Source organism: Embiotoca jacksoni, unplaced genomic scaffold (assembly GCF_022577435.1).
Source record: "Embiotoca jacksoni isolate LCO1_2020_lvr unplaced genomic scaffold, fEmbJac1.0.p SCAF_4, whole genome shotgun sequence".
In the NCBI taxonomy this organism is placed as follows: domain Eukaryota; kingdom Metazoa; phylum Chordata; class Actinopteri; family Embiotocidae; genus Embiotoca; species Embiotoca jacksoni.
The window spans coordinates 13202291-13309406 of NW_027185392.1; the positions used below are offsets into that span (position 1 = coordinate 13202291).

Sequence of the window (107116 nt, forward strand, 5' to 3'; positions counted from 1 at the left end):
TGACACAACCCATGGCATCGGAGAGATACGCACAAGGTGCCCTTTGGTGTCTTAAAAAAACGCACAAGTCTTATGCACCGCGATGAGGCCGTTTAAAGAAGGTCATATGATGAAGTACAAAGAGGGGTAAAGCCTGCATAGGAAGGACGTCGGATGGAATAAACCAAGGACTTCCACCTGGGAAACTGATGTTCGAGTCCATGTTGGTGTGGATTTATTTTAAGTAACCCAAACCATGTCACTCTCCTAACCCTAACCAAGCTGTTTTGTTGCCTAAACCTAACCAAACAGAGACGGTATCTCATTTAACCCTAGCCATGCTCTTTTCTCAACCATAACCATGTTTTCTTTAAGTGCCCAAATGCATGGCACCTTGTAACAAGAAAGACATACACTCTATGAGCATTTTCTGACCTGGTATCACATCAACGTGTCAACTAGAGGTGAAACTTTAGGCACCAAAAACCATGCGGTTATGGTTTAGAAAAGACCATGGTTTGGGGTACACTAAGTACTTTTATATAAGTAACATTACATACATCACATAAGTTATTTAATGTACATTACATAAGTTAAATATGTTACATTATGTACAATATATTTTCTTTCTCACAGACGTAAACACTGCTCTCCCTGGTGTAAATCCTGTGTTTGACTAATCCATTCACCCACCCTGACCTCCTCCCTAAGCAGGCTTTATGACTCTTTGTACAAGCTGGTTATAAGCAAAGCAAAACGTGACGCTGACGCAGTATCTGCTTGTCGACTGACAGGGGTATTGCACACTTTGGCGTGACAGTGGGCTGTATCAGCAGGACATAATTTGTCACTGCCTTCCAATATCATGAGAAATTACTATTAAATAAATAATTTTTCTGATGTTACATCGCTATGGTTAAGGTTTGGTTAGGCTTTGTTTACCATGACTTGGTTAGGGTTACAGAAAGAGCCTGGTTTGGGTTTAAAGGAGCACAGGTTTGAAAGCATCTTGGTTTGGATTGAATTACTATTTCTCAACTTGCTGTTGAAATGACCATGTCTTTAATACATGCACACATTTCACTGGGCACATGAATACTTAAAAACATTCACAACGTGATTGAATGCATACACAATGCATAGACATCCTTCATGGATTTGTATCCAAAATTAAAGACATAATTCATACAAGGATAGAGTCTAAACTGGCTAAGACTGGCAAATAGAGGCTAAATTATACATTCTGCCCACAAGGTTGCAAGTATGTCTGAAACATTATCAATATATTCAGCTGAGAATCATTGTCAGAAAAAGAGCTGCCAAAAGTAAAATCTTGAAAAACCAAGGTGATCACTGCTCCCTTTTGGTCCAGCATATATAGATTTGCACATCAGTTATTACACGCTGACAAAAACACACACTAAAGTTACCCACATTAAAATTTTGTCTCCCCTACCTGAAAAATAAGATTTAGATGTGGGATACACACCTGACTGCTGTAGTCATGCTGTTTTTTTTTTTTTTTAAAGGGTAAAGTGAATGTCAGGATCTCCGCCTGTCTCTGTCTGTCATTCCCTCTGTTTCCCCCGATCACCCTTTTCCTCATGTTTCCTGTCTTCTCCCCTGTTTGTTTTTGTCTGTCATATGTTCTATGTTTTGGTCTGTGTCTGGAGGGTGTGGATTCATTCCACTGCCCTCCTCCAGTCACCTCCCACGACCACACCTCATTTGGCTGGCACAGCTGGTTCTCCGATCGTCTTACCTGGTACCACGCTGCACTTCAGTAAGTCTGTTTGCTTGTTCTCCAATTCCGGTTCTGATCCCGTGTCTGTCTCTTGCCTGCTGCAGCCCTACCAGTGTGCCTGTCTGCCTGCTACCCTATGGTACATATCTACCGTCCAGTGTCGATCCACGGAGATCACCAATTGACGTGTCTTGGCAATCCTACATCGGTCCACGGGAAACCACACAGTCGACCCAGCCCAATGTCCTGCATCGGTCCACGGAGATCACCATTTATCCAGCCCCGCTGCTCAGCATCGGTCCTCGGAGACCACCTGTCTGCCTGCCTGCCGCCGCTGTGGTTCCGCCCAAACCCACGCTGCCCGGCGTGGACCGCGGGGTTGCGCCCACAAGCCAGCTTGGACTCGCCTGTTTCTGCCCCGATGAGAATTACGGGAACACCCTCACCTGCCTGCACGGGTCCCGCTGACTCTCTCCCTTTCCAGACTAGCCCGTGTACCTGCCCTGACTCAGCGAGGATCCCGAGTCGGGAAAGAGACAATTATTGGCTCACAGCCATCCTGGACTATTTCTGTGTTTATGCACGTTTAGTTTAATTTCTCAGTATATTGGAAAATAAAACTACCTGTTTTCAAGTCACCTGCTGTCTGTTTGAATTTGGGTCCGTTCATCAACACCAGCACATAACAGTGGAAGGATAAAACTGGTCACGAGCAGCCTTTCCATAAAAACCATGTACACATATTTTGCCACATAACCGCTGCTCCAATCTCACATTTAAGGGATATGTTTGTTTCTTGAGTCAACTTTTGGAAGTACCCCTAAATTGAGCTCCTTGTTCTTTTTATAATTAGACCTATAAACCACAGTTACTTATTGTTCAATACTACTGGCTGAACATTTAGACATATAAAACATAATAATAGAAAAAAAAATGGTCAGTTTATTGATTGGCCAGTTCTTGTTCTTGTACAGTGACACCAAAGTCTGACTGAGCAAAATCAACCAAAAAAAATGTAAGAAAAAAATGTATGCAGTAATGTGATATTTGTTTGTCACAAAATAAAGGTGACACTGTAAGCCTTCTTGCATATATAGAGTCCAGTAATGTATACTATATTATTATATTATATATTCAGCATTCACAAAGTCAGAAACTTCATAAGACACATTGTAACAGGCAGGGTCTACCTGTGCTCTGCACAATGAACTAGGTCACAAAATGTAACTTTTGTTTCACTCTGGCAGAAACTACATGGCCAAGAAGGGTTCGAGTCAGTTGCTTTACTCTTTGCTGTGACACCAACAAAACAGGAAGTTATGACTTTAGGCACCAACTGCAAAGGAGGGAGAGGGCAAGGAAATGCAAACTAAGCTTGACCAAACAACACCCATGGATGCTCCCAGTCACAGGGAGGCCAGTGATCACGACGTCACTTCTGATCAACACAGGTAAGGAAAATGCTTGAGAGGGTAAAGGGCCACAAAGCATGTTTGGGTGTCGGCATACAAGGGTGGATCAAAAAGTTCAGAGACTGCTCCTGTTGCGCGTGAATCATGCGCAGCGCGTTACATGCATTTAGCCCAGAGGAACTATAACCTTCGTAAGAACTCCAAGTTTTGTTGCTTAATCAAAATCACGCATGCACATGCTTTTAGGAGCAGTGGTTTGGGTGCGTCGTGATTTCGAAGGGGCGAAATATCACTCTCCAAAACCTCAGGCTCACACACACGTTTTACGACACAAAATTGTCATTTCCCAACGCCCCTACTCGCAAGTTTTGGCTCCCTGTGACTTTCTCTAACCCAATTATTTGTCACAAACTTTGATGTATGCTCTCTGTTTAAGTTTCAGGTGCGTAAAGAATTGCAGACTCAACAGGACCACTGCTCAGAAAAGCATGTCTAACTCAGGTGCTGATTTTGATCAAGCAACAAAACTTGGACTTCTTACTCATGAAGGTCATAGCTTCTCTGTGCTTCATGCACGTGACGTGCTGCAGATTGTTCCAGTGCTATAGGAACAGCCTCTGAACTTTTTGATCCACCCTCGTATAGGCCACAGGTGGTCCCATGTCTACGTGATAAATTAGGAAAGAAGGAGCAACTCAAAACCACAAACTGTTCTGTAGATCGGCAGTGCAAACACTGCGTAACAGTTGGTAAAGGATCCAGAGTTGGAAGACAATTAGAAGAGAACATAAGAAAAGATTTAAACAACATTGCCACACATGCTTTTTCTATCAACAGCTGAGCAAAGGGTGTGTCGAGGCATATATACTCTGAGTTAAGTATGGCTTTAGCCTATTAGAGTCAGCCACTTCATAGGAATTAAAAATGCCATCACAGTATGTGATCCCATAACTTTAAAGAATGCTTAGGTCCACTGTGATAGAACCTGAAGAAGAAAATTCCCCTGGATAAATTGTGAAGTTTACTTTGTCCATTCTTTGGTTTGTACATAAACAGATTTTAAATGACAGACTTCTGGATTGAGAATCAGAGGAATGATTTCAAAGGCTATTCAGGTAAAAATAACATTGTCAGGCACAGTTACCAGCAAAGAACTAGACACTCAGGGCAATAATTCCAAAGTCAACATGCTACGTCTCAGTCCTCAGGAATTTTTCATGAGCCACCACTTATCTTGTCATATCAGATTTCTTCCAGCTTTTTTGGAGGGAGGAGAAAAGACACCTTTAGGGCAAATTATTCTCTTTTAATCAAATCACTCTATGGCCTGAGGAAATCTGTCCATGTCTTTTCAGTCACTGGGGCATGGGCCACTAATGCACACGCCCACAAAAAAAAAAAAAAAAAAAAAATACATACATACAATCACACAAACAACCATCCACATATTCATAAGAACAGCAGCAGTTTGGTGTCTTTTTTTTATCTGAAAGCAAGAAATGAGACTCAACAGGAAAATAAAAAATACAAGAAGAAACCAAGGAACAAAGTGGTGTCTGGAGTTTCCATCACAAGTGAAATTCCAGATTTTCTCACTCCCTTTTCATGGAACAAAATCGAACAACTTTATTCTGGAGTGCAGTCAGTGCAGGAGGGAGCTATAAAATATAAATTATACCACACAACCCTATACCTCCCAACTGAGCCATTTGGTTACAACTATACTCCTGTTCGTTACACGGGTCCGGCGTCTCTGGTATTTCTATAGAGTCGACATGAATTATATTCTAGCCCTGCTGGAGAACGTATGGATTACAAGTGAAATGTAATTTCCCTGCCGATTGGACAGTTGCCACCCAGTGACACTGAAGTGTTTATTTTACACAGTTGCTGGTAATTAGTTCTGGACAGAATCAATTAAGGCGACCCCAAATTACAGCTGAAAACCTACAGTAAGACTCATGGCTGTGTCTCAGAAGACAGAAAAAAAGGCATTAGGCGTGTATTTCTAAAGGCTGAGTTGTGCAAAATGTGTCCTATCATGAAGAATGACAGAGGGTGTGTGTGTGTGTGTGTGTGTGCCGAGGCCACACACTCAGTGCATTCATATTTTGACCCCAAAGTTTTCCTAATTCCTTCCTAAAGGAATATAAAAGTGTTTGGATTAAAACGTTAAATGAAGTCCGTGGAAAAACAGGACACAAAAAAAAAAAATCTAATTGATGTAAGTAGAGGTATCATTTTACAGTTTAAATACAGCTTGTAGCACAGACACTGGTTTTAATCTGATTAATTTGCCATTTCCATGTATGATCTATCTTCTCACCACAGACAATAGTATCATTCAGCAGATTAAAACTCTTAAAGATAATCAATCTGTGTAACAGTACAAGACTAAACACATCTTAAATGCTCATGTCATATCAGCTGTTAACCCTATTCATTACCTTCTGTTATTTATCTTATCGTCTTTTATTTTTTTAAGTTAAAAATCACATGAACACAGACCAGATTTCATAATGTTTTCCTGAGTGTAAGTGTGTGAAGATTTAGTTTCTTACTTTGTGTGCTGAGGTACAACAATTTTTTAATTATGTTTCTCATATGTATATTGTTTTAAATCAAGTATGTCTCACACTGTGCTCTTTATTAAATTAGGAGTCCTGCGATCCAATTTGTTTTAACATTTCACCGTGTCTCTGTTTAGTCGCTGAAGCCCACAGCTTAGGTTACGGTGTCTTGTTCAAAGATTTTCATTTCAAGCCACCACTAGGTATATGACCCCACTTCCCCTTTCAAAATATTACCATTTCTGTCACTGCCAAGACACACTATCAGTGACTCAAGCGATTACTGGGGTTGAGGACAGATGGAGAAGAGCAGGGTGATATCAGTGCAGCAACGACCCACCTCTGGATAAATAAAAACACTGCAAGAATGTTGCTTTGATGTTGTTGAGGCATCACAGAAACATCCATGTGTATCATCTGGAGGGAGCGGAGACAGGAAAAGTGCCCTTTCAGCTGAATATCTTTACCTGTTAGCACTAGTGAAAGTACATATTTCCTTTAATCTAAAATATAAGTTGTTGTTTTTTCCTGCTCTGCACTTACACATGTTTCCTTTCACCTGTGCATCTCTGAGGTTAAGCGGTGTACTTTGGAGCGCAGCCTCATTACTAAAATTGCACAGAAAATGAGTAGGGACACGAAGGTCAAGTAGTGATTATCTCCCTAAATTAATCTAATAAAATATGGTTATTGAGGAACTACACAAATAAGAAACCAAGAAGATACATGAATGCACCAAATGGGTTATCAATAGAGCCATTATGCACTCGGCACCCATTCTTAAAAAAAAAAAAAAAAAAGAAAAGAGGGAGGGAGTGAGGAAGTAAGAAAACCAGGGGAAACAGAGAGGATGGAGTCGAGGGGGAAGAGTTCTCAACGTGAACAGTAATCAGACGACGCCAGCAGGGGGTACAGGGAGGGTTGGTGGGGTCAGAGCAGAGCACCACTAAGCAGCCTTTCTCTTCATTAGCAGCCTCTCTAAGGGGGGCGTCACAGGCCTACCTGTCCAGCAGATTATTGAACCGACTAACCAGTGGTTCCCACCCCACACGCACACACGCACACACACACACACACACACACACACACACACACACACACACACACACACACACACACACTCTCCCCTCTCTGATTCTCACAGACCCACAGGAATCACGACCTAGCTTGCAGCCTCACAACTTTAACTTTTTCTTTAACCTCACGTAGCTGAACTATAGGCTGGAGCAGAGCATCTAGTTTCTGCATAACAAGGACATTTACCTCAACATTTTTTCTATTATTTAATGTGGAGTTTCCTTTCACAAATGTTTGTTGTTTATCTCAAAATTGTATTCCAATAATTCTAAGAATGCAATAAGTGTGATTATCTGAGACAAAAAGAGAGAGACGGTAACATAAATAACATTATAAAAATCATTACAGTCATTTTAACTTGTGTGAGTCGTGGTAAAGGAAGTGTGAGTTGCACAGATCGCTGACTGGTCTGGCAGAGAGACAGCAGCGTGGAGATAAAAGTAATGAAATGACACTCCAGGAATGTAAATTGGCATTCTTCACTGCAGTAGCAGCACCAGCTCATGAAACATCCCTGACACACACTCAGACCAGGCCAAAATCCTGTGTTGGACGTGAATCTCACACATCTCACTGATGAATAAGTGAAGGCACTTGTGAGGTGCTTTTAAGTGAGGCCATTCATCTTTATTTCTCTCTTCGCTTCTTCTACTCCTCACTCTCCTTCTCCCTGTCTCCTGGAGCATTCAGATATGTCCACACAGAAGTGTCTTACACTCACATCTGTGTTCCTCTGCTTGTGTTTCACTGTCAGGGGCACCCTGAGCTTCCCTCAAGAAGTGAACCATAACACAGGGACACATAAGCAATCAAAAAGACTAGAGTATTTCGCAAAAAAAGAAAATGGACACTGTCAGATGACAGTTTTGTACCATTATACAACCAGACAATTTAAATTACCTGAAGGTTTTGTTTGCATCGACATCTAGCACAGGCAAACATTTTTGTTTCTTAGAGTACCACAAACAGGCCAAACATCAACTGAAACCAGGCAGAATATTTCAAGGAATCAATAAAATGAAAACAGAAAAATAGCATGCAGGCAAAAGAAGGAAATCTGCAGAAAAGTGAAGCATAATTTTCAACAGATTCAGGTTAAAGGCCTGAAAAAGAACTTTCCAATTTTGACTGCCAGATATAAAATGATCTCGGCTCACAATTTATTTAAGTAAAAACCCGTAACATGTTTTCATCAATGCTGTGCTTGCTGTCTGAGGAAATTCTACTAAACTGCATTGAACATAAATATGCAGGCCCATATTTACAGGTAGCAAAGTGGCTCACTTCATAAATAATGTAAACACAAAACAGCTGAACAATTTTGCACTGTCTGTTAAGGATTTGCCTCTCAGACTTCACCCACTAGTTTTAATTTGTCCACGAAGAGCAGAGAATTGATAAATACTTTCCAAAGAAAACTATAAAATTATGTTAAGTGATGTAATACTTTAGATGTCACAGTCTGACTTGTGATCAGGGCCTTCATAGGCTCAGAAATACTACAGTCATCACTCCTGATTGTGCAAGGTAAAGAGAGAAGAACAGGGGAAGAAAGATATCAAAACAATGTAAAGAAATGGTTTTCTTTTAAAGGCAGTCATACCGGCAAATCTATCAGATCAGTCATATGAATAAGAAAACATTTAAGTGGGGGAAATAAATTACTTTGTTATGACTGGTTAATTTTTCATCTTCTCTGGTGAGTCCACATGTCTGACCAGCACAGAAGTTGTAAAAGAAAAAGTTACGATCTCCATACTTTATTCTACTGGTTTGTTATCTGAATAACGTCAGAAAGGACGAGGAGAAAAATCGTATTTACCATTGCTGCATGTTGTTTCTGATAGACCCCGTCGCTCCTGGCACTTTTCAAACTTGGCGTCCTCAAAAAAGTCTGATTTCGCCCTCAAGTGGGGAACTTTCTCCTCTTCAATCCCGTTCGCTGTATGTGGTAATTCGCGCTCGGTGTTCTTCTCACAAATTTAGCATCGATGTTTAATGACAGTTTTAGGTGTAACACTGGAGAACAGCCACTCTTTTTTATCCCGACAATCACAGTGTCCAGGCAGCTTCGCGGAGAAAAAAGCGCGTCGGTTGGATACGCGTCGTTCTCACGGAGAGAAACGCACGACCACGACACTCTGTCGCCTCTTCTTTTCCCAAACCGTAAACTGAAGAAATCAAGGAAACAGCGGGGATCACTGACAACCAGGAGCTGGATTGTAACTACTTGTCCTACCTTGAGGGAAAACGCAAAAAAACCGTCTTCCTACACTTCCCCGGTGATTTCCTTCTGCAGAGTCAGCACAGTACGCCGCGAAGAGCTGCGGATTGTCCGGGCTGGAGAGAAGGTTGCTGCTGTGATATGTAGACAGAATTCAGACCAATGTTTAACACGCCGTGTGTGACTGTAACCCAAGTGACTGTGGGTCCACAGAGTTTCTGTGTCCGAGGAGTTGATTTACGATGTTGTGTCAGCATGAAGAGTCACATCTTCGTGCAACAAAAATGTGCCAAAAACCCTTAGCCCCAAGACAAGAAAAAGAGGCAGAGAGGCGCAAATTGTGGAAACACTTGAGAAGCAGCAAGGATTCACTAAAAATGTTTTCCTCCGTGTGCATTTAGATCATTTATATTGCTGTATTCAAAATGAAATATATTTTATTATTAGAAAGAAAATCCGTCAATTGTGGCTGAAAAGGCAATAAATAAAACAAAAATAAAACAACATTTTTAGGAATTTCTTGCCGTCTTTTAAATGCTTTTTTAATTCTTTGGTGATAGACACTGGATTTCATTTAATACCAAGAAAACACGCTTTTTTTTTTTCTTTTTTTTTTTTACTTTCTCTGCGCTCGCGAATTCATACCACACGCACGCCTATGTGCGCGTGTTTTAGGCAGTCGGAAATAGTTTATGGTTTCTCTGTGTACAGCTGGGATGTGACACTGATTTCCTAAGCTGTCCCTCAGATCCCTCAGAAGTGGGCGCGCTCATTAAAGTTTCATTGTGCACTTGTTTTTATGAGGATTTGCTCAACATTTGACTAAGACATCTCAAGAGTGAAGAGTTGAAGGAGTGAGGGGTGTATGTGTGTGTGTGTGTGTGTGTGTGTGTGTGTGAGTGTGAGTGTGTGTCTGAGGATAGACTGGAACAGAAAGAGAAACATTCTGTGCTCCTCCGAGTGACTGCCTGCCTCAGCCTGGCTCCTCCACTGGGGTGAGAGAGGCAGCCGAATCCCAGGGCAGTCATTTCTATCAAGTCAAGCGTCTGGAAGCCCCACTTGCATGTTTGGTCAAGGGTTAAATAATAGATCAGGGATTAGGCTTGTGTAGAATTCATTCCAGGGTAACAAGCTACTGAGGTCCCAGGATATGCATATTCATTCCTTGGCCAAGGCCGTGGGAGAGCGAGGACCATATGCCTGTTTGTCAGAGGGCTTAGATTGCTAATTAAATGAGATATTACATACTTATGTGAGCAACAAAACAAAAAGCCTTTAAAGGATTGTCCAGAAAAAAATGTGTTTGAATCTATTTTGTGTTGACTTCAGATACTTTGATGTTGCTTTAATTTGACTATTTTCTGTTCAGCAGTTTTGATAAGATAACCATACAGACAACAGGAGCTCTGGATGAGTAATATGACGTACATTGCACACCAAAGCTTAACGTGACCTTTTTTCTTTGTGGTTAGCACACTTCCAAACTATCGGATGATAAATCTATATTATGACAAAACACAAGATGAGATAGTGCCTATAGTTATGATAGTGGGTGTGTAGATAACTTTGTTTTCAGCTTCTAGTTATCTCTATAGTTCTTAGTTGTTGGAACAGTTGCGCTTCTGTATTGCTGGGTGGGCTGCATTACATGAGCAGGGTCAAGTACCTCTTTACTTCAATGCTGTTGAATTGAAAGCTCAGTTAAAGAATCACTTCTGACACAAGTTTAGATCTAAGCTCAGATGTTGCACAACAATATTTGTTCATCGCAACTAGTGCATGATTTGTGTTTTTTGTGATTATATTGAGGTGCTCACAATGTTGGGGTAAGGTTAGGAAACATACTGGTCTTCAGCAAGACAAAACATGAGACATGACATGTACTTTGCTCGTATTTAAATGTTGAACTTAACTTTATCTTAACCCAATATTAATCAAAGTGGTTTTCTTTCCTAATTGGGTGTGCAAGCCACACCCAAGACACAGGATAAAACCCAGGCCCATTTATGATATACATCCAACCCAGAATCCTGTACTTTGTGCACTATCGACCACTTCTAAATGAGAAATGTAGCATTTCCTACGCTCAAAGAACATTGTCACTGAACACAATCCAGGGAGCAATTGTGTTTCTCTCAAAACATATCTGGCAAAACAAGCTGTGTAAACATGATTTCTGGGAAACAGGTTTACAGAAGCCCATTTGGTAAACCCCACCAACATGCCTGCACTGACATAAGCTTGATTTCACTAAGCTCCTCTTGGTGAGAGGAGCTGCCAGTTTGATGGCCCCAAAGCATCTCCACGTACACAGTCACCATCATGCATCTTGCTTTTGACATCAGAGTAGGTATAAATAGTGGTTACATGGCAAACAAAGCTAAATATTCCACTGTGTTCAACTTTTGAATTATATCAGCCACATCATCAATGAATAGCAAGTCTGATAAACCTGCTGGGCTAATAATTTGGTAATGTTTTCGGAAGTATTGGCCAATAAGTGAAAAGAAATTGCAGAAGATACCTGTGTGTTCAAGGTCATTTACACTGTTTACAGTACTTTGTTGAGTCATTTGTCAGGTGTCGCACAATGAAATTATTCACATCTTATTGTGCTTTACGCACATAACTTGACTAAGTGTATTTTCTATTGTTTTACATTTAAGTGATTGTTTATTGTGACCCTGAGAGCTGCCAAAACATGAATGAACATAAAGCATGGTAGTCGATCTGAATGCCTTCTGTGAAGACATCCATTTACGAACTTGACTCCAGTTAGTGCACACCACTAGCAAATTCCTTATTCAACTGTAAAGTGTCCTGCTGACTACATATTGAAGCATATTTTTTAAAGAAATTTAAGGGACCTTTATCAAAATATTTATTTTTTGGTTAATTTTTAAAAACAAAGTTTCAATCTAAAATATTCCAGTATCAGATGAACTCTATTGTATTCTAGTCTGGCATTTAAAAAGACAGAGAAATACACAATCTATTGTACAAGTAGCAGTAAAGGCAGCTTAATAAGGAGAGAGAGTACATGTTTATTTGTCGTTGTGACAGGATCCCACTGTTCACTAATTACCCAGCGGGACCACTGATAATGAGCTATTGAACCTGCTGCTGAAGTGTTCCACCTCCTGGGATGGCCATCAACTGCTGCATCGCATTTGTGGATCCATCAAATCCACAGAGGGGCTCCTGTTCATTAAGTTCCAGTCACTACCAAAGCATAGAAAGGTCCAGGAAGGTCATTTCAAGCATCCCCAAGAAACCTGAAGTGTTTTCAAAGGACTGGCTCATACTGTTAGTTCTCTTCTTCGGTCAGGAGCCAGTTAACGGCTCGAAGGGTGTTTCTTTACGCTACTACTTGTAATGTAACATTTCTGAAGCCAGGTAAATTTCACCCTTTCATTGTATTTTCTATAAGATAATTTTAGTGGTACCATTAAGTCCAGTCAAGAAAAAGTTTGCATCAGAGGACATTGCAATCTATGATATACAGCACCCTCTATCTTTCAAAACTCAATCTGAATAAGAAACTTAAACAGAAAAACAAGGAACATAATCATTTAAGGCTTCAGGGGTTTATTATAAAAGAATTCCAATGATTGATGAACAACAGTAAAGTAAAATTGCACTGTATTACAGATATGTTTAATCATGTTCTTAGTTTGATTCCTCCTAACTTGTGGAGAGGGAAGCACAGGTGTTGGACATAAGACAAATAGCCTACTTTTCTCATCTAAAAGCTGTTTTTCCAACTGGACAACATTTACTCAGGGCGATCAATGTCCCATGTCCTTGGTCTCTTCTTTCATACTCAAGGGAAATATGAACTTAAATACAACCTCCCCACCTTAATTTACCCTTTCACCAAGCAAAGGACAAGCTCTCCAGGAGAAGCCCAAGGGAAATAGTCTGAGTCCTTGTTCCCACAAATCTCCAGGGGGTTAACCAGGGTTGGGACAGCACACTAGTTGGGTGAGCTGTTGGTGAGTGTGGCCCTGCAGTTCATGGCATCGAGGTTACACAAAAGCACACACACATGCTGCCTCTCAGAAGTGTGTCTTGTGTGGATCAATTCCTCCTTTATGAGGGCTCTTGTCAGTTGAGGATAGGACCAGAAGGTCATCAGATGGGAGTCAAACAGAGGTCCACGTCATCTCGTTGGGGCTGGGGTTAAGGCATGAACAAGGGGGCTTGTGGACACAGCATGTGGGGAGATGGGGGTGGTGGGTGGATATGGGAGGTCATCGACATCACATGCAAATAGGAATGCACATAATAGCAAAGTCAGGTTTATGGAGAGGGAAGGTTTGGAGCTACAACGGTCTGATTTAGGTGCACAGATATTATTGTCTAAAGGCTGAAATGAGGGCAGAGAAATGGTAATCAATGGTTTGTCTGTCCTGGGGTTTTGTAAGACAGTCCAAGGTCTCACAGGATTCAGCATGAGGGTGGCTCATGCTTGAGGTCAAGAGTTGCTGATAATTCTCCCACAGACTCCATTGAGAGAAATAAAATCCCTGCAGGGCATCACTTGAATAGAAATGTGTACAAACAAGGCTTCAAATGTCAGCTGTTGAACAAGAATTTGGTGAGCAATTTCAAAGATTAGTGGTGGACAATTTAAATTTCAAAAGACACCCAGTGTGATAACAGCTTATTATCTAATTTGATTCAACATGAAACTCGACAAATAGAGGCATCAGCCATTCTACAAAGTGACTGCGTTCAAAGCCTTACTGTAAACTCTCACATGTTGGAGCCTGTCTCATTTCCATGCAGGGGGAGTGATGTTCTGCTGAACTGTACAGGTTTGACATCCCAACTGGCATTTGTACAATCAATGTTCTTTTAAAGCTGGGGACTTGTGACTCTTTAGTATCTATTGTCATCTGCTGCACTTCTCAGATTCCTTCCTCCTTCAGCATCAAAGCTAGGCCACATTAATGCAGACAATATCCCCACTTACCTGAGGCGGCAGGCGGAGACTGTGCTTTCACAATTCTCCATGGAGTGTCATGTTTTTCCCCTGGATGTGCCTCTCTTCCTTCCTCTGTCAGCATTGGCAAACCAGGGCTTGTCATTTAGTTCTTGAATTTTTCATGCAGGTGCATTTGCATGATCACAATCCTGTGTCACTTCATCTCCACGGTAGGTTAAATGCTGCCTAGCACTTGAACTTCCCTGTGACTTCGCTGAGGCAGAACAGAAGTGAGACAATTGGGATTGTCAGTGCAAGAGCCATCTTGCTTTAAGGGGTGGCACTTCACAGTTGGGCAATTAGACACGAGAGGCCCACAAAGACAACTTAAAACAAGTCAGTTTACATTTGCTCCTGTATTATTTACATTTGCTGAGTGATATTCTGTGACATTCAAAAAATAAGTTAAACATTGCTTTATATCTACATCTTATTTTACTCGGGTAGGCCACATAATCTTAGCAAATTGTGTTCACCACTCCCTATGTGAAAAGTAGTCCTGTTTAATCACTTGATCCTCTCTCAAAACACTTCACAGGTCATAAAAAGATCAGATACAAGTATCATTTGACTTCTGATCTACATCAGCAGATATCACTTTAAACTTTGAATGAATGTGAGTCTCTTCTCAGTTGCATCCCCATAATTCCCATAAAAGTCAGGATTTAAGCTTTTGACAATGCGTTGAATTGATGGTTCATTTTCATTCACTTCATTTGCATTACACTGCACACAGGTTATTGTAATTCAATGTATTATCAGAATGATGTTTATTAAAGATAGCCTATGTTGTATGTTCTCTCCACACATTAATCTTAATGAGGTCAGTGCTCTCTTGTACAGGAAATTACATTACATTACAATGAAATATTTACAATGAAATATACATACTATCAGTAAATCTAGACATTTACATTTCTCTTAACACATCTGCAAACACTGTGTTTTTGAAGGAAATTGGGCCAATATTCCTGCTACCAATGTGTCTCCATCACCATTATGACAATTTGTTAATGTAATTTCTGTTATATAAGGGGAAAAGACTTAAAGAAGCTTTTTGTGTGCATTGTTTGCCCCAAGTTTAAAAGTTAGAAACTCTGACCCCAAGAAGCAGTTTTAACAAACACATATAAATATAAAGACTGAGTAAAAATCACTTGAATCTACCTATTTAAGATGAAAAATAGTTTTCACCTTTTTACTTTTGTAGTTTTTTAATTTTGGGGCATTTTCTCTCCCAAGAAGTTGCAGTTATATGTTGTATATGTCTTAACCATTAGACTACCACAATGTCACTTGTTTTGTGATATGTACATTAATAGGTTTATGTATGAAGTGCACACACAGGAAGGGTGATGATACAATAATGTGTGGAACCTGTTTCAATCATCCAATAAAAGCTTCTAGATCAAAGAAGTAAAATCAAATAATTACAGAGGTTGAAGAGAGTGTTTGAGAAATTCATCTTTTTTTTTTTTATTGTAAATGCAGGAAGCACGCCATTGGTCATATGAGTGCTTGGCTTGGAGAGCTACCTTTTATGTGCCTCAAATACCAGATCTGGATTTATCTGTCATTAGTGGGACAGACAACAAACACTTAAAAGACAAAGCTACCAGCTGCCTCAGACGCAGGAGAGAGCAGCAGCAGGCAATGTCAAAGCATGGTGGAACATGCCTGTGTAAAACATGTAAGCAACTGTTAAGTGTCTGGAGCCAAATTGTACGCATTTGATGATGAAAGAGGGGATAGTTAGAAGATGATCACTTTAAGTTAACAGCTTTGTCAAGAGGAAAATTTTGGTATTTTAACTTTTCATTGACCATATTTTGCCATGAGTTTTTTAAGATTTTATCTAAGAGAAACTGTACCTCATATTTTGGAACTGGTTGCTTTTGTCTCATGGCGATCTAGTGAAAATGTCGGGACCAAACTCAAAACCCTGTTGCAGGTGCATGATGGTCATTTTTTCTCATGATGATAGAGAGAAAGAGAGGAGAGAAAGGCTTATTCATAGAAACCATGTGTCAGTTTGTGCGTCTGAACAAGAAAGAGGGGGCAGGCAGATGTTGCACATTATGTACCAGTCTACTGCCTCTAAAATTGTTCTGCAAATGAGGAGCTTAATGAGAGGCAATGTTTGTGGGTCAAGGAACAGCCTAATCATGCTAAGTCAATTGCATCTTTTCTCTTTGTCTCTCTGTCTCTGTGTGTGTGTGTGTGTGTGTGTGTGTGTGTGTGTGTGTGTGTGTGTGTGTGTGTGTGTGTGTGTGTGTGTGTGTGTGTGTGTGTGTGTGTGTGTGTGTGTGTGTGTGTGTGCGTCAGTGTCAGTGTCAGTAAGCAGATGAACCAACATTTGTCTGACTCAAGAGGAATCCCAGTCATCATATTTCTTCATTTTCCTCTCTCACCCTGTGCTCCAAATCTGGCTGGACACTTAAGTACATTAGCCACACAATATGGAGTTGTCTTGTCTCACCAGCTGAACAGATGTCAAACACACGTCTTTGTTCATTTTCTCCTGCTCTCCCCTTGCTTGCATCGAGCTCTCTAAACCTCCACTCTGGGGTCAAGATTCATTGTGCTTAATGTCTTTGACCTTACAGCAAGCCATTAAAATCTTAACATACAGGTAAATATCAACAGGAGTAAAATGTAAGTGTGTCTATTAAAGGAAAAACAATATTTAAAACATAAACTTCCAAATAAAGATCAATATCATATGTCATTTCTCTTCACCGTCATGCATGAAGTTATTGAGCTTTGAAATAACAACAAGAGGAATTTATATCCTTGTAAAACAGTGCTTACAGACACAGGGGAACCTTTATTCTGTGTGTGTGTGTGTGTGTGTGTGTGTGTGTGTGTGTGTGTGTGTGTGTGTGTGTGTGTGTGTGTGTGTGTGTGTGTGTGTGTGTGTGTGTGTGTGTAATATCAAAAAAGTCACACAACAGCTTTCTCGACCCTTTAAATTCTGACATTTTTTATTAGTGTAATTTTGACACTAATATATCTCAGGTGATTTGTTATTCCCCTATTGATTTTGAATTACACTGCTTGCTTTTAGCCATTGTATAATGTTACTTGTATTTTTATTTTTAGCCAATATTTTTGAAAAGCACTGTTTGTTGCTGGAAAGGGATACTTTGAACTTGGCAGCATTTTGTGGTTATTTTTTTTCTCTCTCTTCCAGTCTTTGTGTTTATTACCCAGCACATGCAACGATCTTACAACTGTTTAAAATCCCTTGAATTTAATCCATCTAATCTAATTTGAATGTTATTATTAACTGTTTTTGACCTTTTTTTTTATTATCCTTTGAAATACAGTTGCAGCTTTTAACTGAAATCAGAGTAGATAAAAAAAATCTGCAGTATATATTATCAAATGTGGAAAATGAAGAGAACGCATCATCAACTAATTGTATGGGATAATTAGTTAGGCTTAATCTGCACCTCACTCTGTCACATTTTACCTCATATATTTGAAGATCACTCGATGTTAGAACTCAATTTAACTCATTTTGGCCCAGAAACATGATATACAATACTAATACACCATATATAATGCAAAATCTAAATCATGTTTTGAAGGTATGGGCTGTGGTGTCTGAAGCTGATCCTTGACTTGGGTTGGGATTCCTATGGTCTCCCACTCTTTTATGTTGAGGAGGTTTAGGTTTATTTTATATTTATTGTCTGAACAAAGATATTGATACTATTACTTTGAAGAAGACATTTTTTTTTCTCTCTTTTAAGTGCTTCCTACACTCAAACAGAGGATGCTGGGATAAGCCAAAAGCAAAAAAAGAAAGAAAGAAAAACATTCTTTAAAAAAGGATGCAACTTTATTGTCATTGTACATAGTGTGTCCCAGAACAACAAAATGCAGTTTAGCATGTTAGGACAACAGCATTTCACATGATTATGTAATACTGTACAACAGGTTCAAGCACTTTAGACGTTTACATTACAAAACAGTCATGACTATCTATAGCAAAAAAATGCCCCGAAACAGAGTGTCCTAATCTTCATATCATTGAGTATGTCTGGGATGTGCAAGTGTACTAATGACAAATTGTACTGTTTTGAAGGCAAAGGTCACAATCACCTATATTTAAATGTCCTGTGTGTGTGCTCACTGCACTTTGAATGAAGTTAATTGATAAATAAAAACTATTCATGGAATTATTTTTGAAAGCTTCTTCACTTTACTTTTCAAACCTAAAACTTGTATCCAGCTGTGTGTATAATGATAAATGTAATGAGTAATAAACATGTTGGTGACAGGCAAGTAAATTTATGTGTATAACAAATTTCAAACAGAAAGGCAAAAAGTACAGATTTATATAAAAGATTAAAACCATTAAAAAAAAAGAAGAAAGAAAGCATAAACAGTAAATAAGATGTAGTAAGAAGTGGTCTTACTGTGATATGTATAAAATAAATAAAGTGTGATGTGGGTAGGAAAAGCAAATGAACTCTTCATCCACATCCAACACATTAGGAATTCTTTCATATAAAGTTATATATAATTTAGAACCAATGAACTTGACCCACGGTGGTCTGGACTTGGTAGTCTTTGCTAAGAGTCTTGATCTTAGCTTACAGTCAGCTAAAATGTGCCTCTGATGAGAGCTCAGTAGGAGACATGAGCTGATTCAACAAGTCACAACGAGGGCAAATCCAACCAGTTTGGGTACAGTAACAGCAGTCTTCTGGTCTTTAATGAAATACAGTGATTTAAATTTTTTTTTTTTTTTTTTTTTTTTTTTTTAAATTTCATTATTTAGTCACAGGAGCAGTCATGCACACATAATCTTATTCCATATTCCATTTGGCTTAATACCATTTAAATCACCAAGAGGTGTCTTGTTTTACCCACGCCCATCTTTGAAAACCGGCCCGACACTCCGCGTCCTTCTGCCGTACGTCAATAACAACCGTCGCGAAATGGCGTGACGGCGATGACGTAAATGAGGAAACGGGAAATGGCGGGCTTGTTTGAAAGGAAGAACTCGTCGCCGTGGTTACCGAGAACAGTGTCGCTCACCGAGAACGTGTTTTAGATGAAGATGTGACGAAAACATTTTAGTAGATGGTGAAATAAACACACTTTCCGTTTGAAGAATGCCGTGACGCTGTTCGAGGGACCGAAATTCACGCGGAAAACTGTCGACACCTGACGAGAAACGGAAAAATAGACATGTTTAGTAGCTGATGCTAGCCTCGTTAGCCACATTAGCAGCGTCTTGTGTTAGCGTAACACAGCGCCGTTGCTGCTGTGTTGATATCTGCCTGGTTAGCAGTTTATCTAAACAGGTACGTGACCGGCTGTGCGCTGATTTACTGGAGACGCTGTCCAGCGAGCTCGCTTGTCTCCTCCTGTAAACGTAATCTGTGGCAAGAGACACGTAACGTTAATTCGGCTGACGTCCAGCGGTGGAAAAAAAAAAAAGTACTCACATCCTGCACTCGAGTAAAAGTACCAAAACAACAAGGCGGTGTCCTCCGTCACAGGTCTGGCGTGAGAAATCCCACTTAAGTAAAAGTACGTAAGTGTCACCAGCTAAATGTAGTTACGTTGTTAAAGTAAAAGTCCTGGTTTGGTCCCTGTGAGTGATTCACTGTTATATATGACACCGTTAGATGATCAACACTGAGGTGTTAGTGTGTAAGTAGTGTGTTTACTGCTGTAGCTGCTACAGGTGGAGCTTGTTTGAACTTTATATCCAGTTTTAAATAGAGGGACGGCGGATACATCTGAGGGAGGGGGTCGTCAGGTGATCACCCGTCTCAGAAATATACCTGAGCCCAGTACTTGAGTGAACGCACTTTGTTACTTTCCACCACTGCCAACATCAAATACAAACATACCGTGCTGGTATTGCTTTCAAAAGGTCAAGCTCCTTTCCAGTTAAATGTGGTATCACTGACAAAATACTATCAGGTCATGTGCTCCATCTGTAGAATCATTTTAACTACTGCCACAAGTGTCAGGCATGTTTTTCATCCAAACTTATCTGAATTTTCATTTTGATTTCTTGCAAGTCCCAAAAATGAGCTCCAAAAACGGCGCTCGTGTCCTGGTTCTGGAGGAGCAGGTGGAGAGTTTATCAGATGAGTTATTGCAATGCCAGGTATGTATGATTGTGTATTCAGAGGCATGTGCACATACTACTGGATTGCATTATCAGCTATTTGCAGATTGTATTGCTTTATAAGAAACAAAAGTGGTTTGAGGACTGCTTCAGCATAACCTGACACCATTCAATCAAATGTTCTAAAACAATGATATTTACTGAATGTATTGATGACAGCAAGTTTAATCATAAAGTGTTTAGTCATGTTAAGAATTGTTCTGCTCTCTACGACTCTCTAAGACTTTGAGCGCATGCACACATAAAGAGCAATGAGCAAAAGACATTAGTCTTGACCGTGTTTAAAAATATCAGTGATCATTTATGTCATGGGCATGTTAATACTTACAATTGCCAGCACCTCTAGCTCTGCAGTACACTTTTCAGCATTTGTAGTTTCTGTTAGACTTTCTCACTTTAATGAATTCCAAACCAGTTTACATCTTTATTACTATTGTTTTCACTTTTACTCAAAGACCTCACCTGAGATACGAAGTTTACACGGCTTTGTTATGTAACACCATTAAGTATATAATAAGGATTTCTTTGAAGGTAACAATGCATGCTAGAGAGCACATTAGTCAGCTGTTTCTCTTTTTTACTCAAAAGGCCTAAACTCAGGATTATAGTTTTAAAATCTATGACTCACTCACAGATGACAATTGAAATTGAAAAGCATATCTATTCCAGGTAGGTAAAGATGAACATATTTTAGTAATTTGTGTAAAGCATATTTAGTTAGTTCCAAAAGTATGTTAATGCCCCGACCGCATCCTATTGAATACTCAGCAAAGACATTAAATAATGTGCAGCACCCCCACGTTTTCTCTTTCTTTAAATAAATACAAACACAGGCACAACATGCTATTGAGCGGATCTGAGAAGCTTTCATCTTCACTTTGTGAGTCAGGGATTGAGGCAGTCCTTGCATACTCACCACCAGGTGGTGTCTAATAACATGAGTGAAATGATCCCAGCATTTCTCACTTTGCATAGCCACACTACCTTGCTATACAAGTAGGTAGACAGTTGTGGGGCTCAGCAGATGAGGTGTTGCATTTCAGTTTTTATAGATAACACCAAAAACATCGGGCTGGAACATTTGTAGTACTGCTGTAACCGCACGTGAGCCTGTTACTCTCTTTTATCTTCTGTATGAACTTTTGCCTGACTTTTGAAATGAACTTTTACTCTGAGAAAATGTTTTCCGTTTCATTCCATGAGTTGTGTGAGTGACCAGACATCTTTACAAATATCTATGGAGGCGCAAACCCATGAATGCACCAACTGTATGTAATTCAATTAATAAAAAAAAGGAAAGTAATGCTACTTATTCACTACGAGTAGTATGTATAAGTAGCAGCTAAAATGCTATTGACATAATTAAAAAAGTCACAAATTGACACAAAGGTTAAGCCGTCATTCATTTTTTACTTTATAAAATTTGCATTTACCACTGGTTGTAAATTAAAAAAAGATCAAGATTTAGGTAAATGTTTGCCAAGTTGTTCCCACTGTTGTGGTAAGTACATTCATTTGTATAATTGCTTGCAAATTTGTCACTTTGTGACCTGAAAATGTTCATATTGCAAATTTAATATCTATGAATTTTGCTGAAGATATTTTCAAAGCATAAACTCTGTGTACCATTTAATATTTATAGCACTGCTCTTAATTAATACCACTGAGAAGGCCTTTGTCCTGCTGACAATTAACATGCAAATGAGAGATACTTTAAACAGTCACACCATTTCTTAGATGTTTTTTTCAGTTGTAATGCAGTAGATTATGGTGCGGCTAGTTTACCAATATACTTTGTTCACTCACTTCAGACTGACAGTTCCTGTTGCATTACATTGAACTGACTTGGAGACCGTCCTTGGTGGTCTCGTCTAGAGTAGAACATCAGTGATTCTGTATGTCTAATAAGGACCTTAAGTTGTAGAATGTACAATTTAAATAGTGGCATTTGAATACTACTGATGTCTTAAGTCTTTGGCATGATGTACTTCAGGACAGCCATTAACTACAAAGAGTCTCATCTGTCAGCCAGCAAATGTTCCTGCTAGACCATGCTAATTTTACTAATATGTGCTGAATTCCAGTGGCTCTCTCTGGTATGTTTAGCCCATGGTGTTTCTGTGTCTGGATTCAAAATGAATAATTCAGCGATCATCAAACACACATTCAATGCATCTTTAAGTACACATACGGCAGAGGAGAGCTCTTGATGAGGGTCCTGACTGAACATTTGTCTATGGAATGGCTAATGGCAGCCAAAGGCCAGGCACATGGAGACCGCGTATTTCAAGTAAACCATGCTGCTTCATTTAATCGTTAGCTGCGTTCCAGGGTTGATTTGGTGAGATCTCTATCCCCCTTCACACTGCTCCCTCTCTGTATACACACATACACACACACCAACACCAACACACAGATGCATATAGAGATCTAGTCTAGTCCTTCCCACTTTATATGTTCAGCTCATGATCTTATCAAGGTCTGCTTCTGCCATTTTAGTAAATAATTGATTAGACACTTTTGAAAAGGGGGTTAAAATTCATGTACTAATTGGAGACCAGTAGATTCCAGTGGGAGGGATGACTTTTATCTTATGATGATGTGAACATAATTTATCAGATAATTTTATATTAAGTCGATTTGGTATAATTCTGTCTTTTAATGTCAGAAAATGTAGTTTTTAGATGTCCCTCATTAAATGTAATGTAGCTTAAAAATGTTTGAAAAAGCAGTGAGACAATTTGAATTGGAAATGTGTCAGGGAATGGCTGGGTTTTCCTACTTGAAGATGACTCTCTCTGTCATCAGTTTTGAGTTTCTTTGGGGCTAGTTACTTTGGAGCTGTAGTGGAAAACATATCCGCCGAGCAATTGATTAATAAAGAAAATGCAAGCTCGACTGCTGTGTTTTGATTTGGATCCCAGCTCTCCCCAGTCATAAATAGTGCATAATGACAAGTGTCAATGCTTGCTCCCCTTGAGTCGAAGGTCACATCTCAGCGATGGAGATTACTAAGAGAGGCTCATGATTAGAGAGGGCAGGCCAGATAAAAAAATATTTTGTACAAGATGTTTAAATTATTGATTGACTGTCGTATGCTAATGTCACTCAGCATCCTATTTCATTTTTAGTTTTTCTAGTGAGAAGAGCTGTGATGTGTTGCTGCTTTTCCTTTTCGGGATTCATCAAAATCTAATTCATCAAACAGGATTCATTGCGGTTGAGAATAACAGCTGTTGACTTGCTGCATCCTTTATTTTCACAGGCAGACAAGGAGTTTGTGTGGTCCCTGTGGAAACGCCTGCAAGTGGCAAATCCAGACTTGACCCAGGCTGTCAGTCTGGTGGTTGAGCGGTGAGTAGATTCATCTTTCACATTGCTACCTGAGAAGCTCAGCAGCTGAACATTCCTTTATCTCACCAGTGAAGAAAAATATGTGTGAAAGTCATTCGAGGGGTGTTTTAAAGCACCTTGGCCGTTCTTCTGGGGTTACGACGGTATCTGGTGCAGATGCTGATTTAAGCCCTCTTATCCCCGGTCTAGCAGTTCAAACAATGGAAACCCTTTTAATGAAAACGCTCTTCCTCTGCTTCTCACATGCTGGACAGTTGAAACAGTCCTGCCAAATACTTGTCTTTATCGGATAAATTGTGAGCTTGAATATGACCTCTTTTGTGGGATGGCTGAGCTACATGAAAAACAGTGGCATGGGAACTTTTGGAAAAGACAGAGGTTCAGGCTTCTTCCTGATGATGCATGTTTTGATAAATTAAATATATTCTTCCTTATTAGGAACAAATGTATTTGACTTTAGATTGTCTTTGATTTATCACTAAAGTTTGAACACTGTTTGTGTATTCTATTTGTTCCAAGTTTCATTAAATGTATGTAAAGCTTTATTCAGTACTTTAGGGGATAGATTAGAGTCATATTTTCTCCATCACTGGTGCATATCACATACTTTTCAAGGCCTGTCAGTTGTTAGTAGACCCTTAATAGAGGTAAAACACAGCAGCATGCACACAGCTCCTCAGTATCTGCGCCTCTCACTTCTACTCCACACCCTCTTCAGTTCCTTATAGCCCCTTAGGAAACCCATCAAAGTATGTTGGTCCGCTGAGACTGGTGAGGGAACATGCACCCAGAGAGTGTACAGTATGTGTATTGTATCACCTGATGCGCAGGAGGATATTGACATGGTAATTGTGTCGACTCCAGTCAAGCACTGGTGCCCACTGGGAACCGCCATTCATCCCTGTGTGGATCTTGTAGAGTGATTGGTTGGTTGCTCAGGACATGGTGAACACATCCCAATATGCGAGGAGATGCGGCAAGGCCTGCCTGCGTTCCAGCCCCTCCAGGGATACCAGATACTTATTTCAGTGGTTACCAGGGGAGAGGGCTGATCAGAAGAGGAAAAGAGACGATAGAAAAGGCCTCAAAGATGGGAGGTGTAGAAGTGATGAGTGGAGGGAATGGATGGTCCCCGGTGGTCTAAAGCAGTTGAAACAAACAGGTCCCCAATTGCAGCCTTGTTGTTGTCTCCCTAAAAGTTCATTATGATAAAAGAGGTGCTAGTGGGCTTGAGAGAAGGTTCAGAGTTGTTGCACTAGTTCTGCTTTAGTAGTGAATGATTGAACAAAACATTTCTTATCATTCTCTTAAAGTTTAGCATCAATATGTATGAAAAGAGTAAATATAAGATTGCTGAAATGTAAATGGATACAAAGGAATCTTATTTTTTACTAAGAGCAGCAGGTTAAAAAACACTTTGAAGCTGATAGTTGTAAATCAACATTTCACAAGACAATTACAAAGGACTAGCTCTATATTAAAAGTGAAGATGAATTACAGAAGCCATATGATATCGGACAAAACAAGCTTACCAAAATATTTTATATACAAATTCCTGATATTTCAGCTTATCTTTTTCTTTGTGTCTACCTATATCTATGATTCAAAGTTATAAAACAATTTGATTTAAACAAAAATTGAGGAGTGGGGATGCATTTTTTATTTACTCTTCCTTCTAGTGAGAAGCACAAAGCAGAGATTAAGGACAGAAAAGTGTTGGAGATCCTCCAGTCCAAAGACTACAAGATACAAGAGCTGGAACAGGTACAAATATTTACTTGACCAATTCTGGAAATTGTTTGTAATGCCTCAATTTGCATGTATTACGGTAAGTAAGAAAAACAGAGCAATATACTGCAAATCTGGCCAATGATCAGGTCCACTGGACCATTTCTCCTTACCAGATGCTCTAAACTACATCTCCAGAATAAACTAGTGAACTAACTACAGACATTTCTTGAGTATACCTTTTATTTTTTTTGACATTACACTTAAACTAATACATTTTTTGTTGGGGTATTATATTTTTCATGGTCCTTTTTTGGCTTTTCTTTTTGTTATTACAAACAGTATTCTGTTCTTCCAATTTTATTTAAATGCCAAAGGAAATAAAAAAAAAAAAAGTATCATAAGAATATTCATTAAGCAGAATCTGTGTATTTTTTAACTGTATTCCTTCAGCTCTTTATGTCTCTCTCTAACACTTTTCTTTTTGCTTCACCCCTTGAGTAATATTTATTGATGGTGTGATGGCTAATGATAATGACATCACTAATGTAATTTACTTCAAATCATCATCCCTTCACTGGAGCATCTGTCAGTCTCCTTCATTAGCGTCCCTCATCCAGAATTGTGTTCATTCTTAATGAGAGTGGCTGTAATGGAGTCATCATCTTGCCAGTGTTTTTTGACATTCCTCTCCTCAGCAGCCGTAATAGTAGCTTATAGGACCACAATATATCTAATTATGGTCAACTTTATTTGAATGCAAGATTTTACACTTTACAGCGCAAGCAGCCAACACACTGTTCACCGTTTCCCCACAGGATTCACTCAGAAGTGCACAGGGACTCCAAAGTCCTGTATCATAGCCCTCTCGATGGTTGTGGCCCTCTTTCAGTTACATCTCCATGAAGTCTGCTTTTAATAAGACTTGGATAAACTAAAATCTTAATTCATCTGCAATAATAAAGCTGTTAACAGTAGCCTAAATTAATGGCAGGCAGATGGCATTAATTAGCCACAAATTCTTCATTAGTTTATGCCAACTTTACTGTTTCTTCCACTGTGTCAAACTTGAAAACAAATCCTCTGTGCTACTACAATACATTTAAACTCACCAACATTTAGTTAAGGGCCCAAGAGTGCGAAAGTCATAATGTGGCTTATGTGAAATAAAACTATTCCTGCTATTTTCTGCTTGAAGAGCTATAGATAATTCATAAATTACTCTTAATCTATACACCTTTATATAAAGTATAAACCAATCAATAGCATCTATGTCCAGTGATGATGGTCCGCTGAGTCCACATAAGATCTCACATTTATCTTAATGTATCTGCTCTCCCTCTTTGATGATGTCTTTTTTTTTCCCATCCTGGTCTTCTCTGCTATTTTCCTTCCACCTCTTTCTCTCTACTTTTGTAACATAATTAGCTTTTCATTTTCAACTGCACAGGGAGTTTTCAAATGCTAGTCTTTCTGTCCTAGACCTCTTAACGTGGCAGAACCACTCTTTTTTCCCCCCTCTCTTCTATCAATTGCGCGCTACTGGGGTTCAAATTGTTCTTGCCTATCTTATTATCAACGTTTGAATTTATTTTCTGCTCCCCAGTATAAATCTCTATTAAAGCCCTTCTGTTCTTAGCATGGCAAGCTAGAAGTAGCAAGGAACGCTAAATCCACTATCTGGATATATCTGAGTGATTTCCCTCAACATGGCAATTAATTGCATCCCAGAGCTCAGTGTTATTTGAGAGGAGGGTGTACCCACAGAAGGCTGTGGATTACCAGCCAATGCCAAACCCCAGCTGATGCAGTGTTAAGAAGCCAGCCTCCTCCCACTAAGGCCACAAAGACTGCCAAAAAACATGAAGTGAACATATACCAACATCAAAAGTGGGTGGTCATTAAATCATTGTACCATTCTTGCTGGGCTCTAGTTTGGTGAATCTTGAGAATCATTAAATTGGTTATCAAGGGGCCTTATTATGTTTTGTAAGTCACTATTTATTTTTGAAAATACTTTAAAATGAGGATCAGTTAGATCTTCATAGTTGTACGTGTGTAGCGGCTTTCTCTTTACAGCCAACCATGAGTCCATTATTCGATCAGTTGACAGAAAATTAATTGGCTATGGCTTTGATAATGGATTGTTAAGGAAGTCAAATTTAAAAAATACAATTCCAAATGTTTGATTGTTTTTGTTTCTGAAATGTGAAGATTTGCTGCTTTACCCATCTTCCCTGTAAACTGAATACTTTGGGGTTTTGGCCTGATAATTGGATAAAACAAAACACTTAATGCCATTACTGTCACCTCCAGGAAACTGTGATTGGCATTTTCTGGTGCTTTATAGACCCAATGATTGATTGCTTAATCAAGAAAACATTTAGCAGAACAATTGAATATAAAATTAATTTCTGTTACAACAGGGTAAAACACCATAGTAAAAATATTTTTTATTTTTTTATTTTATTTTTTATTTTTATTTTTTCTATTTACAGTTTGGGGGCAATCAGGTTTAAAATGGTTGATTTTATGTTGTTCAGACCTTAGTCAGGGGGTTATCCAGACTAGTTTTGATTGAAGTTTTTCATGGCTTAAATGCATAATGTAACCTGTCCCCCCCACCCCCCACATATCTCTCTGTCTGTCACAGAAAGTGACAGTCCAGCAGCAGGAGATTAACAACTTGGTACAGAGGAGGATGACGGAGGAAGAGGAGAGTGCTTTAATGAAGAAGGAGCTGACAGCTCTGCGTGAGCAACTGGTCAATAAGAGTCAGGAATTTAAGGTTGGTGGAAAAAATAATATGTGGCAGTCTGGACCTCAGACTCAAAAAGTGTCTTTTCTGTGTCACCGAACACAACAAGAGCCCCGTGGCTAAAACCTCAGCAATTGAATCATTTAGAAGAGAGAGGATTTTTCAGCCCCCTTGAACACAGTCTGTGTGTCTATGCGTCTTCTTCTCTCGTTTTCACCCTTGCTCCGTCTCCCCTTTTCTTGCTTTTAGCTTTCTTTCTTGCTACTGACAACAGAGAATACTTAACAGCTGGGAAGTCTGTGTGTGTGTGTGTGTGTGTGTGTGTGTGAGAGATAGAAAGAGGGAGCCAAAGGAAAGCAGGTTGTTAACTTGCAGATAAATACTTAATGCTTCCTTCAGAGGGGGAAAGTGAAAAGTGTGCATGTGATAGTGTGGCTTCTCCCTAATTATGCTTAGATGGGACACGGCTATGATTAATTGATAAAGGAATAGTCCTTACACGGTCTTGGTGGGGTCTCAAGGCGAGAAATCGTGGGGGACAGCATCAAAGGAGCCCTAGGTTGAGTCTAATGGGGCTTGTAGCAAAAACCATTCTCATTAGGAGCCTGTCATTAAAGCTGACTGACTGGCCCCTGTACCTACATGAGCCCAGCTCTTGCAGCACGGCTCGGGCCGCACCAACCAACATCTGGCCGCGTGGGCCCAGTCATACAGCACAGGTGACCTTGGCCAATCAGCGACCCATGCAGGGGCTCCCGCAGAAAAGCCGGTCCACTGTTTACATATTCATTTTAGCCTCAACCCCATGGGTTGCTTCTCTTTTCTCTTCAGCTTTCTTTTTCATTTTCTCAGTTTGAATCGCTCCTTTTTCTTTTTCTCTTCTTTCGTCACCGTTGTTTATTTGGCCCGGTTGACCCCCCACTCTCTTTCTTACACACACACACACACACACACACACACACACACACACACACACACACACACACACACACACACACACACACACACACACACACACACACACACACACACATCTCTCTTATCCAGGAAATGAAGACAGAGTGTAGGAGGAAAGAGGAGGAGGAGCGGCAGGTGGTGCAGGCTCTAGAGGAGGAGAAAGAGGGATTAACTTCCCGCTGCGCCGCCCTGCGAGCTGACCTGGAGGAGAAACAGAGGCAGGCCAACAGCCAACAAGACCAGAGGGATGCTGCCCAGGCCAGATTAAAGGTATGAACAAGGGGACAAGTCTGTTCAGACACACACACACACACCTTGAACTCTCTGATCCCTCACACCCTTTCCTTGTCAGCTTGTGAATATAAAAAGATCTCTGTAGCAAAGCACAGAATTGAATATGCAGGGACTGCATTCAAAGAAAGGGAAAATTCAGGTTTAACGTAGGGGAGACAGATCTTCCTGGGTTGGGGTGAAAAATGAATTGAGCTGACCACAACTTAAAGGAACTTTGGTGAAGTTGTGTAGGTTCAAGAGTTTGTGGCTCCTGTGGGTTTTCTGTCATTCATTCTTCCACAAGCAAGCAGGATTGCTCCTGTCATCAATCTGAATCAATGCTTCTCACCTCTGTGGGTACGAGAAATACAATGATTAAACTGTGACATAGACATCAACTAATCAAATGACAGTCAAAGATTTTCACATTTCAACATGCTGCTGGTTGCCATTCCCTTACAGAAATCAGCTTCCTGCCAAAGCTGGAGTCTCAGGATGTGAGAACTGCAGAAAAACTTCACATTCCAGCCCCTTCCTTAAAGACTAATCGTTATGAAACATATTGCTCCCCTAGTCAAATGAAGTCAGACAGAAAGTCTTGAATAAGTTAAGGCTGCCGAGTAATTACACTTGGACGGGATGGAGCCCAGCGACTAGTATATGCACATCCATCACAGCCTAAGACACTCCACCTGTTCTGCATTTTTTTGTATCATACATTGATTTGAAAGATGGAGATGGAGAATACGGGATGCGCGGGGGTTACATGATGCCAATTTGTTTGACATAGCAAAGATTTGTCCAGGAATTTATCATTTAATGCAGTGTTGCAGGCATAGATAAGATACACATAGTTATATTTTAAACTGAACAGGAGTGGAAAAAAATATATCAAGAAACTCAATACCCTGAAGTTAATACAAATGTAAGGAATCAGTCACCCCATGATGTATAAATATACTAAATGAATATGATTGCTGCTGTGTTCTGTACTCTGTGGTTGTAGCATTTTTTTCATGTCCTTTCTAATTTTTCATGACTAATTAACTTAACACATGGCTAATCCAAGGTGTTGTGACCTGCAAGTGTTTGATGCCATGTAATCTACTCTGCTCTACTGGTTTCTTCTCATTAAGAAAAAGCTGTCACTAACACCTTGTCTACACCTACCACATAGCAAAAAGCACACAACAGCAGCAGCTGCAGTCTCACAAAGGTATTTTAGATTTTTCTACAGTGTTACAGCCAGTTTGCTCTTTGAATAAGTCGGCCTTTAATTTTGTCAAACTATCTTGCAACAGACTATTCTAAGTCTAAAATGCAAGCCATCCTATGCCAGAGATAACGTAAAACTCGGACTTAGTTTCCATGCTAAGAATCAGGCATATCTGCTAGCTAATTGTGCCCTGCTGTCACATTTTTTTTTTTGCAGTTAGTTGTTTAGATACTAAGTTTTTTTGTGTTATGACACTGTTTGATAAATTTACCAGTAAACGTGTGAGGTGTAGACAGCCAGTAAGAGCAAGGGAATGTACTATGTCCAACATATATATCCGAATGAACTATTTCTGCTTCCATTGGAGAGTATGTAAAGTAAACCACACTGATCTGCTGTGGATTGAAGACTGGGTGACAAATGAAAAATGCTAAGAATACAAATTTCTTAAGAAATCTATTTGGGGAAAGTATCTCACATTTCAGATTGTGTCTTTGTTTTTCTAAAAGTTCTTTAACGTTCTTATTTCTGTTTCACACCAGGATCTGGAGGAGGAACTGCACAACGCGTGGCAGGAGCTGTCTACCTTGCAGAGCCACAGCAGCAGTCTTGCAGCCCAGCTCTCTACCAAAGAGAGAGAGGTAGCATCGAAAGAGGAGCGACTGGATCGACTTCGGTGAGCCGTAGCCACTGAAGCAGTGTCTTTCTTACTGTCAAAACCACGTCCTCATAGCTGATATGTATTGGTAATTGAAATAGTTAAAGCAAGTATGATTCTGTCCTGTGCACATGTGTGAATACCTCACTTTACATGGGTTACTGCATACAGGAGTTAGTATATTGCTCTCTTTGCTGTGAGGCTTGGGGGTGACACAGATTTCTTCCAGTCTGGCTCACCTAAAGCCACTTGATAAGCCCTGCATAGCGGATGTGCTTTAAAAGAAGGAGAAAAGGGAAACAGGGCAGGCTTTGGCTAAGCTGTAGTCGATATGATAAAAACTGTGAGAACTGTAGGAGCCTTAGTGGTAATCTCAACCTTTTTTAACTACTTTTCTATTTTAATGCCAGAGGCGCTCTGACATGTCAGTCACACCAGAGCTGTAGACTGTTCTTAAGGTTTTAGCTGGGTGAATAAAGATGTCCTTATAAATTAGAGGACTGCTTTGTGATAATTCTATGGGAGGACGCAAAACAAATTTCAGAAATGACCTTTGATGCTGATGAATGTTGTGTCGTTGATAAATTAATCTATTGTTGGTAAAAGAAGGAATGTTACAAATGTATCACTGTCCTTGATTCATTGCAATAGTTTAATAATCTGATTTTATTTTCTGTACAAGTTTGTAATTGTTATTGTCATGATTATTTAAGAATGTTTATTTGTGGATTATGTACTGACTGTAAAATAAAATTTTCCTCTAGGGTAATGATAACCATATATAAATTTGTATAATTGGAATTACGTACATATCAAACTTTTGACTTTTTGAACAGATTTTAAACTTTTAATGTTATTTTAGAGTAAAACCCAAATTATTTCCTGTCCTTCTTAAACATCATCACAGGGTCTTTATACCCCCCCCCCTGTGAATTAAATAAAAGAATCTGGGTGTGTCATTTCAGCATGATTTAAAAAAAAAAACAAAAAAAAAACAACTGCAGTACTATACATTCACAGTATCTATCTATATGGTGTCCTGTATTGTTATGTACAGTATGAGTTTGTATGACATGTTCCGTGTGTGTGTGTGTAGCTGTGATTTTTTAGAAGGGCAGGCTCTGTACAGACAGAGCACCGAGCACGCAGAGCAGCAGAGCCACCTGATCAAGCAACTGGAAGGACTCAACCTCGACACACAGAAAGTCCTGAGGAACCAAGAAGAGGCACATACTTCTGACACCACCTCCTATCAGCGGGTACTCACACATGCACACCCGCATGCCAAACCTCAAACTCATCACTCCCATAACCATGTTGTTGCACTCCGCTCAGGCCTCACCCGCTGTGGTGATTTATTTCCAAGCTAGCCGTACCCTACAATTATTTTACTATTACCAGAAGAGTACTTTTCTCAAAGTATCCTGTTACTGCGAATGGGTTCTCAACATACCACACCTCTGTCTGATGACGATACCACTGTGCCATACACAGCGCTACACAGGGAGGGGTGTAGCGAGAGAGACATGTTGCAAGTATAATTCATAAAATATGGCTTTTAAGGAACCTTTCTGGCCACAGTGCGTAGTGTGTTATTTTTGTTGTTTTTCCATCCTTCCTTTTTCCTGGTTTTCCATAAGTAGATTATCCTTAAGTTTGTTTTTGCCATTAATGGAGAAAAAAAACTAAAAACATTTCGTATCGCCGTCTGCGTGTCACCTAATAATTTTTTGTGTCATTCTCTTCAGTTTGATATCCAGTCTCTGGCTTGCTTGCACCCTTCTCTTTCATGTTCACCTCCCTTCCTGTCCTTTGCCTGCTTTTCTAACCTTTCTTTCTGATTTATGTTTGTTGACAGCTATACAAGGAGTTGAGTCAGTGCTACCAGGCTCTCATGTCCAGTGAGGCCAAGCTCCGTGAGAGTCACCAGGAGCTCGGCAGCCAGCTGGCTCAGAAAGACCAGCGCATCGTAGAACTCCAGGCCCAGCTACAGCAACAGCAGGAACAAACACAACTTCAGCAACAACAGGCTCATCAGACAGCCCATTACTCCTCACCAAACAGACAAACCAACTTTAAGGTAAGCACCCTTCTCATTATTTACCATCTCCCCCACAAAGGCTCTCTCTTTTTAGAGTTTACAAAGTGCATAAAAACTCCATGCTAAGAAGTGTTTTTCACTGATGCCTGCTCTGCCTCAGAAGTTGTTTAACTTTGCTATGCGTGTGTGTAGGTACGGACAGCAAAATGTTTTTTTTAATTTTTTTTTTTATGGTTCCCTGAATAGCGTATTTATGTTTTTCCTTACATTATAACACATTATATAATGATATTTCTGTCAATCATTTGTCACGGGCTCGTGTTTAATTGTCCTAAGGTACAGAGGTAGCTATGTGTGGGTTGATTAGCAGGCACAGTAATAACTGACATGCCCCAGCATGGCCTGTGGTGGTGGTCTTCAACTCAAAATCATTCTTTTGATATTGCTCCGGCTCACCCTTGATCTATCCATCTCTCTTAGCGCCAGTGTCTTTTATGTCAGCTATCTGATCTTCTCTCACTCCCTGTCCTATAGGCACACGTGCACTCTCTCACTCGCTCCATCTATCTTCTTTCTCTCCTCCCACCCAAGTAACTGGAAGTCCTTTTAACACACTTGGGTCGGAAAGCAAAGACAGATAAGGGGTAGAGAGAGGTGATTTAATTGGAGCCCAGTTATGTTCTTGAAGATGATGTTAGAGTTACAGTTCAACATCTGTCAGTCAGCGGGAGTTTGGCTTTCACTCAGTACCTTTGAACCATCACCCAAAGGCGATAGAGGCCTTTAATAACTCCTAATGATATGGTGATATGTGTTAGACCACACAGTGTCAAGAAAAGTAACAGGTATCTGTATCTTGTACTCTTGAGCCTCATCCTTATTCCAATAATATTGCGTGTCACTGCACTTGGCCTTTTAAGGAGTCTGTCAGGCTGCTCTGCAGTATGACTTTCACTTTAGTATGAACTGCCTTCTGTTTCAAGTAATGCCACTCTGTAGCTGATGCAGAGGAAGATAATATCCCTGCAGTAGTTGAGTAAAATCTGTGCCCCCAAAGGCTTTAATTCTTTAATTTGATTGTTTGATATTTTCTGAAAGTGCTGCCCCCAGACTGTGGAAGTTACAAGATATCAGCTCAAATGTTAATTGAGTTACAATCACCCTGTCCCACTTAACCCTGTTAATTTAACCGGCGGTAAAGTATAAATGGATCATTTAGTCTGTAATTAAATACAGTACTGCAGTGTTCCCCCAGTAATTAATACTACATTTAGAGGAGATGCAGTTAGTGGTGTGTGTGTGTGTGTGTGTGTGTGTGTGTGTGTGTGTGCGTGTGCGTGCGTGCGTGCGTGCGTGTGTGTGTGTGTGTGTGTGTGTGTGTGTGTGTGTGTGTGTGTGTGTAAAGGTTGCACGCCACCCCTTGTCTGTTTGCCACCCAGGTCAAAGTGAAAAAGCGGATCACACATTTCCATGGCTGAGAAATAATTACAAGAATATAATGAATATAACCAAAGCTAAGAATAAATAATAACTTTTGTTTACTGAACACATGTAGCTTCTGTCTGGCTGATTTGTTTCTTTAACTTTCCTACTGACATCAAAGTGAACAGATCAGGTATCCCAAGGTATAGCATTCAGTCAGGAGGGCTTTCTGTTTCCCACTCTGTAATTTCACTGACAGGTTGTGCGTATGCGTGTACATCTGTGTCTGCGTGGGTGCGTGTTTGACTAAAGGTGTGTGCATCCGAGCACATAATCGTAAATTCTGTAACAACTTCCTCCCGAACACCTGTTAAATTCAAATGCTCAGGTTGTTAAGGTAGATTTGATTTTAATTTTAAATGTTTTGGTGGAAGTTACCATTGGAGGTGATCAAAGTGCTGATCGCAACAGGAGCACAGGAGGGAGACGCAGTGCTTATTTGAATATGGACCAGAGCGATGGCTTTGAACACCCCTCCCGCAGTGGTTTGGTGGAGGTGGGTATAAAGGAGGAGGGTGGGTGAGAGGAATAACACCCATTGTGTGTTATACCTCCATGCTGTGCACCAAGATTGACTGTCTGTTCTCTCCTGTCTTCTGCCAAGTTAACTCTTTACGGGAAGCTTAACAAGACTTTATGAAGGCATAAATATGACCAATGGTTGGTGTAACCAAACAGTTCTGCTTTGATATCAATCATGCTATGTTTCTAGTTAGATAATATCACCTTCAGTACCCATCAACCTTCATTAGATTGCACATATTATAATGTATAAATTCATATTTCTATCAATTGTTTTTAATTATACGGCATGTTTAGTTTCTGTATTGTTACTGAGAGTGTCAAAATGCTTCGTCCACAGAGAAATACACAAAGCCTGTATTCGGCCACTGTGCCTGTAAACAAACCGTTTGGACCTCTGTAAGTTTGTGATGTCACAAAGTGAAATGCCATTTAATAGAGGAGATGTAAAATTATATTGAGGAAAAAGTTACATATTTAAATGGCTTATATTGGCAGCCAGCAATCCGAAACTGGAATAAAGTCAATTTACAATGACATAAAACAGACAAGGGAAGCTGAAACCTGAGAGTCTATGGTGTTTTTTTCTTCTTCAATGACTGAAATAATCAGTTGATCCTCAAATTTCTTCAGTCAACAAATTGAAGCGCTTGTTTTATATTTTTATGAGTTGCATTGTATGTGTATTTGTGTCTGTTTGCACTCTGAAAACAGACAGTGAAGTATCTCCATAACGTCTGGCCTGAAATGGCCTAATGCCCTGATCTTCTAGCTGTAAGGCCTGGCTGATCATTAGGCACCTGGATGACCCCCATGAACAATGAGGTGCAGTCTGAACAAACGGCCAGGTTAGAGAGGTTTGGGTTGCCAGGTTGGGTGGTCACATCACAATGTAGAGGCAGGAAAGATCCCTTATTATTGGACAAAAAACTAGCTGGAGTGAACATTTAATTATTTACATCTATCTCCCCAACTGCATCATTGTATTTACAGTAGCCTCGTGTATGGCGAGTAGAGAGCTACAGAGCTGAACGGTGATTAAAGACCAACATTAGAATCCATAGCAGACCTCAGGCTTTCTGGAATCATCACCTCACTAAATGTGTGGTAAGTTGTTAATTGTGTGGGCAGCCATTCAAAACACTGGTTATTCTCTCATCAGGATTGGAAAGGGAAAATTAAGCATGCACATTCACTCCAGGAAAGTTTTCTCTAAATATAGTGGAGAGAAGCACCTGTGTCTTTTAAAATGTTTACTGAAATCTATTTTACAAAATATATTTTGACATGTCATTGCAGCAAAAGCACAAGTTTATATAAATGGTTAAATTATAAATGACTGAATTCCATTTGGCTTTTGTTTGCTTTAGTTTGTCTCACTGGGACACTTAATAGAGCTGCATTTGGAACACCCGTGCTTGTTGAAAATAGTGCTAAACTGACATTTTAATGCAGCTTTAGCATATGGTTTGCAAAATGTCCATCATATGGTTTTAAGATTAGAATTTGTGGGTCACAATGTCATAAAACACATTTGAATTCATTCATATGCTAATTAAAAAAAATGTCACACAAATGTAGGATAATCTGATGTAGTATTTATGTTGTATATGCTAAGGGTCAAAGGTCAACTTCACTGACATTAAAATCTTTTACAAAAACACTTTTCTGGCCATTATTCAGCACTAAACTCAGGAGCAGAAAAAGAAACTGTGACCATATATTAATTAGGTTGACTTATTATTATTATTATTATTATTATTATTATTATTATTATATTTCACATTTGATCAGATACTGAAGTAGTGACCCTAATGTCAGATGTTGACCTTGAAACTATGAAGATGATATAAATCTTCTGTACTGTAGGGTTGAAGATGTGTGAATCTGTAGCTTCTTTGCAGCCACATCCATATTTGAAACATTGTCTACTGTCAAGTAGATGTATTCTGTCAGAATCGGCTTTATTGGCCAAATTCCTTCTAAGTCTTTACTACTTATATTATATGAGTCTGGACAGACATGGATATAAACTTCAACTTGACTGGTTAGTGGAAGCCTACAACCACGAGGCGGTAATTCGAGTTTTTAATAAATTGAAAGAACCCCACATGTTGTATCTCCCTCAGCTTGCTGAGAAGTGTTTTTTTTTTAACATCTGCTTCTGGCTTGTTATTTATGTTGGCCAATCTAAATGCTTTTAGATTCACAATTAAAGTGCTAGTTACACACACACACTTGTGCATAAATACACCCACCATTTTGCCAGGTCACCTTTGGCTCTGGTTAGGCGTTTCTTTTGATCATCATCATTAATAGCAAACATCAAGTGAAAGTGATGAAACTTTAGCACTACAAAGAAACATGGAAAGTAGTTTTTAAACTAAAAACTGAACAAACAAAATGGAGCCAGCCTCTGGCTCTCGATATTCTATTCTGTATTTTGTGTGTCTGTACTTTTATTTCATGTGCAAAACTCAAGTTTTTAATATCTCTAACCTTTCAGTGCTGCGTAGAACAGTAAAAGGATAGAAGAAATTCCAGCAGAAAGAAGGAGCATGGAATTCTGGGTCGGATTTTCATCTTTATTAAACATCATTGTTGTCCTCTACTTAAATGCAGGAGAATGTGATGGAAAGCTTGAATAAGTGTGATTGTTTTGCATTATTTCAGGCAGAATATGTTAAACATTTACTGTATGCTATTTGTATTTATATTCCAGATACTTTTAATTGAAATACTCCTCAAGATTTATAACCCGATAGATATTTTATGACATATAATACAATTTTGGTCAACCACTCACCTTGTTTATGTGGAGTGTGTTATCAGTAAATAATATTGTCATCAGGAGTTTTCTTATGAGTGTGTTTGGAGCTGGTCCACGTCCAGGGCCAGAGACATACTAATGACATAGACGCCGGTGGTGTGTTTTACAAGCTCAACTGTTCTCATTAGATGAGAACCTCAGTGTAGCACAGCTCGCCTCATTAATGAAGCACAGCCATGTGCCGCTGCAGAGACCATACTCTGACTCGTTCAGGCACATACACTCGGGTCAAACACACTGTGTGGGAGGACTCGGGGCTGTGTACACGCACAGAAAACATACACACACCTACTTCCTACTCGGTGTGTGCTGTCCTTCTGTAAAGTCCCTTTCCGCTGCGCTACCAGTTAACACACACACACACACGCTCATACATATATGCACATACATTCTTTGAAGAATCACCATCTTGAATACAAAGTGCACCTGGCCTGGTGGGGAGCACGCACCTTATAGCCCTCACCTCTCAGGCCTATCCAATCACTTTCACACATGCTGTCCTTTCGCTGATGTATGTGGATATGATTGTGCGAGCATGCATTTGTGTATTCATGCAGTCATGTGTGTACGTGTGTGTGTGTGTAGCGGGGGCCCCTCCTGATTATAGCTACTCTATAATTAACAGTGATCAGATTTGTTTTGTGGCATAAATGGTGCATGTGTAGAACATTAGGCCTGGCAAGTCTCATTTCAAATTCAGCTCAAGGGCTCGACAGCAGACGGGTCACGAGCTTCAGGGAGCACAATCACAAGCCTCGCTCCATATGGTCCTGCCTGCCGCATCCTCACCAGCGAGGGCCGCGAGTGCCAGACAAGTTCCCCCAAGAACCTAATCGTGTTCAGTAATTACCAAGACCGGCTTTTCTCTTTTTTTTTTTCCCTCCCTCCCTCAGCCTCCTCCCAATCTCTTGCTCTTTTTTTTTCACCACACCTGCATGCTCTCCTTCTCTCGCAATCTCAATGCTCTCTCCCTGTCCGTTGGTTTCACTAAGCTCCTCGCAGTATGTATATGTTTCCCTTTTATATTGCTTCTCCTTTACAGTTTCCCTGTTTTTTTTGTTTACCGCTGGATGAAAATCAGGATGGGGATGAGAGAGATTGCAAGAGGAGAAAAAGTCAGGCACTCCCACATCAGTTAATTTCTAAATTGCTTTATGTGGCTGATGCCGAAAAACGCACTCCATCCTCCTGCCTGCCTGGAAATTATAAATAATTGTAACAGATGCGCCAATATGGCCGGCCTCCAATAAACGAGGCCCCAGATAATTTGACCAACCCCCTTTGACAGGCCAATTTAATAAAACATGAACAAAATCTTCCTCACTAATAATTTATCATCCCCTCTCCTCCCCTTTGGTTAAAGTTGATTACCCTGGCAGTTAACAAGGTCACGCCCAGATGCCAGGTTTCTGATAATGCAATCAGGACTTGTTGGAAAAAAGGTGATGACATCCTGTGTGGTTTTCTTCATGATCTGGCCTCCCAGTACAACACAGTTGTGAAGGCCTTTGTTTGGCAAAAAGGCTTGGATTTGATGTGTTGAGTAGAAGTGTTGTTGATATCAGCAGGTGAGGCTGTTTATTTTTGTGTTTCACACCTTTTTTATTAAAGATTTAAGAACAGGACAGGTGCGAATATGTGCAGGTGATACAGTCAAGAAGTGTGTGGATGTACGAACGTTAATGCCACAACAGAGGGCATTGACCGAGCTCATGCAAACTCTATATATAGCACACGTTCTTTGGCAATAAAATATACAGTAACTCCGTAAAATTCATGCTCTCCCTTCAAACTATGATATATTCACACATATGCCATATGAACTGTTCATAATAACAGCAGCAAAAAGTGTAAAGATTAAAGTTGAAGTGAAATGGACATTTTACAATCAATACTTGTACAGTTTTTTTTTTGGAGGAATGTACATGTGTGAGTGCATACATTTATGTTAGGATGTGTGTATGTGTGCGGTACACCCCACTCCTCTGTAGGTTGGCCCCGTTCTTTATCGTTGCCCTCTTCGGTCCACCATGGTTTTCGATGCGGTGTCAGATGCCGGCAGACAGCGATAGACACTGTTAAATACAGTCTTAGCACACACGCCACAATGCTGGAGGTGGTGGCGTGTAACTGTTCCGTTGCCACGTAAAACATCTGGTCGTGTGTAAAGTGTGCCAGAGGTGTGATTTAGCATCAGTGTGCCTCATTTGAAACTTTGTTAGCTTTTCTTAAATTAATTTGGACCACAGCCGTAGATTTAGCTAAAGGTAAAATTCTATGTTGCCCGCTCGCCATACTTTAATGGCACCAACAGAATTGTTTCAATACTATGTAGTATTGAGAAATGCCTTGTCGTTCAGCACCACATTTTGATGCCTAGGCTACACCCACATTAATTCATGCTTAACGTTTTGCTACGTTTACGCAGGAGATACTCTAATCAGCTTGGGTGAGCATTAATTGAGCAGTTAGGCCAGGTCGATGAAAATCACTCAGTTTCAGTCTCGGTACATTTTATATTTACAACGCCTTATAGATAGATAGTTACTTTATTAATCCCGCAAGGGGACATTTTTTCGCTGGCCGGCCTTCTTATCCAGTATATTTTCCTTCTTTCAAAATAATTTCTTGTCCACAAATCTTTCTGAATTTAGAGTTTCAGCAGTTGCTCGCACTGCAGTAACTGGAGGACTCTCTCTGTGCAGATGGCTTGCAAGTATTTACCAGAAGCATGAGAGGTATTTAGGGAACATTGAGGTGTTTACGTGCATCTGTGAATTGTAGTTACAGAAAATAACCTCGGTTTTACTCTCCCCCTCTAAACTGCACGTCAACTTTAAAAATTTGTGCCGTAATGTGAAATTATTTTTTGTTAGAATGGATTTTATAAAGTTGCTATCTAAAAAGTAGTTGTTTAGGAACCAGTTTTAATGTCTGAGTACCAGTACCGGTGCTGTTATGAAAAAAAAAAGCAATACCCAACCCTAATAACCTGTCTTTATCTATACGAGAATGTAGTTTTGTTTAAGCTTATGTGACCGGTAGAAGACACCACTCAGAAGTCGAATTTCTGTTTAGTTATACACAGATCCAAATTTCAGGCGAACTGTTGTTTATGCTAAAATATTATGAATATAAAACAAAATATTATCTGTAGCCAAATCAAGCCCTCTCACCCATAATCCTGTCTCACTCTACCTGTCTTGTTTATGGTCTCACAAACACTGTCTCTCTTCTTTTAGGCAGTGGTGTCCGAGCAGGCTGATGCTGCAGGTCGGAGGTTGAGCTCCGACTCTGACCAGGCCTCCACTCGAGGTTCAGATCCCAGGCCAGAGGACAAGAATTTCCATCGCAGATCTACCAGTTCAGTCAGAAGACAGCAGGTAGGTCAGCACACACTATTGGCAATTATGCCAAAGACAGCACATGGGTGAGCGGCTAACATGCCCACACTTATCCGTTACCACTTTGCTCAGCTTAGATCAAAGCCACAGAGAGGGGATACAAAGGAAACGGTCTGTTGAGAATCATGTGATTTATCAGACCCAGCCTCTGCCAACCTTTGTCCTGAACTCCCCAACACACACACACAAATGCCCCTCCTACTGTGACCAGGCCGGCGTGTGCTGCTGGTTTCACGCATGCCTTGGGCTCAGGCACTGGCTAATTTACCGCTTCAGCAGTACATTATGAACAAGAAAGAAGCTTTTGATCTTCTCTGTATTCCACTCATAAGTTTGGCAGGACATGTTTCTCGATGGCCTCACTCAGTCTAAAACTGGCCTGAAGACACATTGTTTGATTTATACCGCTGTCCTCATTATATCTTAAGTGGAAGCGCTTCTATTCTGGCAGTTAATACATGTAATTCAATTTTATTTGCCAAAATAAATAAATAGTATTGACATTATATGATGTGCTTCCCTTTTCAGAAGTGTTGCTGTGTTTGCCCTAGGACACACAACTCTCTCACACACGCACACACACACACACACACACACACACACACACACACACACACACACACACACACACAATCATTCTGTAGTTATGCACCTTCAATTTATTATGAAGAAATGTGCCAATTTTTATCCTGGAGCTGGTACCTTAAAGCGAAGTGGGACTCTAATTCAGTTCCTCACACATTACATTTTTGATATTATATTACTTTGAATAAAAACATGAATCATAATTGGATTTACTGAAGTGTAAATCTTGGTATCTGTTGTCCTTTCCAATATAAATTTGGCTTTTGATTTCTGAAAAAGGCATTCCTTAACATCACATGATTTAATACTGTAGTTATTTATTCTCCAGACTACACATACACTCACACATGTACTGAATACATATGTTTACAATTGAGGTTTTAATATTGCAGCTGCTTGGGCAACACTTGAGACAGATTTCAAATGAAAAATGGAATAGGATTAACAATGGAAAAACTTTAAATTAAAATGGGATGTAATCAAATTAAATGGTAATATATGATTTTTGATTCAGTTTTTACAGTTCCACACTTTCTGCTTTTATTTCCATTATTTCCTGTGAATACTACAAAGCAATGTTTTTATAAGGCCCCAAGGAGTAAACTGACATTCTTCATTTCAACATGTAGCACAGTGGCATCTTGATATATCGCCCAATACCTGAGTCTTCCTCTCCCCAATTAATTAAAAGAGCTGTAAAGCCTAAGATCATTACTTTCAGACAAGTAAACATCATACCAACAATCAAGTTCAATCGTACTGTAAAAATTTGAACATTCTTGGAAGGTGTCACTGTAGGCTGCTTCATATGCAAATATGATGATGGTCCAAAGAAACCGTAAAACCGTTATGCTTCATTACTCTCCATTTAAAGAGTAATAGCAAACTGCAAGTGGATGAAAACGAGCCCTCTGTGCATCCGACTGCTCCCATCTAGTACACAATTCGCAGCTCTTCCAGTAAATGCCCAAAGTGAAATGTGATTATTGGCCGAGGCGACGAGCACTTCACAGTGGTACATGGCTCACAATTTTCTACATAGAGAAAGTGTTAAATTGATGTTGGCCATTTTAGAAAAGACAACTTCTTTTGTCTCCTGAGCAAGAAACCCAAGTTTGAGTCTCAGGATACATGTATGTCTAAAGTTTACTTACAAACTAAAGATGTTAATTGATTTAACAAATCATATTAGTCGATTTGAGCAGTCTACTATTGAGCATGATGCAGCTCCACTTAGAATTTTCAAAATTTGTACAGTGACACTTTCACCCAGCCATTTTATTCTGAGGCTTCCTTATAGGAGCTGCTCCACACTATATTGTGTACTTACAACTTGCAGTTTTCTGGTTACTGGCTTTTACATTAGTCCGCTGTTTGGCAGTGTCTCTTGGGCTTTTGAAAAAATGCCTCCCCTTTAATACTTTCTTCTGTGATGGTGTACATTTGCTTTGTGCTTCTGTGTGCACTTATGCGTTTCCTCATGTGTTTACCCGTTGATGTATGTCTATCTATCTATGCATGCGTGTTGTCCTGTGCTTGTGTGCATATATACAACATTCATATTTACTGGGAAGCCTGAACAAGTTTAGCTTTGAGAGCTCCAGACGCACACATGACATGCTGCTGCAATCATAAAGAAGCCCATTGATGACAGTGACCCCTCTCTCTGGGAGATGTAGAGAGGGAGGTGAAGGGAGGCAGTTGATGAAATATTTCTTTTTTGCTACACTGACCCCTCAGTAAATACGAGTTTTACTCTACCTTGCATACAAACTTTGTTTAGATACAAGCCTTTCTCCTCATTTTCCTCTTACAAAATGCCCTCCGCCACTCCATCTGCATTGCACTCTCATGTTTACTGAGCCAATTCCGGGGGGCTACGCACAGGTCAGGTCATGGCCACCAACCGACCAGCTGCTGAGCCGAGGTAGACAGCGGGGACATCTTTCTTTGCCTCGTGTTCTCTGCTTTGTATCTTTCAGGCTTGTCTTGTGGAACATTAACATCAGTGTCACAACACAGAGCTTCCCACACAAACAAAAGGCGTTCATATGTCTTCTGGTCCTGCAGCAGACAGGCGTCCAACTGGACCAGGGAGAACATCTGCACCAAATCTCAGTCATTTGTCAGTGTCTCAATGCCATTTTCCTGTTGTACTCCTTTAGACAAAGCAAATGTATCACCTACGGTTCTCACTGCAGAGGAACAGTAATGATTGTCAATCAGTTCATTAAATACTGTATATCCTCCACAAAATGTATTTCTTCCAGAAAACCAAAGTAGAATTTATCCCCAATAAGTCCTACTTTATAATTGGTCATCTTTACTTTTAAGTTTAGGGCTTTTTCTTGGTTTGGATTCCCCTTCTGGCCTCAGCGTGTCCCCCTTGTACACACAGACTAAGCCAGTTGGCCTGCCACTCATCAGGAATATGCAGATCAATCTGCTAATTAGTTGCATAAAGTCATTAAGGCTGAGTTAGAACACATGGTTGGCACCCATGCAGGCATGTTAGATGAACCTGGCGCACCAGGTCGCTGGAGTCAACTAAAGCCCCAGGACAAATTCCCATACACACTTACTGTTCATACATGTTATCACTAGTGCAGTGACGAATGTGCTCTTAGAGTTACAAACATATTTTCTTATAATGAAATCCCATTTTTGAAATGTGTATGGTTTTACTTTTCAACAATTTCTATTACATGTGCATAATTTGTGTCCTGTAAATGCTTCTCTATATAGTAGTTTTCTCTGTTACTGAGAAACCTGCTTGTCTTGTGAAGGATTTAGATTATGGACCCACGTACAAAAGATTCATTGAGAACCATGTAAAGAAATCAGAATCCATTGCTTGCATGCATTTGATGTTACTATTTCACAACAAAATTTTATCCTGAGTTACATATTATCATGTTAAATATAATGTTTGCTCTCTTTTTTTGGTCTTAAAACACTTGATGCAATCAGACCTCACAGTCCTCAGTTTTTTTTTTGGCAGCTCTAAAGTTCTGGCAGTTCTGACAGGGTAAACTCCGAAACATGTTTTCTTCCCCCAGTGGATGATGCGTGCGTGATTTTGATTAGAACACTAGAAACTAAATTATTTACTCACACTTGCTCTTTCCAATAGTAACAACAGGTGTCGCCAAATATAAACAGCGGAAATATGAGTTTTATAACTTTAATAGACGGCTATCAAAACACAGTTTAGGAAGGTGGGGTGTTTGTGATATACTATCCTATCATTAACCTCCTCACTCCACCATCACCTCCTCCTCCTGTACTCCTCATCCACTTCTGCTCAAGGACTGTTGTGCATTTAGTCGCATTGCATATTTTAGCTTGCCATCTGGTCAGCCCTGCCTGGCACCGCAGGGGGCCTCCTATCTTCTCATATTCATATTCCACTAGCATATTGTTCCCACTGCTTTTCTACAGCGCGGCCCCAGCACTTCTCAATTTCTTTATTTATTTCTACAGAAGAGGCTGGCTAGCAAACTGCACCCCCTCCTAATCGGCGGCTCTTCCAGTTGTCCTATCAAGTGTAACCTGGAGGCCCCTAGTAGAGCAATTAGGGCGGCCTCCCTTCCCACCTCTTGTAATGAAGCCCGGCACATTCTGGAATCTATAGCCCCTTTAGTCTCCCCTAATGGGACATCATTATTGTCAAAGAAACAATGTAAATGGAAATGAACATACTCATTAGCCAGTCGCAGGGAGAAACCTTTGCTGCTCTCAGCTTGCAACTCCTGCTTCCAGACGCACATACACACAGACGCCCATACACACAGACAATCACACACACACACGCAGAAGTGAACCTCCTCCCCTCAGCCCTTGTGGACTGCTGCTCCAGCTCGCTTTATTCCTTTGGCAGCGTGTTTGTTTGTGTGTGCATATGTGTGTACCAAGAAAGACGATGTTCATGTTTTACTCAAGGTGAGAGGGGAATGGAATGAACATAGATAATTCCATTATTGGCATTCACTCAGTGTTTCTACAGATGTTTATTGCGGCATGGGTTTGTGCCTGTCTGTGTAAGTGAAGTGTGCTCAAGTTCTCACCCAAGTGCTCCTTTGCTTAACTGTCCCAGGGTGCACCTGTGCACCGGTCCAGGTCTTTGTCCCCAGCCAGCAGTGTGGGGAGACAAGGAACAGAGCACAGGATTCAAGACCTTGAGGAGCTGCTGCAGCTAAAGGTAAGCACTTGCTAATCTATATGAATACACGTAACATCTTTGTCTCCTCTCCCTTCTTACTGTCTTCTTTGAATGCCCAGTATTTTTTGCAGCCCACATCATTGTGTTTAAACTTTCTTTGTCCCAATCAGCGTCTACTGACTATCACTGGCACTGAACTACTTAAAGGTATTATTTGTTGGCTAAGGCACATTCATTGGTACAGAGTGGTATCCATTTGATAGTGTTGAGCACCAGACAGGCCGAATGGGGCTGCTTGGTGCTGTGGTCACTATCTTGAATATGATTACTGCTATCAGCTGCTGGGTTGTAGAAAGGTCTGCAGCATTGTAACAGTCAAGCTTTCCAACGGCTTCAATTGCACCACTGCTGCCACTGCCTCCTCCATGACCTTCTCTTCCAGTGTCTTTCACACACGCATACATATATATGTGTGCGCACACAACCAGAGCGTGCGTAGGCAGTGAAGCAGCAGGAGAGGAGCTGCTCTGGTAAAAGTGGATGCAGCAGGTTTTTTTTTTTTTTTTCTTAAACGAATCAGCTTTATTGGTCTTTTAACCTTCACATGCTCTATGATGTTCTTCTTACACTATTCCTCATTCCCATGTCTTTTTTTTTTCTCAGATTGACTATCAGTAAAAATACAGTTTATTTTCACCACTAACTTGTGTTTCTCTTAGGTCCCAAACATTTGTTTTGTTTTTGTTATTCCAGCAGAGTATATTTTCCTCATTTGTATTTGGCCTTTCACCTAAAGCTGTCCTCCTCTGTGCCTTTCTTTATCCTTTCCATCTTTGCATCTGACCAGTGAGTGAGTGATAATGCACAGGTCATCTCCCTTTCAATACAATCCCAGGAACACATTAGGCACCATTTCCTTGTCAGATCTGAAGTGTCTAAATTACATCACTGGCAGACACCTCGACAGTAATTCTCAACATAGATTCAAACAACACGCATGGCTGTCTTAGTTAATGGTGCCATTTACTTGTCTGCCAGTTGAGGTGCATTTAGCGAAGGTATGCACAGAAAAATCGTGACCACATTAATGAGGGCATTAGTTCAGAGTTTGATTTAGTGGTTTTGTCCTTTTCTAGGTTCTGGCAGTAAGCACCTTGCCCTCTGTCAGCTGCACTCTCGAGGCCTTACCTTCAGTCTCTTCCAGTACTTTGCTCTGTCCAGTCCGTTGTTCTGCAGTTGATCCTATTCAGTTCTTTCCAATAGAACGCCTTTCAAATTGGTTACAGCAGCCATACCATTGACATGTTGACCTTAGCAGCTAACAGCAGACAAACAAACAATTCTCTTAATAATGGACTGCTTTTTTTTCTCTTCTGCACACTTTCAAGTAAAAAGTAGCTGTTGCCGTGTAATTATTTTTCAGCTTGAGAACGTCCACCGATGTGTATGCTGGCTGAGTAAGGGGGTGTATTGATCGGTGGGCAAGGGTCTGTGGCCTGATGACCGATGCTGGGCTGCCCAGGGGAAGCTCTATAAGGAGCCTGGGAAGCCATGATGTGGCTAATGCCCTGCCACTTGCTCCATCCCACCCCCCTCTTCCTCTCCATCAGTCAGCCACAACTCTTCTGTGTCCTCCCTCAGCTCCTAGTTCTACCAGTTAACACTGCTCTGGTCTGGCCCCTTTCATTAGAGCCTTGTTTTCGAAAGGTTGGGGGCTGCTTGAAGGGGCTGAGGATGTCTTGCAGATGTCCTCTGTGAATAATCCGCACTAGGGAAAATCCATACTTGTCACATTGGCAGTGTGGATGTGCATCGCGTGTGTGTGCACACCCGTTGTGTGTCCAGCGCATGTTTGTGTGCTCTCTCTGTTCTCTTTGTCCTTGTTAATAATAACAGGGCTGAGGGCTCGCATTTCCCTCTCTGCAGGGTAGCCGTGTCATATCAGCAGTAAACAAGCTCCTTCCCTTCAGAAAGCGCTCGACAACTCTCCCCAGCCCTGGCCACTCAAGCAGAAACCTGTCCTGCACTCTTCCTTTCACTTTTCCTTTTGCTTCGCTCTCTCTCTTTCTTCTCTTTCTAATTTCTCTCTTCTCCGTCTTTCTCTCTCCTCCACTTTCATGAGCTGACTTTCTCTTTTTCCTCACTCTCTTTCCACCTCTGTTTGTCCTGCCTGTTGAAAGTATTTTCTCCATCGCCCTCGCTGTTAAGGTCAATGTGATGGGGAGGAGTGGTGCCCCTGACAAGAAAAATCTATATGTTGTCTTCCCTTACTCCTTCTTTAAAGCAGGAGCCCAATCTTGCTATGTTTTAATAGCTGTCAACAACAGTGTCAGCAACAGACCCACCACCGTACCACCACATCACAACACATGCCGGTCATCAGTCGGTAATTGTGAGTGAGTTTCTTTGCTGGTTAGAGTGTGTACGTGCACGTGTGCATATGCCAGCTTGGTGTTCTGTGGCACCACAGTCTTCTCTTGTAAATCCTGTCCTTTAATGATATGTTAGCTGCCCAGTAAGATTGGGAGCACTTGTCCAGGAGGAAGGAGAGGTAAGATATTGATCTTAACCTGCTGATTTCTGTCCGGCAAAATCATTTCAGCTGTAGACCGTAAACGCGAGGGGCTTTTCTCAGTTGTCCTGCCACGCTGCTGCATCAGTGTACATGAATGAAGCAGACTCCCATCGTTAGTTATGTTTTATTTGACTTGCACAATTTTTAAAGAATAATAATTTCTGTCTGTTCCTTGCAGATGGAGGAGAATGAAGAGCTGAGAAAGGCTCATCATAAACGGCAAGAACGCCTGTGTTTGATTCAGTCCAACTACAAGACAGTTAGAGATCAGCTGAAAGAGATGGAGAAAGAAAATGGCTTGTGAGTACACGATTTACCCTGTTTAATATTTAGTAGCAAACTTTCATCACACACACACACACACACACACACACACACACACACAGGAAAAGTTGGAGTAAATAAATATGAAGAAAAATAGTAGCACCCACAACCCCAAATCTTGAACAATGATGGGTGCACCGTTGTGGCGAGGATGAAAACAGACAGAGTGCCAGCACTCAGATCAACAATCTTAAGGTTATTTCGGAAATAAAACAACAACAACAAAAATGATGATGCCTTGCAGCTAGAGATGGCTAACTTTTTGACCACAATAAATTGAAGACTGTAGATCTGTGAGTGCTGGTATTATTTCTGTTTTCAGTAAATAGATATTGTAAACTAACACAATTTCCAGGACCTATTAGTGTGCACATAGCCGATCCATAAAACATCAAAACTGTGCATACACAAAGCAACTTGGATAACTTCTAGTTCCACCAAGCAGCAGTGATTAAAAGACATTTCAAAGCACATAACTCACCGTGCCTTATATTAAAAGCCCATGTGAAACGCTATAACCCCCTGAAACCACTCACAAATAGTCTTTGGGCCCCATTGCTCTGCACATGTTGTCTGACAAGACCTGAGTGCTGGATTTGGGAAAGTGGGAGAAATTCCTCCCTTTGCCTTTGAAATGCTCAGAGGTTTTAAGCCCAGTCAATTTGGGCCGTTTTGTGCCAAGTGTATGTGCGCTTCTGCGTTTCTTTTCCCTCAGCGTTCATTAAGATGTGAGAGCCAGAGGCTGGAGGTGTCTGGTCCTGGGGGTGCAAGGTGTTTGAGAAGGCCTGTCGAGGGAGGATGGAAGAGGGAGGAAGGAGGAGGGAAGAGGGCCATTTCCTGCTTCAACCTGTTATCTTCACCAGAAACCACAGGATGTTTTACACAAAGTGGAAAATGTGCTGGAAAATGTCATTAACATAGGAGTCTTGTTCTCTCTATTGTCTTCTCCAGTCTTTTCCCACTTCTCTGTCTGTTTCTTCTCTCCACCAGCGTCATCACGGAGACTTAAAGTGTAGCTAAAGGTGCACATGTTTGGTGGCCGTGTTGGAGCAAAGCGTTGACCCCGTCAGCTGTTTTCTCTCCGGGTTAATTAAAGAAAACAGCGGTGCAATGTGAGCCCGTGTGAAAGTAGAGTGAGTGAGGGGGCATTTTCAGCCCTCGGCTCGACTCGGCTCATGTTAGCTCAGCGCGGCTCAACAGCATGTGTCTGAGACAGTGGGAACAAAGACAGAAATGTAGAGGGAGAACTTCAACACCAGTTGTGCCGCTGTTATACATTTTAGCAGGTTATCAAAGAAATGTTCTGCCTGGCAAAAAAGTGTACTTTTGTCAAGGTCTGCATGCTAACCTTGATTTTGTGAGAAGAAAGCATGTATGTTCCTATAAAACAAACAGGGCTCTTATAAGTATAAAAGGACTCAAGTTTGTTGAAGCAGTGTCAGTGTTTTTGTATTTCATGAGTGATTTGACAGGAAATTGATGCAATAGGCAGCTTTGCCCTTTTCAGTCAGAGGCTTCCGTGGCACCAGCCAGTCACTCAATGTTATGATCTTGGCATTCATTTGGCATTAAGCCACATCCTTAAATAGCTGTTAAACCCACAGGGGTAATGCCAGCCTGAATGAGAGACAATAGAAAATGACTTAAATACTCCCATTAGTGCTCGAAAATCAGGGCCCTAACAAGTCAGTGGGGATAGGCGTCGAGTCTCATTGCATTTCGAGCTTGTTAGGGATTTCCCAGCAGCTTCCATGCTGTGTTGTTGCCTTTTTGTGAAGATGCGGGGGGTCGGTTTTGTTCCCCTTTTGTGTGCAGGATCAAAAGATAAGGCGGTGTGTGCATCACGCCTTACCTGCCACATGCTTATACCTGTACTTACACATATTTATATATGGTGTATGTGTGTGTATGTATGTATGAAATATATAATGTATATATATATTTGATGGTGTTGGACACTTTTTCTATACCTGACAGATTTGTTTTCCTTACAGAAATCTTTTCTTATCAGCAAAGTATTGAATCAGACAATTGGTTGCTGTACGTCCAGCTGCTCAGTGATGTCAGCAGTGTGTGTAATAACTAGACCCTCCCAGGTTAGAACTACCAGCCAATCACAAACCAGAAAAAAGGTCCATTGCTTCATCAGTATGCAGGCAGCGCTCAGTTGGCCAGTCCCAGTGAAACCACCCTGCCATTCACCATTACTGTACCACCATATTTTCCCAAAATGGCATGAAGGAGAGGGGGAAAAAAGCCAACTTCTTATTTATATTAGAGAAGGGAAAAAGTTTTTTTAATCAGACTGGGGATGATGGGGGTGAGCAAATAAAATTAAAGGTTATTAAAGCATCCGCACTCTGATCAAAGTTGCGCCCATAAACAGATTCCCTCTGATTCAGAGCAATTAGCCGCAGCAGCGCGGAAAAGTTCTCGCTATTTCCTCCCGCTTAATAATGGAAACTAGGATACCATAGGGGAGGATGCACCGAGGCCTGAAGAAGATAGCTCTCTCATGGCTCCATGTTCAACAGCTTTTAGGCCCACTGTAAACAAATTAAAATGTATAAAGCTTTACTATGACTTAATACAATTTGATACACCTTTGTTAAGCACACGTTAATACACTACAAACCTAAGAATCACAGAGAGAATTAAAACAGTGCTGTGGGTAAAGATCTTGGACTTTTACAGCTGCAGGCATTGATAAATAATATAGTTGAGGCCCTCTGTGTGCTTACAGTAGAATCAGTGTATCAATCTCTGTGACTATACAGTACAGTGAGATTATCTGTTAAATAGCTCTGCACTTTGGGAAACTAACACAAGCCCATTGATAGCACACATATACAGTCGCACGCATACACTACAAAGAAGTTCAAGGCCTTCAAATTGCTCACAGGAGCATTGGCAGTATTAAATGAAAACATTTGCCATTCCTCAGTAGCCTCTAACTCCCAGGCACAAGGGTTTAACTAGTATTAGCGTAGTGTGGCGGCATCTAGCTAACCAATAATGACCACGAGAAAAGGAGCCCTCCGCAATACCCGTGACCCTCACAATCCATTTCCACACCTCTACCACATTGATTGAGTGAAAATGAGAAACTGCAGTGTGTGTGTGTGTGTGTGTGTGTGTGTGTGTGTGTGTGTGTGTGTGACAAAAATGGTATTCTTTCCTCATCTGCTACTTTTCTGTGGATTTCTCACTAAAACCTGTTTTAGTTTGCAAATGAAAGGCTAATTGGAATTGAATGTGTTGGGCTAAGTCTGATTGATGAGTTGGATGTGTGTGGGGAGGCAGTTGGGGGCAGTAGGGATGTTGTGTGTGTCTGTGTGTGTGATTTGAAGAGGAAGTTCAATGGAGGCGGCAGCTACTGAGCACAAAGTGTCATTAAGTATTCATAAGTGAGGTGTACACATTTGAATGACCTCGTTTGCAAGTGTGTGTTTTTGCCATTATTTACATTTGCATGGCACACAGGGAATGCTCCACTGCCCTGCCACACGGGCAGTGCCGTGAGCTTCAACAAACATGCACACGTGTGTACATGATTTGCCACTGAAATGTCAAAGTCAAGGCTGCTCATTTGAATACTGCTAAAGATGGCTGAATAACAAAAACAGAGTGAGACTAAGGGGCCTCATTACCCCATGTGAATTGGCCAGAGGCAACAAGGTGATGTACAGTACCAACCACTTTCCCTTGTTCGTACATTTGCTTTCCATGTGTATGTGCCAAGGAAGGCTGTTTGTTTAGTTTTACTGTATGTCTGCATTTGCTGGTCTCTGCATTTTCACTTGAGTCCTCACATATTTGTATTGTGTGTGTGTGTGTGTGTGTGTGTGTGTGTGTGTGTGTGTGTGTGTGTGTGTGTGTGTCCAGGCCAGGTGGAAGGATACAGCGTGCAGCTTCATGGCAGCTACGACAAGAGAACAGTGACGCAGTGTGGAACGAGCTGGCCTACTTGAAAAACATCAACAGAAAACTCTCCTTTGAAAAGTAAGTCACCTGTGTTCAAGAAGAGCAGCGCTGGGTATTTCAGTGCACATACACACACATGCACTAAAAACAGTTTTTCTCTCTTAAATGTGCACACACTTTCTGAAGCACACTCCCACTGTCCCTTATTGTTTGTGGGTGTTCAAATCTGAGTGTGCCCTTCCCCAACTTTACAGCATCCACCCAGCCCTGCACGCCATTACCAGCCAGCAGGGGCAAAAGCAAGATCATTAGAGTCTGCTCATTTGTAAAATTGTCTGCCCAAAAAAAAAAAATCACACATAAATGGGCAGGAAGTGAAATCGCATTATCAGGATCCTAGGCTTTGTCTTTGTGAAATAACTGCATTTTGTAAGGAATATTTATGTCAAACTGTAGTTCTGTTGTTTCTGTTATAAGATAATTGATATACAACTTGTCTACAAGTTGTAGTGGTGTCATTAGCTCAAATGTCAACCTGGAGTTTAGTGACAGTGGCAACAACCACACCGTGACTTTACCTGCTTGAAGTGCATTTTATTTAATTTCTTTCACAGTTACTTCTTTCTCCTCACTTTCTAGTCTGTCTTTGCTGCTGCTTTTGTCTTTAGTCTGTCTCTGGATAGTAGAGTAGCCATTGTCTTGTTTGATCTAGAGAAGCCCCTGTAACCGTACCACTAACACTGACCCTCTATGCTGCTACACAAAGCTTGGCCTTAAGCCACAGTCTACCTCTCCTGTCTTCCCCAGCCTTCACCTCTCCTCACCTCTTCCCTTCTCGGTGTACCCTCCTCTTCCCCTCTTCCCCTCTTCCTACTTGTCTTCCCAGTTGCCTCCCTCCGGCCCTCTGTGATGGTGCAGTAGGCTGAGGCCAGAATTCTGGTACTTGCCCCCCCCCCCACCCCCCTTCCTCCACCCCCCTCTGCTGCTTTCCCCTCTGCTCGCCCCTCTGCCCTGTCCTCCTAATCCCAGCTGAGCTCATTATGATATAGCCCGGCTGCCTCTCTCCAAGCCTGAGCTGTCCGAGCTAATTACAGGCTAGCAGCCCCAGTGCCGCCGATGCTGCCTGTTAAGGGATGTCCGTCCGCCTTTTCTGTCTGCCTGCCTGGCCACGACTAGAACTAAGCAGAGCCGAGGACTGGATGATGTAGGGGCGGGGCGTGTGGGGGTGAACAGACCACGGTGAACACGCAGGGTCCTTGGAACTGACCTGCGAGGAAAACCACAAGGGATACAAAGCGGCGGGCCTCTATCCTAGCTTTGTAACTAGCCTGTCCTTTGGGGTTAGTGTTGATCCCCTTCATGTGCCCCTGACCAGCTCCACCTCATTTCCTCCATTCCTGGCGCTGGGACTCCTCCTTATGTGGGTGGCTGGTGCAAAGTAAACTTGGCTGAGATCTTTAAACTTGTGCTTTAGAAAAACTCTCCATTCCAGGGCACGGATCTCCACACACACACAGCTCACTATGTTCCCAGTGTCTTCTCATCTCTATTATAATCCTCACTTTCTACCTGTTGTGGCAGTGAGCAGGAGTGAACAGATAGGGTTGTTGGGACTGAGGGCAAAGCCAACTTAAGGAAACAGCTCGACTTCCTTACAACACATGAATCTTTTTCATGAGACATTTTGACTTGTCCCAGTAGGTATTCACAGGTGGACCATTAAGACGATGACCAAGACCATTAAGTGCCCCAGTAAGCGAAGACAATGAACCAACATGCACAAAAGCCGGACCTCCCTGAAGTGAAATGTTGCCATCAATACACCTTAAAATTACAAGTCAAAATTTATTCAGTGAAAAACTTCTACAATGCACCTTTCTTTAAGTGGCATCAGAGGGCAAAAATGGGTCCATCCTAGTGCAACAATAGCAACAGTTCCTGTAAGCATACAGTAACTGCCAGGAAGCTCTCGGGGCAAGCACTTAAAGCTTGTTGTTCCACTGAACATATTGTAATGACGGTGCTTGTGAAGGTTATGCTGGATAAGTGTGAGCTATGATCCACTAATGGCTAATTAACTCATGGCAGTTGAAAAATTTAGGGCCAAATAAAGGCCCCCTTATAAAGCTTTAAATGCCTAGTGGCGGGCTTTCGAGGAGAGTCTCTGTTAAAGCTCCATTTATCTCTCATTTGCTTTCCTCGTTGTCATGTTATCATTCACAGCTGCTTCCTCTCACCTTCTCCAAAAACAGCACTTGTAAAACACTGTCTTGAGGCCCAAATGACCATTTCCCACAATGAATATTGCTATGGTAACTCCCGCACAGTGGGTCCCCCACAGGTTATCAAACCCAACCCGGCCTCTAATCTCTGCACTTGAATAAGAGGTTGAGGAGGAAGGTGAAACCAGTCTGTTCTTCTGCTCTCGTTGCTGATTTACAGGCTCCCTGTGGCTCAATTTAATGACTTGAGGATGCATTAAGCAACAAAATACTTATTCTTTGACAACTTTGACTTGGAAGTTATAGCATCCACGTATTATCTCTCATGTAACATCATTAATGTGCTTGTTGGGCCACACTAACACTACTATTACCCATATGTTACTGTGTTAGAATTTAGTTGACTGAGTAGTTGGAAGTTTTTTTTAGGTGGATTTTTCTGTGAATGTTGTTCAGGTATGTAAGTTGGTTAGTTACACACATTTGAAGTATGTCAACATTGCACCCATGTGTTTAGTGAAAATCACATTGTAGAATGATATTAATGTAGAGTTGCTCCTTCTTAGCTGTTCTCTGTGAAGACTACCCAAAGGTTTTGTAACCTGTCTGCTGTGATTTCCTCAACTCTGCCAGAGAATTAGTAAAGTTGATCCCTAACATTGGGCAATGAGACTGCATTCCAGACAACTCGTAACTTGAAAATTTTTCAGCCCTCCATCCTGAAAAAAGTATGATGAAACTGCTCTGGAGTCAAGAGCTCCGACTGAGAAACTTGGGCTCCAACTTCAGCAAGAAGCAGGATGCACTGACAACAGAAGTGAAAATGACTCGGGCTTTACAATTCTCCAATTTAAAAGTTCACATGTACCAGATTTGGTGGCAACACTTCTTTTTTTAAAGAAAAAATTTAAACGACAAAAAAAAAATATTCCATTTGATGTGAGTATATTCATAATTAAACAAAGTGAGAAAAACTTGTATCAGATGAAGAGCAACACTTAAATGTGAAGTTAATCTTATATCATAGGCATGTGGTCAAAAAAAAGACTGGAAACATATCCCTGAGAAAAATGTAAATATGGTTGCCCATTTTTATTCTGGAGAAGAATTTCTGATTAAAATTTTGTGAAGGACATTTCCTCTTCAGTGAGGTGATATACTGTGTTGTATCTGGCACACAGCTCGGTCTCCTCACTCGTTAGGCTAGTGCTCCCTTGAGGGAGCTGCTTTTCTTGCAATGCGAGAGTCGCCGCATGGCTTATGTTGCATGTCGTCGTCGTGCATTTTCAAAGTTTTCTGCTTCAAGTTTGACTGTTAAGTGTTGCAAAGTTTGTGTTGCCAGCACTGACAACACAACATTCTGTGCAATTTACACAGCAAATGTCGGCTAATCACTCATGTCGTAATGCAAACAAAGATTTCTTCATTTAGCGTCTCTTTCTGTTTCACATGTCTCTGCATCACGTTCCGGCTCAATTGCAGCTCCATCACATTTAGTCACAGCCCACGTTAGGAAATGCTACCAGTTGCCCTCCAATTTTAGCTGCTAATATTGTGCCTGTGCAAACGCTGCTTCAACGACATTACAGAGGTAGTTTGTCTGCAGATGCCTACTTGTCCCGGACTGCCATTTCTGAAGTGATTTTAGATCACATCTGAATTTTTTTCCAGAAGTCTTTTTGCCATTACCAGTGCAACTAAAACTACGGTCCTGGGACGGTGTCACATACTCTGGGAAGATACAACAGACCTCAGTGAAAGATTCTGTGTTATTGGGTTCATTACTTGCCAAATTTACTATGATACAGTACTAGGTTGGACTAATACCAAAACTAATGAAGAGGTCCACTTGCAGAAGTTTTAATATTAAAGACACACTTCTATGTCTGTTCTGTCTCCAAAAGTCTTTTCTGGAGATGTCATCAACACTCCATCCATCCATCCATCCATCCATCCATCCATCCATCATTCTTCGGTTAGGTTAGGTAGTTACTTTATTAATCCCCGAGGGGAATCTTTTTTCTTCCATCCATCCATCCACCCACCCGTCCGTCCGTCCGTCCGTCCGTCCGTCCATCCATCCATCCATCCATCCATCCATCCATCCCTCCCTTACTTGTCTAAACTTGCTCTATCCTGGACAGGTCGCCAGTCCTTCACAGGGCCAATACAGAAAGACAGACAACCGCATTCATGATCACATTCCCCCTTATGGCCAAATAAAAAGATAGATTGAAAATGGAAGACCCAGTTTTAAAATTTCCATTGCACTTCTGCCCATGATTTAACTTTTTATCATAATGGAGGACCGCTCTCTTGCTTTCATTTAGCAAATAGTCTTTTTTTAAACTGCTTTATGTCATAATGTGATCATGAATTCACAAAGCCTGACATAAAGAGCCATCAACACTGTCAACATTTCACCTGTTTAGAATATATCCTCGCTTTCTCTGTTTTTAAGGCGGCACAGACGAACTTAATTGACACTAAGGATGGTTTCCTCGGTACATGTCTGGCAAGTAACTATGGGCAGGGTGGGCAAGAAAATTCGCAGTGGGATCATTTTATCTGCCTCATTATGCATCTGTCTGCGGCACTCCATGTCCATGCTTGTTAATTATTGTTAAAGGTCTGTTGGTAAAAAGAGGCAGGGATTATTTAGGCTCCATAAACAGAATAAACACATGCAGTGCACCCTCAGACTTAAGATGCTATACTCAGATGACATCAAAGCATAAATTAGCTAGCGATTACTGGGGAAAAAGCCTTTGAGATCATTTGCACTGCTCCTCTGTAGAAAGTGACCATTATGGACGTGAACCTCCCCAATAAGCGACGTTGACTCTAATTAAGTTTAATAAAGTTTAGCCCAATGTTCCTCATATTCCTCTATTTCTTTTCGTTTCATCTTGATTTGCTTAAAGGTATTAGAAGTAATGAGAGTCTTTTGCCCCCAGGACCAGGGCTTAGTTGGAGGAGGGACACATTTGTACACACACACACACACACACACACACACACACACACACACACACACACACACACACACACACACACACAAACAGAATGTTTTATGCATGTTCCTAAATCAGACAACTAAGGTTTTCCCTTCATTAATTATTTGGTAAATCAGTTATGCTGTTAAAAAAACAAACATGTCTTCACACTTAGTTGCTAATTATAATGCAAACTTCAGTGTGCCATCAAGTCTTATTCAGTCTCATAAAGAGACAAAAGCAGAACACAAAGAATGTACTCAGAAGTACAATTCACACATGGAGCAGAGAATATTTTGTGCCTTGTTTATTTATTGTCTAAATTTGCAATGATGGATAAATTGGTATTTAGTTGTGCAAATGTCCTTCTCTTTCCCATATTTACAAAATACGGTACAACATAATGATATTGTTTTGTTTTATTTTATATTACGATGCCTTGCAGTATCAACAAGTATCAATATAGCGGGCATCCTAGGTTGTTTCCACCAGGGGTTTTATCTCGAATCCCAATTTTTCCTCTCATCAGTGGCCTATGGCTGGAGAGCCTCACTCTTAAGATTCACTGGTGCTGCATTGCCCACAGCTGAAATACATCGCCGGGGAACGTGAACTCCCACCAGTCACCATTTCTGCTGACACCCACCCAAACTCCCTCCCTGATCGAACAGCCTTCTAGTCTGAGTCTAACCATGGGGGAATCCCCCCACTCACCCCAAAACAAGATGCTTTCCCCAGTGATAAAAATGCCAGTGGTGTTTTCACTTTCTCACCTTATTCCCTGCTCTGCCCGTGTATTTTCTTTTCTTTTTGTGCCTAGCAAGAAACCAAGAGGAGGTTGGCATGTGAAAGCACAATGGCTGTGGATGATGTGGTGTTGTACACCCTTGTGGACGAAGGCTGGCAATTTGTGCTCTAAGCTGTGTTCGGTGCAACACAGGTAGAGACAAGATCAAATGACATGGAGTGGATAGCTCAGGGCTGAAGTTCTAGCACTGCATGAGAGCGAAAATGTTTTTTAAAACGGGGCCAAAAGAGCGGCGTGAGACACAGACTTACATTGAAGACCACATCATTACCAAACATAACACCCGTCTTTTGCCTTTAGTTTGCTGTCTGTCGAGAAACTTCTTTTGCTTTCATGCCTGCTGGGCGTTCTTTTACCTTAGGTGAAGCGGCGAGTTCAGAGGGATTTGAAAATTGTCCGGCTAGCTTCATTTGATTTGTCATCCAGATTGAAAAAGATACTCTGTAGACGATATAGCTGCAGAGAACTGTTTCTCCACTGTGATATGTAGGGTATGACATTTCGGATGAATTGCAGGTTACTGGAGGTAGTTTGACATAGTGAAAGGACTTTGTTTCAGGTACAGGCGGTTATAATGTGATGCAGATCTAAAACATTGATCTTTGAGGTTTGGGTTTAGTTTACTGGTACCACAGCCTTACAGTGTTGCCTAAACATCCTTTCAATTTCTCAAAGCTGTTCTTTTCCCATCATCAGAACCCCAATAGGCTGAAAATACTAAGCCTCTGTTTATCAAATCATATACACAGGCAAGGAAGCAATGTCTGTGGAGTGAGACTGTAAGAGAAGATAACAGCAAACACCTTCCACTTCCAAGAGAATTGTATTATGGAGCCTAAAAGGAAATTATAGTCCGACATTTGTTTTAATGTGTCGCCTAAAGAAAGAAACAGCGGAAGACAAAAGGCCGTACGGACTGAAAGATGTGGTCGTATTCAACAAATCATTTTAAGAATAAAAGAAAGAAAGAATAAACCCAGTTAACTGAAACCATTGACAGACACTGCAATTCCAGATATCACCGTTTGTTTTTTTTACATAAAACAAAACCCTTGTCACTGTAACATCATGACTCACATAATATAACATACATGTACAGTAACTTTAAAACGAAAGCGAATGTAGCAAACAGTATAACAGTCAGTGTTAACCGAATTCAAAAATGCAAATAGACCAGCCAACTAAAGACATTTAAATGTATTAATTATTTTAGCTCTAACGTCTGTAGCTCTGTTACTTTAGATTGGAGCACACTCTGCAACAACTGAGTGTTAATGAATAACGGTGCAATAGTCCTCCATCTCATGAATGTTGTCGTGGAACTGGAGGCTCTTGGTCAATGTACTCCATTTGAAATCCAATCTCTTCTTCATCTACGCTTATCCTTCAACAAAAGTGTTTTTTGCATATGAACTTTGGTTCAGCATCAATACCATCAGCATCCGAAAAGGCATAAAAGAGAAACATGAGATGGAGCGGGCTCCTTCCACATACTGCATATTTCAGCTCATTTGTCCCATTAACAGCCTGGACACATAAGGCACTGCCGGTGTCTCATCGACTTGAGTTCATTTATGGAGGAAAATCTATAGAGGAGCGACACATATCCATCTGCTTCCTCATCCCCTCTGGGGAGAGTCATTTGTGTACTTATTTAAGCTGCGGTCAGCCATTAGGCCATGCCTCTACTGGACTGTGTGGGCTAAAATGCTAATTACTTCCCTTCCCTGTGTTCTGGCGATAACTTTTGTCATGTAATTTTCTTGGCATATGTATCGAAAAAAAACAACCTTGGTTGATGTGAGAAAATGAGATTGTTTCAAACAGTTAGACATGTATTTATGCATGCACCTCGAACGTCTCATACTGGAACACGCATGCCATTTTCACCACGTGCCTTAAGAAGTCAGTCAGGAGGAAGACATACCTTTGTAATGAGGTTAACTGAGAGAAGAATGCCACTACAGTAGTTGGAGCTTGTTTCTGGTGTATCTCTCTGACTCTGTGGAGCAGAGGGGAGGGAAATTAGGTGTGTGTTTCAGGTGTGGTTGTCTCAGTGGGCTTGTGTGTATCCTCAGTAGACTTCAGTTGGGGTCCTAATAATAACTTGAAAGTGCAAAGTCTAGAGCATGGCTCCACATAATTAGCCTTTAGCAGGAATCAAGCTAATTGCAGAGAGGTAATTGGGCACGCTTTACAGTCTGTTTGTCTGTTATGATTCACACACACACACACACACACACACACACACACACACACACACACACACACACACACACACACACACACTGTACTTTCCTACCTTGGCGTTTCATGTTGCTTGTCACTTTGATTTCCAGATAAATTAAAAAGCATTTTAATTAGTTGGTTTCTTCACCATGTCATCTTTTCTGTTGGAAGGGAAGCCAGCACAGAAGAATCAAGGGAAAACGTGTAATAAAAGTTTCTACAATAATACATTTTGTGGAGATTTTAAAGATACTCATTGTACAGCGCTTGTGTTGATAGAGTTCACATTTCTTTTTGTTATTCCATTCATATTTGAAGAAGAATAGATTTGACATAACAGCAGTGTGAAGAAAGGTTTGTGTGTGTGACTGCAGAGCTGGCCTGGAGGAGGAGCTGGACCTGCTGCGAGTCCAGGCTGCGATGGACCGGGCCACAGTAAAGGAGTTCCGCCAGTGTCTAACTAATGAACACCAAGGTGAATGTTTTTTTCTTTATATTGGGGTTTTTGAAAATATAAAAAAAATAACCAAGTGACCATGATCTATAAAATCACTGTTCATGCAATTATTATGATCTATCTATTTGACTGTATTGTTCTCTAAAGCACTACAGAAGGGTCTGAGTTTTAAGAACAAAGTAAAAATAAAAACACTGGAAGTTTCACCTGTCATGGTGGAAAGGTGGACATGTTTAACATGACAGCACCTTTAAGCTTCCCTTTTACCTCTTGTCCATGCATATTAATGAGCAGAATTAATAAGACTACTCCCAGTGGAATTAACAGGACAACTCAATTTAGACTTGATCAACTCCTGGCAAATTGATTAAGAGATCAAGTAGGGTCCATCTTTTCTTCCTATGTCATTCCCAATTTTAAAAAGCACATCACTTTTAATCCAATCTGCAACCTTGTCAGATGCTGACCACTGCTACCAGTGGCCTTAATTAACTAGGTCAATAACAGATCTGTTCCAGAGCACTTTAATTTTCTTCACAACCAGGGATGGTGTCTGTTGGAGATGTAAACATGTGATTTAAAGGATAGCACTAATTGAAATAGGGGATCCTGTCCTATTGACACTCCAGTCAGGAATACCAGGAAATGAGCTCCTCCGAAAGGACATACTTAGTTTAACATCTTGTCAGACAATGTAAGTGTTACACAAGAGCACGAGTGTCTATTTTCTTGTCTTTGTGTTATCATTTTCTAATTTATATCACTATATTTAAAGTCTAGTGCAGGACTGTTCATGCCTCGCCTCACAGAAGTGTTGAATGCCTGTTTTTAACTGTGACAACAATCATGTTCATTGTTTGCAATCTTTTTGAAATACAAAACTCTGAAGCATCATTTCACAATATGTTTTTTGTAGAAAAGACAAACACTCATAAAGGCAGTACCTATTTTTATTTTATTTTAAGAGTATGTTGGTCACAATAATACATTTTTTAGTTAATAAATGCCGGATTTGTAATTCATTTTGTACTTTAAATAAGGCTGTGTCATTGTGGCAATATTTGGAATATTCAGAACTGGACTAAAAACAGTTTATTTTGTAGTAATATTTTTTTTTAGTAAAGTCATTATTAAGAAAAATGTGAATGGACTCAACATTTACTCCTGAGGAAGCCTTGTGACCCGATCAAAAGGATGGAGGGTTGAAGCGCTCACACCAGGATCACACTAACGAAAGACAGCAGATGAAAGGAACAGTTCCTTTGTGCTGCTTCCTATGAGCAGACATGGGAGGGACGTTAATGTATGCCGCGGTGCCAGAACCTCCTTCAACATTGGGTGACTAGGGAGCCACCACGTCTTCTTATCAAGGTAGAGCGGAGGTGCCAACTCCCATGCCACCAGCGCTGGAGCTGGATAATTGTCTCCCAACCTGGTTATGTACCCAGCGAACATAGCAGCCCTCCTGTCCTATTTGGTGCTCTGTCTGATTGAATGTGACATGTTGGGAAGACAAAAGGGCAGCTTAATTCAAAGTAACAAACTTCCCTGGGCAAAGCGTCAATGCAAAGCAAGGGAGCAGCAGCTCTTTACCACATGGGCCGTGCTCTTTCTACTTTCTCCTTCTACGGCCTCTTTCTCCGACTCACCCTCCAAAAGATCAACTGACCTGAAAAGTCAAGGTCCTGAATATTTTATCTCTCTAACCTCATTGTACAAATTATTTTGGTCGTGCTGTCATGAATGTTTAAGAGGAGAGAATGAAAGGCAGAAAGTTTTATACTGTTTTGTATTGCCCTTCGCATATAAGTGAGCAACAGGTGAGGCGAGTGTAATTCCACTTCGGCAGGTAGATACTGTACGTCAAACAGTGACACCGAGAGCTATTAGATTGTGTATGCATGCATAAATATGTGTGCATCAAATCCCTGAGCCCTTGGACTCTTGCATGCATTCTGTTATCATAAAGCCTAAATCATATGTTTGCTGAGGCCACTATTGAAGTTCCCAGAATAAAGCAGCATGTTTGTCTCTGGAGATTAGATGTCCTTTGGGGAAACACAGTGGACTACAAAGCAGTGCAGCCTGGGGCAATGTGTTCACAAGGGATTCAAGCACTTCTCTTCGTTTGTTTAAGATCCCTGGAGAGACATTGCACATAGTATGTACCACTGTGTGCTTTTGAACACTGTTTCCCTATGTCCTTGTGGACCACTAAATAAAACACTTTTCTATTAATCAAGAGAGAAAAAAACTATCATTTTCAAAATAGTATGCGAGTTTTAGCGGTGAAAATTTCAAGTCCATATGAAAACGGCATTAGTGAGAATGCATCATTTCTAATTTGATTGACAAAAGAATATTAAAAAAAAAAAAATCCTAGACCTTACTAATGCTAATTGTTTTAATGTACCCCTTTTATTAACATTCTATTGATTGAACAGCCTGAATTTGACACAACCTGTCACAATAACGAGCTTTGTTCCTCTTTGCAGAATTGCTTCAGAAAATGGTCGAAAAGTACGAGGTCAAAAGCAGCACTCAGAAAAAGCCTTCTCTTTCTTCAGGCCGAATGGAACAGTCAATTAAAAAGGTACAGCACTAAGCCATCACTAAGTGTTCTTTGTCACTGACAATAAAAGAAACCCGGCAGAGCGATGACTAAGGCACCATGTCTCCTGAAAAATTTGGTTTTGGTCTTTTGAGGATAATTTAAAAGTGTTCTAACTCTTTGGAGAATTGGTCATGTAGTTGCATTTTGAAGTCGAGTTTTGGATATAAAGTAGTTTGGGTCACAGTTTTAAGCAAATTTAAAAAAATACCCATAAATAATACATTTATCCCAGAAAGTGTTTGGTAGTTTAATGTAAATTTTGCACTGGAACTGTTAGTAGGTTGCACATGTTTTGCACATGCTTTCAAAACTCTTTGCATTAATTTATATTTTGCCTCCTTTCTGCCTTCATGGTGGTGAATCATCAGCAGTTGGGATAGCCATCTGATTTTGTCTGAAAGGTACCAGGCTTCACCAGCAGGCAGAGTTAGAAGCAAATAAAAGGAAAAAAATTGCCCGGAGGCACAAACCCAGCAGGCATCGACTGTTCTCTTTAACAGTCTCCACCAAAGATCTAACAAATAGACTAAGTGCTCCTGGTTGCTGTCTAGTTAAAGGTGATCAGGGTAAGGGGGTGCCAGTCAGATGTTCATAACCTTGCCTGGCTGAAGAGGAGGGCACTGCTCACCCCTCCCCATTCACGGCATATAAACTGTAATTACACACTTGGGAAAATGTCAGAGGAGAGGGAAATCTCTGTGTGCACAGGTCCAATCAGGAGCTGGCCTTGCTTGTAGAATTTTCCACAAAACACGGTGAACTAAGTTTTGACATGTTGTTTTTACTCGCAATGCAAGAGCAGCACGAGTGTCTCAGGTAAAAACTACAGATATGCAAGGGACAAAACCTATTTTGTCCCACTGAGGCCCCACATGTGATTCTTTCAGGTTGAGCAGCTGGAGCGGAGGATGGTGTCCCTGGAGGAGCAGACAGAGAGGCTGAGGAAAGAGAAAGGGCAGCTACTTGAGGCCAATGAAGACTTGGCCCACAACTGTCGTAGACTCCAAGCTACCGTGGATCATCTGCAAACCCAGGAAGCTGTCCATGAAGAGGCAGCCCATGCCCAGGCCCTGGCCCAGGGGGAGCAACATCGTGAGGAGATCATGGCTCTGGAAGCCCGCCTTGCCGCATCTAAAAAAGAAGATACCAAGCTTCATCATCAGCTGCTGAAGCTGAGACAGGACCTGGGGATTCTCAGAGCAGCCAGGGACTTCTATAGGAATCGTGTAGCAGGCCCAATGCGGGCAGGTGGGATCGCTGACAACATTAACAGCAAGGTCAAATTGAAAACAACGAGGCGCCGACTTCTGCTACCCCGGCGCAGCCACCAAAGAGTCAGCCCCAATCAAGCCATCAGCCGGCAAAGCCGCAGCTCCGGTCCTGCTAAGGACGAGTGGGAGGACATGAGCGTAGATAGGTAATGATACACATGCACACGCACAGATGCACTTATTCTCACAGCCTCCCCCCCTCATTATTTTTAGGTGGTTGGAGTGGAGAGGGTGGGCTGGCTGTATTGTGGGGGGCATGCAGCATCGAGGGGACAACGTGCATATGCAAAGCGTAAGCAAATGGGTGATTGAATTTCATTGTCTGTCTAGTTGGTATTCAGGAGCCAAAAGAAGAATGTGAGCAAGAATGATAGAGAGAAGGAGAGAGGAGGGGGAAACTACTGTCAGATCCTTTGAAATATCCTGGGACGCCTTGCTTGGAGCTTATTGACTGAAATTTGCATGCAAAATTAGCCACCTCTCTACACAAAGTTGAACCGATGCCAGAAAAGCCCAGGGATAAGGGGGCCGCCAAAGACTTGATACCTTCCAGTGATGCCATTTTCATGCACTAGTCACACCACCCCGAAATTGACAGTTTGGCAGTTTGATTTAATTTACTGGTTCTTTGCATATTTACTAACCCCCCCTGACAGCACTAAGGATCCCCCTGTTAGGACCCCCCTCCCCTCACACACACACACACACACACACACACACACACACACACACACACACACACACACACACACACACACACACACACACACCACACACACAACCATATATCCTGGGAAGCCTACCTCACCTTGTGTCTAGTTATGTTGGTTATCTTGTGGCATGTCAATTCACAAATGTGTGTGTGCTGCTCTTATTTCCTCCAGCCACCTCTTAACCCCCTCCCAGCACACACATACGGACATGCACTTCCTTCCCATTCCACGCTCCTCTCCTCTCTTCTCGCCTTAATTTGCTTAGATAAATTTTGAATGACCCTACTCGGATCAGTACCAGATGTCTACAAGCTGTTTAACACTCTCCAAATTAAGAACCATCGACAGTAATTATTTCATGTATGTTTTATGCAAAAAGCCACTGAGCCAACATCTATTGAGTGATGGTTGGAATGATTTGATTTCAAACACTCGCCAATATTTACTTCCCTTCTCTTTCTCTCCCTGTGTGCCTCTCTCTAGCTGCTCTCCCTTTCGCTAAGTCCTGCTAACTCACCATCTCTTCACCAACTAATTCATCAGACTGTAATCCACCCCAGCTCTATCCGCATGAGGCCATTTAACGGGGAATGGGTGCAGCTATGCCCTGCTTTCCTAATGCCTCTCCATGTGGCTAATAAGCAGCAGTCTAATAAACGCTTTACCTGAGAGTAGGATCTAAGTGGATTTGTGAAGAAGGTGTCTAAACTGAGATGTTGTCTTATTTAAGGCACCTGTCAACTGATTTGCTACTGTAAAGCCCTCTGTGTCTCTTATCTTTCAGGGGTCCTCTTCACAAATATATCGGGTAGAGGCTCCCAAAAATGCAGTATTTCTGCCTTAGGAGCTTTGGCCTAAATAGTGCCAGATAAAGACGTCAGACTCGTTAAGGCTACTGACAAGTCTTTGTTTTTTCCCCTTATTTTTCTTGCTGCCTCTGGCTCCCTCTCTCAAGTTTTGAGCTGCTGGAGGCAGCTGACCATTCTGAGCACATCAGCAGTTTTGCTGGCGAGCAGGTGGCCATGGAGAATATCTTACTGAATAGTTCTGTGAGAAGGAGTAAAGCATGTGTGTTTATATATTTCACATGCTTTTGATCACTGCTCGGAGACAGTACTTTGCAGATGATTGGGAGTCAAATTATAGCAAGATAAAAATGTGACCCGTAAACCAGCCAACATTTAGTTTCATAGTAAGTTGTTGGGCCACCACAAGCTACCTGAAGGGCTTTGCTGCTCCTTTCAGAGATTTTCAAAATATCTGAAACTCAACTATTGTTTCAACAGGTTATCTCTCATTTAATCCAGAGCTATACGTTAAAGATGGATGAATTGCGCTGTTGCTAGTTTTTTCCAGGTTCCCTTTGTTCACACATTTAAACGTCTTTCACATTAGCTCAGTTGCAACTGGTGTGCGATGGTATATTGTTTTCATGTAAGCTACAAAAGTGTTGTATCAATGCAGTTGATTTACCATGGAGGTTGAGAGCATCTGTCCATAATCCCCCCTCAGGTGTTGAAATGGGTTGAGATCTGATGACTGTGAAGACATATGATTTTTATACTCCTCAAAGCATTCCGTGTCCCCTTGTGTCCTGTATGGAAGCATCTGCCTTCATTATGTTTCCATATTTATTTATTTTCTTAAATTTATCACCCATCTGTATTTAACCCACATCGTCTAAGACCCGCCCTGTAAATGCACAGACGTGGTTATGTACAGCATGGGTACTCTACACATGAACACACATCTCTCCTGAAGTATCGCCGTAATATGCCGGCACAGCATTCTTAACTTTGCTGTATGTTAAAGCACGTCTAGGACACAGCTTCGATAGCCTGTGGGTACAGTTACCGTTGCTCTTGATGACTGATTCTCCTCATGTTCAGTATGGACAGGTGGAGTAGAGTTCTTGTCAGTTAGAGTGTTTGATGCATATTGTAAGTATTTTCAAATTAAAAAGTTAGATTAATTCAGAAATTAATTCATGAAGCTAAATTAAACCACACCTATTTTAGCTACCTCTTCAGGATGATGCAAGTAGCATTTTTTTGTAACCTATGTAACCCTGGTCTTTGTGGTGGTGATTAGTAATCCTCAGCGTGTCCCTGTACCCCTTCCAGGCCAGTTTTAACCCTAACTAGCCCCAAAGCCCTGTCATGTTCCAGTTAGATCCTCTCTCTGTGGTCTTTACCTCTGCTGCTTCTCCCAGACCCCACCTTAATAAACCCACCAGCGTAAATGTCACTGGCTTCCACCTTCACGTCAAAGGTCACTGTCAATAAACCTGTGTGTGTGTGTGTATGCGCAAGCGTGTGTGTGTGTGTGTGTGCCTGTGTGTGTCTGTATGTGTGTGTCTCAGGAAGCCCTTACCGTGCGTCCATCAGATGCAACTTTGCTTGGCTCCGCTCAGCCGTGCCTCTCACACATGTCTGTCACACACGGAGGGCTAATGAAGGCCACAGCCGCTCTCATACATGTTGATGCATTCACCAACAGCACGAGACACTGCAGCTTTTCACTTAATTTACACCCACATTTACACTTCCAGCTCAGAAATTGGATGGGACATTGATTTTCTGTTGGAAAGAGGGGGGCAAAATGCACATATTTTTGCTTGATGTCAACTAAATCAACCATAAAAGGTAAATTGGATTTTTGTCCAAGGGTGGTATTTTCAGAACCAGGGTTGTGGGTTCAACTTCTGGCCTTGTGATAAACTTCACCTTTCTCTACAGTGACAGTGACGAGGACTACTCGGACAGTCTCAACAGCGTGTCCTCGGGGAAAGCACCTTACAGACCAGACGCTAATAGAAAGGTTGGTCTGCCCTCATCTTTTCATTGTTTTAAACAAAAAAACAAGAATAAACTTTAACAGTTATTAGTCCAACATGTATTCCTTGCTGACTACTTCTGCAAAAGTGTTATTTTACTGGAGTTTATTTGAATAGTCAGCCTTTAAATGATTTGAATGTGTCTACCGGTTTGGTTTGAGTGGTTTTCTGTTTTTTTGTAACCACTTTAATTCTGCTAGTTCAAGATCATCATAGAAGATTTTCTTGAATCCCGAAAACTTTGACTGCAAACTACGATTTAGTTATCAGTACAGTATATTAAAAGCCACTTATTTGTTCAAATTCTTTTAAGAAAATGTAATTTTCAGCACATTGGTCCTCATTCACTAAGAGTGCGTACTCACAAATCTATGCTTAAACCGTTCTCACGAACATTTGACGGACAAATCTGGGATTCATCAATATCTTTCCTGAATTTGTTCATACTCTGCGTACGAACAAAGGAAAACAGCCTGCTGTCTTAGAAAATGTAAACACACACCTTTTAGCATGTTAAAACTGCATTCTTTAAAAAGGTTTGTGCAGTTTTGCTTTTTAACCTTAGTTAGAAGAAACACTTTTGAAAGGTGTGCCTTTTCTGATTTTCACCTCAGATACGCTTGTTTCAATAGCTGCTGTTGTGAAAGTGTTCTTTTTAGTTTTTGGTGCCAATTCTGTCAACTACTCTTCCCTTTCTTTTCACTTTACCACTTTCTTCATGATACAGCTCCAAACGGGTGTCTTTATATGGAGAAAACGGGTGTGGCAGTATGTTAACTGCAGAGTGCGGACACGCGCCTGTCAAATTAGATTGATTCGGATTCACTAACAAACACAAGGTGGTGAGAACAAAAATTGTCCGGTGTTATTTTGTGCGCAAAGAAAGAACATTTCTACGCACGTATTAGTGAATGAGGCCCATTAAGAGTAAATTGTTCCTTATCAATAAAAACAAATCTGTGGATGTGCTTCATGAAAGAAATTCAAGTCAAATTTAATCCATGTCTTATCTAATTTAATTCAAAAGATTTATACTTGCTCATTTACAATATTTACAGCTACATTACCATAGCCATAGAACCAGATCGTATTAATAGCAGCCCAGTGACACTGAAAACTAAATCTGCTATGTTTCCTACTTCCTTATGCAGTAACTCAAGGGACGTACTTTTTATTCAAATACCTTCAATATGTACAGAATTACTTTTAACAGGATGGTTGTCAGAGCTGTCGGAAAGAAACTTTTGGAAATGGACCAAAGTATTTAGTGGATGATAATTTTGTAGTAGGACATGTCTTTGTAAACCACTGCAACTGTACAGCTGACCTCTTCTAAAGCCCGTGTAAGCTGGCCACCTAAAAAAAAAAACAATATACAGTTGGTAGCTTCTTTTTTTTTTTTTTTACCTGGGCTTCAGTGAATACATGATAAGCTGATTTGGCAGCCATTTTGATAACCTATTGGAAATAAGGGCTAAAATGCTGAACATTCGCTGGTACCCACTTCTCAAATGTGAGGATACTTTTGCTTTTCTTCTTCATATATTACAGCAAATTGAATCTTTAGGTTTTGTCCTGTTGGTCAGTTAAAACAAGTCATTTAAATACATTTTACATTTACTTTGCCCAATACATTTTGAACTATTTTCTAATATGTTATAGACCATTATTCAATGAATCAAAAAGATATATTGATAATGATAATACTGGTTAGTTGCAACTCTGGTGTTAATAATCTACTTTTTTAATTCTGAGGGTTTCTGTAACTATTTGCTGAATAGTTTGGCCGGTGCCGGTCTGTATATCTTTTAACTGGCCACTCTCTTTATGCTGACATTCCCTGCGTGTGATTGTCGGTGCTCCTTCTTTTCTATGTCCTCTGTACACCATGAAATCACTAGGCCTGGACCCTTGCACTTGTCCACATCAAACCACTTCACAGCAGGACATGGCAGCTCCAAAGCCCACAGAGAAAAGTCCGTCAAGAGAGGGACCTTTAAAGATTTGATCTTCTCTCTTTTTGTTGGCAGTGGAGAGCAAGGTAGAAAGTGGAGAAAAAGAGAAGGTAGTTGTTATGAATGTAACCTGGGAGCTGCCAGGACCCTTATCTCAGATCCCCTTTTAGTTCCCCTGCTCCAGATCTGCTAAATGTGCGCATCAACTCCTTGCGGGCTCATTGCTATGACAGCCCGAGCGCCTCACGTTGTGCTATGTCACAAACCAAAGGGTTCATCTCCCCTCTCCTCTGCATGTGTGATCAAACGTGGCACTGATCAAATCCTACCTGACCCCCATACAAAGGATGTAGGCAGAGAGGAAGGAGGGGTGTGGTAGGTGGGGCTGTTCTTTGATGTCACTACAAACAATGGTGCAGTTGGGAGGTGTCACATACACACTTATGCGTGCAAATGGCTGTACACTCGCACACACCTGTCATACTGTAGGAGTGAATCAGGGGTTTAAGACAGTGATTGAACAAAGGCGGCATTTGCAAGCATCTGTCAGAAGTAATATCCACGCTGAGAGGCATACAAGTTGGAGTCGGTTGAACACACTCAGGTGAATTATTAAAGCACAGGGTGATTTGTCTTGTCGCGTTAAACTGAGCGCTCCCTGTGATCATAGTGTCATTATGAGCCGCGTCTCAGGAAGCACAACATGTCAACTGTTGTGTTATATTAAACGGCTGCTTTTCGTCATTGTCTCTGACTGTTCCGTTCTTTTAGTCCTACAGGTGTTCGCCGATCTCGAACATCGAGGCAGAATGTAACAGAAAACATCCCAAGGCCCAAGGTAGCATGAATTTTCCTTTTTTGCACCCATGCTCAACTGCAGAGATCTAATCAACTATTAATTGAAGCAGAAAGACACACTCAATGCTGTCGATCGGAAACAAGTATTTGAGAAGTTAACAAGCTTTATTTTTTTCATAACGAATTGGTTATAAATGGAAAATGTTAATCATTCAGGTTGTTAAATATATCACAGTTTGCACTCGTGCACACAGGAAGACACTTTTACGTCCGCTTGTTAACTCCCAGCAGCAGCTTCTAAATAGGGATTTTGAGGTTTTTCTGCCCACCTGTCAACTCTGAGGCAGCTGCATGTACTTCCTCCTGTTAGACGATAAACAGCATGAGCCCTGGGACCGTGGGACAAGAGGAGAGAAAAGAAGGTGGAGGAGGAAGAGGATGCTGCTGAAGAACCAGCGCTGCTCCTCCTCTTCTTCTCTGCAGCAGCGCATCGAGTCTCTACAGCGTCACATTGACATACTGCAAAGTGCCAGGAAAGATGCTCTGCTCTCAGCCAGAGAGCTGCGAAGGGCCAATGGGATGATCACTGCACAGCTCAACTCCCTCACTGAGAAACTCTGCAACAGCAAGCAGCTCATACAGGTAACAAGGGAAAAACAATCGGATGAGTAAAAGGGAAAACCAGTTGTAAGTGTTATGAAGTTTATTATTTTTCTGTCCTTGTCTTTATTTTTGTGGTTCTTTTGTATTTTCTGGGGGCTGAGAGTGCAGCAGTAGCATGCCCTTATCATGCTTAATAAGTGAGGCTGACAGGCCTACCCTTGTCTGTGGAGGTCAGAACCACGGAGCAGAAGAGAGGGAGGGGAGTTTCTTACCCTCTTTCTCTCTCCTCCTGCAGAATGTTTCAGCGAGCCAGTGTGTCACCAGCAGATACATTTCTCCAAATAGGTGCACTCGTGTTCAAAGACACACACACACACACGGTGGCTGATTTTTTTATAGATTTCAGTGCCACACACCCATTCAGTTATTTAGTACCTGCCTCCAGGTAGGAAACTCTTAGACCTGGTATACAGTATAAATAAAACACCAAGCACTTTGGTCCCTAAACAGTATCTTTTCTGTCAGGTCTCCCTGTACACATCAACATATGTACACACGAAAACACACACATCTTGACATGCACAGTCGTTAATCTGACAGGCAGGAGACTTCTTTTGGTGAATTCAGATATGGCAGCAGGCAGCAAAGGCCCAGCAGAGACCTGATTAGGTGTTTGTGTCTATATATTTACTTTGTGAAATAGTACAGATGCAGCACATTGAACTTTGCACGCAGGTCGGAGTGCAGGCCTCATAGTGTTGCTACCTAGGAAGTGGCCCTTGTGCACCCAGCCAGGCATCTGATTGCTGAAGCCCAAAGGGACCTTAGACTCAGCAGTAAAGGCACATGTGCACACACGCACACACACACACACACACACACACACACAGATGCGCTGTTGTGTGAATGAGTGGACAGAGAGGGGAATTGTTGTCTTCTTGTTTGTTTCCTCTTTCCTCCTGCAGTATTAATGCCACTCCACCAGAGAAAGTTGGAGCCGACTGACTGGCCATAGCTAGATGTTGTTGCCCTCTCTGGAAAGGGCAAGAGGTGATGGACTTTGGGCTTGTTCCAGCCGGTCCTGGCCAACTCTCTAACTAAAACTCTCAGCTTGTAATTGGCTTAGGACAGCCTCCACAGGGGCCATCATGTGAGAAGTAGCATGGCAGTTTCACAGAAACTTGTTTGTGTTGCTCTGTCTCCTGATCCTTCGGCCATTCTGTCCTTCCCTTGTTTCTTCCTTCCTCGCCTACCTCCATCATTAAGTCATATTTTCGTATTCCTTTAATTCTTTCTTGCTCTACCCTATTTTCTTCTATATATTGTATGTGTATGAATTTGAATTGATGTCGATATTTGATAACCGCATTTATAGTCGTTATTTGAACAATATTTTTGCTCTCCTTAAATCTAAGACATGCGAGAAGAATACACATGCAGTGGAAAGGTGTAATGTGGTTTGTTAGACTGTCCTTGGCTTTTCATGCTTCAGCCTAACTGAAACATGTGTTCAGCAGCGTGGTGACTCTTTCATCATCCAGGCAGCCCCACCACACTATCTTCATAGATTTCTTTGTCATCGACAGAAAGTATTTGGATGCTTTCGCTGTCTTTTCATTTTCATCTAAAGGGATCATTCCTATTTATTTTTTTTTTAATTTTTTATATTTTTTCATTGTTTATGATGACACATTACAGTTGTCATTGTATTTTTTATATATATATATATATATATATATATATATATATATCTGGGAATAAGGGGACATTTCTACAACAAAGTTTAGCAAGATGACGTCAAAACCCCTATTTTAGCACGATTCTGTTGATAACTTTGTTCATTTTTGTTTTAAACTAAAATTCTGAAATATTGCCCCTTTAATGTGGCATTGGATGCTCAAAAAGAATTTCAGGTGGCAGGTGAAACGTGCTCTCCTGTGCCAACACCAATCTAGCCCTTTACAAAATGTGCTCGTCACGCATATCGTCCAAAAACAGGATCATTTGGCTGCTTGGATTATCTACTTTACTCTGTCTTTAATTCCACATTTGCCTTAACTGACTTGGCAGCTCACTGTGACATCGCCTCCCGAATTTACCAGCCATATCTCTTCAAGTGTAGAGTGTCCTGCCCTCCCCTAACATGTTAGGGGCCGGGATTACAGCAAGATTAAAGGGGTGCAACAGACATAATAGTCTAAAAATAAAAGATCCAGATATTATTGAAATGAATAATTAATAATAGTTGGACCACATGTCAAATAAAATGTCTGGCCAGCAGAATACATAAAATGTCTTTGAGGAATTGGTATAGTAAGACATCACACCTGTGTTTCAGATGTTTATTTCTGCTTACCAATTCAGTTTGACTATTTGGTCGATGCCGTTGTTACTTCAAGCATTCAAGTATGTGTATGGGTGCACAACTGTTTCACCAGCCTGCTTTTTTTTTTTCCTTCTTTTTTTTTTTCTTTTTTTTTTTTTTTCTTCTTTTTTTTTAAATTTGTCCTTCTAATGATTGACTTGGAACAGTTTGAAACCACTACTCACTCAGAAGAAAGAGAGCGAGGTGTCGTCTGTCCTGGCTTAATGGAACTACCAATGTATCCGTCCATGTTAGTGTCATCTCTCACCAAGGCTGAAAATGGCCTGTGAAATCAAAGCCTGTCTTACAGGAAGTGTCATCAAAGCCTCTCTTAATTCGTGCATCACTGCCACTGTGGCCAGAGCCCCACTTTTCATTCTCTACCCCTCCCCCTCCCTCGCCCAGCCTCCCCAGGGAGATGGCATGTGTGTCTTCAACAGAGCAGAGGAAACCTAAAACAAGAGGGATTCTATTAAAAGGTGTCAGCCAGCAACCAGATATCAATAACCTCCATGTATATGGAGCTGAGAGCAAACCCCTGGGAATCTGTGGTTTCACTTGTGTGTGTGTGTGTGTGTGTGTGTGTGTGTGTGTGTGTGTGTGTGTGTGTGTGTGTGTGTGTGTGTGTGTGTGTGTGTGTGTGTGTGTGTGTGTGTGTGTGTTCCAGCATTGACGCTATGTGTGCAGCATACATCTTCAAGTATCATGTCTCCTATTTGTGCCATTAAGCATTCCTGATGTTTGATATGATATCAGATCACCTAATTGTGTCAATATTGAACCAAACTCTCAGCGATGTGATTCTGGTCCAGGAAAAGAGCTTTTTTTTAATCTCCACTACGCACATGTGGTTAAGAGTGTTTATCTCAGATGCTTATATTTAGAATGATACACTGTACATTGTACATGATCAGTTAGTGCCATCATCATTCATCAATCTAAACACCCAACCACTCACCAAATGCCAAACCCCCCTCTGTCCCAAAGTGCTCTCTGATTCTGCTGGATGGCTTTATTATGCATGCCAATCACAGTGAAAATTAGGCCCTATTGACCGGGAACAGCATCATCTGTCTCCTAATTAGCATAAAAAAGGAGTTTTATCACAGACAAGATATTAAAGCAGCGCCCGCTGCTCTCCCGTGGATAACACATACAGTATTTCAGACATATTGTGTTTACTTTCCCCGCGCGTTTATCATATTCATGCAATGAGAATTTAAAAAAGAAAGACTTGTGTAAGTCACGAAAGAGTCTCTTTCTTACAGCAATAATAAGTTTTGCATTGGAAGGCAGAAAAAGCTTGGTTTAACTGTCAGTTAGCAGCAGTGTATCATATTTCCCATTGCTTTTTAGCTCTCACCACCCCATAAGACCGTTACGTTGCCTTGGTTTAATAAGAGCAGACAAAACTTGTTTTTATTTGTGGTATCATCACCAGTAGCTTTGCTCACCATTTCTGTCTGTCGGTCAATCTGCAGAAGCTGACCTCTGACCTGGCTGGTGTGGAGCAGCAGAAAAAGGTTTTGGAGATGGAGCTGGAACAGTGGAGGCAGATCACGTTCCCTAAGCAAACTGTACCACCACCAACAGCACCGGCAAACGCAGATTGCTCCTGCCAATGCAGAACCATGCCTGCCCCAGCTAACCCTGCGCCCCAGGCCCTGGAGGCTGAGGTCAAACAACTTCAAGCCAAACTTAAGGTTAGCAGTTATAGAGTTAATGAATTGCCCTCATACTTTGCCTTATTGTTCATGCCTTATGGGATAAATCTCTTAATAGGATGATGGTATTAAAGACTGTGTTCATTTCCAATTTTAGTACTATGAAGCTTGAGTGGAAAAGACCATGAATAACAAGGAACATTTTCAGAGTATTAATGCTTTTTGACTTCAAACATGTTTCTGAGGAAGTGCTACTTTCATTTTGTTTTTACAGTAGCACATAATGCAAGTTTGTGGACAATAGTGAGAAAACATGTACATTTTAGTTGTAATTTGCTTTTCGTTGCCATTCTTTTACTTTCTATGCTGTACCAATCTAACAGTGCCAGATTACACATGCATTTATGTTTTTTTTGTTCGAAAAAACATTTCCCTGGTGTTTTATCAAACATCAGTTTATCTGAGTCACTTTAACACATTACTGGTTTGGAACAACTTACAGTCCTTGAGGACTTCAAAAACTCTTAAAAGAAACTCCGTCAAGGATTTACTTTCAAATCATTCATGGTTAAAAAAAAAAAAAACATTCTTGAACTGTTTCAATTTACACTTAACATCACCTGAAATTGCATGTGATTTCAACATGAATTAGCATTTCTTATCATTTGATCTTATTTTGAAGTACCTGTCAGACAGATGAGAAATGGGGAATAACAGTAGAGACGTGCCCTACATCATAGGGAATGAGGTGTGAGCGGTACCACAGTATTATCATCCTCTCAGCAGCCTGCTCATCAGTGTCACCGAGCAGATTGCTGCTGTCGTTACACACTGGCGAGGAAGTCATGTCAGGTGACAGCAAAAGGGAGAGACGAGGCATGCGCTGTGGGGGTGCACACACTGAGTGAGCGCATTGTCAAAGCTTGTACTGGTACAGTTCCCACAAGAGACAAGGGCCCTTTACACCAAAGTGAACATGCACATTCAAATATCCATCATTCTTCTAATCAGCTGCCGACCTGTCATCGTGAGCCATACGTCTCTGTTACTCATAAAGAAAGGAGTGAAGCGCAAAAGTAGTTTACAAAATCGTACCAGTATTTCCAGGTTAGATGCAAAACTAATGGCTAAAATATTCTGGTGTACACAACATTTATGGTTGACTGGCAGTTATATTTTTAAAACGGAGTTTTTAATGTTGTGGGCAGGAGGAGTTCCGAGTTTAAGCTCTTAGTTAGCATTTTAGTTATTCATTTTGTTGGACACAATCCCGATTGAAATGTATTCAGCACCATACATCTATAAATAATTTTATCTAATTACTCGCCTTATGTCATCCACTTTGATTACTACAATTTCCCTCTTAACCTCCTTTAACACCTTCTACCCTCCCACTGTAACTATAATGAGGACGCATGCTGTGCTTGACCTGTCATCAGCTGTGTCACGAAAATCTTGCCTATCGTACACGCTCAAACATATTAACATGCACACGCACCGTGTGCCCTCCCCCCAGGGTGCTAGTGCAGAGGTCACAAGGCAGGTGGCAGCTAACAAAGCCCTGCGAGGCCAGCTCCAGGAGAAGGAGAACAAGCTCTGCCAGCTGCAGGACAGGTTAGTTTCCCACCTTTGTCTTCATTAGTGCCACTTCTTCTTCCTCTTTGTGCTTTTTTTCTTGTCTACAGTACAGCTCTTATTTTGCCAGTTGTTTTTCATCCTGCATCCCTCTCTCTGTCTTTGTCTCGCCCTCTCTCTGTGTCTCCGTCTGCATGTTTGCACATTCTCTGCAGCTCTCATCTGTAGTGTTTGATTCCACCATGTGGCAGCACTCCGTCTGCTGCACTCCACTTATGCATGCTTCTCTGTGTATCGTTTGTGAAATTATGCATGTTCTCATGATCGAGCGAACAAAAACACTGAAGGAATTGGTGCGTGTGCACGTGGGTGTCTTTTTTTTGTCGTGTGGTGTGGTGTTGCTTACGTGGGTTGCTGATGTGGATTGCTGATCAAAGCAGTGTATCGATTGTTTGTGTGCCGCAGGAGGGACCATTTTGGCCCATGACACTAAAACCCACACAGCATCATTCTGGCCTGTGGGCCACAAGCCCTAATGAGTTACATGGTTCACCTACTGTAGCGCTTGCTGTATTACATAGTCATAATGTATAGCTATAAACCGTTCACTTTGGGAAACTGTCGAGATTTGATCTGAACAAGCCGTATATCATCATTCTGCATTAGTATCTCATATTCAAACAGAGAGATACCAAGGTACCAAGAACAACTTGGCTTGCCTCCCTCTGATTCTCTTTGTCGAGTATGCGGTGTCCTCTGTCTGCCATTCTCAATAATTCATCCAGGGCATGTGTACAATCATCGTGGATATGTGTTTGTTTGTGACCAAAGCAGCGAGTATCACAGCCCGACAGAGTGAGCATCCCTCAGCTGTGTTTCTGCGACAGCCTCAGCCTCTCTTCAGGCTCTTGTCACTCACTCACTCACACACACGCACACATAACTCGCCATCTCTTCTGGCCTACCACTCCATTTGCCTCCATGGAGGGACCCCTTCTCAGAATGAAAGACATGTCTAGACGTCTCTGAAATATACATCTCAGCACACACACAGGGAGCAAGGCTGCTTCGCCTTAAAGAAGAGAAGGGGGGAAAAAAAGAAATGAATTTCAAAGTACACCGGCATGTCCTCAGTCAATATCCGGCACTATGGCCCTGCCTTATTTATGAAGCTGCTTCTTTCATCTTCAGCCCTGTTGTCTATCAGCCACATGAAACATCCACCCACACTTCATCCTTAACAACATACACAGAAATGTGCGCTCTCACTCTCTTACGCACACGTACTTCAGACCACTGACTGTTATCATTACAATACACGCATGTTTGATGAACAATATTGCCAACAAGCACAGAACAAAGGGAACAAACGTGTGAGTAATCGGGATATAGTTTGAGGCTTCTTTCTCTCTTTCCACTAACACTCATAAATAGAGATCACACGCTCCAGCAGAAGCTCCATATATCCCTCATTCTTTTTTATCCTCTATTCTTTTTGGGGTGTAGGAGAAGAGAACATCTAAAATAAATGCTGTCGATCTAATTGCCATTAGCATTGGGGCAAAGGGAGCTGCTGGGGCTCTTATTGCTGCTCTCCGTCTTTAAGTCAACACCAGACAGTCATCTGAAAGGTTCAATATGGGTTTTCTCATTAATGGCCAAATCCATGGGGTAACCAGCCAGCGCTACCTCCCCCCAAAGTCCCCAGGCTAGACTCCTCTCTCATTTAATTTAATGTCACTCCAATAGGACAAGCTCACATTTATTTAACCAGTCTGCCCTCAGGCATTCATCCACCTAGGGAGGCAGGGACATTTACTTACACGAAAGCATTTGCTCCAGCATTGCGTCATCTGTTTATTTAAAATACACAAACCGTGATGCGTGTGGGAGCTAAGAGATCCACCACATCTTTGAAAATAAAAAAAACAGCAAAAAACATTTTAATTAACTGCATCCTTATGATCTTTATTCTATTTGTTCCAATTCCCCAAGGTGTAGACAACCATGAAAAATGCCTTATATTTGCCTTTTATGAAAACAGAATAAAACATGCTAACATACTGAGACCATTTAAAACAAGGCCTCACTGCAGAATGCAGGAATATTAAACATGTCAATACAGCACGTTATTGAAATAGGAAGTGACATGTGGTGCATGTTTGCAACAGTCAAGACATGAACAGCTGACAATACAGAGGCATTGCCTCTCTTTAGGGGAGTATTGTCAGCACAGTACAGCGCACAAACAACATTTTTCAGAGCATATTCCCTTCATAATAAATCTTTCAAAAGGCAAGTCCCCATGCCGATGTGTTTTTATACGCCTGCTGTAATGCTGGGCTGAAAATAATAAACATTTAAATGCTTGATTATGAGCATATGCAAGTAGTGTCACTGCTGATTCGAAATGCCGTTTGTCAAAAAGGACTCCCCAGTTACACTTAGTGTGTCATTCCCTGCCAGAGTGCTTGTTCTAATATATGCCAGTTAGAATTATATATGCATCCTTATTTCACCCCCCTCCACTTACTCGAGCAGCATGCCAGTGTATTTAGTTGTCATAATGAGGTGTCATGCCTGATGTACTGCATGGGGACACTTTGCCTGCCAGCTTTGCGTGTGTGTTGGTGACTGTGTGTGTCTGCTATGTAGATGCTGTATGAAAACATGTGCATGTGCAAGTATATAAATATCTGTTTGCCTTCACACTCATTTATGCTTTATACCAAATTTGTGTGTGTGTGTGTGTGTGTGCGTGTGTGTGCGTGTGTGTGCGTGTGTGTGTGTGTGTGTGTGTGTGTGTGTGTGTGTGTGTGTGTGCGTGTGTGTGTGTGTGTGTGTGTGTGTGTGTGTGCTTGCTTGCTTGCTTTAGGGTGAGCCACACAGAGCGAGATGTGAACATGAAAAGGCAGTTGGTGGAGGACCTGAGGACAAGACTGAAGTTCTTGCAGGAGATGGAGAAAAGTTACCGGGGACAAGTGGAGGAGCTTGAGAAGAAGGTGCACACAAAACATCACTGCTGGTCATCTTTGTATCTAGTTAGTTTGAGGCCCATCAATAGAAAGACAGGGAAAATTAGTTATTGTGAACTCAGCATTTCTCATTGCCCAGACATTTTGTCTCCTGGAGGACTAATGCATTTTAATTACTGTTATGTTTACTTAAAAATAGATGTTCACCAAGCTTATTTGAATGAAACTTAAAATGAAAATATGATTTGAGTTTCTCCTCTGAAATAGAACTGTAGCGCGTAACCATTACTTCTTTTATCTCCCTAATAACTCTTCCCTCTCTTTTTGTACAGGTGAAGACTTTATCAGATGAGGCCAACAACAGGAAGGCCCTCATCGAATCTCTAAAGAGAAGGCTGAATGTGGCAACAACAGAGAAAAGCCAATACGAGACATCCTGTGCGAAACTGAAAGAGGACCTGGAAAAAAAGGTTGGACAGACCTTTCAGACAGCACTCGTGTACAATTTTTGTCATTGTATCAGATCACATTTTAGCATTAAGTTTTTTTTTTTTTAAGAGCCTTTGACTGCAACTGACAGAAAAAACAAACAAATCAAAGATGTAAAGATAGATAGTTTTCATTGGTGTTTGTAAGGCAATAACAGAAAGTTCTATGTATAGAGTTGCTGCTTTCAACTGATTGTTTCTGAATGTCCCCAGATCAGTAGGAGTCACCAAAGTCAGAGGTGTTAAAATCTGACACACAGCGGCTTTAAAGCAATTTCCCCAAATGGCTCACAAACCTACTGCATGTGGATTCGCCACTTTTTTTACCGAAATAAAAGAATATTCTTTGCTGACCAGTTCTGCCTGCTTTTTTTCTTCACAGGACCAGCGCATGCATGCCCTAAAGGCTCGTGTGGGAGCCAGTGAGCAGGCTTTGGCTGCACTGGAACAGACAGCCACTGAGCAAATGGAGAGGTTGACCCAGCAGAGCTCCCAAGCATTGGAAAGGCTTCAGAGACAGCTTGGCCAGGCCTACTCCCAGCTTGAGCAGCTTCATTCTTTCATCAAGGTACTGCAGTAAAAGGACAAGGGATTAAAGGCCATGAGTCCAGAGTTTGTATAGTCAAATCACCAAACTCGTCGTAAACCAGTATGGTGTGGTGTTTCTTTGTGAATTGTAATAATATTGTGTGGAAAGGTTGGGTGTAGGGGTCTGGTGCAATGTTAATTGGACCAAAGATTAAATTGGGGGAGTTTGACATGCTGACCCCTGTAAATGAACACTGATGGAGGACAGAATGTCACCTCCCTCGTGGTGCTGTGCCGGCAATATAGTCTTTAGTAAGGATCACCCCCATGCACAGCACCTCCTCAACCATCTGAACTATCTTTTTCCAGAGTTGGCCAGGTGGTTGTGGAAATATTCAAATATTCACAAGCCCCCATTAGAGTACCAATTTCTTGTCATTTTCTCCAAAGAATTGTGGCACAGGCGGTGTGCCAAAAACAAGACTAGTAAGAGGCCGAAGGGGCCAAAGTGTGTGCTGAAGCCAGTGACTGATTTAATTCTTCCCTATCACAGAACTAGACATTTTACCCGCTCACTGAATTTGGCAAGCCAAGTAATTTAAATGGTTACCCTGGCAACCTGTTGAATATGTAACAGACCTGGCTGGTTTCTAGCATCCATAGGCTAGCATCCAGCACTTGACAGCTAGCGACTAGCTAACCTTAGGAACGTTTAAATAGACCCTTTTTATAACATGTCGATGAGTTGTACAGAAACGCATTGCATTTGGGGAAGAAAAACATTGTAGACTTTATCTTGTCATTATGTCTCATGATTTCATAACCACAAAAAAAGAATCACATCAAGATGTGATTATAAGAAAATGGTTAAGGTAGTTATTAATCATCCCTCCTCTTGAGAGGATAGACGTTATGATTTACTGAGATAACGTGAGCTTAAAAATCAATATACCATACATGTGAGTATCATAACGATTCCCAAATCGTACGATAACGAATAACAGTATCTCTTTGATAAATACCACTGGATGTGCTGACAACGATTACTGAATTACAGAATTCCCAAGCAATTTCTGAGGCTTTTAAAGTCCCGCCCCAGTTTGTGTGCTCCAAATTGAGCCTATTTTTTTAATTTATTTTTTTAGCCTGAACTTATTTACTTTTTGGAAAATTAAGTACATATTAGCCTTTAAAAGTTAACCGTTGTTATTCTAATATTTACAAGATCAGAATCTCATCATTTGAAAATTATGTCATGAATATTATTAAAAAAAAATATATCCTATAGTTACAATATTTTGTACAATTGACTGATGGAGCAGGAATGCAAGAACTTCAACCCTTATTCATCTGGCAATATTTATTGATTGACATGTAATGCCCAGACACAAAACTTTCTGCACTTGGCCCATGATGCCTGCTCACCCGAGAACTATCCCTGGGACAAACGTTGGGCAGTGGAGACAGATCCTCATGATTTTCATTCAAAAGATCATTGTGCCTGCCACGGTATTGCCCCAAGAACTCACTGATAGCAGACGGGTATCAAGAAGCCAGAGGGTCCAGCAAATTGTCTTGTTGAATGTCCTCTGGAATTTGGGTTGACAACTCAGTTCATATTCCAAGGGGTGTGTAGAAAATCCATTTGATGATCACGTAAGGCACTCGTCTAACCGTCAGGGGCACTTGGTGTTTAACTCGAACCACCAACCGTGCGTTTAGTAGACAACCCGCCCTACCTCCTGAGTCGGAGCTATCCAAGGTGGAAAGTGATATCAGCGAATGAACCGCCGCCTGCAGCGACCACGGGCCGACCGCCCCCCCCCCCCCCATAAATGTCATAAGATGGATTGATGGAATAGTAGCAACTTGTGTATGTGTCATTATGCGTGTCCACTTTCTTCCAAAGTATAAGGAGGCAGGCCATCACTGTGAGAATACTGTGTGCCCACTGGGAAAGGGCACTATTGTCTATGTCGAGGGCCTAATCCATCTCCATGAGGTGTATTTGTGCGTCTCCGTCAATCTTTGTGTGTGTGTCTGCCAGAGACTGATAAAGACTATCCATCACCTCTGTTCAGCTGACACCTGTCTATCAAAGGAGGAAAGGGCTTGCCAGAGATAGATAATGGTGGCGGTATTTTTGCACACGCACATAAATCAAGTGGCAGATTATGGACACAGTTCAGTGGCAATTATCCACCGTTTTTGTTGTCACAAGCCAGAAATGTTAGAATTTCTTGAAACAGCGCTTGTTTTGTTATGGCTCAGTCAGATCTGAGAAAAATTGCAGATGGGTAGGATTTGTTTTTATGTGCTGCTTCTTTACCCGACCTCTGATTTCTTTAACACATCTAAACCGTTGCCCTTCCTTTTTTTTCTTTCTTGCAAATTTGTTGCCTACACACACACAGACACACACGCATGCACGCAAATCTACATGTAACCTAAAAATAGAAGCAGCATTACAGGCAAAAGTTCACGCGTATAGACATGCATTAAAATACAGTTCATATTTGTATTACTCTTTTTCTCCATTCCCATAACCCTAAGCTGTTGGGGCTATTGTGTTGTTGTTGAGGATTCACATCATTGTTTGTCTCCCCGTGGCTCTTGTGATCCCCTATAAGAACACCAAGCCCTTTGATTGGACTGCCTGACGTCCGGAGGAGATTTACTCTTGTCATGTATTGATCAGGACCGGAGGGCTGCTGTGTGTGTGTGTGTGTGTGTGTGTGTGTGTGTGTGTGTGTGTGTGTGTGTGTGTGTGTGTGTGTGTATAGATGTGTCTGTTTGTGTCTTTATGAGCTTGTTTTTTGTTCTTTGTGCCTGTATGTGCTGTGTATTTGTGTGGTGAGATTGTTGTTGTGGTTTTTTTTTTTATTGTGTGCCAGCAAACCCTTTTGGCCCCTGCACACGCCCCAGGCTGTAAGCTCTGCTCTTGAACTGCTAAACAGTGGCCCTGCATGTAGTGACTACTCCAAAATACACTGACACACACACACTGAGGAGATTGTTCTCTTGCAAAGAATATTTTGGCTTGTCATCCCTGCTTAGAAGCACCAAATTGTGCAGTTTGGGCAATACAATTTTTTCTTAACAGGAAGTTACGTTTTTTTGTTTTTTTTAATTACATGAAATTGCTGTAGGTGTCAGATAAGTGGGACACTACAACAATGATGTCGTAACATATTTACCTGGGATAGCTACATGTACCTTTCATATACCCCTGAAATGTGATTCCATAATTATCACATTTAAGTTTGAAGGGTGCTGTGTATACCCGCTAAACAGCAGTTTTTGTCTCAGTGCCTAATCCAACAAAATGAAAGCATTTTCTTCTCCTGCTCTGCTCTTTATTTTTATGAATAGCCTTTTGTGTCCTCATGTGTGTGAAGAGTATTTCAGAGGTAGCTAGTTATTAAAGAGGATATCTTTTAGCTGCTCATTTGATCCTCATCTCTGTGCCCTAATCCTCGTCCTGTCTAAATTGGCCCTCTGGCTATAGTGTTTGTGCTACTAGCCAGACTAGGAGCTCTTACCAACACACACACACACACACACACACACACACACACACACACACACACACACACACACACACACACACACACACACACACACAGAAACACAAACACTATTTTCCCTGTAAGTATTTCAGTAGCCTGTTTGTGTAAATGCTTGCATTCACCCCTGCCACCTGTCTCTCCCAGAGCTTAAACTGAGTGATAAAGTCACCCCTTAATCACTTTCTGGATTATTCTACATACATTTTACATGAATGTAACCCTTGACTGGTGACAGTGAATGCTTATTAGGCTGTAAATAAAACAATAGGATCTCCAAATGTTAGTTAATGAGCTGTGTATTCCTTAAGGGTATGCTCTGCTCATAGATCACTGAAAGCGGCCTTGCTTTCTTTTTCGGAAAATGGATGACGTTTGTGGGTTTTGGTTGTCCTACTGAGTATGCACACCCACATGGAAGTAGAAGGCCACCAATATGAAAAAAGTTGAAATTTAATTGAAGTCATCTAGGAATGCATTCTTGTTTTACAGATGTCTCCTTTAAATGCCAGAGTGTCTGAGCTTTGCATGTATAAATTTAATGTTGCTAATAGAAAAGAAGCACATGCTGTCCACTGGATGCCTCCAACTACTCACTCAGCACTCTCTTATGGGAACCACTGCTGGTTAAACTGCACCTGGTACACCTACTAAGACTGAGGAGTGGGGATGTTTGCCGCTATTCAACCTTGTTCAGGTGTAATTACCCTTGTTACTTTAATGCCCTTGCGTGTTTTTTTAATGTTTGTACTTAATGGTTGTGTATATGTAAATGCACTGCCCTCCTTGTTTGCTTGCTTATATTGTCTACTGTCCAAGAACAAATTGTACTTTGTATTTTTTTTTTTATTTTGTTTTTGTGTGCTGAAAGTTCTCCTGTCTCTAGCTTTCCCTCATCTGACCATCTATTCCAAGGTCAGCTTTTCAGCAAGCTTACAAGGGAATGATACAGAAGATTATTGCCTCGATCAATAAGCTCAAAATGAAACAGAGGGGAGTTTACTTTATTGACTTTCTCGTGTACAGTGGCAGTTTTAACATTTAATTGTCTCTCTGTATTTAGAGCAAACTCCCATTTAGTGCCCGACAACTGTGCCATCCCAGGCCTTCCTCGTCTCGCTTGCCATTCACTCGGGCACCATTTGAAACGGCCCCTCATAGCTTAATTATTAACAGTGTTATGCTGCCCTGTTGTACTGTGAGACATTCAGAAAGCAAATAAATAAATGAATGGCTGTATTTTCAGTAGCTCTGTCTTTCCCTCTCTGATGCATGATTCTCTGTCTGTGGAGAATTTAGCAAAACTTGGGGTGCGTTTGATATCAAAGCTGTGTTCCCTCAGCTTTCAATCGACAGGGCAACAAACCCTCAGGTCTACATTCCTACAGGGGAGCATGAGGCGAAACCGAGAGAATCTTAGTGTGTCAAACTCAATATTCCTCCATAATGTACTAGGCCTCTCTGGCGCATGCTTGATCAATTTCATTTATTCATCTGCCAGGCAGAGATATCCCTCTTGTTTTTCTATATCCATTTCATCATCCTCTTCTTTTTTTTATTCTTTTCCTCCTCCCCCTTTAGGCCCTGGCCAGTGAAATACTTTTAGACGTTCAAGAGGTCAAGCAGCAGTTGATGAAGAGGAGGAGGTTGAGACAGGTCAACTCTGTGGCAGCAAAAGGCGGCCTCTCAGCCAAATCTATGATCAAAGCCAAGTCCATTGCTGCCTCCATCCTCAATATGTCAGAGAATGATCTCGCAGACATAATGGAAACTGATCAGGTAAGCTCAAGGGACAGTAGTTCCGCATTGCTTACAAACGCTAACTTGAGGATCTATATCAAGTTTACATTGTGCCAAGAGCACTTAAACATACCTACAATAGATTTTCTGTACTATAAAATTTTAAAACATCCTAAAAGTTTTTGGTTTCTGATTACACCTAGGATTGGAAAAGACATTATATCAGCAATATCGACTTGTGGCTTTGAGTGGCTTCTTTGTCAATTAAAACTAAATCGGTAGCAAGATGCTACTTTGCCCTGTCCTCTGGGAACAGATACTGTAGATTAGCATTGGTGTAACAGGGAGTAAATAAAGAGAAGGGTTTCATTTCACCAGTATCTAACTGTATTTAGCATGGCTGGAAATCTCTGCTTTTGTCTGACCTTCTCTTATTGATGGGTAGATAGATGCGGGCAAGTAAGCAAGGCTGACCACCAACTTTTGTAAAGGTGAACCACACACAAAGGCATGTTACTGATAAGTTAGGAAGCTGCAGTGCAACAGAGGAGGATGTGGCTCCATGTTTAAAGCCAGTGTTCTGGATCTAGACAAGATCAAAAACCTGTCAACATCGGCAATACCCGTCAACTTGATATAAGATTTAATATGGCACAAGTTGAGCGAGTACAACTTTTTTCTTTCAGGTGAAAGAAGTCATTGAATTGAAAATCCTTGCTATTGACTTGACCACTTGCTAAAGTCCAAATTTCACACTCTTTTTTCCAACTTGGTGGGCCCATGCCATAGATCAAACTCAGCCGTGTCATCAATTAGCAACTCCATGTTACAATCAGCCTCGCATCCCTGGGGACTTCCTCCCATCTATCACAAGATGAGAGAGGGCGCACCAGGCACTTACTCACACTTGAAACCAATTTTAGCCCTTTGTAGCGCAGCTCCACCCAGGAGATGACAGGAAACCGTTTCTCACTTGACAAAAAGTCTCTCTCATCAGAGCGGAAATCTCTGTGGGTAAAATCACTCTCGTCTCCTCACCGCTTATTTCCTCCTTTGCATTAATGTTAGTTAATGCTGGGCTACTTGGTGCTTTAACATGGGTGCGTTTATCGGTTGTGTCTGTTCTCATCAAAGAAAGTTGAAGGTTAAAACTTGTATTTTAAGGTTGATATAAGGTGTGGCAGTTCCAGTAAGGTTTGAGGTTAATAATTCAGATGATAGTTAAAGGTAGGGCAAGAGGATAATCTGTCTGTCTGTCTGTCTGTCTGTCTGTCTGTCTCAAGAGACAAAACAAAATCACATTATGCACTCATTGAAATTCTCACTGGACATTTTAACAAACTGCAATGGTAATCTGCCTATAAATAAATGTCAGCTTAGAATAAGATGTAACTCAACATTAAGACAAACAGTCGCAAATTCTTTAGTTGTAAAGATAAGGTTAAACTGTTTAATCATGAAAAAGTGCCTTTATGTTATACAGTTATCTGCACTCTGAACTCAGTCCTATATGTGACATAGCAATGAAAATTATGTGGAATTTTGTCAGAACTTAAATGTATTTCAGAAATGTGACCTCTTCACTCAAAAGAATATACGGAGGAGCTTCTGCACTTTCTCTGTGCGTTTTTCATTAGACTTCAGGACATGACACAAGGTTATCAGGATGTCCCAGCAGTCTTCAACAAGTCCAAGTGTATTCATTTATTCACTTGGTTGTGTGTTACCAGTGGGCTGAATGAAAGTTCAGGGCTGAGTGGGATTTCTTTTACTTTTCAGTTTTACTATTAAATGAGAATACTGCATTGCCAACATAGTTACATTTCTTTAGTTTGGCAGATGCCTCTACTTGATCATTTTTGCACAAGTTTTCAACATTGTAGGGCACTGGTACTTTGAAATCAATGCATTTTTAAATTTCATGCTTATCAAAATTTCAAATGAATTATTCCTGGTTGTGGTTATATTTTAGGAGAATTTTGGGAATAGATGACCTTCATGTAATGACCACCACCTTTTTCAAAGGCTACATATTTTATTTCCTTCAGGCATTAGTCTTAGTTTGTTCCTGTAAAAAAAAAATCTGTTTTTCCTGAAGGTGTTTTACTGAACAGAAATGTGGTTGTGACACAGCTGTTTTAAAAACATATTTATTTATATACAAAGCTTTTAAAAATCATACAAACACTTAGAGCTGCTCCACTACTAGAAGTTTAACTCAATACTTGAAATTCAACGCCCGGGGAATTACGTCGGTGTTATTCTATTATTGTAAAATGCCTTGTTATTCTGTAGTAAATTGCAATTCCTAGACTATATCAACACTTACACATTTTCATTTTAAAACGCAAAGCTTTTGTCCTTGTACGCAAGGGTAGATCTCAGCGTCAGTGAGCCAATATGACATTTACTATAGTGAAGCTATACATAGGTGGCCAGCCAACATCGACAAAATCACTAGGTTTTAACTTTGGTAAGTAAATCTTAAACTTTATTTCACTCAAATCCAAATAACTTTCAGACACATACTTGTCTTGAGGTTTCTCGGTGCACAGCCAGCCAGAAAGCATCTACCAATAGCATATGAGGCATACAGGGAATCGCTGTAAATTTTAGCTCTTAACAATTGTCTGCATATGAGGCATTTAGGGGACATTTGTTGGGGGTGGAGTAACATTTATAACAACTATTTGTAACAACTATGGCTATGTACCGTAATGCGTTATGTAATTTTCTTTTTCTCGAACTGGATTTTATAAAATGGGCATAAAAAAATATATATATAAAAGTATCTTTAAAAAAATAGAAATTGTGTCGGTGTTCCATCTTTTTACAGACATGTTGCTGGCATCAAATTCAAAATAAGCATATATTTTTCATAAAACAGTCGGATTTCTACGTTTCAACATTTGATATGTTGTCTTTGGTCTATTTTCAATCAAATATGGGTTAATGGGATTTGTAAATCATTGCATTCTGTTTTTATTTACAATTTACACAGCGTCCCAGCTTTTTGGAAATGAGGTTGCATTTGTTTACATAAATATTATATATAAGATAAGTATATACATTTTATGTATAACTATAAAATATAAATTTTATTAGTAGATAAAAAAAGTCAAAAAGTATTGTTCAGGAACTGATATTGAAGTAAAGGTACTGGTATTGAATATGTTTTAACAATAACCATGTCTATCTACTATACACAATTACATATACTGTCCACAAAATATCAATAGTATGTATGTACATACAAAGAAGGTTTATAAGTGCGCTTAAACATACCCTCTCCGCCTGAATCGTGCTGCACATTGTTATTTGTCTCCATCCTTTCCGCAGTGTATCACGGAGCACCAGAAAGGTCCAAACACCTCCAGGCTCCCTGGGTAACTTGTTGTTGAGTTAATGATCTAGTTGTAATAAGGCTATAATTGCCAGACCTGTTTGTTTTCTAGCTAATATTAGATGCAGGGTCAGTGCTTTGTTATATATCTACGAAGGTTCGACGAGCACCCTCACTCTTACACACATGTAGTCTTTCATATTCACCCATGCTGTGAGAGGTTTGACGGCAGCAGTCACAAAAAGGCCTCTCTGTCTCAGTTCCCTTTTCCCTCTCATTAATATAACCACACACTTGCTCCGACCTTGCTCTCCACGTAGTTCTCAGTTACTCAAGCATCATTCACTAATTAGGCAACCTTCCACTAGTGCTATCACCAAAGCTGAAACTGTATATAGAGGCTATAAGACAGCTGGGGAACAACAAGCAGAGACGCGTACTTAATCCAAATGTCGGCTCTCCAGACCCATGAGTTGGACCCCTGCCATACTGTGACATGTCTGAAGCACTCAGGTCAAGGTTGCACGGGTGCTGGGATAAAATGTGCATTGAGATGGGACTTTTTTTTTTAATGCAACAACGTTTCAGCCCTCTCACTAAGAAAATTGAAGGCAAACTACTTAGTTAAACTACCAAAATGAAAAAGTCATGATTTTTGTAGTTAGATCATTAAAAGCAATACCAACAAATACAATACGAAAACAGTCTGTACAAATCTGAATTTTATTGCCATTTGGCTGCTGTATGATAAATGATATGCACAGTGACAGCACATGATTTTTATTAGTTAACTATTAACATTGCGAAGATTCTCAAAAATGTAGATGGTCATATTTTTTCTCGGTAGCATGACAGCTAGCACTTCTGTCTGACTCACATTATCACTGCCCTGAATAGTGTTTAATCTGCAGGGTGCACTGTCATGAAATCAGCCCCTGAAGCAGATTCTATGAAAGTTGATGAGAAGCCTCTTTGCAGATTTTTGTCATTGGACAGCCAATCCAGACTACACAGGTGTGTTCCCATCAGGTCCACCATTCTGTAAGTGCAGGGACATTTGAATTCAAACACAGACACACACACACACACACACACACACACACACACACACACACACACACACACACACACACACACACACACACACACACACACACACACACACCTTTCCCCTCATGCCCTACGGTGTCCCTGTGAGACGGTACAAGGCTCGTCACATCATTTCCAGTGGCAACACCTGGGGTTTAAAATGAATAGGGAGCACATTAGTGCTGAGGTGTACATGGGCACACAGTCGCTCTTCACCCTGTTCATTAGCTTTAATAAGGCAACCACTCTGTTAGGTCTTTATACATGAGTAGTATGCAAAGGTATACTGGCGCACCTTGCCACTGAGTCTCCAGAGAGTTTCTTCAAGGTCCTGATTGGTGTGATACTACATTTCTGCCCTTCAGCAGCAAACTCGACGAGTCCAATGTTAAAATGTTGTGGCATGTTCTCTCCAGAAACATCATACCTTGATACTGACTGACTCAGCATTTTTGCATAATTCATCCACACACAAAATGCTAATATTCCTACGATTTGAAGTAGGTACTCTCTCTACAAATCATAATCATTCTCTATCCCTGTGTATTTTTTAGTATCCTATACATACATTGATATGTATTTACTGTTGTGTTTGCAGGGGACTTCAGTCTGCTCAGAGAGTCCCAGAGACCAGGAGTGGCTGGACCACCTCAACCACATCCTTCAACAGAAGGTCAGGCTCACCCACCTGCAGTACAGATCACATGTTACTCATTCCCATTGAGAGAGAGCCAAGAGGTACTTTCTCAAATCAAGTAAAAGTGTATAAATAACATACACTTGATTTGTTTTACCAAAGATTTTAATTACCTTTGGAAAATCAAGTCATTCTTAAAAGTGTTCAAAAAACATTCACTTGTTTTATTTTACCTAAGATTTTAATAACCCATGCAATTTGCTTTATATACAGTAAGTAAAAAGCGTAATTGGTTGTCACTGCATTAATAGAACTGGTCATTAGGGGGTCTCCTCCCTCCTCAGTGCCACAGAGAAAGCAGACATGGCAGAAATGCTAATTGCTATTCCGGTCTAATAAAAGTGACAACACTGCTTGAATTTTTTTTTTATCACATAGAAAATTATAGACTTTTCCAAAAGGAGTTAAATTGTTCTTTAACTGCACGTTATTTTGTTGAAAGATTTTTGATTTTAAGCTGTGTACCAATTTGTTCAAAGAACTTATTATTTTGTGATATATTTCATTTTTTCCTACTTTGAGTATTTTCCATTTTAATAGCGATTTATCAAGGTGCAAGTCCACTTGTCTCTTAGAGAGCATGGGAGAAGACAATCTGATTGCTTAATTTCAGGTGATGCCCAAAGCACACCATTAGGAGACTAAGTACACTCCCTTTGAACCATGCACCTTACTTTATACTGGTAAATTATACTAGTATGAGTGGATTCAATAATTCACTAAATGCACTTGCACCATGCGCTACAGACAGTGTGCTGAGATTGTTAAACAACAGCCCAAAGTGTTTGCATTTCCATAATTGTTAGCCTAATGTGGCAGACATACTGCTTTGTCAGTCCTCAGAACGGGAAAAATGTTGGCACCAGTTTTACCCAAATACCGTAAATTGAGGATGAATTTTAGTTCCCAATCCAATGATCCTGCTCCGGGCTCAAAGAAGAAGAAAAAAAAATAATGATGTAAAAGATAAAACAAAGAAAAGCATACTACATCCTCACTGTGTGTTGGAGTCTTTGTGTGCACACAGCCACTCATCTGTGAGTGCTCTACTGGAGCTTTGCTCGAGTGCTGTCAACGTCTGCTCGCTGTGATATGTGTATGATTGAGAGTGTCGAGTATGTGTGTGTGTCTTGTCTGTGTTCTTGTCAGCGGCTGCCGCAGGCACTCATGCGTCGCCTCCGCACCACGACACACACCAGACACTGTTCTCTTGTTCCCCAGATCTTCTTCTGACCTTTCCACCTTCCTCTCCCCCTCCCACACTAACACACGCACAAGCACACTCACAACACTCTACTGAATCCATGTTTTTCCCTTCTAGCTGGACAGCTCTCAGTCCCCCCTCTGTCTCTCTCTGCCATCCTCCACTGTCCCGCATTCCTCTCTCTCTCTCTCTCTCTCTCTCTCTCTCTCTCTCTCTTTCTTTCTTTCTTTCTTTCTTTCTTTCTTTCTCTCTCGCTCTCTCTCGCTCTCTCTCTCTTTCCTTCCCTCCCGCTCTCTCTCTGGCTCAGACCCCGAGGCAGCTTGTTAGTGGGGAACTAAATATTGATTTGGCGGGCCTGTCGATGCCGGGAGAATGAGCTAGTGTCCACCAGAGACCTCGGCACCGGCAGCCTGCTATCGACGTTTTCCGTGGGCAGAACGGGTGGTGGAGGGGGGGGGGGGGCTGGAGCTGGTGTGCAGAGTGGAGGAGGAGAAGAGCGGAGTATGACAAGGCTGAGACTCGCCCCCAGGTCCCTGTGGGGACCGCTGGGACCACCGCAGTCATCCCCCTTCACTGAAACAGACTTTTTCTATCCCCTTTCAAGTCCATCTTGTTCTGTTTTTTGTTGATTTATTTATTTATATGTTTTTTCCTCTCTTCTCTATCTTGCAGTTTCCTTTCAGTGTCTGGTTTTTAAAAGCAGATTTTCATATCAAGTGGACACCAAGCTTTTCTGTTCTGTCTTTTTTCTGGGGGTTAGGGGGCAATCTTGCATACCAAGATATCATAAGAAAAGATGCTTTTAGTGCCTGTTAGTTGGTTAATTAAGTAGATCTCCTAATTTTCAGTTTTTAAGGCAGCTCAGATAATGTGCTTACACAATGCGCAGGCTGATGCTGAGAACCTTAGTGAGCACATACACTTCGAGATCTCTCTTACTGTACCCTCTTGGTTTCTCGACTCTCTGTCATAGTTTATGAAAGGCTCACCAAGCAGAACATCTGCGAAGTGGAATAGCCTGGCCTGTCACCCTGCCTGTGACACTAATAACACACTCCCCTAATAGTGATATGATCTCACCCGGAGCTGCACTTCTTCGGATAAAAAGACACAGAGACTGAAATAGACCCAGTGAAAGGAAAGATGAGAGAGATCCATGTCCTTAACTGGCTGGCTGTCACTGAAAGAGGATGAGGATTTGTCCATCTTTATGTCTGGGTATGTGTACATATTCGTGTGTGCATGTGCACACTCACGACAGCCTCATCTTGTCACTGTCAGTGCCTAATAGAGCTGCCAGTGGGACAGCACTTTATTATCTCAGTGGCCCTGTCAATAGCAAAGCCATCACTCACTGCGTGTCTGTGTGTATGTGCGTTTGCGGATGTGAAAGAGCTCAAGAGAAGTATCTATGTGTGTATCTGTGTCTCGGTGTGTGGGCCATTGTTCGCAATCACTGTCATACGATGCCACATGTCAACATAACAAGAAAGAGAGACATCCGCAACACGCAAGCAAACTGTGTTTCAGACACAGAGGTGTGTGTGTGTGTGTGTGTATGTGTGTGTGTGTGTGTGTGTGTGTGTGTGTGTGTGCGCGTGCTCCGTTAGCGCTCCCTTCACGCCAAAGAAGTGCCATAGATTTCTGAAGCCCCCTCACCGCTGCCCCACATGTCCACTCAAAACGAAATGAAACATTGCATTCATTTCCTCATCTCTCACCTCCACCGGTGAGTTAATGAAATCAAACCCTATGCCTCTCAGTAGAGAGCCACCATAGGCAGCGCTACATAGCCAGGATCAAGGGACGATGCTATCTAATAATCATGAGCAGGCCAGGGGGTGCACTGTATGGCTCCACCGCAACCTACCATGAATACGGCCAGCAGTGAAGATGGAGTGTCCATGTGGGCAATGGGGTCCAGGCACCAGCCCGGGGAAGCATTGATTTAATTGCCTTTGGTTTATTTGTGGAGTCCTAATTATTGACTGGAGGTAGAATTTAATGGGCCAAGTCTTTATGAAGACAGGGAAATGACTGGCTTCTGCTGCTGGCCAATAATGAACAGGAGGAGTATGTACATGCAAGCGTGTGCACATGCACGCAAACACACACGTTCCCTCCAGATCATTTTTCAGACTCATTTTGTACACATACACACCTATCTCAGGCCTCATGACAGCATAATAACATTTAAAAAGTCATTGACTCTGTTGATTTCTTTATGAGAGGACAGTGGTTTGGTTTACTGGTATGGGGTGGCGCTGAGGGCCTGCTAATATTTACCTCACAATCACACCCGGGGGAGACGTACAAGCATCACTTCTTATCAGCCTCCAAGCTATAACAAGCGGGTGAACATTACATTAAGACAGTGGTAGAGACAGGCCAGACCAATCTGGACTGGACTTGTTATAAAACATCAAAGGCGTTTATGGATGGTCTCCAGGGCTGAAATAATCCTGTAATTTTAAACCCTCATCAAACTTTGCTGTACAATGCTACACTGCTACAATGGTAAATGGTGTAAAGTAGCAGGCTTTGTTTGTGTCACTTCTTGTCACTGTTTCATGGTACTTCCATGAAACATTGTATCATTAGCTCTTAGTTTTAAACATATCAATGGCTCCATCGCCGCTCAATGCTAATGCATTGAGAAACTTTTCCATTGTTGTCGGTGCTGTGGGGGTGAGGGGTAGTGCGTTGCGTTGTGTGGCTCATTATGCCTCTATAATGACAAGGAACAGCTTTGAGTCCCACTCTTCTCTCTGAAGGAAAGTGACTCTAATTAAGCCTCATTTAATGATTGCACTAATTAAATCAGCCACTCTTTTTTTTCTCCACAGTAAATGTGTTTGTATGTGCGTGTAGGGGACTTGAGCCGAGCCTTTGTACTGTAAATATGTCACTGGAACAGTGGTGGGGATTCCCAAGAGAAGACCACTGTTAGAGTTGTTGTTAATATCAGCGTGCACCGTGACTTCTTATATATAATATTCAGCTTGCTTTTCCAATAAATAGAAACTGCAGATGCAACTTGTTGGTGGTGCTCTTTAGCCATTTCAGGGTTGAGGGGAATCACAGGCGAGCTCCAGTATTTCACATAGCAGATTTCAGGAGATTTCATTGGTTGTGGTTGACAAGACAGGTGAACAGTCTTTGTATTATTCTTGAGGTATGTTTCTATTTTGGAGCTTAAGTTTACTGCCAGTCTGATTGCACCCAAGGGTTGTACTCTGGAACGCAGTGGACTCTTTGAGTTAACACGGAAAGAGAATTAATGATAAAAGTGGACATTTCCTAACTGAATATATGGCTAGATGCGTTGAATTCCCTTATGCCACTGAACAAACATTGAAAGGCAATAAATCTTAGCACTTTTTTTTGTCTAGGATGTGACGGTTTGCTGCCAGCGCAGCCACTCTTGGTGACTCTAACTGCCTTCCACTACATTACCTCGGCCAATGAGCCATACCATTAAGTTGTTATGCTCTTGATTGCTGAATTCTACCTAAAGGTTGCATCTCTTTTGTATGGATATCACCTTTCTATATTTATACCCCAATCATGCCTGAATCACCTCATTTTCACACCTAATGAGTAGGAACCTAAAACAAAGACCCGGTGCTTTCCTGTGTTTAATCTAGGGTGTATTTAGGTCAGATCCCTAACAAATGCATGTTGCGCACTGAAATGATGTTTCCAAACAACGTATCAAGAAAAGGAGAGATTTTTAATTACAGTATTTGTGGCCCCAAGTGTCCAATTCCCTTTCATATCAGTCTCTAGTGGCCTAAAGGGGAGAAAAGAGAGGGATCTGCTGTGCTGCAGGCGTAGGTAATTACGAAGAAGAGCAAGAGAATAGGCTTGTCGGTGCTTTAGTGATTTTCTTACCTGAGCCCCTCTTTGCAAATGTGACATATTCATTATTGGAGATAATCAAATGCAAGACTTTTTAGTGTGGTGCCTTTGTGCTTTTTTTAATCTATTTATCATGTTGTTGTTGTTGTTATTCCCCCGTTTGATAAATTTGATTTTCAAACAAAAGTGAGAGGATCAAAGATCAAAGAGCTGTTTTTCCCCTCTGTGATAAAACTACTGTAACTACCTCTCCCTCACCTTGACTAGTGGCCTAGATTGGAGATGACTCACTAGCCAGGGACAAAGATTTGTAACGGGTATCCTTTACCACTCTGAAAATAATCGCAATCAATTCTGACATTTTATTTTCCTCGTGTAGCACATCCTGGTTTATAACTGTTTAAAGACACAAACTATAAAAGTCAATGATGTTACAGGTATACAGGTACGCACTCCCATAATACTTTTGATGGACCAAAGTGTTGTTTTTATAGCAGAGTACTGCAGTTAATCAGCAACATCTACCTAATTATACATGTATATTACAGTTATATTGTGGTAACTAGAAACGGAAAAGAAACTTGCTGAGTGCATGCAGATGCCCCATCTTATATCTCTTTTAGCCTCTGCGACTTCCCCTCCCTCCTCACTTTTTCTCATTTAGATATCCAGCAGCCTGACACAATCTCTACAACTACTCACAAATTGGGCCCTCGGAAATAATTGTGCTAACCCGTTCCGAGGGAGAAGACAAAAGAGCCGGAATGATCGATCTTTTATGAAAAAGAAGTTCTTGTGTGTAATGCCACTACCAGACAATGGTCACTGGAGTGCTGTAACTTTGAGCTGCTCCTTGCCTTGAGGGGTGCCCCGGGCTATAGAATAGCAATGTCATTTAATTGGCTCATAAAAACACCTTTTGCTTGCAGCCCCTGTCGTTGCCTTCACACACACACACACATAGATGCACACACTCTTGTCAGTGTCAGTGGCTTTACACGTCAGTTCACTTCTGAAACATGTTCATGGAATCATACCTAGACAAAAGGTCTGCTCTGCAGGGCCTGTTGAATAGTAATGGATGGGAGTTAGCATTGCTTAATGCTACAGTAGCTATTTTAGTGTTGCCAAAGGGGACAGGGCCTCTTGCAAAACAGCGGTTGTGTTGCTTAGCGCTAGTGTTGGTGCGAGCTGGCTCTGCCAAAGGGGACAGGGGCCCAGCTAAATCAACTGTAGCATAACATTAGTGCCAGTTCTTAACACTACCTTAAGCAGCCCAGGGGATCCAGTAGAGCAGCTGCATAACGGCTTACCTCCAACCATCCTGCGGGGTATCAGTCCCCAGCCAATGTGGCAGTTAGATGAAAGGGAATGATAGTCCTGCTTGTCCCGTTTGTGAGCGTAAGCGTGTGCATGGCTGCTTGTGTTTCCCTGTGCCAGAATCTGTTGATGTAAGAAACAGGATCACAGGGAGGTGAATCAGAAAAAGAGGCATTTCATCAATTGTAATGGAATATTTGTCAACCAAGAGATCAAAAACTTGGTGACATACAGTATATCAACTCTAAATAATCTTTAGGAAGATGTCGATGCTGTCGTGTGGTTACTCGTACATTTATAGAATTAATATAGACAGGTGCACCTGTGTTTTAGTTGACTGGCTCTGAGCACTGTTGCTCAAAGCTTCAGTTTTCTTCATTGTGATTATAGGCTGGACAACCTGTACACATTAACGGTTGCTCTGAAGGGCGGACCAATCAGCAACCGGTGTCGGTGGTAGAGTGTGATGACGTTAAAGTTAAACATTTTGTTTCTAAATGAAGTTTAGAAACAAAATACCTGGTCAATATCGATAACGGCTGCTCCAATAGTTTCAAAAATGAACCCAAGTTCTATGTCGAGTAGGATATAATGACCGCAAACTATTCCCTATGGAGCATACCCTTAATATTCACACAGTGAATCTGAGTTTAGTAACACCAGGCTAGTGTTTTTGGGGTTGAGATACCAAGAACCGCAACATCCACTGGTTCGGGTTCGAATAAGGAACTTTGTTGCATTTCTTCTGCTTATTGTCCCTCCGCTGTCTGTGACTTAGACTTCACATAAAAATACGTAAAAAATGAAGGAATGAAAAGTAGATTGAATTTGTTTCATAGTTTTAACATCTGTTTTAGGCTTAAATCTCACTCATGTTTGGTTTATCTAGATCATGTTTACCTGTTAGAGTTGTTTACCCATATTCCCATATCGGGACTTTTAATGATCCAGTCTCCCACTTTTCTGTCCCCATAGAGCCCTGTGTTGTGGCTGTGTCTCTATTTTAGTGGGTTTGTTTGCATAGTTAGTGGCTCTAAGTGCAATTAGCTGATTAGAAAATGTGTGTGTGCCTGTGTGAGTGTGTGCGGGAGACGGGGAGAGTGAGTTCTCCCTGGAGGGCAGAGGCAGAGGGAGATGTCTCAGCAGTTACTTCAGTGTAGTGGTTCTCTGAGGAATAGCGCCGTGTTTGATGCATCCAGTGCTGCTGGAACTGACTCCCCACTGCACACATGCACGAGTGCACACTCACAGACACACACACGTTAACACGTACTTCCTGGCACACACGGCCTTGTGTTCCCTGCTCCTGTTACCTTTAATGAAGAAGAGAAGGTGTCAAGGGGCAGGAGGACTGGGTGTGTGTGTGTGTGCGTGTGTGTGTGTGTGCGTGTGTGCGTGCGTGCGTGTGTGTGTGTGCGTGTGTGCGTGCGTGCGTGCGCGTGCGTGCGCGCGTGAGTGACTTTCTGAGGTTCTCACTCTCCAGGCTTATTGGAAATTGATAAATGATGGTTTCAAATCACATGACATTCCTGTTTCATGTCCTTAAAACATTTCAGCTGCAGACTTAATTACAGTATGTGTTGTAAGTTTGTGTTAATCATGATATCTTATACTCCCTGATGAATAGCTAGTTTGTTGAGGCACTTTCTTTTTTTCTGTGTATGGTTCAATCCCTTATGTCTTCACATTTACTTTAAAAGGTGAGAGATTATGATGTTAAAGTCATAATTTTTTTTGCTTTGTCTGTCCTCTTCTCATCTCATTCCGTGTGACTTGGGAAATTGCTCAGGGAAATAATTTGTAAAAGGCAGCACATACCTTGAGGGGAATATTTATGGGTGATCCAGTATGAATGTTTGCCTTTGATCAGGCGCCCTAATGACCATAAAATCCTTGTGTCGATTCAGAAGAAAAAATAAATTAGCCAGAACTTTAAGATGAGACCTGCGTCCTCTTTACTTTCACCTTTCCAGCGTTTCTATGACAACGACGAAGCAAACACGTAGAGGAAGTTCCCACATATTTAACCTTTGTTATCCTGTATGATTTAGTGGACGTCAGTTATCGTTCTCTTACTTTGCCAATAAAGATACAGTCCAGTAAAAACAAACAATACTGTACATTTCCCAGCGATCCTAATAATGCCTTGAGGTACATCTGCTAAAACGTGATTGACTTATCGGGAAAGCAGTGTGATTTCAGCCTCATTAAAACAAAGTCATTGTTGCAATTTTTCTGTGAAAAATATATTATTGTTTTTTCTTTTATGTCTCAAAGCGCTACTCATATGTCCATATGTATATTTAAAAAGTTTTTGGTTGCTTTCCTCCTGTACATATTGGACATGAAGAGATTTCTCTCTGGCACAATTTCAATGCAAGATTGGGGACAAAGGGGATCTTTCCACTGCCAGTAGGGGCAGAACAATAAACTACAGTGGACAAGAACTCTTTTTATGTACATATGGGCACGTGAACGTTTTGAAAAATGATTTACCATTTAGATTAATACTTTGAAATCGTGTATTATTACTGATCAAAAATGGAAGCTTGGAAAAAAAATGAGCTGTGAGATAGACTTCGCAAGTACTGCTGTGTAGCCAGCTTTGTCAAATTACTCAACAATGGATGGTCCCTCAGAAGTTTCACAAGTCCTCAGGCCCCATCTGGGGTTCTCTTGTTTCACAAAACAGCAAACGGGCGCTCTGAAAAGCTGCCAAGTGTCAAAAATCTGACTTTTTTTTTTTTAATAGTGGTGCATTTGTGTGTTTTCCTCATTTTCTCCCTTTCCCCTTCTACCACCACCCCCGCACCTTTTTTCTATCCTTCCCCTCCCCTGCAGATCCCCTCTGCCGGCCAGCTAATGGAGGCTGTGCGCGTGAAGATGAAGGAGAGGAAAGTGCTGACAGAAGAGCTGGCCACGCTCGCAACACCAGTCAGCGAAAAACCCTGACTCCCTGGGCTGAGGCTGGGAAAACTGTCATCCTCTTCTTTTTCTCCCTCCCTCCCCAGTTCCTACTCGGTGGGAGCTGGGCTGAGGCAAGCTGAGCCGGGGCAGCACAACCAATATTTGTGAGAAAAGCGCTGTCGACTCACTCTGGGCCACTGGCTCAACGCAGCACCCCGGCTTTTGTAAATGAGCCCTCGACATCTGTGTTAGCGCTCACTGCACTACGTCTATCAGGCAGGGCCCTTTAGTGCCAAGCTAATTTACAGTGCAGCCACTCTCCTCCACTCTCAATGCAGACCTGGGGTGATAAGGCAAATGCTTACGCTAATGTTTAAGTTACACCTTTTTTTCTTTTTTTTTTTTTAACTTTCTTTTACCTCTCCTCCTAATTTATTTGGCACCTCGAGGACCTTAGGGTGCAGGGACTTGACCTAGCGATGCCAAGTCGACACTTTAAGAAACTCCAATGCAGCACAGAGCAGAATATTCTCTAAGAGGTTACATCCACTTCTCAAGCTTAGAGTAGAGTGAAGCCGAGTCCTTTTTATGTTTTCAAATGCACTGGAAGTATTTAATTTTGAAGGATATAAACTTTATGGATGTATATGTATGTGCTTGTTATCGCTTCTACTCTTTGTTTTGTTTGTTTGTTCACAGGTAATAATGCTGAATATCAGTGGATTGTTTTACAAAGATTTCTTAATTTTAAAATAAAAATTTATTTGACTTATTTCTGCCTATATTTATTTCCTGAATGACAGTATTATTATTATTATTATTATTATTATTATTATTATTATTATTATTATTATTCTAATGTTCTTCGTCATGTTCCCTTTCTAGCTGTTCTCTGGTATTTTGCTCGGTCCAGCAGTTCAAAGGACTGTCAGTCAGTGTGTGATGGTGACTGAAGATGCTCTGCTGGACAGCAGGGTTCTCACACCTCTCTCATGATTGACAGCTGCCTGTTGGCATGGTGCCTGTCTGTAACAAGTGACCCCTGCTGTTGACATTATTAATAAGGGTCCGAATGGGCACGCACATACCGAGCAGTGGTGTATGAGAGGAGTGGTTCCATCCTTGACATAGCTACCTCCAGTCCCTTTTATCTGTTTCCCTCTTCCTTCCTCTCTTATTATTCATTTTGAATATTAAACCATGATCCTGGTCTCCTCTGTCCTTGAGTTGGCATCCTACTCAAGAGACCACGCGCACTCCTCCTTTTCCTTTTCTTTTTTTTTACTCCTTTCTTTACCTCTCTTGGCTTTTGTTTTCCTCCTCACCACTTTCCTCCTTTCTTTTTATTATGTATAATTAACAATGGTGTGAAGAATCCACCGTTCAGGAATTAAAAAGAAATAATTCCACTTTTTAATCCACCCTCCCTTCTCAAATATATGCTAATGATGTCGTTTTCCTTTATCTTTTTATAATAAAGGATTAGGCCAGGACTGTCTCTAGCTGCAACTCGGGGACCAATTTAGCTGGGATCCAGGAGAGACAAACCCTAGTGGTTAATTACCATTCATTAACATAGTTTGCATCTTTTCTTCTTCTCCAATACCCAGGAGCCAGCTATTGTCAATATTTGTCCCATATAAATTTCTTCAGTCTTTTTCCAGTCGCTGTCCTCCAGCGTAATGCAGCTAATGACAAACATTAATAAGTCAGAGAAACCCGGTGGCACGGTGGGTAAAGAAGAGCAAAACATCGGTGCCACGCAAATTATCTCGGAGCCCCCACCCCATGCTGCCTGACTCTCTTTATTTCTCTCTTCCTTTTAGCGCGTAATGCATAGTCAACATATTTGCTCGGCGAGCCCCGCCATCCGGCCTCGGCTGACACACTCGTGCTATTTCTGTGACATATTTAAATGCGGGCCCCCTCAGCTGGTAGTCCCTTGGGTTTAATTAACCTGGCCTTGCCTCTGACGCTCCCTCAGTGAAGACGTTAAAACGATCTTGAAAACACCCTCCAAACCCCCCTCCACCACCTAAACACACACACACACACACACACACACACACACACACACACACACACACACACACACACGTCTTCCACTAGGCGCTGTATAAGATTCATCTCTTTTTTTCTGTGTAGGAATGGCGTGCCGTACCCTTCTTTTCTTCTCTTTCACTCTCTCCTTGTCTTCCACCCTTCTTTTCTTGTACAGCTCTCATTAAGAGAGGTTTCCTGTGGGAATTACTTTGATCAGTAGTTCCAAATGCAAAGTTTTTCTCCCTTCCCCTTTTATTCATTCCAACACAATCAACGCAGTGTCATTTTTATTCCTCCATCTTTATCTCTTCCTCTCACCCCGACTTCTTTTCAAATCCAACTCCTCTGTCTTTTTTTTTTGGTCTTTCCACAGATTCCTGCAGGAGATTGTTCCTGAAGGGGTAGAGGAGGTCAGGGTCACGGGTTGACTTTGGGGTCGATCGATGATTTGTGTACATGTGTGTTTGGGTTGTGTGTGTCCCAAGGCTTCTCCGTTGTACTTTTAAGTTCCCTTTGTCTGGTGTGAGTGCATGCCACTTGGGTGGGAAGGCGGGTAGACTACAGTACAAAGCACAAAATGAGAATTTCTTCAGCCTCCAACTGATGCACAATTAGTCCTTGCAGATCTCGTCAGCCAGCTGTGGAGTGAATAGAAAACAGCCTCTGGTGATTTCCCTTACTTCACTGACACAGTTTTACACCCCAGCTATCGCTGCCAATACATCAGTCGGCTTTGATTTTGCAGGCACAGACACTTGGCACTGTCTGAAATAACAAGGTACGTGTGACATACAGCCAAATGTGTTTTTGACAAATGTATAATGCAACATGTTTACAGTTTTCATTGTGTCTATCCTCCATGTTTGATCCACAGAGAGATGTTTCAGTAACAAAAGGTATATTCTGACAGAATCTCCACATCCTGATGATAATTATTGTTAAAAGTCTTCGGGCTTAGACATGACTTCTTAATATGTCCATGTATAATTTTCGTTTATATTTTTGCATATCAGATGGCACCTTAAAAAGGAATTTCCCTGTCCTGATGCATATATGCTATGTATACAACCTCATTGATCTTCACTTGAACAAGTCCCTTATCCTCCTCTACAGTGCTCCAGACATGAAACAGCAGCAGATTATGGGTGGATGCGGCCCGCCGTGGGAAGCTAGGGAGCAGATAAAAAGGCAAGCCACTCGGGGGACTAAAGCTATGTTTTGATGCTGTGTGATAAAGCAGAGGCATAGGGTGAGAGGAAGGGGAATGTTACAGGATCTGTCTATCTCCCCATCTATATATATATATATATATATATATATGTATGTATGTGTATATATATATATACATATATATATATATATATATATATATATTCTTTTTGGGTTTTTCTCCTTCCTTCTCACTTTGTCCTATCCAGCGTAACCAAGCACTTCCTGCACTTTTATTGTTCTTTGACACTCACATTTTCTCCGTCCCCGCGGACCGTCCTAAGCCTTGCTCATGGCAGCTGTCTCTCTAAAGCCATGGCCTGAGCTCCTGGGGAGAAAAAAAAGAGAGAGAAAGGGAGAATGAGAAAGGGGTTGATCTGGTCTCTAATCCACGTATTCTTACACCGGGAGGGAAAGTGCAGTCCTCGACATTACCTCAGAGAGAAGTGACTCTTCAGAACCCTGCAGTGTCCTTATGATTGATCTGGGATGTTGTCTCAAATGATGTAGAAAATGTGTCTCCTAATATTACAGAGCAGTCAAAGTGTCATAGTTGGGTGCACAATATTGTTATAGATTTGGCCGAGATTTTATGCTTTGAAATATGGCAATCTCCTAAACAGGGATTTTTTTGTTGTTTTGTTCTGATGCTCCAAATTCATCAATTGGCACGCTATCCATCGTCCCATTTTGTGTATTCAGAGTGAAAACAAACAGCTGAAATGGTATCAGTCTTCATTTGTCCTCTCTGTTGCAAACTAGGCAGCCATCCTTTGTTTTCTTCTCCAGCATATATAATAACACCTTAGTCTGGGGTATATAGCTCCTCAAAGCACCTCTCCACCTTGACTAACTTTTCCAAGCGCTCATTAGCGGACTGGCTGAAGTTTGGAGGGTATGAAGCAGGCTGGCAGATTACCCCCTGTAAAGTAGCACACCTCAGGTAATCACACTAATGAATTCAAGCACCCCCACCCCTCACACACACACACACACACACACACACACACACACACACACACACACACACACACACACACACACACAGACAGACATACTCTTACTCATCCACCCCTTGTTCCTTTCTCCATTTCCCTTTACTTGCTTTCTCCCTTTCTTCCACAGTGGCGGGTCGGTGCAAGAAGTGCCAAACAACAAAGTGTTTGTTTGAATAATATTAGCACTGTACGCTCGCGCACAGTGGCGGGGGCCCGACTGCAGGACTGACTGGAGGCTTCCCATGAACACAGGTGGAGCAGGGTGAGCATCACTGGGACCAATTAGAGCAGAGCACAGGTACATTAGCATGTTTGAGTGGGGTGGGATGGCGTGGGGATTGGTGGACCTTATGAAACACACAAACACATGACTACAGCCTGGCGTGTGTTAGTTGTTTGTCTCCAGTGACATGACTGGCATATGTGTGACAAATGACCTCTGGTCTGCTGTCAGAGCCAATCCTTTTTTCTTTTTTTTCCGTCTCTCTCTCTCCACCTGCACACACGTTACTTAAAGATATAACTTCATCTTTCTGTTGATGTGAGTTGTTCAGGGCTTTTTTTTTGTGAGGAAATATGAGCACAACCAATTGCCAATGTTTTAAAGATTCATATTTAAAAAGGGAAGTCAATTTTTAGTGGGTTGTTGCCTCAAAGGTGAATGGAAACGAGAAGGGAAATGTGATTCACAAGATGTCTCGTTTTACAGAAGCAAACAATGAATGTAGAGCAGGGCGGTACTGAGCATTAAAAAAAAGGCTTTTCTTAACAAAACTACCATGGTAAAAATGAATGTGAAAAAAAGTTCAACTAAGCAATTGATCAGTAATCATCAAGCATTACAAGGAATTGTCATTTCAGGTAGGTGAGGTTTTTCCACCCAGTTGGAGATGCCCAAAAAAATGTCACACAGAGGATTCCCGATCAGATGCTAGAAGCATCTTCACGGGATTCTTTCAGAGCAAAGACACAGTATTGTTTCTTCAAGTATCTTTGATGCATGACCCTAAGACCTCAAACTATCCTTAATGGTGAGCACAGACACCGTGCAAAAGCCACTTGTGCCTGATTTCATTTTTTTTGTCACTACACA

At 41.3% G+C, this 107116-nt stretch overlaps 1 protein-coding gene across 1 annotated transcript; it reads left to right on the forward strand.

Annotated features, from left to right (window-relative positions):
- Window positions 1–19052: 19052 nt before the first annotated feature.
- Window positions 19053–102545, forward strand: cntln (centlein, centrosomal protein). The gene is made up of 27 exons (XM_069167201.1): window positions 19053–19546; window positions 20047–20135; window positions 23422–23510; window positions 25190–25274; window positions 27892–28026; window positions 29044–29223; window positions 30985–31118; window positions 32197–32359; window positions 32959–33180; window positions 41218–41358; window positions 46061–46165; window positions 48880–49001; window positions 52911–53027; window positions 61579–61679; window positions 64157–64254; window positions 65163–65692; window positions 68998–69079; window positions 71822–71888; window positions 72219–72490; window positions 76298–76519; window positions 77997–78094; window positions 80931–81057; window positions 81363–81500; window positions 81901–82086; window positions 87194–87391; window positions 92383–92457; window positions 101708–102545. Exons 2-27 carry the CDS (start codon window positions 20055–20057, stop codon window positions 101816–101818), a joined length of 3879 nt encoding a protein of 1292 aa, XP_069023302.1. The 5' UTR covers window positions 19053–19546; window positions 20047–20054; the 3' UTR covers window positions 101819–102545.
- The last annotated feature ends 4571 nt before the right edge of the window (window positions 102546–107116 follow it).

Coding starts and splice junctions, on each gene's coding strand:
- cntln (XM_069167201.1), top strand. CDS start 20,055: ATGAGCTCCAAAAACGGCGCTCGTGTCCTGGTTCTGGAGGAGCAGGTG. Junction 29,224..30,984: donor CTGCCCAGGCCAGATTAAAG/GTATGAACAAGG, acceptor GTTTCACACCAG/GATCTGGAGGAGGAACTGCA. Junction 78,095..80,930: donor CTCTGCCAGCTGCAGGACAG/GTTAGTTTCCCA, acceptor TGCTTGCTTTAG/GGTGAGCCACACAGAGCGAG.